This window comes from Podarcis erhardii, assembly GCF_964252035.2.
Source record: "Podarcis erhardii genome assembly, chromosome: 3".
NCBI classification, from domain to species: domain Eukaryota; kingdom Metazoa; phylum Chordata; class Lepidosauria; order Squamata; family Lacertidae; genus Podarcis; species Podarcis erhardii.
This window is the reverse complement of record NC_138507.1, coordinates 1,343,829-1,460,486: the sequence shown is the minus strand read 5'-3', so window position 1 is coordinate 1,460,486 and position 116,658 is coordinate 1,343,829. Positions and strand designations below refer to the sequence as shown.

At 45.2% G+C, this 116,658-nt stretch overlaps 3 protein-coding genes across 13 annotated transcripts; 1 reads left to right on the top strand and 2 right to left on the bottom strand.

The window, feature by feature from the left end:
* Positions 1–8,596: 8,596 nt before the first annotated feature.
* Positions 8,597–32,018, top strand: MEP1A (meprin A subunit alpha). Of its 3 annotated transcripts, none has more exons than XM_081855530.1 (14): positions 8,597–8,808; positions 12,451–12,475; positions 12,575–12,622; positions 13,508–13,548; positions 13,646–13,721; positions 14,649–14,766; positions 16,119–16,294; positions 18,536–18,757; positions 18,922–19,059; positions 20,651–20,866; positions 25,332–25,805; positions 27,267–27,440; positions 28,459–28,651; positions 31,770–32,018. In XM_081855530.1, exons 1-14 carry the CDS (start codon positions 8,713–8,715, stop codon positions 31,906–31,908), a joined length of 2,136 nt encoding a protein of 711 aa, XP_081711656.1. In that variant the 5' UTR covers positions 8,597–8,712; the 3' UTR covers positions 31,909–32,018. The 3 variants fall into 3 exon arrangements, with proteins under 3 accessions (XP_081711656.1, XP_081711655.1, XP_081711657.1); XM_081855529.1 differs by lacking the exon at positions 8,597–8,808 and adding an exon at positions 12,049–12,362; XM_081855531.1 differs by lacking the exons at positions 8,597–8,808; positions 27,267–27,440 and adding an exon at positions 12,049–12,362.
* Positions 32,019–37,309: 5,291 nt separating this feature from the next.
* Positions 37,310–96,764, bottom strand: ADGRF5 (adhesion G protein-coupled receptor F5). Of its 9 annotated transcripts, none has more exons than XM_081855463.1 (24): positions 96,490–96,764; positions 86,961–87,010; positions 86,284–86,441; positions 85,873–86,104; positions 76,814–76,934; positions 76,327–76,387; positions 74,584–74,754; positions 73,994–74,170; positions 73,105–73,223; positions 70,446–70,504; positions 66,409–66,554; positions 64,664–64,867; positions 62,867–63,082; positions 61,471–61,635; positions 61,064–61,285; positions 60,512–60,730; positions 56,684–56,842; positions 55,972–56,165; positions 48,339–48,515; positions 43,374–44,744; positions 42,209–42,250; positions 42,054–42,113; positions 38,729–38,813; positions 37,310–37,533 (listed from the first exon to the last, which is right to left on the bottom strand). In XM_081855463.1, exons 4-24 carry the CDS (start codon positions 85,938–85,940, stop codon positions 37,451–37,453), a joined length of 4,119 nt encoding a protein of 1,372 aa, XP_081711589.1. In that variant the 5' UTR covers positions 85,941–86,104; positions 86,284–86,441; positions 86,961–87,010; positions 96,490–96,764; the 3' UTR covers positions 37,310–37,450. The 9 variants fall into 9 exon arrangements, with proteins under 9 accessions (XP_081711589.1, XP_081711592.1, XP_081711593.1 ...); XM_081855466.1 differs by having other exon boundaries at positions 56,684–56,830; XM_081855467.1 differs by lacking the exon at positions 85,873–86,104.
* Positions 96,765–105,592: 8,828 nt separating this feature from the next.
* LOC309339539 (uncharacterized protein) lies at positions 105,593–107,074 on the bottom strand (the record flags this gene model as incomplete). Its single annotated transcript, XM_081857625.1, has 2 exons — positions 106,529–107,074; positions 105,593–106,153 (listed from the first exon to the last, which is right to left on the bottom strand). Exons 1-2 carry the CDS (start codon positions 106,880–106,882, stop codon positions 105,593–105,595), a joined length of 915 nt encoding a protein of 304 aa, XP_081713751.1. The 5' UTR covers positions 106,883–107,074.
* Between the last annotated feature and the right edge of the window lie 9,584 nt (positions 107,075–116,658).

Sequence of the window (116,658 nt, the reverse complement as noted above, 5' to 3'; positions counted from 1 at the left end):
GCGGGCGCCACTACCGAGAAGGCCCTCTGCCTGGTTCCCTGTAACCTCACTTCTTGCAGTGAGGGAACCGCCAGAAGGCCCTCGGTGCTGGACCTCAGTGTCCGGGCAGAACGATGGAGGTGGAGACGCTCCTTCAGGTATACTGGACCGAGGCCGTTTAGGGCTTTAAAGGTCAGCACCAACACTTTGAATTGTGCTCGGAAATGTACTGGGAGCCAATGTAGGTCTTTCAGGACCAGTGTTATATGGTCCCAGTCACCAGTCTAGCTGCCACATTCTGGATTACTGTAGTTGTAGTTTCCGGGTCACCTTCAAAGGTAGAGCCATGCGGGAGATAACTAGAGCATGCACCACTCTGGTGAGACAGTCTGTGGGCAGGTAGGGTCACATCCTGCATACCAGGTGGAGCTGGTAGACAGCTGCCCTGGACACAGAATTAACCTGTGCCTCCATGGACAGCTGTGAGTCCAAAATGACTCCCAGGTTGCGCACCTGGTCCTTCAGGGGCACAGTTACCCCATTCAGGACCAGGGAGTCCTCCACACCCGCCTGCCTCCTGTCCCCCCAAAACAGGACTTCTGTCTTGTCAGGATTCAACCTCAATCCGTTAGCCACCTTCCATCCACCAGCTGCCTCCAGACACTCACACAGGACCTTCACAGCCCTCACTGGTTCTGATTTGAAGGAGAGGTAGAGCCTGCCCTCTGTCCCTCTTTCCGTCCCTCCCTCCTCTGATGCCCTCTCACGTCTCTGATTCTCAAAGGCTTGCACAGCTGTTTATTGCAGCAGCCCTGGCTATAAGCTCCCCAGGCGAATGGTGCCTCTCTTTGGGGCAGGGGGGCACCCAAAGACCAGGGGCAGCAGCAGCTGCTGCCCAGAGGACTCCCAAGGAGAGGGGGAAGGAGGCTGAGGGAACACTCCACAAGGGAGGGTGTTCGAAAAGGGTTGAGGGGCTGCTAGTTCTGCAGGCAAGGAGTGACATGCCTGCAACTGGGCTCCGTCCTGCGCCCCACAGGGGTGCTGCAGAAAGAATGTAGTTGGTCAAGGGAGCTGTGGACCCAAAACAGGTTGACAACTTCTGTGCTAAGGTGACTGTTCCAGAAGCGCAAGCATTTCTGCTTTCTAGAAGGAATGTTTTCTCCTCTTTCCTCCCCCTCCTCACACCATTTTATATATTTATTCATTCCACCTTTCCTCCCAAAGCTCAGGGTGGCACACATGGGCTTCTTGGGTATTCCTCCTCATTTTATCCTCACAATAACCCTGTGAGGTAGGTTAGTGTGAGAGAAAGGGACTGGCCCAAGGTCACCCAGTGACTTTCATGTCTGAGCAGGGGTTTGGACCGTGGTCTCCTAGGTCTTAGTCCAATACTCTCACCGCTACTCCACATGGCCACACACTTTTTGGGGGTTCTCCCAACAGTTCTGAGCCAATTTGAGGAGGGTGCAGAGGCATGTGAAGAGACGAGGGGGATCATTGCACTGGCTTATGTTACCTGGCTTCTGTTACCTCAACAACTTAGTGGAAAGGTTATGCATAGTTCAACAATCTGTCTCTGCATAGAAAGATTCAGTTGGCTCACTACTTCATCGAAAGACTCCACTATTTTATTTTCAAGATTTTTTAAAGTACACAGCAGGCAAATTAGGCTAAAATACAGGCTCGATCAAACAACAAAACTGCTTTATCATCTTCTCCGTCCACAGGATTTTAATTTAAGGCAGTTCCTCATGTGTCACTTGTCTCACTTCTGGATTACACGAATATGAATGTGTGTTTGGGATGCAGCTCATGCTTCCAATCATTTTTGATGGAAGACAGAATGCATCTCTCATTGCACCTTTTCCAAATAAGAACATGTACCTGATATAATGCACAACTCTACCGAATTCCCTTTTCAGTTTAGGATTTCCCCAAATCAAGAGGCTAGATTGCACGGAGGGGCATGCATTTAGAATGATGGCGCAAAACCGGCTGGCAAGACTGCTGTCTAGAAATATATTGGACAGAAGGACCATCAAAGACACAAAATTAATGGCATTTATGACCAAGAGAGAAATGATTATTTTCACAGCCTGAAAATGGGCAGCCATGCTTGGGCTGCTGAAACTGGCTGAACTGTTCTGCATCTGCTGGGTGTGTCTCCACAGTGAAAAGAGTAAGAGAAAAGTTGATGTGGTTGAGATGAAGAAAGCCACTGTGAATCCCAGACCACACCACAGAAACAAATGAACCAAATCTGTTTCTACTGTAAAGCCTTCAAGCGTGACATTTCCTAATATATCAAAACTACTATTGTTTTGGCATGTAAAGATGTAAATTTCTTTGAAGAAAGGTGACGTAGTTGCCAATGATCCAAGCAAAGAAGCCAGAAGCATCCAGGGTACCAATCTGGAGATTCTCGTCTTCAGGAGGAAGAAAATGTAGTGCTGGAAGTTAGCAATCTTTGCACAGTAAAATGTACACAGGCAGGCAGTGAAGCAGAGGTTGGTACAATTTAGAAACCAAGTTGTAGCTTTGTATGTTTGGTATAAGCTTGTGTCTTCAACTATCCAAGGAAAGAATGCTATCCAGAAAATCTTGATAACTAGCAGGCACATGTAGAAACATCTGGAGACACCAAAAGCAGTCAAGATTTTATCAATGGATTTCAGGTGTCCATTTCTCATCCCATCAATGCAATTCACTACAGCAATGAAAGCATTCAACGACATCCCAACAACAGCCTCAATTGATGTGCAAACTATGTAGAGTATAACTGGGAGTGGAAAACGCTCCGCTCTTTGATAGTTGCACCCTTGGTCTTCCATTCTTCCAGATACACAGTCTGAAAAGGCTGTAGTCTTTAACTTTTGGATAGCACATGCTTTATTATCCATGAAATTGAGAAGTGATGCTGTCATAGGGCACCTATTGCACTCTGATTTGCATTCTTCTTTTCATGGGGTGCAGAACAACCAACTCTTTTGCCAAGAGCTTGTGGCAAAAAAGCAATGATTTACATGACATTTACTCACAATCCCCAGAGCATTTGTTTTCAAGGTTATGTAGAGATGCATTCTATTTTTATCTGAGACTGATGCATTCCTGCAGGACTTGAAAATGATGGACAATTTTCACCTGTTATTTCTTGCTAAAGAATTAGTATGAAACCCTAGGCAAATATCAGAGGAAAGTGTAACGTAATATTTAGTGATACTGGTAGAGCTAGGTTGCTGCCAAACCATTCCTTAGAGCTGTGGCTTTGACTTTAAGGGTGCACTCAAACCTCTTTCCATAGGGGAGAGCTTTGACACCAGCCTATGCCAGGAAATTCTCCAGAGGCACATCCTCTGCACCAGTTTTCCAGCTGAAACTTCTCAGGCTGCTCCCAGATGTCCTCAAGTGCCCTGGCTGACTTTCTGCATAGTACAAGAGTGAAGGAGGATGGCAAGGCTGACAAGAGTGATGCACAGAAGGAGAAAGGGACAGCCTTATATGCCATGAATGGAAGTTTTTAGAGAGTGGAATGGCAGATTCCCCCCCCCCCCCAGCTCTTGAATCTAATAGTTGCTGTTAGCAGACATTTCAGCTTGGGTAAATTAGACTGGAATAATCACTTACAGCTTCTGGAGTTCAAAGGCTTTAGTCATGCAAGAACTATTTTCAGGTTAAAACAAAACAAATTCCTTCCAGTAGCACCTTAAAGACCAACTAAGTCAGTTCTTGGTATGAGCTTTCGTGTGCATGCACACTTCTTCAGATATTTTCAGGTTATCAGGGCTGGATTCCTATGCAAGAAGTAGAGTTTGTCAGAGAAGTTAACCCTTTATTCAAGGAAATGGCATACAGCTCAGCCACGCTTCTCAGTCTTGTCCCAATAGAGCAGTTGCCAGGACTGACTGCTCCCACTTTCACCCCCTCCGCTGGCTGTTTCCCAAGCAGTCTCCCACTGTGGACAGGGCTCTCTGTTCCGCTCTACACATCACTCTGTATTGTTGTGTTCTGAAGGTAAAGGAAGGACTGGACCATGATTAATAAAATACACACGAGGCTTAGCCAGCAAGACTCTGGGAGGAAGTGCCCATAATAATCTGCCACACCCTGGCCCAGGTCCCTTTTATTAACAAAAGAACTTTTGACACAGAGTTTGTAAGAACCCATCAGGTTTCCTCTGAGCATTTCAAAAAATTACCACGTGGGACAAAGTTAGATCAGAGAAATCTTTTAACTTCAAAGAACTAATTTCCTACTTGAGCATGCATACATACATGGTTAAGCTAAAATAAACAGGAACCAATGAGAAATGCATTTAGTTAACCCCGGAGGTCATAAACAGGCAGTAAACAGGAAAGGAAGGACGACAAGGAAAGTCAGAACAAAACAAATTCCTTCCAGTAGCACCTTAAAGACCAACTAAGTCAGTTCTTGGTATGAGCTTTCGTGTGCATGCACACTTCTTCAGATACACTGAAACAGAAGTTTCCAGACCCTTCTATATAGTGAGAAGGTGGGGAGGGGTATTACTCAGAAGGGTGGTGGGAATGGGTGATTGGCAGATAGCTGTGATGAGCCTGTTGACGACTCTTAACGGCTGCAATAGGTCTAACAGGAAAAAGCAAGGGGTGAGAAGGTGAAAAATGGCTTTGTCATGTATAATGAGATAAGAATCCAAGGTCTTTGTTCAGACCAGGTTTCTCCATGGTTTTGAGTTTGGTGATAAGTTGTAATTCAGCAGCTTCTCTTTCCAGTCTATTTCTGAAATTCCTTTGTAGTAAAACAGCTACTTTGAGATCTTGTATAGAATGTCCTGGGAGATTGAAATGTTCTCCTACTGGTTTCTCTGTCTTGTGATTCCTGATGTCCGATTTATGTCCGTTTATTCTTTGGCGTAAGGTCTGGCCTGTTTGTCCAATATAGAGAGCTGAAGGACACTGTTGGCATTTGATGGCATACACAATGTTAGACGATGAGCAATTAAATAGTCCCGAGATGGTATGTGTGATGTTGTTGGGGCCAGTAATGGTGTTGTCCGGGTGTATGTGGCAGCAAAGTTGGCATCTGGGTTTATTGCAGGCTCTGGTGCCAGTGTCCGTGTTAGGTCTGGTTGTAGTATTATTGTGGGTTAGGAGTTGTTTAAGACTGGGTGGCTGTCTGTAGGCAATGAAAGGTCTTCCTCCCAGAGCTTGAGAAAGAGAACTGTCATTGTCCAGGAGAGGTTGTAGATCTCTGATGATGCGTTGTACTGTTTTAACTTGGGAGCTGTATGTGATGACTAGAGGTGTTCTGTTATTTTCTTTTTTGGGTCTGTCTTGCAGCAAGTTCTCTCTGGGTATCAGTCTGGCTCTGTTGATCTGTTGTCTAACTTCATCTGTTGGGTATTTTAGTTCTAAAAAGGTTTGCTGTAGATCTCTTAGGTGAGAGTCTCTGTCTGTAGAATTGGAACAGATGCGGCTGTAACGTAGTGCCTGGCTATATACAATGGACTGTTTGGTATGTTTGGGATGGTAGCTAGAGGCATGTAGATATGTTTGTCGGTCAGTTGGTTCACGGTATGAGGTGGTGTCTATGTGCCCATTCTGTATTTTTATAGTAGTGTCCAAAAAATGTATTTCTTGCATAGATTGATTCATTGTTAGGTTGATTGTGGGGTGAAAATCATTGAATTTCTGGTGGAAGGTGTCCAGGGTCTGTTGACCATGTGTCCAGATGATAAAAATATTGTCAATGTATCGCAGGTACAAGAGAGGTTTGAGTGGGTAGGAGTTTAGGAAACGTTGTTCTAAATCTGCCATGAAGATGTTGGCATACTGTGGGGCCATGCGGGTGCCCATTGCTGTGCCGCTGATCTGAAGGAACAGGTCATCACCGAATTTGAAGTTGTTGTGGGTAAGGACAAATTGGCAGAGTCCGCTGTGGTTTTATCTGAAATGGTGTTCCTTATAGCTTGTAAACCATTGTTGTGTGGGATGTTGGTATACAGAGATTCCACATCCATAGTTTTGACTATGGCAGACCAACACGGCTACCTATCTGTAAAGGAAAGTCAGGCATTTTTATCACCTCCATGTGAAACTCTATTTCCGGGCCCTAAGATTAACAAAACTAACAAAAGCTACATCAAAGTTATCTCCTATCTTATGTACTGAGGATGCCTGGTGAAGCAACTGGTCTGTGTAAAATGCTCTATACGTGACTGTCAGGCAGAGAGAAAGAAAATGGCAGAGGTGCAGAGGCTTGTGGGATTTGATCAGAAATTATTGTCAATGACTCAAGCCCATTGAAGCAATGCTTTCATCGCCGACACAATGGCGTGCTGCATTTTTCATAATTCCTCATAGCAATCTCACCTGACCACCATACTGCATGCCCTTGGAGATAAGGGGGGAGCGGAGCTTGTCATAGTAGGAGAGGCAGGCTCCGTGTATGCTTCGGCCTCTGAGTTGGAACTGCTCTCTGTCACAGGCAGAGCGAAAGAGGACCTAAACAGCTACAGGTTGATGTCAATTTCAGGGAAGTTCCTTGAAGTCATCATTAAATAATCTGTCTGTGAGCACTTAGAAAAGGATGCTGTGATTTCGAGGACCCAACATGGGTTTTTCAAAACAAGTCATGCCAGACTACTTTCATTTCTTTTTTGGATAGAGTTACAAGCTTGGCGGATCAAGGGAATGCTGTGGAGTATCTTGACTTCAAAAAGGCTTTCAACAAAGCTCCCACATGATATTCTTGTGGAGAAGCTGATAAAATGCAGGCTAGATGAGGTTGCTATTAAGTGGATTTGTAGCTGGTTGACTGGCACAACCCCAAAAGTGTTCACCGATGGTTCTTCATTATCCTGGATGAAAGGGACAAGTGCAGGATTCTCTTTATGAAGGAACTGAAGATATAGTTGTACAATTAGTGGGGGTCTCCAAACTGGGAGGGGTAGCTAATGCCGCTGAAGACAGATGCCGCTGAAGACAGATGATGCTGAAGATAGATGCCGCTGAAGACAGATGACCTTAACAGTTTGGAGAACTGGGCCCAAACGAAACAAAATGAATTTTAATAGGGGCAAATGTAGATTCTACACTTAGGCAGGAATAATCAGACAGACAACTATAGGATAGGGGACATCTCGTTTGACAGCAGTATAAATATGAGAAAAGCATTTGGGCATCCCCTTTCACCTTAGAAATTGCAGAAATGTTTATTGTGTTGTGACCAGTGTATAGTGATACATTTCCCCCTATTGTTCCAAATTTCCTAAATCAACATCAGAACAGAACAGAACAGAAGAAATATCCAGTGATAACGCTTTTACCCAGTAGGCTGGGTATGGAAAACAATATTTATAGTATTTGTATGAGTGAATATTTGTTTTCTTAGTCCACATTTAGCATCACTACGCATGTAAATGTGGGAAATATTTCATTACAGTCACAAGTTTAATTTGCTTAGATTTGCTGCCGGGTAGTGGTGTAGCTCGGGCTGCCTTTCAGATGGCATTTTTGTGCACAGATTAGGGCAGCTTCCAACATCCAGCGGAAGCCAGAGGAAGTCTGAATGGGAACATGTTTTATCCAGGGCAGCTTCTGAAACCTGAAAATATTTGAAAACACTTCTAAAAGGGGGGGGCTGTTATTCTTCTTCCATCATACCTTCCTGCAGTGTATTCCATGGTTGGTTCCATGTGTCGTCTTCCATGAGAAATTCCAGATTCAACGTAGTAATTTAAAATATCTATTTTATTAACAAGCACACACTCATACACATACAATGCCCATCAACTGAACTGAACTTTCTCAGACTGAAGAAGCCAACAGCCTTGCCCGTGTTACGGTAAAATCTGGGTGCGAGGCTGCTCTGCCACCCAGCTCGTCCGGACTAAGTCCGCGGGTCCCTGCGTAGGAAAATGAGCTCAGCCAGAGACAGGAGCAAGATGCAGAAGATCCAAGTTTATTGCGCAACAGGTTCAAGGCGAGATTGAACAGTGAGAAAGGGGTGACATGAGTTTTTGAAACTTCCCTCCATGTCCCAGGATACAGTGCAAAATACATCACGGTTACATCATGAATACATTAAGAAGAGGTTGGGTTACCCAGGATTCACATATGGAGGAGGGAGGGGGGAATATGCAGAGCTGGAGATATGCGCAGATAAGCACATCCTGAGTACCGGTGATGAAAGGACAATAGTCAGGTATGCATCGTCTGCCACCTGGCCCTGCCCGGAGGAAGGGCTTGGCAGGGTGATTTGAGAAGATTAGGGTCTTCCTGAGTGTACGTGACACCTCGCTTGAGGGATTATGGAGGACACGGGAGGTGTCATGGAGTCCTAGAGAAATGGAGCAAATTGGCACCGAAAGCAAGAAAATCGGTGTTACAGTTGATTTTCTGTGAATTTTATAGATTTTAGTCCCTTTTGGCATTGACAATTGGACTCGGAAATAAATGGATATATTGCAGCGAAGAAGAAGGTGAAGAAGACATGCCCCCCCCCTTCTGTATCACCAGGAAGAGTTTGTTAATTTTAAAGCTACAGCAACATGTATCCGCCTGGGAGCGCGCACAAAGAACGGAATGAAGAGGCGGGGTGGAAATGGGGCATCTGCACACAAGGGGGACTCGGGAAAAGGAGGAGGAAGGAGGCAAGGGGCTGGAGGAGATGAAGGGCGTCTGTGCGCCCCTGGGGCTCTGAGCCAGAGAGAGGGAAAGGCGCAGAAATGGGGCTGATCGGAGTGCAGGGAGAATGGAGGAAAGCGAGGAGGAGCAGAGACGGGAAAGGGGTGCGAGGGGCGGCCCCAAAGGAAGAGTGGGAGGCACGATGATGGGGAGGCAGCTGAAGGTGGGATCCGGGGAGAGGAAGAGTTGGAAGCATCGCAGGGGAGGGAGCGAGGGACGGAGGGGGCTTCATGCGTGCTTCGTCGCTTCCTTGTGCGGGAGAAAGAAGATGCAGGAGATGCGCAGAGCGGGGCGGGGGGAGCCAAAGCAAGGCTGCAGAAGAGAGGAGGAAGGGGGGAAGGCAAGGTTAGTCGTTGCCGGGGGGGGGGCGGCACGGAAGAAGCTCGAAACAAAGAACCCCAACGTGCGCCGCGTGTTCTGAAATTGCGCAGGAACCCTTTGCAGAGACCCTGGGAGATTCGCAGAGGCCAAGCTCTCTTTTCCAGAGGAGCCCCCGCTCGGGGGGGGGGGGGGCAGCCGCGATGGCGCCCGGCCAGGTTCGCGCTGCTGGTCCGGGGCGCCCCACCCCCCGCACTCCTCTTCCTCCGCCAGTGCCCCCCCCCCCCAAAAAAACACGCTTCCCCCACCGATCCCTTCCAGCATCCAAAGCAGATTTGCAGGCTCAAAGCAAGTTCGTGAGAACAAAAATTGCTGAGCAACCAGAAAGTGTGATGTTCAAAAGTTAAATTTATCCGCTCTACATTCAAATCCTGAGTAACAAATTCTAAGTACTATATAGAGCAAGAGGAAAATATGGCAAGGAAAAAAACTGTTCGTAGCAGGCATCGGAGTAGGCAGGATTTTTTAAGGGAGGGTGAAATATACTCAGTTGCACAGTGATTTCATGCTCTTTATTGCAGCTCCTAAAACAGCGAATGCATGCCCCCCCCCACCTCAGGCTTTATAAACATTATTTACACAATGGGTTCCTTCTGATTGGCTGATTCTGCTTCCCTCCTGGAGCCTGATTGGTCTTCTCCTGCAGGACAGTCAGGTGTTGCATTCTAGGATCCTACCTGCCTCTTGTTCTAGGATCCAAGGTCAGTCCATAACCCCCCTCTCCTCTATGTTCCCCTGGCACCCGGGAGGTTAGCATTCATAGTCGCCAAGGTACGCCGTGTGCCACATATGCGTTGTGGTCAGGGGTGTCCCTCGGCGGGGGTTTCTGGTTCTGGCTCTCGCTCCGGCTGTGACGGGGCCTTTTGGTCGGGCGCCGCCGGTCTGCTCAGTCATGGGTCTGGTTCCTGTGGCCGCTCAGCCTCGGGGGTCACCTCTGGCCTTACTAGTTCTGCCTCCCTTGCCTGCTCCTCCTGCTCATGCAGGAGAAGAACCCAGGAAGGATGATTCAGGTGGATAGCTGTGTTGATCTGACATAGTCATAATAAATAACAAGATGAAAGATGAAAAAATCTTTTTAAATAATCCCAGTGCCACCTTAAAGATCAACTAAATATAAGCTTTCAAGATATGTTGTTGTTTAGTCGTTTAGTCGTGTCCGCCTCTTTATGACCCCCTGGACCAGAGCACGCCAGGCACTCCTGTCTTCCACTGCCTCCTGCAGTTTGGAGTACAACTCTATTCCAGACCACACCTGGAATACTGTGTCCAGTTCTGGGTGCCACAATTTTGGAAGGATGTTGACAAGCTGGAAAGTGTGCGGAGGAGGACCATCAAGATGGTCAAAGGTCTGGAAAGCAAGCCTTTTGAGGAATGGTTGAGGATGCTGGGCATGTGTAGCCTGGGAAAGAGGAGGCTGAGAGGAGATATGAGAGCCATCTTCAGATATCTAAAAGGCTGTCACATGGAGGAAGAACTTTCTCACAGTAAGAGCTGCTTGACTCCCAGGAGAGGTGGTGGACCTCCATGGAGGTTTTAAAGCAGAGGTTTGTGGTATGTCATGTTTCAGCAATGATACATTCAGATCAACCTCAGTGCTCTAAAAATACAGTGCATGCAGATCCCACTATCTGAACACAATGCATTCTCAGGAAATTGTTAGGTAATGATTTCCATTGATTCCTATGGGAAAATTTATAATGCATTCCTGACCACAGAATTTTAACCCCAAGATGACAAAGGAAACATTGGGAAAACCCTCTGCAACCTTCAAAAAGGCAGACAAGGAGGGAAAAAATGTTGTATTATTGATCCAATCTCTCCACCCCCTTCCTCCCCACTCCCTTCTGGTTTCTGGAAGATTGGCTGCTGTGGACCAGCAATACACAAAAAGGTTGTTTAAGGCTCTTATTCTTTTACACACACAGGTCCGACTGTTTGGATATCTGTATGGCAAGGTTTCGTACAACAAGAGTTTGGATAGCAGGACTTGCATGTATTATGCCGGCCTTAATTGTTAGTCATTCAACTAACTTGCTAGATGCTCCCTGTGATGTTAGCGTGCAACCTTGAGCAGATGGGGCACTTTCACACCCACTGTCACTGTGATTTTCTGATTTTCAGAATCTTGAGCCTAGCTAGGATGCATCAATTACAGGGGGAAATAGCAAGATCCCACAGACTCCCAAGTATAGAGATATGGGTGTCTTCAAAGACCCCCCCCCCATGGACAAATCACTCAACAATGTCTTGTTGTAGGGGAAGAGAGAGGGAGAGAAATACAGGCAGCGTGTTCCTGTTACTTTTTAAGGAGAAGGAAGGTGCACAAAGGATGCAGAAGGGCCCACAGTGGAGGCACTGAGCCCCGAGAAAGTATTTCAGAGGCATATCAGGAACCTGAAGATACATAAAGGAAAGCAAAACCCCCAGATGGACTATATATTTAGCACTGTGGTTAATGGAGCCTGATTTTAAGCTCCAGGGTAGTTATTAACAAGCTCCCTGAGGAGATTGTTCTCTCTGTTAGTCCCTCTCCTACTGTCAAGAGGGAACTCGCTGACATAATGTGTGGGACGCTCTGCCCACTCAGCCAGTTGAATCACGTTTCGCAGGACATCTAGTGCACTGGAGGTCGGCAATGGACACTGAGTTCAGATTTAATCTTATAGTCATAGGATTCTGTTTGCTTCTGTGTTGTAATTAAAATATTAATTGAATTTTGATTTTGCAAGAAGTTCAAAATGAAACAAGTAAAACGCACCAGGCAGCCAATAACTATACATGCATCTAAAAGGTCCTCATTAGCTTCTTTGAACTCACTATTTCTTACTAACATGGGTGGACTAGATGATCCTCAGGGTCCCTTCCAACTCTACGATTCTATGATTCTATGAAAGAGGACCGCTGTAATCAGAGTCTTTTTGTAGGAGATTCTCTTCTATAAAACAAGATTTTAATTCCATTGATTTTGTGGAATAGGGACTGACAGGCAGGCAAATGGCAGCAATAGTCAGAACATATTTTGGCTGGCTTTTTCAGGATGGATTCTAACTGAACTCTGCTTGCTTTTAGCATACCTCACCTAGGTTCTGCAAAGCAGCGCAGGGAAGCCTTGACATTTCGGCTGCTTTGCTGAGATGTTTCTGCCTCTGGTTTTGTTAACGTTCAATGAGGGGTGGGAGGATAAGCTCCAAGCCTCATTTAAAAGTGTTTCTGCGACAAGCTGCTTTGTGCATTGACAAGAAGGGATTAGAAGGTCTGTTTCTTTCTGTCATGGCTTCTAGTACAGCTTTCCAGTTTTTCAGTCTCACTGTGCTTTTTGCACATTGCACCTCATTTTCAGTAAGTTTCGATCCAGCGACACTCCTCCCTCTTCGTTGCCTCTTTCGGTGATTGCTAAACACAAGGAATAATTTTCCTTCTTTTTTAGGTCGACCGCTTACTACCGGATGATGGTAAGGTGCTGGAACTCATTAAGACGCTCAAAGTAAAACATTTTTTATTTCGTTTTCTCTTTGTGTCTGAAACTTAATATTATTGCTTGTATTGATTAGATGCTGATGCTGGTGAACTGAGAAAGGACATCCCTGAAATAAATTCAGGTGGGTTGCAGTGAGACAGTTAACACTTGGATAAACATACTCCCAACCCAAAAAACTTTTCTTTTTCAAATAAAGTGGGCTCTATGAACATTTTGGCACTTTGCTCAGCTCCTTTCTTTGGCATCAAGAACATTGCATTTTATGGTGTTGTGGGTTTGTGGTGTGCAGTTTGATGTGTGTCTTGGGGTAACACTCCCAAGATCCAAGAGTTGAAACCGTATTCTCTCCCTGCCCCTTGGATAAATGTTCTTGCTAGCCAAGAGATAATTTAACTGTTCGGATAAAACTTTGAAAAGAATCCAAAGGGAATATTCTCAACAGAATTCAAGAAGTTTACCTAGTGGACATTTTCTGTTAGCCGTGGGTTAACTCCTTTCAGCTCTCCTCTGAATGTGTTTCTTTTCTCCCAAGTTTTAAAAAAACTTCAAATATTTTTGAGCTTTTCAACAAAAGTTGTGTGTGTGTGTGTGTTTCCCACGCCCCCTTCTTAAGCAAAATCAAAACAAAACAAAGCAAAACCACTTACCTTTGAAAGGAAGAGTGGTACTCTGAGTAGGAAATGAAGATTATGAACACGCACAGAAATGGCATTTCCAGTTAAGACTTTCTTTTTGGAAGGAAATGCGAAGCAGTCAGGACCTGGTAGGGAAGGTAGTCTAGGAAGGAGGAGAGGCCCCGTTAGAAGCCATAAGTGAATTTAGAGTGGTGTTGCTAAACGCATATGGCCATGTTGCAGATATTAGTTTGGTGCGCTTTGAATAGAATTGTTAGTCATGTTGTGAGTCTTTATAGTAAGCATATTCAAAGAGTGAACACATTATTTTAAATAGCTGATGAATCATCTTTTGCATTTTGATGATGCCATCTTTTTTTATTTTCTTCTAGCTGCTGGACTCACCCTCTTCCAGGGCGATATTGTACTGCCTGTAAGTGTTGTTGTTGTTTTAGGTCATACATTTTTTCTTCTTATTTGTGTGCCCAAAGGTAAAGCATCTAATCTTAACCTTTCTCCATTTTCAATAGAGAAGCCGTAGTGCGATCAAAGATGAGGCATACCGATGGCAGTTCCCTATTCCATTCATTCTGGGTGACAGCCTTGGTAATACAACCTTTGTATCACTACAATACTGCCGAGGTTAAAATCTGGTCCTGTTGTGATTCCTCTAGCTGTGCCTCCTACGTTGCACGGGGGGTGGACTAGATGACTCTTGGGGTCCTTTCCAACACTATAATCCTTTTATTCTATGACTCAGAAGATCCCTGTACCTGCACAAATAAATAACCCAACCTGTTAAGCAGTTCCTCTGAACAATTCCCTGCCTTTTACGTAAAGGTAATCTGATGTCCCTCTTTAAGCTGCAGTAATCATAGGAACACGGGGAGCTGTCTTACATCCTAGGCCAGGGATCGGCAATGTGCAGCCCATGGGCTGGAAGCAGCCCATGGAGGCCATTTAACCGGCCCACGAGCCACCCCAGAACTGAGCCGCCCGCTGCGCTAAACTGGTGCAGTGGGGAATCACTTCTGCAGCGCCAGAAATCACGGGCACACTCGCTTGTGCATGCGCGCATGCGATCCAGCACGATCCAGTCCACGGAGGGATCTCCATGGGACCGATCCGTCTCAAGCAAGGTAAACCTTGCCGCCCCCTGTCCTAGGCAGGTCTATTGAGCTCAGTATTGCACACTGAGTGGCAGCAATGGCTCCCCCAGCTTTCAGGCCGTGGGCCTCATCCCCACCTGGGGATGCCACTTGGGGTTGGGCCTGGGACCTTCTGCATTCCAAGCACATGTCCTGCTCCTGAGCTAAGGCCATTCCTCTCAGTTTTCAGAAAGATAAAGCTAGTGTAGATTTGTCCTGGTCTGGTGCATGTAATGTCTTTTGTTTTGTACCTGTGTGATTTGTGCTCATATTGTATTGTGATGGCCATTGGCTATAAACAATAAAAATGATTGATTGATTGATTGATTGATTGACTGATTGATAGTGGCAAAACGGATTTCTCATGAACTGCTTTTTTTTAAAGATCTGAATGCCAAAGGGGTAATTCTTAGAACGCTTGAAGGATTCCAGTTAAAATCCTGTGTGGATTTCAAACCATATAATGGGGAGCAGTCGTATATAATATTTCAGAAGTTAAAAGGGTAAGTAAAAACACATTGGTGCTTGGGGTTTTTCTTTTTTAATTTTTAAAATTAAAAACACATTTATTCAAAGGTTGCACTGCCATAAAACCACAGAATGGTCACCTCATTTTCCAGAGACGTTTAGGTAAGGGGCAGTGAATCACATTGTTCTAGTTTCTTCCAAAGCGATGGAAGCTTATGAAATCTTGGCTGTGAATCATTGCTCAAGTACTCTCTTGTTTGGACAATCTTGTAGAGATAGGCAACCTGTGAATTTCATTTTCTCTCAATTCATCTAACTTCAGCAGCGAGGTTGTTTGTTTGTTAAAGTTGCATGAAAATTTGTACACTTTTTGTATGTAACTTTGTCTAATAGAGGCACTTTTGCAAGCAGCTCCCCCCAGCCCCCGCTATAAAGCTGCTTGAATGATATTTTCACCCGTATTTGCTTTTTTGTGTGCTCTTCCCCCTAATATACAAAAGCATTTTCTGTCTGGTGAAGGGCATCACAAAATTTGGAGAAGTGCGAAATCTGAAAGGTAGCTGTGCTTTGGTTGGTCGTGCCAGCTTGATCCCTGAGACGCTGCACCAGAACACAACAAAAAAGCCTCTTCCTGTACTTCCTTCCACCTTCCTGAAACTGGTTTGGTCCTCCCTCCTCTGCCTCTAGCCTTGTGTGGAATGAAGATTTCCAGCTGTATCATCACCATTCTAGTTGTGCAGATAAGGTGAATGTGTTGGGGGTGGGGTGGATCTTGTGCGCTCACAGTCTCATGGAAAAAGAAAAATGGAGAGGAATGATAAAAGGCCAGAGGCAGAGGCAGAAGGAGGGCCAGAGAGTGAGTTTGCAGAGGACATAATGAGGACTCTCCACTTCTTCAGAGACTTTGCTATGAAGGGGACGTGCGGATGGTGGGAGGAAGTGTGGTCCAGAGGAAAAAGGAACATGGGAAGAGTCTGGCTGCTGGATCTGGCCAAACAGGGCTCCGCATGTCAGAGGTTATTGAGCTACTGCAGCTGCATTGCAGGGGGTTGGTCTAGATGACCCTGGAACCCATGTCCTGCCCTACAATTCTATGATTCAACAAAACCAGATGACAGGAGCTGGCCTTGATACAGCCCATCACTATTTCTTTTGTTTTCTTTTATTTTAAAAACTGTATTTCACGTGCAGTTTGGCCCTATGAATGCTGAATACAAAAAGAAGAGGGAACGGAAAGTCAAAGGAATAATTAAAATTAATTTAAAAGGTGTAGTCAAAAATAGTTACAAATTGTTATTGGTTTCCACATATAAAGAGTGTTGTCCAAAATGAAAAGCTGAAAGTTTATCCCTGTCAAGCACCTTTACTTTTCATTTGCGTTTTTCAGATGTTGGTCTAAAATTGGAGATGTAAAAGGAGGCCAGAACCTTTCTGTTGGTGCAGGATGTGACACCAAAGGCATCATATCTCATGAGATCTTACATGCTTTGGGACGTATCCATGAGCAGACACGGGCAGACCGAGATGATTATGTCGAGATCTGGTGGGATCACGTGCTTCCAGGTTGGTGTTCAGGCCCTTGAAATGAGTTGGGATGTGGACATTGCAGCTGCCTGAGTTGCGGATGCCAGGGGAAATGGGGGAAAGGACTTTGGAGAACAGATGGGTGATTGATCTCGCCTCTGGTGCTATGTATTATTCCTCTGCCTTATACGAAACATTCAATCAAGAGAATATACATATGCATGCTCAGCAGTTAGAACAGGCATAGGCAAACTCGGCCCTCCCGATGTTTTTGGGGACTACAACTCCCATCATCCCTGACCACTGGTCCTGTCAGCTAGGGGTCATGGGAGTTGTAGTTCCAAAACATCAGGAGGGCCTATGCCTGAGTTAGAACAATTGAAATGGTTTATTGTCAAGAAATTTGAAGCTACTGAAATGGCTTTACAATTGTCCATCTACCTAAGTGGTATTATTATTATTATTATTATTATTATTATTATTATTACCCAAGATGGGTTACAACAATGTAAAAATACAATATTAAATATTTTGTAAATGCTTTTAATTTCATATATCCCTAAATATACTGTAATATTCACACATTATATGCCCACAAAACCAGGCTTTCTACTAAGTGTAACTCAACAGACAATCCCAATTCTCTGATTATTATATATGTATGATGCACATGTTTTCAAGAACTAATTTGTTACTTTCATGGTCAATTTTTTTAAAAAGTTTAGTCATTAGCCGTAACCAATTACCAAAAATTAAATTAAAAACAAAATTGAATGGCCCTGGGATCTTCAGATGAAGAGTGGTATACAATTATTATTATTATTATTATTATTATTATTATTAGCAAGAAGAACAGTCTGACATTTGCAACACATTTAATCCCATTTAGCTTAATTAAAGTACATTCATGCCTTGGCTAGTGACAATTAAAAATGACAACTTTTCATTATCCGGGAATCATTATTGAAAAGTAAGTGATCCATATTTTTAATTCCTGGCTATTGGCCACCATGGGAGTTGTAGCCCACAGCAGCTGGAGGGCACCATGTTGGCTGTCCCTGTTTCAAAATATTGCTTATTTACACCTCGCCTTTTTCCCTGTCAGGACCCAAGGTGGCTTACAGCTAAAAATAAGCAAATCAAGTAAATAAATAAAAATATTTAACTAACTGATCAACTGTGTCACAGATAGCTTGGTTCTGCCCCCCCCCCCAATCTTGACTTTGCCCATGCCTCTACCTGAAAGAGACAGACATTTAAACCTGGTTTGTATTTGAGCAAGGTGTGCAAGGAAACATACATTATAGATAAAAATGAAGGCTTGTTTTCTCCTGCTCTGGAGGGTAGGACCCAACAATGGCTTCCAGTTACAAGGAAGGAGATTCTGACTAAATATCAGAAAGAACTTTGGTTGGATGGCCATCTGTCCTGGATGCTTTAGCTGAGATTCCTGCATTGCAGGGGGTTGGACTAGATGACCCTCAAGGTCCCTTCCAACTCTACTGTTTTATGATTCTATAAGAACTGGACTCAAATGTTCATGGGGGCAGGGTGAAATGTCTCATCCCTTGACAATGGAATTGATCTTTGGGGAATCAAAATTCCCAGACCTTTTGAGCATGCCCAGTGGTGGGAGGGTCTTTCTAAATTGCCCAAGAGTTTGGTTGTTTGTGGCATTGAACATTCAGTTACGAGTGGCCCTGGACTGTTGAAGGGAGCCAAGCTTCGTAGAAGTAGAAGCTTGGCTCCCTTCAGTAGTCCAAGGCCACTTGTAACTGAATGTTCATTGCCACAAACAACCAAACTCTTGGGCAATTTAGAAAGAAGATTTGGAAAACCCCTAAACCATGTTAAAAATATAGGCTGATGTGTATTAGATTCCTGTTTATATGTTTTCCTTGTAAAAGCCATGTGCACTTTTTTAAACATTCTGGCGTGACATTTTCATGCATATTCCTCTGCAGTTGAAAAACAGTGCTTTCTCGTAAGAGGTAACAGCAGTGAGTTGATGGTTGATGAGAGATTTGAAACTGTGAACTCTAGCAACATAGTTCATGCTCTTAACTAGCACACATTAGTTGAGGTCATAATTTTTCTACACATATTTGTTCAGAGGGTGACCCCCCCCCCAAGTCATCTTACGAGTCGAAGGTGGCAGCCATGGCCCTGATGAAATCATGGCATCCTGTTCCATAATCAAGTCAGTTGGCAGAGCGTGGGTTGCAAGCCCTTTGGGAGCACTTCCAGAAAGTAACTCTGTGGTGTTTATTCTGCATGCAGATCAAGAGTACAACTTTAAGAAAGCGGATGATGACGATATAACAGACTTGAATACTCCTTATGATTACGAGTCCATCATGCACTATGGTCCATCTTCATTTAGTAAAAATGAAAGCTTAAAAACAATTACTACGAAAATACCAGAATTTAATAACATTATTGGCCAACGCTTGGATTTCAGCGCTTCTGACCTGGAAAGACTCAATCAAATGTACAACTGCAGTAAGTCATGATAAGACAGTGAAGTTTGCAGAGTGAAACTGAATCCATTGCCTTTGAATAAAACTGATTAAATGGTTTTGTTAAATGGAAATGGGAAAGGCACTTCTCTTTAGTTTTTAAATATTTATTTCTGTATTTTTACTCTCCCCTCACTCCTGCCCCAGCAAGAACTGTCACCCTTTTGGACCAATGTGATTTTGAGTCAGCTGATATATGTGGCCTGGTTGAGAAAACCAGTGGAGATACCAACTGGATTCGTAAGAAGAGTGGCCAAGACCATACCCTCTCTGGACGCTGCAAAGGTAAACTGGGGACAATCCCCTCCTTCTTTCATGGGACCAGTTCTTTGCTTCTTGATTTGATCACTGTGTTATCTCCTGTTGACTCAGTGGAAAGTCTGTCACAACTCTTGGCTTTGCCATTTTCCTGAGCTTCCGATCATCTTGGCCCAAAGTGAAGTGGAAGACATGCCAAATGAGTCTTTAATCCAGACAGCGGTTCCAGTAGTTTATACTTCTAAGAAGTATTTTATACTTCTAAGAATAGTCTGAGACTAGTCAATTAAAGTGTGCAAAACTAACGTAAGGAGCATTTGCAACAGGAGCAATTGCTTCCAGTTCTGCACTTCTATGATCCTAGATTTGTTGTGTTCATCATTCAAGTGAAAGGGAATTGAACGAGGCCACTTAAGGAGCTGGACTCCGGCAGCTTTAATGCAATGAAGTTTTTGTGGTGTTGGAGAGGGACCACATTTGTGTCAGCAGCAGAGTGTCCTGTTCAACCCCCAAGTGAAAGAATTGGACTCCTTGATGCCAGATTTGCATCAATTTATTGTTTTGCATAGAATCTGTGTGCAAAAGAATAAAAGGACAGAAACCTGACTCCACCAAAGAGACGCAAGGGAGAGAACCGTCCTGCAGGAGGACTCCATTCTGGGTGACCCCAGTGCTGCACTAGATGATACTGGAGAAGGGAAAACGGGGAAGCATCTGCCTCCTCCATTTGATAGAATTCACTGAACTTCAGATCTGTGGGGCTACTTCCGCTTCTGGAGCCTAGCCAGTGGCTTAAGCCCTGCCAGTGGTGAGGTGGGGGGTGGGCCTTTACTCACCTGTCTCCCAGTTCGCCCCCTCACATTGCAGCCAGTAGGTCAGAATTCACCACATCAGCTTGAGGGTTGGCATAGTTGAGGAACCATTTAGCAGGAGTGGCAGGGGGATGGGGTGTGTGTTCCTAAACACACACAAACACCCCCCCCCCGCCCTGACCTGTTTGGTTCCCTCTGCAAGTGGGACCAGGGCCAAGTCACTGCCTCTCTGCCAGCAAAGCAGCCCTTTTGTCACATCAAACAGCCCTTGGCTGGCTTTAGGGCTGCAGCCTTCATTGCATACAATTTAAGAAGAAGGAAAAAACACATAACTTGCCAATATTCATTCCATTCCGTTTGATAACTGAAGTGATTGAGGGTCTTGGAAGCCTTCGCTTGGTAAGAAGAATCTAACAGAGACCCTTAGCCCCTCGAAGAGCCATAGTACCCAGGACTCTTAGGAAAGCCAATGACTGCTCAGCCATTTTAATACCATGAAGCAGATATGCCCCTAAGTGCTCAGTTTTTTCAAATTTTTGGAACGCAGCAAAAATAAAATTCTCAGTATTTGTAAGTTTTAAAAAATTACAGACATTGTGATTCAGGTTGTACGTAGCTGATTGGGTAGAGCATGAGACTCTTAATCTCGGAGTCGCTGGTTCAAGTCCCACGTTGGGCAAATGATTCCTGTTGGACTAGATGATCCTTGTGGTCCCTTCCAGTTCTATTATTCTGTGGTTCTAAGAGGTAGCATATGGATAATAATGCTTGCTACGCCTTCAGTAGTGCTAGCTTCTTCTCCACAGATGCCGGCTATTTTATGTACTTTAACACCAGTTTTGGGAAGAGAGGCGAAACAGCGATTTTAGAATCCCGCATTCTGTACCCAAAGAGGAGAAACCAGTGTCTCCAGTTCTTCTTCAAAATGACAGGAAGCCTCTGGGACAGGCTTTTCATCCAGGTGGTCAAGGATGACGGCACCGGAGAAGTCCGCAGGCTGGTTAAAGCCAAAACATTTCAAGGTAATGTTGAAAACCAGTAAAAGATTTTTGGAGTGTTCAAAGCATACAGTGATGCCTCGGGTTAAGAACTTAATTTGTTCCAGAGGTCTGTTCTTAACCTGAAACGGTTCATAACCTGAGGCGTGCTAATGGGGCCTCCTGCTGCCACTGCGCCACTGGCATGCGATTTCCATTCTTTTTTTATTTCTTTTTTTAAATAATTTTTATTAACCAACCAATCAAATCAAATCAAATCAAATCAAATCAAATCAAATCAAATCACATAAATTCCGAATTACAAAGCCGAATTTCAAAGTGTGTTGAGGGGACCCATATTTCAAGATCCGAAGGGGGATTCTGATCATCTTCTTGCTACTGCGTTAATATCCGAATCATTCCAAACAAAGTTCATAATTCTATCCAGTCTTATCTTGCTGTTTCCGCATCTCATCTTGTTCGTATATTTTCTCTTTTTTCTTTATGATCTCTTCTGATAATCTCGTAAAGCCGATAAACACCAATAATAATCCTGTGTGAATTTTCCCTTCATCCAATCCTCAAATCGAGATGGTTTCCATATATCATCGCATTCATAAATAACATCGCTCTTTCATTAATCACAGAACTGTCGTTCTTAAGTCCCTCTGAGAAGTTTCACCCACAATATAAAAACAGCTCTATTTCTCTATTTCTCCTCCCAGACTTAAGTCCTCTGACAGAACTTCCCAATATGGCGACGGTATTTTTAACTGCATCATTCCAAAGCCCTTATAGAATCATAGAGTTGGAAGAGACCACAAGGGTCATCGAGTCCAACCCCCTGCCAAGCAGGAAACACCATCAGAGCACTCCTGACATATGGTTGTCAAGCCTCTGCTTAAAGACCTCCAAAGAAGGAGACTCCACCACACTCCTTGGCAGCAAATTCCACTGTCGAACAGCTCTTACTGTCAGGAAGTTCTTCCTAATGTTTAGGTGGAATCTTCTTTCTTGTAGTTCGGATCCATTGCTCCATGTCCGCTTCTCTGGAGCAGCAGAAAACAAGCTTTCTCCCTCCTCTATGTGACATCCTTTTATATATTTGAACATGGCTATCATATCACCCCTTAACCTCCTCTTCTCCAGGCTAAACATGCCCAGCTCCCTTAGCCGTTCCTCATAAGGCATCGTTTCCAGGCCTTTGACCATTTTGGTTGCCCTCCTCTGGACACGTTCCAGTTTGTCAGTGTCCTTCTTGAACTGTGGTGCCCAGAACTGGACACAGTACTCCAGGTGAGGTCTGACCAGAGCAGAATACAGTGGCACTATTACTTCCCCTGATCTAGATGCTATACTCCTATTGATGGAGCCCAGAATTGCATTGGCTTTTTTAGCTGCCGCGTCACACTGTTGGCTCATGTCAAGTTTGTGGTCAACCAAGACTCCTAGAACCTTTTCACATGTACTGCTCTCAAGCCAGGTGTCACCCATCTTGTATTTGTGCCTCTCATTTTTTATACATTTTATACATTTATACATTTTTTATACATTTTTATACATTCCACGCTCTTCTTAAAGCATGCTTTGGTTAGAAAGTTTATCTCCACACAGACATAAATCCACAGCTTAAGTCCTTCAAACGACATTTTTGACTTGTGAGGGGGGGGATTCTTGTTTAATCACATAGAGGAAAGAAAGGAAAGTTTTTTTCCCCTCCCCCATCCAGTCCTTTTGCCATACCGAGTCTTGGTGTGTCTTCATCTGGTTAATTCTTGTTCTTCTGACTCGTCTCGTTTATCAAAGATCTCTTCTGTTAGCAGTCTTTACTCCCCCTCCTTCCTTGAAATATGTGCATTCGATTCATCCTAATCATTTCTTTTGAAGTTCTTGCAGCTAGAGGCGCGGATCAGAGGCAGCGTCCAGGAGCGCCGATATCCACAGAAGGGCATTCTGCCTAGTGCCCCCATCCCCTCAAATTCGGGGGTGGTATAGGGCACAGCAGGCAAGGGCAGCCCCCCCCCAATCCTGGGGGGGTAGGGAGGCTATTACTCCCATCACAGCCTCCAAATTACCTCGTGTGGGTCGGAGAGATGTTATTGTCAGCCATCTTCTGATGCGCCCCTAGTGGGCCCCATTTCCATTCTTATCCTGGGGCAAAGTTCTTAACCTGGAGCAACCACTTCCTGGTTAGCGGAGTTTGTAACCCAAAGCGTCTATAACCTGAAGCGTCTGTAACCCGAGGTACCAGTGTACCTTGTTTTAAGACCACAGCAAGATTTTATATCATTTTGGCAGTGACTGCAATGACCAAGGACTTTGGTGGTCATATATTTGGAGCAGATTCTCACTCACGAATAACTCCTGCACAGGAAAAAGATGTAGGAAATATGAGCAACATCCTTTATGAAGACTGTGCAAGTGTCTGTTTCACCAGATTTTCCAGGGTTCTAAAATGCACAGAACCCTGCATCAGATAGCCACCTTCCATTTGGCCACAGAGGCAAGCTGCTTCTTCCTGCTGTCCCCTCATCAGTTTACTGCCTCTGTTAGTGGTTAATACAGCATTACTAAGAGCTGGAGTCAAGCAGCAATGGGTTCCAGGAAATAAGTTATGCTTATTAATTAATGGCAATTTTGCTATCAGCAGATACAGCAGGTTTTAGGGATAAATGATTCAGATAATTTCTGGGTCATTCCACTTCTGCATATTTTGGGGGGCTGGAGTCTCTTTTGTCCAGTTTCAGCAATAATGTGCAGGTGTTTAGTTTTTGTTTTTTTAAGAAGAATTCCACATAAAACTCTGATATGAGCGCCAACATGGTCAACATGAAATTTGGAGCAAATGATTCAGCAGAGGAAACACAGCCCAGAATAACTAAGGAGATAGTACAAGAATACTTGGCTAGTTTAGATGTATTCAAGTCTCCAGGGCCAGATGAACTGCATCCAAGAGTATTAAAAGAACTGGCAGATGTGATCTCAGAACCACTGGCAGTCATCTTTGAGAATTCCTGGAGAACAGGCGAAGTCCCGGCAGACTGGAGGAGGGCAAATGTTGTCCCTATTTTCAAAAAGGGGGAAAGAGAGGACCCAAATAATTACCGCCCAGTCAGTCTGACATCAATACCAGGGAAGATTCTGGAGCAGATCATTAAGCAAACAGTCTGTGAGCACCTAGAAAGGAATACTGGGATCACCAATAGTCAGCATGGATTTCTGAAAAATAAGTCATGTCAAACTAACCTGATCTTGTTTTTTGACAGAATTACAAGCCTGGTAGATGAAGGGAACGTAGTGGATGTAGCCTACCTTGATTTCAGCAAGGCATTTGACAAGGTGCCCCATGATATTCTTGTAAAGAAGCTGGTAAAATGCGGACTTGACTATGCTACCACTCAGTGGATTTGTAACTGGCTGACTGACCAAACCCAAAGGGTTCAATGGTTCCTCTTCACCCTGGAGAAGAGTGACTAGTGGGGTGCCACAGGGTTCTGTCTTGGGCCCCGTCTTATTCAACATCTTTATCAATGACTTGGATGATGGACTCAAGGGCATCCTGATCCAATTTGCAGATGACACCAAACTGGGAGGGGTGGCTAACACCCCAGAGGACAGGATCACACTTCAAAACAACCTTGACAGATTAGAGAACTGGGCCAATACAAACAAGATGAATTTTAATAGGGAGAAATGTAAAGTATTGCACTTGGGCAAAAAAAATGAGAGGCACAAATACAAGATGGGTGACACCTGGCTTGAGAGCAGTACATGTGAAAAGGATCTAGGAGTCTTGGTTGACCACAAACTTGACATGAGCCAACAGTGTGACGCGGCAGCTAAAAAAGCCAATGCAATTCTGGGCTGCATCAATAGGAGTATAGCATCTAGATCAAGGGAAGTAATAGTGCCACTGTATTCTGCTCTGGTCAGACCTCACCTGGAGTACTGTGTCCAGTTCTGGGCACCATAGTTCAAGAAGGACACTGACAAACTGGAACGTGTCCAGAGGAGGGCAACCAACATGGTCAAAGGCCTGGAAATGATGCCTTATGAAGAACGGCTAAGGGAGCTGGGCATGTTTAGCCTGGAGAAGAGGAGGTTAAGGGGTGATATGATAGCCATGTTCAAATATATAAAAGGATGTCACATAGAGGAGGGAGAAAGCTTGTTTTCTGCTGCTCCAGAGAAGCGGACACGGAGCAATGGTTCCAAACTACAAGAAAGAAGATTCCACCTAAACATTAGGAAGAACTTCCTCACAGTAAGAGCTGTTCGACAGTGGAATTTGCTGCCAAGGAGTGTGGTGGAGTCTCCTTCTTTGGAGGTCTTTAAGCAGAGGCTTGACAACCATATGTCAGGAGTGCTCTGATGGTGTTTCCTGCTTGGCAGGGGGTTGGACTCGATGGCCCTTGTGGTCTCTTCCAACTCGATGATTCTATGATTCTATGATTCTATCTTTCTCATATGCCAACACAGAAGTCACAGTGTCTGTCTTTACTTCCCATAGGAGACAGCGACCATAACTGGAAAATTGCCCATGTGACTCTGAAAAATAAAAAAAAATTCAGGTATCTCTTCCATGGCCTAAAAGGCAATCCTGATGACTCATCTGGAGGAATTTTCATTGATGACATCACCCTGAGTGAAACGCAGTGCCCCAGTGCTGTCTGGCTTATTCGCAACTTCTCTCATCTTCTTAGAACTGCCCCCGAAGACTATGCCATGCTCAGTCCCCGGTTTTATAGCTCTGAAGGCTATGGTTTTGGCATAACGTTGTATCCCAGAGGCCAGAGTGATTCTGCTTCGGCAAACTACACAAGGATTTCTTTTCACCTGGCTAGTGGAGAAAACGATGGTGTCCTCGAGTGGCCAGCTCTGAACAGGCAGGTGACAATCAAGGTGCTAGACCAGCATACCAATATCAAGGAAAGGAGGTCCATCGAGAGGAGTTTCACAACAGATGAATCACAGGTTCTTCCAGGTAGGTAGCTTCTGCCTGATAAGGCAAGAGGGGAGTGAGTGGTTCAATGTTTTTGCCTCCCTGAGATGCTGGAATACAAAATGCCGGAGCTTTTGCTCAAGATTACAAGCAAATGTCACAGAAGATGCTGAGAGTAAAATTCTTTATTTGTGTGCTGTTAATTCAGCAAAGGACGAATTTGCTCTTTAACAATCCAGGGAGACAGGGAATAAAGCATAAACTGTGATTTAAAAAAACCCCGTCACAGGAACAAGTTTGTAACGGGAACAAATCTTTGGTGTAAAATGCTTCCTTTAAGGCACATTGATACCTTCAGGTAATAATAATACTATGACATTTGAAGGACATAAAGCAACTGAAAGCAATATAGCAAATCAAAGGAGGGAGCTGCTCCTCCTCCTCCCTCTTGTCCCTCTTGACATGCTCTGAGGGGGCAGCTGGAAAAGTAGCAAAAGCAGCAAGGAGGAAGCCATGAGGGGCTAGCGGGGGCTGAGATTCTGCTCTTGGTGCCAGAGCTTCCCTCTGCAATGCCTCACTCGTTCTTTCATCTGATTCATCTCCTGCAGCTTTCCCACCAAATTTGTTCTCAAGGCAGCATGCTAAAGTTAAAACCAACACAACGGCTTAACAAAGGAAGGGTATTTTTTTCTCCCAGCTAGAAAACTCTATCTGGAATTCAACATAGTGCTAAGTGACGTATGATAAGGTTGCCAGACGTCCCTGTTTCCCAGGCACAGTCTCCGGATTTACAAATCAGTCCCCTGACAAAATCCATCTATTTAGCAAGAAGTTGAAAAGTGTCCCCAGATTTATTGAAAAAAATCTGGTACCCTTAGGGTATGAGCCTGCGAAGATGGGAATGCAGGACAGCTCTGCTTTGAAAAACTGTTAGTGGTTGTCATGTGTTTCCTTTTGAAAGTGAGCTGGCTTCTGGTGTCACAGGGAAGGCACTCAAACAGAAGGCCCGTCAAATTTCTGGTGTCCTGGGCACTCATGGCAAGGCCTCAAGTATCCAGGACCCAGATTACTTTTGGGCTTTAAGTGTCAAAGCCAGCACTTCCAAGTCAGCCTAGAATCAAAGTTGCAACCCTTGCAGCTCCTCACAGAGTGGATCACATGGTCTCTCAGACTGTCAGCTGTCGGGCTGATGCCTCCTGGACCTACTGAAGTTTCTGAATGCTCTTCAAGGCCTGCGCAGGCAGCATTGCAGTAGTCCAAAGTAGGGTATGTGCACATTGGCAGCTTAAAAGACAGAGGTTGCTCCCCCCCCCCCCCCCGCTTTCCAAATCACATTTGATAGGAAGCCTCCGAGGGAGGGAGCAAGACGGGAAGCCTGGGGAGGGAAAAGTCCCCGGCTCTGGTCCTCCTGGGTACAATAATCAGGACTATAGTGACGACTTAATTTAGAATTTGTGTGCAGAGAGCAAACAGTGTTACTGTGTAATTTGTACTATTTTGTAGAAAAAAATGATTCTTCCCGATGGGGAAAGCCTTCTCTTCTGGGGAAATTTGATACTTCATGCAAATGCAGCCGGAGCATAGATCGAGGATGGAGCAAATTTGTGTCCCATGCACACCTAAGAGGAAGGAATTATCTGAAAAATGATGATCTTATTATCTTTGCAGAGTTTGACGGTATGGAAAAAGATTCTATTAGAAGATGGAAAGCAGAGTCTTTTCAGTTTTGACTTATTAAAAACAAAGAACAGAAAGTTATTTTTTCTTAAGTAAGGAAAAGGAAATAACAGTAAAGTATTATTGGGGCTCCATTTGAGCTAAGATTCTACAAAACCTAGCATTCAGTTACTGGGATTTACTCTGAAGAGTAATAGTAAAAAAGTGTTAGTGAACAAGTACATAATGTTTTTCATTCATCACTGAGTAGCCACACATCTGGAATTAGCAGAAAGAACCTCCAGGGAATAATAATAATAATAATTTATTTTTTATACCCTGTCCATCTGGTTGAGTTTCCCCAACCATTCTGAGCGGCTCCCGATCGAGTGTTAAAAACAATACAGCATTAAATATTAAAAACTTCCCTAAACAGGGCTGCCTTCAGATGTCTTCTAAAAGTCAGATAGTTGCTTATTTTCTTGGCATCTGCTGGGAGGGCGTTCTGCAGGTCAGGCGCCACCACCGAGAAGGCCCTCTGCCTGGTTCCCTGTAACCTCACTTCTCGCAATGAGGGGTAACGCCATACAAGTCTCATTTTTAGAAATTAAGCAATGTGCACCACTGTTCTCATTTATATAGATAGATTTTTATCCAATAGAGTGTGTATTATATATAACAAATGGCTCCAGCTTCTCAATATGTTTGGGTTTCTCTCCACCCACCCTCCGCAACCGAGGACTAGGATTCTTACAAACAGCCACCTAGTATTTTATGAGACAATTACAATTGTATATAAAGGTTATTTACTTCTTTTTAGTGCAACATTTGACAAAGACATTTAGTTTTAGTCTGCATTGCTCAGCCTAGTTACAATTTTCATTTCATTTTAACCTACAGTAACCTATGCATTCTGGTTTTTGGCTGCTGCTTTAAATAAAATGAAATAAATTAGTAGGTGTAAGTTTTCATTTCAATTTTGGTTGAAAAATATGTGTCACATTTGTTTGGACCAGTCCTTTCTCTCTTTCTGAGTAAGATTTAACACATCTCAAGAAGACGGAACACATTTTCCCAGAAAAACGGCCTGTGGAACAGAATGACTCCCTGGAACGGAAAAAAAGATTAGCCTCTCTGGAAGACTGGCAGTCCTACCTGAGAGAACAGTGTGACCCAAATCCGTGCCAAAATGATGGCATTTGTGTAAAACTAAAAGGAAAAACAAGCTGCAGGTATCCTATGCTTTCATGGCATTTTTTTTCTTTCTCATTTATGTGCCACATGATTAGATCACAACAACAACAACAACAACTTCAAAGGTAGACTCCACCATGGGAGCAGGGCCAGGGTGGGAGAGTGCTAGAGTCCTGTCTACTCAAGTTGCATTCCAATCTGTTACCTCCAAAGATGTGGACAGGCTGCTTGGATGAGTGAAACCGAACACCTGTCTCCTTGTTCCTTGCCCTTGGCTTATAAAAGCTAGCCGGGAAGGGCTGGGCGATGGGCTTCGTGGGGTGGTGAATGCTTCTCTCTGTGAGGGAGCCTTCCCAGACCTGCTGAAAGAGGCGGTCATTAAACCGCTTCTTAAAAAAAATCTTCAGAACCGGCCAATTTGGCCAACTATCGCCCAGTCTCAAATCTACCATTCTTGGGCAAGGTGATTGAGCGGGTGGTTGCCGCAGTGGCGTAGCGTGGGGGGTGCAGGGGGGGGCGGCAGCACCGGGTGCAACATCTGGGGGTTAGGGTTAGAGGGCGCAAATCCGCGGGTTAGGGGGCGCAAATTACTTGCCTTGCTGACAACCCACGCTACGCCACTGGGTTGACGAACAACTCCAAGCATGCCTGGAGGATGCAGACCATTTGGATCCCTTCCAGTCGGGATTCAGGCCTCATCATGGGACTGAAACTGCCTTGGCTGCACTGGTTGATGAACTTCAGCAGGCTAGGGACAAGGGTGAGAGCTATTTCCTAGTTCTGGATCTCTCAGCGGCCTTTGATACCATCAACCATAACATCCTTCTGGACCATCTAGAGGGGCTGGGAGCTGGGGGCACTGTTATACAGTGGTTCCGCTCCTTCCTCCTGGGTCGTGTCCAGAAAGTGGTGTTGGGGGATGAGTTTTCAGACTCCTAGGCCCTCACTTGTGGGGTGCCTCAGGGTTCCGTCCTCTCCCCCATGCTTTTAACATCTATATGAAGCCGCTGGGAGAGATCATCAGGGGATTTGGACTGGGTGTCCATATATGCAGATGATACCCAGCTCTACCTCTCTTTCAAATCAGAACGAGTGAAGGCGGTGAAGGTCCTGTGTGAGTGCCTGGAGGCGGTTGGGGGATGGATGGCGGCTAATGGATTGAAGTTGAATCCTGACAAGACAGAAGTACTGTTTTGGGGGGACAGGGGGCGGGCAGGTGTGGAGGACTCCCTGGTCCTGAATAGGGTAACTGTGCCCCTGAAGGACCAGGTGCGCAGCCTGGGAGTCATTTTGGACTCACAGCTGTCCATGGAGGTGCAGGTCAATTCTGTATCCAGGGCAGCTGTCTACCAACTCCACCTGGTACGCAGGCTGAGACCCTCCCTGCCCGCAGACTGTCTCGCCAGAGAGGTGCATGCTCTAGTTATCTCCCGCTTGGACTACTGCAATGCACTCTACGTGGGGCTACCTTTGAAGGTGACTCGGAAACTACAACTAATCCAGAATGCGGCAGCTAGACTGGTGACTGGGAGCGGCCGCCGAGACCACATAACACTGGTCTAGAAAGACCTACATTGGCTCCCAGCACGTTTCCGAGCACAATTCAAAGTGTTGGTTCTGATCTTTAAAGCCCTAAACGGCTTCAGCCTAGTATACCCAAAGGAGCGTCTCCACCCCCATTGTTCACTGAGGTCCAGCTCTGAGGGCCTTCTGGCGGTTCCCTCACTGTGAGAAGTGAGGTTACAGGGAACCACGCAGAGGGCCTTCTCAGTAGTGGCACCCTCCCTGTGGAACGCCCCCCATCAGGTGTCAAGGAAATAAACAACTACCTGACTTTCAGAAGACATCTGAAGGCAGCCCTGTTTAGGGAAGTTTTTAATGTTTGATGTTTTATTGTGTTTTTAATATTCTGTTGGGAGCTGCCCAGAGTAACTGTGAAAACCCAGCCAGATGGACAGGGTATAAATAATATTATATCATCATCATCATCATCATCATCATCATCATCTGTTTTGCCTTTGCTTTTCTTGCAAAAATTCCAGCCCATTGATGTTGCACTTGGATAGGGAAAGGACTTTGTGCCAGGGTGCCTCACCTTTCTTTGAGGGCTGCACTGAGCCATGGTCCTCTCTCCAAGAGCTGCAAGTGGGCATAGCCAAAGTATAAAAGGGAGCATGGCCAAAAGAAATGTATTACTACTACTACTACTACTACTATTATACAAATTTGGGCAGAAAATTTGGGCACAAAAGCCATTTGTACTGTAGCAGGGGACGCATGGTCAGTAAAAAGCAACAATTATTATTTTTTTATTATTTTTTTTTTATTAAGGAACGAAGGAAGAGTCCCAAAACTCCTTTTAGTATCACAAAGGGGATCTATTGGAGCAGTCTGTTAAAAAAAAAGAATTGCAGGGATCATGGGGGTGGCACATAAAAATTTGTGGCATCACAGGAGCAGTCAATCATTTAAGGGGGTTTCTTAATTACAAATTTATAGGGGTCTTTGCAAACACACCAAAAGACTTGGCGGGGGCTCAGTTACAGCCCCTGGGGTGCCAGTTGCCCCCCCCCCCCATGCAGAGGAAGGCTACTCTGTGTGTGCTTTGGAAGCATAGGTACAGCTTTTCTCCATGAATCAATGTCAACAGAAGCTACACCTGTTGAATTTTCTCCTACCTGAGATCTACGGATGAAGGGTGGTATATAAATTTAATAAACAATAACAGTAATAAATAGCATGCAGCTATTAAAGGCCCCAGAACACCACCCTTCAAGCTCTTAATTTAGCATTTACCTCTGTCCCCAAAATCTTGGCAGTCTTTGAAGTGGGCCAACATGGGCAATGGCAGTCTGGTTGCTCTGAACATGGAGACATGCATTAGGTCACAGCTCATATTGGGATTATGGTGGTGACACATTTTCTGGGCTGGGCTTTAAAACTAATAAGGGGCAGGGAGGCTAACCTTTCCTTGAGACAACAAAGCAGCTCCAAACTACCTTCCACTGGGAATTCCTGAACTCACATCAATGTCCCTGAACAGTCTTCAAAGAAGCCTCCTGTTTACACTCTTCATTTGCATTTCGGCTGCTCTAAATTGTCATGGGGAGAAAATCCAAGCTCCAAAATAGACATTTTCCCATCTTCTGTTTACAGGTGTGCTACAAGCTACCTCTTCTTCTACACAGGAGTGAGATGCCAGGTGACACATGTCCATTGGAACACCCTTGGTCTGTTAGCTGCTGGAGCTGTAGCACTAACCATAGTTACGATTTCCTTATTAGTTAGGCAATAGTCTTCCTTTTTCCAGAGTGTAGTTTTACAGTGATTTCATACTTTCCGTGAATTTTGTTGTAATTCCAACTCACCTGAACTCGATCATCTGAATTATGTGAAAGTGATAACATGATCGAAAGGACCAGTTGGTTAAAGGAATACAGGTCGGAGCTAAACATTACAAATTAAGAGCATTTGCAGATGATTTAGTGTTAACTTTGCAACAGCCAGACACCAGCACTAAAAGAGTATTAGAATTAATTGAGATATTTGGTCAAGTAGCAGGATTTAAATTGAACAAACAGAAAACGAAAGTGTTGCAAAAAAAATTAACAATGGAAGAAAAAGAGAGATTTCAGAGTGAAACTGGTTTGGAAATAACGAAAAAAGTGAAATACCTAGGGGTGAACTTAACATCTAAGAATGTGAACTTATTTAAAGATAACTATGAAAAATGTTGGACAGAAGTAAAGAAAGATCTAGAAATATGGTCTAGACTGAGACTTCCCTTGTTAGGCCGAATTGCTGTTATTAAGATGAATGTACTGCCTAGAATGTTATTTTTATTTCAGACCTTACAGATTTTAGACAAAATGGACTGTTTCAAGAAGTGGCAGAAAGATATTTCTAAATTTGTCTGGCAGGGCAAAAAGCCCAGAATAAAATTTAAGATTTTAACCGATGCAAAAGACAGAGGGGGCTTTGCCCTGCCAGACTTAAGACTCTATTATGAATCAGCGGCCTTCTGCTGGTTGAAACACTGGCTACTTCTTGAAGATGCAGATATTTTGGACCTAGAAGGGTATGAGAACAATTTTGGATGGCATGCATATTTATGGTATGACAAGGTAAAGGTGCATAAAGGGTTTAAAAAACATATTGTCAGGAAAGCATTGTATAATGTTTGGAACCGATACAAAGATCTATTGGAAAGTAAAACCCCTAGGTGGTTGTCACCAATGGAAGCTAAAGCGGTGAAAAAACTTAATATGGACTCTAATTGGCCAAAATATTGTGAAATCCTAGAACAAGATGGTGAAAAGCTTAAACTTCAGAGTTATGAGAAACTAAAGTTCAAAGTTCGAGATTGGTTACATTACCATCAGATAAATGAGGCATTTAAGCAAGACAGGAAATTAGGATTTCAGAAGGAGAGGTCAAAGTTAGAAACAGAACTGTTAGAACCCAATACTAAGAACTTGTCTAGAATGTATAACTTGCTGTTGAAATGGAATACGCAGGAGGAAACGGTTAAATCAGCTATGATTAAATGGGCTCAGGACTTAGGTCATGACATTATGTTTGCTGACTGGGAACAGTTATGGACCACTGGTATTAAGTTTACGGCGTGTAGTGCCTTAAAAGAGAACATAATGAAAATGATCTACAGGTGGTACATGACCCCAGTCAAGCTCGCAAAAATTTACCATTTGCCCAATAATAAATGCTGGAAATGTAATGAGTCTGAAGGAACCTTCTACCACCTTTGGTGGACCTGCCCAAAGATTAAAGCCTTTTGGGAAATGATCTATAATGAAATTAAGAAAGTCCTTAAGTGGACTTTTTCAAAGAAACCAGAGGCTTTTCTCTTGGGCATGGTTGGCCAATTGGTGCCAAGGAAGGATAGGACATTCTTTATGTATGCAACTACAGCAGCAAGAATTCTTTTGGCAAAGTATTGGAAGATGCAAGAACTACCTACTCTGGAAGAATGGCAGACAAAGGTGACAGAATTCATGGGATTGGCAGAGATGACCAGCAGAATCCGCGACCAGGGGAGAGAGACAGTGGAAGAGGACTGGAAGAAATTTAAAATATATCTCAAAGACTCTTGTAAAATTGAGGATCGTTAAGATGTCAAGGGGTATGAATTAGAGAATTACAGCTGTAAACAATAATTTTAAGTAAATCTAAAGAGAATTAATAAGGAAATTGATCAAAGGGTTGCTAAAGAATTGTGAAATAAGGATGCAGGGAAAGGGAGGTAAGGGGAAGTCATGTTTTATATGTCTTTGTTCTGTGTTTTGTTTGTTTTGTTTTTGTTGTGATGTGTCAGAAAACTTAATAAAAATTATTTTTTTAAAAAAAGAAAGTGATAACATGATCACCTCCTGTCACCTCAGTCATGTGCTCCAAAACTGGAGGCCAAACAGGGAGGTGATAGAAGGTCCCGACTCCTTGTCTTGGTTTAACTTGACATAACAGATAACTGCCCTTAGAATCTCAATGGAGCATTAAACATGACTATGGCCTCTGTTGGCGTTCTGTTGATTTCATTGGGCAAGCAGAGTCTGTGGAGATGCGAGCAGATATTATGTCCCTGGTTTAGAAAGCGGCGGAGACCTCTTCAAAGTTGGCTTTGCATTCTTAGAGTGTTTGCACTGCACAGTTCTATTCCAGGCATAAGAATGTTGCAGTATCCTTTCTCCTTTCCTCCTAAAATGCTTTGCTGTTAGTTTTTATGGGTGTGTAGTCCTCAGCACCAAAGACAATGGGGAAAGGTTACTTGTGAATTACTGTTAACTCCAGATTAAAGTTGTGACGCAATGTGTGGTACAATAGTTATCTATAGAATGCCAAAGGAATGAAACTGAGTTTCAAACTGAGTACTAGGGATGAAAAAGGTGCCTAGCTCAGTGGTAGAACATCTGCTCTGCATGTAGAAGGCTTCATCGTCACAGCATCTCTAAGCAGAGCAAGGTGAGACCCTTGCCTGAAACCCTAGAGAGCCGCTGCCGGTCCATGTGGACAGCACTGGGCAGTACGGACCAGTGGTCTGACTCATTAGAAGGCAGCTTCCTATCATTACAGAAATGGATTAATAAGTTAAAAGCACCTTTTTTAAGGTTTTTCATCCTTTAAAAAGCTTGTTTTGTTTCTGGTTTGGTTTGCTTAAAAACACACTCTCTGCTTCTCAAAAGAAGGCCTCTTCTCAAACCTTAACCTTTGATACGTTGGTGTGACCCACTTAGAAATAAGCTGCCTGAGATGCTGTCGTGGAGGCCCTGGACGTTCTGGCATGAGAAAAGTTCACAAGGAGGTAGAAGTCACACAGTGTTTCCAGTACGCCTCCAGTTTGGACCAGGAATACAGAGTAGAATAATAATGTTTTCTGGACTCCTACTCCGTCTCGTCTAGTGCCAGTTAAGAGCCGTCTCTGAATTTATCTGTGGAACTGACTGTTCTGGCATGTAGAACGGAACCACCTGAAGCAGCTTCTCCTGTGAACTGCATACCTCAAGGGGAAACTGCTGGCATGAAACAAAAGCTGGCAAGTAGCAATTCAGCAACTATCTATAGTTGCTGTTTTAAAAGAAATGGTTAACGGAGGGCAAGGTGTTTGTTTAAACATGGTGCAAGCACCTTTTATTAAGTATGACCATAAATAAATATATATTTACATGTTTACAGAAAAATTAGAAATTTCCCCTTCATTTTAGTAAAGCAAGGTGTATAACTGGAAATTGTTCTCTACTATAAAAGTAAAGTGCTTTATAGAGGGCAGTTTACACAACTGACTTGATAGTCCTAGTACTCAGTGGCGTAGCGTGGGGGGTGCAGGGGGGGCCGGCCGCACCGGGCGCAACATCTGGGGGTTAGGGGGCGCAAATCCACGGGTTAGGAGGCACAAATCCATGGATTAGGGGGCGCAAATTACTTGCCTTGCCCCGGGTGCTGACAACCCACGCTACGCCACTGCTAGTACTCTTTCTTAAGCAGAAGTCCTACTTCATTCAACTTCACTCTTTCCTGTGCAGGTCAGTATAGCCTTGTCTCCTGGTGTCCCATCGGCCCTTGTGGGTGCCACAGGAATCCCCTCCCTCGCCCCCTCAAGGCCTCAAAGCCAGTGTGGTGTAGTGGTCAACAGCGGTAGTCTCGTAATCTGGGGAACTGGGTTTGCGTCTCTGCTCCTCCACTTGCAGCTGCTGGGTGACCTTGGGCCAGTCACACTTCTCTGAAGTCTCTCAGCCCCACTCACCCCACAGAGTGTTTGTTGTGGGGGAGAAAGGGAAAGGAGAATGTTAGCCGCTTTGAGACTCCTTCGGGTAGTGATAAAGCGGGATATCAAATCCAAACTCTTCTTCTCCTGTCCACCTGCCACGCTTTGCTCGGCCTTGGGCTGCTCCTGGAAGCGCAGCCCCCCAGTGGCCTTCAGGAGACAAAGCCTGTGCTGCCCAGCACCTGTGGCCTTTGGGCAGTGCCAGGCGCCCCTTTGGAAGCCGGAGGGAGTGAGGAGAGAGGGGATGAGCTGGGGAGGGGAAGAGGGGAAGCCACAGAGCCTAGGGGGGATTTCTTTTCCATAAAATGCCACTGCAGGGGGCTCTACACTGCGTGGTGGTGGTGGTGGTGGGCTTAATGGTAGTGCAAATTACAATCCAGACTGAGACTCCAACAGGGAGCAAAAGGTGAAAACACATTATGCCCCACATATGAGGGTTCTGATGCACACCAGCCCCTTGGGCCTGCCATTTAGTGCTGAAAGCAGCCCAATTCATAGAATCATAGAATCATCGAGTTGGAAGAGACCACAAGGGCCACCGAGTCCAACCCCCTGCCAAGCAGGAAACACCATCAGAGCACTCCTGACATATGGTTGTCAAGCCTCTGCTTAAAGACCTCCAAAGAAGGAGACTCCACCACACTCCTTGGCAGCAAATTCCACTGTCAAACAGCTCTTACTGTCAGGAAGTTCTTCCTAATGTTTAGGTGGAATCTTCTTTCTTGTAGTTTGGAACCATTGCTCCGTGTCCGCTTCTCTGGAGCAGCAGAAAACAACCTTTCATTTCAGACAGAACATGTTTTGCATTTTTCAATTGGCTGTTGCAATGCAAATTGCTAGGCTTTGTCTGTGGTGTGTCCGTGTTTGCACATGCGTATCTGAACATCAGTTTTCTTCCAGTGAAGTTGGTATTTTATTGTGCTTTGTGAGAACAAATGCATTGTTTGGCTCAAACTTAACTGTGTTAGCTTCTTGAGCAATTTACTTGTGCTTTGTACTAGCAAGGCCCTCACAACCACCATATTGTAGGAGGGCCCACAACTGTTTTTCTGATTTTCCAGATGTGCCTATATGTATGAAAAGTTTGGGCGGTCCTGCTTCAAACATTGCAAAAAGCACAAAAAACAAACCCACCCAGAAATGCTGCAATCCAGCAAGGAACTCGTTTGCGGTGCCTGGATACCTGCTTTGCTGTGCTGTATCTCTCACTCTGCCCTGAAAGCCAGAGTGCCCAGTTGCTCTGGCACATCTACTGGTCCCATGACTGCAACAGGGCTGGGGAAAACACGACCATGTGTTGCAGGATTAGCGGGGCTCTGGCACAAGATGGCATTCAGATTCTTATGGCGTTGGGACCCTCATCACTGAATTTCTTCTAGCATCAAACAGATATTATAATTAACTTTCCAGACAGTGCATGGTATATCGAAGAAATATTTTGTTAAACTAATACGCCACAGTTCTTTACAGCCTATACGAAGTCCATGCTTCCATTATTCACCAATTATCTCCATGCTTATTGCCACATCAGGGGAAAGAGCCCAGAGGTCGTCCAAGCTTCTCAGTTTAGCAAAGAATATGCCTTTGAAGTGCTTTCAGAAGCTGAAGAAGATGCTGGTTCTGTAGAAGAGACTTGATATTTTCCTGCAGGACACAAAGGCAAAGTAATGTTCAAAAAATGTTGTTTCATTATTGGACATGTAAAGCACACACACAAACCCTTGCTCTGCCACTGTCAATGTGGCTGGCTGTTGCCAGAAAGTGCTCTTCTTGCTTGTTTAAGAGAACACAGCATAAAGTTAAACATTACTGCTTGAACAGTGTGCAGGAATAAACCACATTCAATTGTACTGCAATCACCGTGTACAGTATGCTTTGCCCTTTCTATCCTCCAGAGTCATATTCACAGAGGAGGGGGCTATCAGTGGCCCCCTAGCCAGGATGGCTGGGCTCTGCCTGCACAGATGGAGACAGCAATGCTCCTGCACACCACTTGCTGGGAACCATGGGAGGGGAGGGAGCTGCTCTGGGGCTCATGTTCTGCTCCCTGGTTTCCCACAGGCATCTAGTGGGCCACGTGGCAAGAGGATGCTGGACTAGCTGGGCAGGGCCTCCTCCAGCAGACTCCCACCTTATGCCTGGCTGAAGGGTGGCTTCGATTAAGGCAGAGCTGTCCCTCTGCTCAGCTCTGGAATGGGGCCAGGGTCCCCGCAGCCACAGGAAGACCCTGAAATGGGGGGCGGGTCTTGGGGTAGAGAGAGGATGGCGCTGATCCAGCCTGGGATATGCAGGATTGCAAGTCTGTCTCGCTGCTGTTGAGTGGCAGCATTTGACCTGATCTGTGCCCAGACTCCTCAAGCTCATGCGGCCATCGGGGTCTGTTTAGAGCCCAGGCCCCCTCCCCTTCCTCACTGTCTGCTGCCACTGCAGATACATTGCTGCCCTCTAAGGGTGGGAGTTTGGATTGCACCCTTATTCTGGCAAGAGGGGTTGGGCTGAGCTGTTGAAGGCCATCCAAGACAATGTTGTACATGGGTCTCCATTGTTGAAGTGCAGCCTTTTAGGCACTGTTATCGCAGAGGCCCCCAACTGCTTTTGGAGGCTGATGGTAACCATGCTTGGAAAGTGCCTTCCCCTCATAATGAACTGAACCATCAGGGCATCACTTCCAGCAAGCAATGCTTTGCGCATCTGGCTTCTACGGCATATCTGGCTTGTTGATGTTTTAGCACAGCAGTTGGCCTTGCAGTGCCTTGAAATGGCATGAATCTGAAGGCCCAACTTACAGAAGGACATTTGAAATTGTACAAGGAAGTTGGCTGCTGATTACATACTGTACCTGTTTTGCCAAACCAGTTGTTTAAAGTTTTTGAGAATGGAGAACTGATGGAAAGCATAGGCGCTGACATGCCTTGGGATGTTGACTGTAAGACACAAGCACATATTAGTGAAGAGCAAGCAGCATTTTCTATAGGACAGGCTTTGATTTTGTCTTAGCTTTAATCTGGCATTTGTGGAAAACCTCAAACTTAAAACTAAGTTAACTAACTTAAAACTAAGGATTGTCAAATTGAGCCCTGAACCAAATCAGGGGGCCCTTGCACAGTCCTCGTGCAAACCATAAACACAGATAGAAAAGTGTTGGAGATAGCAAACATATCCCTTGCACCAGAGTATGTATGGCGGAACCATATGGACCACGGAGGGCAGCTGCACTTTTAGCCCCACCCCAAACTTTGTGTTCCTCCCTTTAACTATTCCCCATGGTGCATATGTATCCTGACAAAGTCCAAGGGTCCTGGTCACATGCAGCCCCCACACACAAACAGGAATTTGCACACAGAGCTTTCTATACAACCAAAGAAAAAGGATCCAACATTGTCTGAAAGCAGCCCCCCCCCCCCCCGCACACTGGGGGCTGCCAACAGGGCATTTAAAGGTGTCATGGTGCTCAGGCCTCTGAGGAGGGCCACTCTGAGCTTGCTAGCTTTCTTTTAAGTATTTAGCAATCTTAGGAATGTATCAAACAAAACTTGCAGGTCCTCTTCAAGGCAATTTCTGTGAAATGAGACAGACTGGCTGCTCCAATTGATAAGTTGCTCAAGAGTCCTCAAGAGCCGCTAATTTCTCCCCATCTGTAGTGAACGCTTCCTGCTTTTGTCTTACTTTCAAGTTCTTGGACCCTACATTGTTTGCCCTTCCTTTCCCCTAGATGCTAGGATGCATCTTCCATGAGGTGGGTTTGTCTGAGATCAGGTAGTCCCTAGGAGTTATTTTCTGCAAGAACTGCTACACAATAAGTGTGAATGAATGCTGAATAATCACCCTTCCCCCACCCCCCAACAAATGTAAATACTTTACAAAAAATGCTAAGGCACATCTCCTGCTTTCTTGTTGTTTAGTCGTTTAGTCGTGTCCGACTCTTCGTGACCCCATGGACCAGAGCACACCAGTCACTCCTGTCTCCCACTGCCTCCCGCAGTTTGGTCAAACTCATGCTGGTAGCTTCGAAAACACTATCCAACCATCTGTCGTCCCCTTCTCCTTGTGCCCTCCATCTTTCCCAACATCAGGGTCTTTTCCAGGGAGTCTTCTCTTCTCATGAGGTGGCCAAAGTCTTGGAGCCTCAGCTTCACGATCTGTCCTTCCAGTGAGCACTCAGGGCTGATTTCCTTAAGAATGGATAGGTTTGATCTTCTTGCAGTCCATGGGACTCTCAAGAGTCTCCTCCAGCACCATAATTCAAAAGCATCAATTCTTCGGCGATCAGCCTTCTTTGTGGTCCAGCTCTCACTTTCATACATCACTACTGGGAAAACCATAGCTTTAACTATACGGACCTTTGTTGGCAAGGTGATGTCTCTACTTTTTAAGATGCTGTCTAGGTTTGTCATTGCTTTCCTCCCAAGAAGTAGGTGTCTCTTAATTTCGTGGCTGCTGTCACCATCTGCAGTGATCATGGAGCCCAAGAAAGTAAAATCTCTCACTGCCTCCATTTCTTCCCCTTCTATTTGCCAGGAGGTGATGGGACCAGTGGCCATGATCTTAGTTTTTTTCATGTTGAGCTTCAGACCATATTTTGCGCTCCTCCCTTTTACCCTCATTAAGAGGTTCTTTAATTGCTTCTCACTTTCTGCCATGAAGGTTGTGTCATCTGCATATCTGAGGTTGTTGATATTTCCTCCAGCAATCTTAATTCCGGCTTGGGATTCATCCAGTCCAGCCTTTCGCATGATGAATTCTGCATATAAGTTAAATAAGCAAGGAGACAATATACAGCCTTGTCATACTCCTTTCCCAATTTTGAACCAATCAGTTGTTCCATATACAGTTCTAATTGTTTCTTCTTGTCCCACATAGAGATTTCTCAGGAGACAGATGAGGTGATCAGGCACTCCCATTTCTTTAAGAACTTGCCATAGTTAGCTGTGGTCAACACAGTCAAAGGCTTTTGCATAGTCAATGAAGCAGAAGTAGATGTCTTTCTGGAACTCTCTAGCTTTCTCCATAATCCAGCGCATGTTTGCAATTTGGTCTCTGGTTCCTCTGCCCCTTCGAAATCCAGCTTGCATTTCTGGGAGTTCTCGGTCCACATATTGCTTGAGCCTACCTTGTAGAATTTTAAGCATAACTTTGCTAGCATGGGAAATGAGTGCAATTGTGCGGTAGTTGGAGCATTCTTTGGCACTGCCCTTCTTTGGGATTGGGATGTAGACTGATCTTCTCCAATCCTCTGGCCACTGCTGAGTATTTCAAACCTGCTGGCATATTGAGTGTAGCACCTTAACAGCATCATCTTTTAAAATTTTAAATAGTTCAGCTGGAATATCATCACTTCCACTGGCCTTGTTATTTGCAGTGCTTTCTAAGGCCCTTTTGACTTCACTCTCCAGTATGTCTGGCTCAAGGTCAGCAACCACACTACCTGGGGTGTACAAGCCATCCATTTCTTTCTGGTATAGTTCCTCTGTGTATTCTTGCCACCTCTTCTTGATGTCTTCTGCGTCTGTTAGGTTCTGCTATGCAGGAGCTAAATTAAGAATTCACTATATAGGTAACTCACAGTGCAATGGCATGCATGTTTACTCAGGGATGCTGAATAGTAGCCTAGCCTTTGGTTTAGGGTTAGCATGGGGCGGGGGAATTGGGTTCTTATGCTTTTAGCAGCTGTATGAGAGGCAGAAATTCAACAGATCAAGGCTTTTTTAGTATGGAAATACAATTATGAGAAAAGTTTCTCCATGACAGTACTCTCTCTAATCGTGTGTTATGCCATGCCTGCACAGCAGCCATCCAAATGTTGCCACTGATTCAAAAAGGTTGGCAGCCCCTGCTGTAAACCATTATGCCTTAAACATAAGAAAGACAGTCCATTACAAAATCCTGTTTGATGAGGATGGTGGTGATGGTGATATGTTTTTTCCATTCCCTCATTCCCTCCCTTTTCCTTATTGTGAACAGTTTCAAACACATAGTCTTTATAAAGGTTGATAAAATAAAGGTTTTCTCATTCATTGTTGAGGGATTAAAATCAGAGGGAGTCTATTAAAAATTAGGCAGAGTGCAAGCTTTAAAACAGTGCTTCCATTAGCAGTGGATATCTTCTGCATTTAGAAGAGCACCTTTGGCTCCAACCCACTATTTATTCCTGGAAATAATACTACCTTTGTGTGTTGTGAACTCCAGCTGGAGAGGGAACACTTTTTCCACAGAGCTTCCCATACCTGCACATGTGAAACAGAGGAAAGCCAATATCAAATAATCTCTGTAATTCAATATAATAAAATAAAGCTCTAATATTTTAAAATTCATTTCCTACCGTTCTATCTGAGAGGATTCCAAGCAGCAGAATGAATAATCCCTGCAAAATATTTTCATATTAATATTATACACATTTGTAAAACGGTACCCTAGATGCCTGAATCTAAAGGCCAAAGGATCTCTCTAATGTAATTCCAAAGAAAGAACAGCATTTCTGAACACTGATTGCCAAAGTGTATGGGGGAAAACATGGAGCCTAGGAGAAAAATAAGCGAGAAGTTTTGGATAACATTCTGGGGATTACAAACTAATCCTGCTAACAAGCTTCAAAAGGTCAACAAGCAACATACTGGGGAAAGAGACCTCACATTGCAATCCTATGCGTTTCCTACTGAGTTCAATGAGACTTAGTCCCTGTTAAGTGGGATCAGAATTGTAGTGTAACAGACCCTCCAAGTACCCCTATTTTTCCAGGGTCAGTTCCAGTTTCTGATTTGATCCTGGAATGAGACCTCCCCAGGCACAGGGCAGTATATTAAACAAACAAAAACAAACAAACAAACACATATATAATGGAACAAGGAATCTTTCACAAACATTTGCCCCACATGCAATTCTGGATTCAATCTAGAGGTGACTTTGAACTCACAGTCACAGGTGTTAATTTAGGATCAGGGCTGGCACTACAGTGCTTTGATCTCAGCATTTCTCAGGTCAGGAAATATATACTTATAGTAAGTTTAATAGGAATATGTCCAGGAGAAACAGGCCTGGGTCATAGGTCATGTGATGGCACAGGCTCTAGGAAAGGAGACTGCAGCCCCTTCACTCCTCCTGGGTTGTGTCAACAGGAGTGTGTGAATCTGCACTTACATTGCTAGCAAAGTATATTCAAACACCTGAATGGGGGGGGCAAGGTAAGGGGGGTAGCAGTCTAAGACATAGAGCAACAAAGATAGGGCCAGGTTCAGTTAACGGCTCACTATCACAGTATTCCACCAAATTTTAGCCATTTCCTCTCTAGGATGGGCAAGAGGAGAACGGGGCCAGGCTTAGCACAGAAGTCCAAATTCAGTGACATCGCTAGACTCTTACCGCATGAAAAGTAACTATATGAATCACCTCCTCGTGTGTACAGTGGTACTGAGGAGTCCCAAGAAATGTTGACAATATTTTTTTATCAGTTAAGCATAGCAAACAGCTAGTATCTTTTATCTACTTACCTGAAAAGCATTGAAAAGAGTAAATAAGTAGTGGAATGCTCTAGGGCTTCCAGGGATAACTGTAGCAAGACCAAATAACCAGGTGAGGCCTAAGAGTGATGTCAGAACACCGATACACTTGGTGATGCGATACAATGAGCTTTTTTCTTTATTTATTGATTTTTCGCCGATGGAACGTCTTTGCATTTTTGCTATGACCACAATGGTAACAATCACATTGACAGCGACAATGATCATGGCAGGAATGACTAAGGCCAAGAGAGCTCTACTCTCATCCCAGTTGAGCAAACAGACCTTTTTTCTTGTGTAATGTGGGTGGGTGCTGCTTACGGTGATAGCAGATATAGCTAGTGGGCAAAAGTATCCCAAGCAGAAGCTAAGAGCTTTCATGATGGTCTTGCTTGCATTATGTACGATAAAGACTATGTGGTAGAACACCATGAGGCCCAAGGTTAGCATCCAAAAGAAGACACAGAGGTAGAAAAACTGAACAAAGAATGCTGCTGCTATGCAGAGCCAGGCCTGGTCCATTTTCGTGTTTGTGTCATGCATTGCTGCTACCACAATGAACCAGACGTCTGCAATCAGGAGAGAAATCACTATGTTCAGTATGCAAACATGGCGCATGTAGGATATTCTTGCTTTGGTCACTGATTTCCACACAACAAATTCTATGCCAATGCAGGCCACCAGGCTCAATATAGAAATGCTCACACCAATGTAAGACATGTAATCCAACATGTCCCATGGATCATGACCGGGAGACATCAAAATGGAGAATGAAGTCAAGTGATTACAGGAGCAAGTGACATTGTTCCCATTCTCTGTGGTTTCACAGCCAGTAACGTCCCAACCTCCACCATCTTCTGAGAAGCTGAAATTCCAAAATACACATCGAGGATTTTTCAGGGTCTTGTTATCCTTCGTAAATGTCATAATGATCCTGAAATCTTCACTTAGTCTGCTGTTGGCATTGATTAGTGTTGTCATCACCAAACCATTTACTATGAATTCATCCATCTTCTTATACTGTGGAATAATAGGCCCCAAAGATGAGTAAGCCACACTGATGATGGTGGAGATGGAGTCTCCTGTTTTAATTTTTGCTTCGTTAATTAGCACACTACCACTGAGGTTTGAGGGCTTAGAGAATGTAAAGCTCTCATCGTAGTCTGAAACCTTGCTTTTGTCAATCACCACACCTTTGAGCTGGAGGTTGTCATAGCTGATGGAAGGAATAGAATTGTTAATAGGTTGAAGGGAGTCAGAAAATTGCTCCACTGAAGCCAGTAATTGAGAAGTTCCATTCACAAAATCCTTCCAAGTTTTTGTTGGACTGCTGATAACCGTGTCTACTGTGGATAAAAAATTCTGCAATAATAAGAGAATAAAGAGATATTACTAAAGTCCAGTAACAAAATTATCAGTGTGCATTAGAAATACCAATCCCTTTTCATTTAACACTAATCCACCTACCAACTTTTCAAATTATTATTATTATTATTATTATTATTATTATTATTATTATTATTTATTGAATTTATATATCACCCTTCATTCAAAGTTCACAGGGTAGTTTACAATATATAAATCCCAAAATACGAGGGACCACTAGGGGCGCATCAGAAGATGGCTGACAATAACATCTCTCCGACCCACACGAGGTAAATTGGAGGCTGTGATGGGAGGAAATAGCCTCCCTACCCCCCCCCCAGGATTGTGGTGGGGGACTGCCCTTGCCTGCTGTGCCCTATACCACCCCCGAATTTGTGGGGATGGGGGCACTAGGCACAATGCCCTCCTGTGGGATTTCGGCGCTCCTGGACGCCGTCTCTGATCCGCGCCACTAGCTGCAAGAACTTCAAAAGAAACAATTTGGATGAAGCGAATGCGCATGTTTCAAGGAAGAAGGGGGAGTAAAGACTGCTAACAGAAGAGATCTCTGATAAAACAAGACGAGTCGGACGAACAAGTATAAATCATGAGAAGATACGCCAAGACTCGGTATGGCAAAGGGACTGATGGGGGAGGGGGGAAACTTTCCTTTCTTTCCCTTATGTGAATAAACAAGAATCCCCCCCCCCACAAGTCAGAAATGTCGTTTTAAGGACTTAAGCTGTGGATTTAAGGCTGTGTGGAGATAAACTTTCGAACCAAAGCATGTTTTAAGAAGAGCGTGGAAAGTATAAGGGCTTTGGAATGACGCAGTTAAAAATTCCATCACCATATTGGGAAGTTCTGTCGGAGGACTTAAGTCTGAGAGGAGAAATAGAGAAATAGAACTGTTTTTATATTGTGGGTGAAACTCCTCAGTGGGACTTAAGAACGACAGTTCTGTAATTAATGATGGAAAGAGCGCTGTTATCTATGAAGGCGATGATATATGGAAACCATCTCGATTTGAGGATTGGAAGAACGGAAAAATTCACACAGGATTATTATTGGTGTTTATCGGCTTAAGGAGACTATTAGAAGAGATCATAAAGAAAAAAGAGAAAATATATGAACAAGATGTGATGTGGAAACAGCAAGATAAGACTGGATAGAATTATGAACTGATTGGACTGATTTGGACATTAACGCAGTGGCAAGAAGATGATCAGAATCCCCCTTCGGATCTTGAAATATGGGTCCCCCCAACAAAATTTAAAATTCGGCTTTGTAATTCAGAATCTATGTGATGTGATGTGATTTGATTTGATTTGATTTGATTGGCCGGTTAATAAAAATTATTTTAAAAAAATAAATCCCAAAATACATAGCATAAGAACAAGCAAAACAATAACCCAGCCACCCACCCTCTCGTTTTAAAGGTCATAGATAGTTTCACTAGCCATTTGAAAGGTCAAATGGTTGAAAGCTCAAGCTCCTCTCATATTTCAAATACATTATTAGATACAGATACTGATTTTATCATATTGTGATGCTGTCATATCCAACAGTCAATCAACCTATAACATCCACAGCAAGCCATGAGGCTGTGCTGTAGAACAGTCTGAGGTCCTGCACACGTATTTGTTTCATGGTAGAAACTGAAACTTTGCATCAGTTTGCTCATTATTATTTAGGAAAAGTATAGTTCTTGATTTAACTTCTGTAAGAATTATTGGAACAAACTCTTGATATTTCCACATTGATCCTGATGCTTTCTCATTTTCTTCTTTCCTGATCTACTCTGTCATGCTCTTGTGAATAGGTGTGTGAATCTGAACTTATTCCTATGGTTTATCTAATAGCATTGAAATAAAAGCTTGACATAACTGAAATATGACATGAGATTCTCCACCACGAACCTTCCTTGACCTCGGTACAAACCTGATACCAGCCTCATCTCAAAACATGTCCTAAAGGCACTCTGAGAAACACCCTCAAACCTTGCATAAATCAAGCTGTCTATTCAACTCCTGAATGGGAGTCAGCAGACAAAAGATGGCCAGTTCACTCCAGCTGCTTGATAAGAAGTGTGGGAACTAGAGATTGACCTTGGACATTCGAGATGTCGACAGAAGAAGCCTTAGTAACTGCATTTTGCAAGATAAACTATTTGTTGGAACAGCTTCATAAAAAAATGGATGTTATGACTACTAAAACTGACATTTTGGGACCAAAAGTGAGCACCAATACAGAAATTATTCAGGATTTGGCACAGGAATCTATTTTAACAGGACAAATTGTTGAAAAGGAGAAGGAGAAAGTTGCTGTTGTCGAACCTAAAGCAATACAAGGGGGAGCCTTAGTCTTACAGAGGCAAATTGAAGACTATAAGTTGAGGCCCTTTATGATTGAAACTAGAAAAAGTCAGACTTTGAAGATCAGAGCCTGGCCTGGACTGGAAAAGGAAAGTTGGAAAGATCCCTCTATGCAGGGATTAACTGACTTTTGGAATATGGACTTGGGTCAGGAGGAGATTGGAGCTCGGGGGGCCTTTGGAGTTGGAGGAATTCTGAAATATGCCCTGAAATACTTTCTGGATCCTAGCTTTAATTGTGGAAATTTGGCTGACCTGTCGAGAGGGAGTGGAGGTGTCGTTGGATTGGAGTTTCCTCGAGATCTGCTCTTTAGCATCAAAGAATATGAAGAAGAACTGCAGAAGGGATGCGGAAAAGAGTTAAGAGCCTCGGACATAAGATCTCCAGGTTGATGGACTGTATGGAGTGGGCGGAAGTGTCTGGCAGAGCCCGAGACCGGGGAGAGGAGATGGTGGAAGAAGATTGGAAGATTTAAAGTCTAGATATAGAAATATTGTAAAATTAATGAGTGACAGGAAAATGTTGGAATGAATTTTTATGGCCTTAGTAGAAATGCTATAAGGAGTTAAGCTTAAATAAGTATACTAATTTTAATGGAAATAAGATTAAAAATAGGTTAAGATATTTATATGATAGAAAATGGAGAAAGATGGAAAGGAATTGCTGAAACAATTAATGGAAGTGGAATACAAAGAGGGAGGTGAGAGGAGGTCGATGATACAAGGGAATGAAAGTTAGAATATGGAAAAGGTATGATGTATGTTTTTAAATTGTTTTTGTTTCGTTTTGTTTAGTTCATTGTGTTAGACAATGTGTTAAGGTTGTGTTTTGTATTGTATTGCTTTTTTTTCTTGATCTTCTTGTTTTTTCCCCTCTCTTGTCTCTTTTTCCTTTTTAAAAAATAATAAATATTATTATTTCTTTTTTTAAAAAAAAAAGATAGCCAGTTCAGCCACAGCCCACTAAGATGACTTTCATGCAAACATTTAATTTGCAAGATGGGCGAGGTGAGAAGCAGGCAGAAATTCTGGGATGAATTCAAATGTATAACAAAACTAGCTGAAGGAGAAAACAAGCTTGCGTCATCTTCCATGTGACAGCCCTTTAGGTATTTGAAGATGGCTCTCAGTCTCCTCTTTTCCAGGCTAAGCATATCCAACTAGTGCAGATGAAAAGAAAGGAGTTCTCAACTTCTGCAAAGTCTTCTGTAACTTACTTCCATTGTTTCCTGCTCAGCAGCTACCGGCACGACTGAAACCATATTCAAAATTTCCACAACAGCTTTCAGGTTTGCAACAGCTTTCATACTTTGCTGCTGTTTCTTGATGGTACGGTTCAGTTGGCTGAGGAATTCAGGCAAATTCTTCTTTTGCTCAGGACTAGACACCAAAGACTAGAATTAAAGTTAAATGTGTTAAACACAGAGTAAATTGCACTTAAGGCTTGTTATTAAATAGAAAGCCCACAGATTCTCTTCAGCCAGCTGGAAGAGGCACAGAATGTTGTGAAATTAATTCTAGAAGGGAATCTTGCTTCACAAAAGTGCAATTTCCTGATTTCCCAGGTGACCGTCACTTGTGGCACAACCAACTTTTCCTGGTTTGGCTCCCACGGCTTCAGCAGCTAAATGATAGAGACACACTGAACAGGCCGGGATTCTCTTTGGTGTTTCTTTGTTCAATGAAATAGGACGGAGCTGGGGGAGGAAAGTGGATTTCTGTTCTAAAAGCTTTGGATGCCCTGGGAGCCTTGCTACAGAGAGGTGGAAACACTATTCAGCAGTATGCAACTTGGGGCACATCTACACTTGTGTTTGTAATGTTAGGAAAGGTTAAGGAAGAGTTGTAATAACGCAAAGGGACAAATGACTTGTTGCTTTTAACATTCTTAATTTGTTATTAAAATGTGACACCAGAGGGCGCTGCAGAGCAAGTGTTTTGACGAAAATAAACCATTTTTAAGTATAAGTATGCCCTGGGACATTTTAGAATGATAGATCTAATATCATTCTAATAACGGTAAAACCGGTCAGAGTAGATACAGCCCCAGTGCCAAATTCATTTCCATAACATCCATAGCTGGAGATCACATCAGGTGTGCAGTTTAGTGCTAATGCAGCTGCCTAATGTGTTGGCTCCATTGCCATTCTGGGGGCTTCCCGAAGGGGGTTTAATATTGCAAGTGGGTTGCTCAGATACCACAAACTGGTCATTGACACTGGGGTCTTTTTCACTTGCTAGATTTTCTGCTGAAAGGGAAAACCCAGGTCAATGCAAAAAAAAAAGCAGGTTGGGACTTTGATGCAGACAAGGTTGTGTGGCTGCTGTGACAGCAAAACAAAGCCCACATTCCAATGCATGAGCAGCAGCCCCACAAGAAACTCTCCTCCCTGAGCCCCGGACAGAGCTGGAGGCTGCCCTTCACCCTGTTCTTACAGAAGCTCAGGGACTGTGATGGCAGCGAAGGAATAAAGATCCCCTCCCCCATGATTCTGGCTCCCCCCCAACCCCACTGAACAGTCATGGGAGATGTGGGAAAGGATAGGTGCTTATTATTATATTAATAATATAAATAAATTAATAAACCTGTTCCTGGGCTTATCTCACTTATTTCTTTGCAAGCTGTTCAAAGACCATCTGTTTTAAGGGACAGCGCAAAGCTTCTAAAGAACCTACACCATAGCTGTCAACCTTTCCCTTTTTTAAAGGGAAATTCCCTTATTCCGAATAGGATTCCTCACAAGAAAAGGGAAATGTTGACAGCTATGACTTACACAAAACCCCAAAATGATATACTTGCAATCAAACTCACTCAGGTGTCTTCAGTTTGTCATAAAGTGGAGATAACCCAGTATATACAGCCCTTGAAGTCTTTGAAGAGCTTACAAAAAAATAAGCGAGATCAGCCCCTGAGGAAAGCTTACCAGAGACAAAACGTGTTGGACTACTAATAAAATAATAAGCACTCGTCCTGCCAGAGGTACAGGGCAGCCCAGCCGAGGCATCTCGGGCAGCAGAAGCCCCCAAGGCACTTCCCCCACAAGTGGCAGAGGCAGTGTGGCAGTGGGGAGCATGGCAGCAGGGCCAGTTGGCAGAGGCAGCAAGAGTGGCAGACTGTCTGGCCAGAGTGGTGCATGCTCTGGTTATCTCCCGCTTGGAGTACTGCAATGCGCTCTATGTGGGGCTACCTTTGAAGGTGACCCAGAAACTACAATTAATCCAGAATGCGGCAGCTAGATTGGTGACTGGGAGCGGCCACCATATAATACCGGCCTTGAAAGACCTACATTGGCTCCCATACATTTCCAAGCACAATTCTGTTGGTGCTGACCTTTAAAGCCCTAAACGGCCTCAATCCTGTATACCTGAAGGAGCGTCTCCACCCCCATTTTTCAGCCCAGACACTGAGGTCCAGCTCCGAGGACCTTCTGGCGGTTCCCTCACTGTGAGAAGCGAAGGTACAGGGAACCAGGCAGAGGGCCTTCTCGGTAGTTGCTCCCACCCTGTGGAACACCATCCCATCATATGTCAAAGAAATAAACAACCATTGGACTTTTAGAAGACATCTGAAGGCAGCCCTGCTTAGGGAAGTTTTTAATCTTTGATGTTTTATCACTTTAATCATCATCATCATCATCATCATCATCATCATCATCATCTGTTGGGAGCTGCCTAGAGTGGCTGGGGAAACCCAGCCAGATGGGCAGGGAATAAATAATAAAATTATTATTATTATTATTGTTATGTAGTGAAGTTTCACCCTGGGCCAGCAGGGGGATACTGTAGATAGTTTTCACTCAGGTCTGTAGATAGTTTTCACTCAGGTCCACGTCAGTTATTTTAGGCGAGAAACTCTGGGTTGTTGTTGCTACAATGTTGACAGCCGGCTGCCTATAAAAGCAGGCCGGCTGAGCTGTTTGCAAGTCAGTTCTATTCTAGCTTACAAAATAAAGAGCTGCTTTGGAGAAATCGCTGTGTCGTCTGCTATGTCAACCCACAACTTAACACTGGCGACGAGGATGGGATGGATGGACATCAGAGCACAGCCAGATGCGGCCAGCCTCTGAACTGAGCTGAATCACTGAGCTGAATCACAGAGCGAAATCACTGAGCGAAATCACTGGACAGAACCAATTCAGAGCTGACTGTTCTGGCTAGAGCACTGTGTTCCATCCATCGCCCTTCACGCCGGCATCGGAATCATGGCTTCACTTGTGCCTCTACCGCTGTTTGCGCCAGCCTCTGAATCATAGGACTCCTACCTCGCTCGGTTCGACTGCTACCTCCAAGCCAACGAGCTGACAGAAGTATCAAAGGAGCGGAAGCGGGGCCTATTCCTCAGCCTCTGTGGGCCTGAGGTGTTTGAGACGGCCCGAGCATTGGTTGTGCCTGAAGCAGTCCAGGCAACACCGTGGGACACGATCCAAGAGAAGCTCCGCAACCACTACGCACCAAAGCCGTCCAAGATTGCTGCCCGCCATGCGTTCTACCACCGGAACCAGGCAGCAGGGGAGTCAATCAACAACTACACCACCGCCCTGCGACAGGCTGCAATGCACTGCGAGTTCCGAGACTTAGACGATGCCCTGATGGATCGAATCGTCTGCGGGGTCCGGGACATCCATCTGCAACGGCGTCTCCTCGCCAAGCCAGACCTCACGCTACAGAAAGCCATTGAGGAGGCTGTGGCCTCAGAAGCTGCTGAACGCTCCGCCCAGGAGATCCGCAAGTCCAGCAGCCCGCGTCTTGATAGGAAGCCAGTTCCGGTGCATCATGAAGAGGCCAGCAGTGATGAGGCATCCTCCAGTGAAGACGATGACGTGCACCAGACAAAGTTCCAACAGAAGTCCAAGGGCCAACCAGAATGTGCCGGCTGCGGAGGGAACCATTCCCGTGCTAAGTGTCGATTCAGAGACGCCATCTGTAGGAAGTGTTCCAGAAGGGGCCACATTGCTAAGGTCTGCCGATCGGCTCCGTCTGACACCCCCCCTTCACCGACTCGCAAGTCCAAGTCTTCACTCCAGTCTGCCAGGGAAAGTTGTTTCGCTCTCACCAACTGCCGCTGCCCATCTGGAACCACGATTGGCCAAACCGACTCGCCTACGCAACGCAAGCTGAACGTCACGGTGCTCATTGAAGGAGCTCCATGTGACATGGAGATCAACACCGGGTCTGCCCTGTCCATCGTGTCTTGGAGCACTATCAAAAGACTGGTACCCAGAGTGTCCAAAAGGCAACTCGACTCTCACCGTGTACACCTGAGAGACTACCAGGGAAACGACATTCCCGTGGTAGGCGTTGGCCGGTTCTGGATCGCCTTCAAGGATTTTTCGGGCCTGCTCTGGTTGGTGGTGGTCGAAGGTCAGCGGCCAAGCCTCCTAGGGCTAGACTGGTATGATGCCCTCGGCCTGGAAGTCACCGGCATCAACTGCATCTCTAACGCGGAGACTGAGGGTCTGGTCAAAGACTTTGCCAAGGTTTTTGACGGCACCTTGGGGCAATATACAGGTACGCCCATCTCCTTTAGACTTGATCCACAAGTCGCCCCCATCAAGCTAAAGCCACGCCGGGTTCCCTTTGCTCTCAAGGCTAAGGTGGACAAACAACTGGACAAACTGATCGCCCAAGGAGTTTTGGAGCCGGTTGACCACGCCAAGGGGAAACCCCCATCATCACGCCTGCCAAGCCAGACGGGTCGGTGAGAATCTGCGCTGACTACAAGTGCACGATCAACAAGGCACTTCAGCAGCACGCTTATCCGATTCCTGTTGTCCAACACCTGCTGCATTCCCTGGGTGAGGGTAAGGTCTTCGCCAAGCTGGACCTTGCCCAAGCCTATCAACAACTGCCCGTCGATGATGTCACTGCTGAAGCCCAGACGATCGTCACCCACCGAGGGGCATTCCGTTGCCGCCGGTTGCAGTTCAGGGTGAGTGTGGCTACTGGCATCTTCCAAAGCCTTATGGAGCGTCTCCTGCAAGGGCTTCCGGGCGTGGTACCATATTTTGATGACGTCTTGGTGTCCGCAGACTCACACCAGCAGCTGTTCGAGCGCCTCCATGCCGTGCTGACCAGGTTCCAAGAGGCCGGGCTCAAGGTAAAGAGGGAGAAGCGCCAGATCGCCGTTCCACAGGTAGAGTTCCTGGGCTATCTTATCGACGCCTCCGGCCTCCACCCGACCACATCCAAGATCCGCGCTATCCAGCAGGCCCCCATCCCAAAGAACAAGACGGAGTTGCAGGCGTTCCTGGGGCTGCTGAACTTTTATAACATGTTCCTGCCCCACAAAGCCACAGTGGCTGAGCCTCTTCACCGACTCCTTGGCACAAAGACGCCTTGGGCCTGGGGTCATCGGGAGACGGCGGCCTTCAATGCGGTCAAGGCTCTCCTTTCACCGGACCGTGTGCTGGTACAGTACAGTGAAGCCAGGCCGCTGGTCCTTGCCTGCGACGCCTCACCTTTTGGCATCGGCGCTGTCCTTAGTCACCATTTTCCAGACGGAAGAGAAGCACCGTTCGCCTACTTTTCCAGGACGCTATCTCCGACGGAACGGAATTACAGCCAGCTCGACAAGGAGGCACTGGCACTTGTGGCTGGAGTGAAGAGGTTCCATGAATACCTCTATGGCAGGACTTTTGACCTCATCACTGACCACAAGCCACTCCTGGGCCTCCTCGCCGGTGATCGTCCAACTCCACCGGTCCTCTCGCCACGCATGCTGCGATGGACTGTTTTCCTGGCTGCCTACCACTACCGGCTCGTCCATTGCCCGGGGAAATCGATGGGCCATGCCGACGCCCTCAGCCGTTGCCCTCTTCCAGCATTTGTGGAAGACCCGGCTCCAGCTTCATCGCTCCTCCTGATTGAGGATCTTCCGGCAGCGCCTGTATCAGCTGCCACTGTGGCCTCCGCGTCTGCCCAGGATCGCACCATCAGCCGGGTGCTCAACTGGGTGTGGAGGGGGTGGCCACAAGGGCCTTTTGCATCGGAGTTCCAGCCCTTCGCAACCAGACAACATGAACTCTCGGCTCATCGCGGCTGTCTGCTGTGGGGAAACCGCGTCGTGATTCCCCAGGGACTCCGTCAGCGCGTCCTGGAGGCTCTGCATGTTGGCCACCCGGGAATTGTCAAAATGAAGGTGTTGGCTCGGTGTTACGTCTGGTGGCCTAATATGGACGATGCCATCACTGCCTGGGTGTCCGCCTGTCAAGCGTGCCAAGAGTCGAGGCCTGCACCACCGGCAAGTAAGGGACACACCTGGGAGACGCCAAAGACACCCTGGTCAAGGGTGCACATCAATCTGGCTGGACCCTTTCACGGCCGGACCTTTATGGTAGTGGTGGACGCCTATTCCAAATGGCTGGAGGTGGCCCTGATGCCCTCCACCACTACCGAGGCTGTCATCCGGGTGCTGCGAGGCCTGTTTGCAACGCATGGGTATCCTGATGTCATTGTCTCCGACAACGGACCGCAGTTCACCTCAGGCACGTTTGAGCGGTATCTTTTGGGACTGGGCATCCGCCATGCCTTAACGGCACCCTTTCATCCATCCAGCAACGGGCAAGCGGAGAGAATGGTGCGCTCGGCAAAAGAGGCACTGGCGCACCTGGACCGGGGAGACTGGCACGAGCGGGTCGCTGAATACTTGTTCGTGCAACACATCACCCCTCATGCGGCCACAGGGCGGAGTCCTGCTGAACTGCTTATGGGCCGCCGCCTCAGGTCACCGCTTGACCGGCTGCACCCGGACTTTGCCGTGGCTGAACCCCCAGGCTGTGCCAACGCGCCACGGTCATTTGTCCCAGGAAACCAGGTCTTTGCCCGGAACTATGTGGGGGACATTCCTTGGGTGCCAGCCACAGTAGTGGGAGTCACTGGACCTCGCTCGTACCAGGTGGCACTCGAAGACGGACGCTTGTGGCGCCGGCACATAGACTAGCTTAGGCGCAGGGTTGGGGACTTGGACACTACCGTGGTGCCCCCAACTGCGCCTGTGGCTCCAGAAGAGACACTTACAGATGGCGAGGCTCCACCTACACCTCCCTCACAAACTGCCAGTGTGGAGCCGAGAACTGTGTGGCCCTCCGGACTTGGCTACCAGTCCCCGGCGGTCTGGCAGTTTCCAAGCGCCCAACTTATTTGAAGGACTGTGTTGTTGGACATGTATCACTGTTGGTCTAAGTATGGGAAATGTAACCGATATGCTTTTGTGCCTAATTGAACCGTTACGCGTAGTGCTGTATATAAGGAAACCATTACGATTGTAACTAACGCCTTATCTCGGTGGGGAGGGGTGTTATGTAGTGAAGTTTCACCCTGGGCCAGCAGGGGGATACTGTAGATAGTTTTCACTCAGGTCTGTAGATAGTTTTCACTCAGGTCCACGTCAGTTATTTTAGGCGGGAAACTCTGGGTTGCTGTTGCTACAATGTTGACAGCCGGCTGCCTATAAAAGCAGGCCGGCTGAGCTGTTTGCTGGTCAGTTCTATTCCAGCTTACAAAATAAAGAGCTGCTTTGGAGAAATCGCTGTGTCGTCTGCTATGTCAACCCACAACTTAACAATTATTATTATTATTATTATTATTATTATTATTATTATTATTATTATTCTACTCCTATGTGTTCCCTCCAAATGAATGCTTCATACATTGTGACCTCTCTGTCACCATTTTAAAAGCTCTTAAACCTGCTGATATATCCCAGCAATGTTCTGTTTACATAAGTGCTCAACTCGTTTTGCACAAGGCTGCTAATTTGAGTTGTTGCAGTGTATAATGTTTAGTTTTAAAAATCTATTTCTCTGAATAGTCTGGAGGCAACCTGTGCTCCAGACAAAGGGATGCTTTTACCTCTGCAGAGCTGAGAAGGTTGTCCACTGGGACAGCTAGGCAGCTATTTCCCACGATTTCCCACAAATTATGTTTGCACTTATAGGTGATACTTCCTCTGACAGGGTGGTTTGCCTCATTCCTGCAAGGCCTTGTGAGCTCAGCTCCATCCTCTCCGGTGCCAATCTCTGAAGAATTGCATGCTACCTTCTTTGCTGTGAAAGAAAGGAGAAGAGACGTTGTTTTATCTCTTGAAACATCAGGACGCCATGCAGTGTAGGCAAGTGTAATGTATGGACAAGTATAAGGACATTTGGATCACATTGATACAAAATATAGTAAGCTGCAAATAAACACACACACGGATAATAATAAGATTTGCATATATACGTAGCAATAGAGTATACCTTCCTCTGCACTTTTTATTTATTGTTTCTTTTTTTGTTCAGTTGAAATACAAAATTAATACCAAGAAAGGACACCAGCCGTCTACAAATGCAAAGTGTCTCTCTTCCTTTTCCCATTTTTATTGATGTGAGACACTTCGAGAGACAATACTTGTCTGAAGAGTGGGATAGAAATACAGTAAATAAATAAAATTAACTGACAGAAAACGCCCAAATTAATATACTTTATTTGTATCATTAGTAAACATTTTGCACAATTTGCAAATATAACTGGGCTATGGCAACTCTAAAGATATCATATGCCATTGCCCACATTTTCTCCTTACCTGGTAAAAGTTTTAGGACCATTGGTGAACTTTGAACATGCCCATCAATTTGGTTCCTGAACTCACAATGCACAATGTGCTCTCTAGAATTGCAGTGAGCTTCTATGAAATTTACTGTGTGTTGATAGCAGCCTTTTCCTCTTCTTTCTGTAGGAAAAGCTTTTGTATAGAATGAGGTAAATTCAGACAGCAAGTAGAGTTAGTGAGAGCTGACTTTTGTGTCAGAAATGTAACTGTTTTTTCTCTGTGAACTGCTTTGGGAGCTTGGAATGAGGAGCTGCCACTAAATATTGTAAACATAAATAGAGCCATTGGCTTGATTTACGTTTTCGAATGGTGCAGGGCAAAACTAAGGTGACAGTGTGAGCACAAGTGACGCTGAGGTGATCCATTTAAAATAATACAAAATTACCTTCTCCCCCATGCACACATAGCATGTGCTCTAACTAGTCCTTTCTGTGCCCAAGGCAGGGCACTAACTCAAAACGGATCAGCACTGAGCTGAGTGAAGGATGGTTTAAGGGAGCTCCTGCTGAAAATCCAAGTTTCCGTTTCTCAGGTAAACTCCTGCTCAGAAGCTGCTATGCAAAAAACTGGAGGCAGCTGCTGCCTGCTATTGTCGCCTCCTGTTTTCCCATTGCCTTCCAGTGGTATTCAGTAGGTCAACAAGTTTTTCTGCCCTACGAAAAGCCGCTCTATGTTAACCCAAAACCCACATTAAACCTCTGAGCAAGTTGGTCTCTAAGCTCTTCACTGACTGTCTTGAAAAGTTAAGTCTGGACTGAAGAGAAAACGTTAAAATAATTCTAGCTCTAGAACCTCTGGTTGTCCACTGGCCCCTCTGTCCAGAGCGCACCTTTGTCACGCCACTGCCATTCAGGTTGCCACCCAGCCAGTGGTTGCTCTCCCACCCAGCCAGTGGTTGCCCTCCCACCCAGCCAGTGGTTGCTCTCCCACCCAGCCAGTGGTTACCCTCCCACCCAGCCAGTGGTTGCCCTCCCACCCAGCCAGTGGTTGCCCTCCCACCCAGCCAGTGGTTGCCCTCCCACCCAGCCAGTGGTTGCCCTCCCACCCAGCCAGTGGTTGCCCTCCCACCCAGCCAGTGGTTGCCCTCCCACCCAGCCAGTGGTTGCCCTCCCACCCAGCCAGTGGTTGCCCTCCCACCCAGCCAGTGGTTGCTCTCCCACCCAGCCAGTGGTTGCCCTCCCACCCAGCCAGTGGTTGCCCTCCCACCCAGCCAGTGGTTGCCCTCCCACCCAGCCAGTGGTTGCTCTCCCACCCAGCCAGTGGTTGCTCTCCCACCCAGCCAGTGGTTGCCCTCCCACCCAGCCAGTGGTTGCCCTCCCACCCAGCCAGTGGTTGCCCTCCCACCCAGCCAGTGGTTGCCCTCCCACCCAGCCAGTGGTTGCCCTCCCACCCAGCCAGTGGTTGCCCTCCCACCCAGCCAGTGGTTGCCCTCCCACCCAGCCAGTGGTTGCCCTCCCACCCAGCCAGTGGTTGCCCTCCCACCCAGCCAGTGGTTGCCCTCCCACCCAGCCAGTGGTTGCCCTCCCACCCAGCCAGTGGTTGCTCTCCCACCCAGCCAGTGGTTGCCCTCCCACCCAGCCAGTGGTTGCCCTCCCACCCAGCCAGTGGTTGCCCTCCCACCCAGCCAGTGGTTGCCCTCCCACCCAGCCAGTGGTTGCCCTCCCACCCAGCCAGTGGTTGCCCTCCCACCCAGTCAGTGGTTGCCCTCCCACCCAGCCAGTGGTTGCTCTCCCACCCAGCCAGTGGTTGCCCTCCCACCCAGCCAGTGGTTGCCCTCCCACCCAGCCAGTGGTTGCCCTCCCACCCAGCCAGTGGTTGCTCTCCCACCCAGCCAGTGGTTGCCCTCCCACCCAGCCAGTGGTTGCTCTCCCACCCAGCCAGTGGTTGCTCTCCCACCCAGCCAGTGGTTGCCCTCCCACCCAGCCAGTGGTTGCCCTCCCACCCAGCCAGTGGTTGCCCTCCCACCCAGCCAGTGGTTGCCCTCCCACCCAGCCAGTGGTTGCTCTCCCACCCAGCCAGTGGTTGCTCTCCCACCCAGCCAGTGGTTGCCCTCCCACCCAGCCAGTGGTTGCCCTCCCACCCAGTCAGTGGTTGCCCTCCCACCCAGCCAGTGGTTGCCCTCCCACCCAGCCAGTGGTTGCCCTCCCACCCAGCCAGTGGTTGCCCTCCCACCCAGCCAGTGGTTGCCCTCCCACCCAGCCAGTGGTTGCCCTCCCACCCAGCCAGTGGTTGCTCTCCCACCCAGCCAGTGGTTGCTCTCCCACCCAGCCAGTGGTTGCCCTCCCACCCAGTCAGTGGTTGCCCTCCCACCCAGCCAGTGGTTGCTCTCCCACCCAGCCAGTGGTTGCCCTCCCACCCAGCCAGTGGTTGCCCTCCCACCCAGCCAGTGGTTGCCCTCCCACCCAGCCAGTGGTTGCCCTCCCACCCAGCCAGTGGTTGCTCTCCCACCCAGCCAGTGGTTGCCCTCCCACCCAGCCAGTGGTTGCCCTCCCACCCAGCCAGTGGTTGCCCTCCCACCCAGCCAGTGGTTGCCCTCCCACCCAGCCAGTGGTTGCCCTCCCACCCAGCCAGTGGTTGCCCTCCCACCCAGCCAGTGGTTGCCCTCCCACCCAGCCAGTGGTTGCCCTCCCACCCAGCCAGTGGTTGCCCTCCCACCCAGCCAGTGGTTGCCCTCCCACCCAGCCAGTGGTTGCCCTCCCACCCAGCCAGTGGTTGCTCTCCCACCCAGCCAGTGGTTGCCCTCCCACCCAGCCAGTGGTTGCCCTCCCACCCAGCCAGTGGTTGCCCTCCCACCCAGCCAGTGGTTGCCCTCCCACCCAGCCAGTGGTTGCCCTCCCACCCAGCCAGTGGTTGCCCTCCCACCCAGCCAGTGGTTGCCCTCCCACCCAGCCAGTGGTTGCCCTCCCACCCAGCCAGTGGTTGCTCTCCCACCCAGCCAGTGGTTGCCCTCCCACCCAGTCAGTGGTTGCCCTCCCACCCAGTCAGTGGTTGCTCTCCCACCCAGCCAGTGGTTGCCCTCCCACCCAGCCAGTGGTTGCTCTCCCACCCAGCCAGTGGTTGCCCTCCCACCCAGCCAGTGGTTGCCCTCCCACCCAGCCAGTGGTTGCCCTCCCACCCAGCCAGTGGTTGCCCTCCCACCCAGCCAGTGGTTGCTCTCCCACCCAGCCAGTGGTTGCCCTCCCACCCAGCCAGTGGTTGCCCTCCCACCCAGCCAGTGGTTGCCCTCCCACCCAGCCAGTGGTTGCCCTCCCACCCAGCCAGTGGTTGCCCTCCCACCCAGCCAGTGGTTGCCCTCCCACCCAGCCAGTGGTTGCCCTCCCACCCAGCCAGTGGTTGCCCTCCCACCCAGCCAGTGGTTGCCCTCCCACCCAGCCAGTGGTTGCTCTCCCACCCAGCCAGTGGTTGCTCTCCCACCCAGCCAGTGGTTGCTCTCCCACCCAGCCAGTGGTTGCTCTCCCACCCAGCCAGTGGTTGCCCTCCCACCCAGTCAGTGGTTGCCCTCCCACCCAGCCAGTGGTTGCTCTCCCACCCAGCCAGTGGTTGCCCTCCCACCCAGCCAGTGGTTGCTCTCCCACCCAGCCAGTGGTTGCCCTCCCACCCAGCCAGTGGTTGCCCTCCCACCCAGCCAGTGGTTGCTCTCCCACCCAGCCAGTGGTTGCCCTCCCACCCAGCCAGTGGTTGCTCTCCCACCCAGCCAGTGGTTGCTCTCCCACCCAGCCAGTGGTTGCCCTCCCACCCAGCCAGTGGTTGCCCTCCCACCCAGCCAGTGGTTGCCCTCCCACCCAGCCAGTGGTTGCTTACCTGCCTGAACAAAGGGAAGCCTTTGTTGAACAGAGAACTTCACGGTGTAATTTCCTCTCTTGCTTGTACAACACCTTAGAACCTGAGTCCCTGGACAAGGGATGGATGCATTTATGGGATCTCTTATAATGTCTTTTTTCAGTGGCAAAGGAAACACGTCGATTTGCATGTGTGCAGAGCTGTTCAGAAATCTTTGGGAAAAGGTGCAGGTATAGTTGCCTAAAAACAATCAAACCAGATGCTCTTTAGCCAACAGCACAAGCAAGCAAGTAACTAAGATCTGTCTAAATTAGAACCAGCAGCACATTTAGGGAAGTTTAATGTTTGAAGTTTTATTCTGTTTTTAGTCCTCTGTTGGGAGCCACCCAGAGTGGTTGGGGAAACCCAGCCAGATGGGCAGGGTATTTTTTTTTATTATTATTATTATTATTATTATTATTATTATTATTATTATTAAACACAATACAGGTACACACATGGTGGAAATTGTATTGTGAAGGTGGTTTTCATTGCTTTATTTGTTTTTGGTTCTGACCAATGCAATTCACTCACCAGCCCAGTCCAGATTAGCACTGCCGACAGTCAGCGCAGACACTGCCCCCTTTCTGCTCTGCCTGGTGGTGTGCCACACGCTGTCAACCTGCTTAGTAGAGCTTCCACTTTGGATTTGCCAGGTGACGCTGTCAAAGTTGCTCACATCACTGTTGCAGCTTAGAGAGAAACGTTGTCCCTCAGAAACCTTGCCACTTGTTCTAGAAGATATGCTCACCTTTGCTGGTGAAACATAAACATTGGGGATTTGATTGTGAGTTCATTATTTTGTTTATTTAGGGAGATTGTCTCCCACTTTGCACATTGTCTCAACATGGCTTACGGTAAAATAGCAGAAACATAAACATCAGAATAGCACACAAACAAAGAAATCAAAGGAGAAAAGTCCTTCCCAAAGAGATGCTTACCCACTCGAAAATATGTAACACTGATAACTTTGTGTTTGCGGGCACCATTGGTAGTGTTCAGCTCACATGTGTAATCCGTTTTGGTTGCAGACTTGTCTGCTGGGCATTGAGATTCATTAGCCTGAAGGAGGTACTTGGTACAGTTGTGAGTGGCAGTGGTGGTCCCTGCAAGGAAGGGAAATGAGTTAGAAGCAGGTCAAAGCACTACCTGCAACTGAAGCTGAAAACTGGTCAACACCTTGACTCAAAGCAAAGCTGAGGAGTTGCTTCAGTGTCAGTGTCGCTGGGTGGTCAGAGTACGATGTCAACCCCATTTAGAAGTTGGCCAGTATGTTATCAGCTCTAACTCCCAGTAGAGACTTTGGGTCTAACATGTCCTACAAACTTATCCAAAGTGGCCTATTTAATTCCAGAAGGATCTTTTCAGGGACATGCCAGACAATTGCTCCCGGCCATATCCAAAGCTGCTCTAGGCCAAAGATACCACACTTAGAATCACAGAACTGTAGAGCTGGAAGGGACCAACCCCCTGCTTTGCAGGAATCTTTTGCCCAACGTGGGCCTCAAACCCACAACCCAGAGATTAAGAGTCTCCTGCTCTACTGACTGAGCCACTGGAAGACAAGGAGAGGCAGCAGGAATTTGTGACTAGGAATGAATGAACACCCCCAGTTCCCATCAAAAGCTGTTCGCTTTGTGGTCATTTCTTGCATACACTAGCAAACAAACAAAAACCCTCAAAGTGTTTTGCAAGGACTCACAAGGAATGCTTACAAAACCAAAGTGTTATTATCATTAAAGGTAAAAAGGTAAAGGTACCCCTGCTTGTACGGGCCAGTCGTGTCTGACTCTGGGGTTGCGCGCCCATCTCGCTTAAGAGGCCGGGGGCCATCGCTGTCCGCAGACACTTCCGGGTCACGTGGCCAGCATGACAAGCTGCATCTGGCGAGCCAGGACAGCACACGGAAACGCCGTTTACCTTCCCGCTAGTAAGCGATCCCTATTTATCTACTTGCACCCGGGGGTGCTTTTGAACTGCTAGGTTGGCAGGCGCTGGGACCGAGCAGCGGGAGCGCACCCCGCCGCGGGGATTCGAACCGCCGACCTGACGATCGGCAAGTCCTAGGCGCTGAGGTTTTACCCAAAGCGCCACCCGCGTCCCGTTATTATCATTATTATTTATTACATTTGTAACTGCCCTTCATCTGTAGATCTCAGGGCGGAGCACAACATAAAAATACAATATAGAAAACACAAAATACATAGTAAAAATAAGAACAAAAACAAATCAATAATCCCCCTCCCCCTTGCAGTTTCTCTCCCCCCACCCTCCTCACATGGAAAAAAAGGGCCTCTCCTTGTGAAGGAGGCAAAGAGAGATTCTTGCACTTCATACCTGAAATATTTATTGCTCCATTTGTTTTCCAGTAATAAGTGAAGAACTGCATATCTCTGTCTGTGCAGCAACTCAGTTCTTTAGTGTCACCATTGCATACAATCACAACATCCTCTGAGGGCACAATTTTGATTGGAGAGACTGTTATATTAGTCCCAGCAACATGTACGACTGACACATTATTAATCCATTCCATAAAGCTGCAACGGTAATAACCTGCAAAAAAGACAAAAATCTGGTATTTAGCTCCATAAAGCAATGTGCTCAAACATTTCCAGATCCAACTGTGAACCTTCCAGCTTGTCTCATCTCCATGATAAAATTAACTCAATTGAATCAAAGCATTAAATGAGTGGCAAAACCTTTACATTTACACCGCTGATCTGAATGTGCAAAGGAAATGCATAACAGTCAACCGTTTTGTGTGTGGAGCAGCTCCCCCGAAAGGGCAATTTTAGGCTGGATTAATGGTTTCCAAGCTTTGGTTCCTCTCTCTTCTGCTCTGGTCTGGTCTGCTCTGGAGAACTGCCTTCCGTTCTGGGCGTTTTCCTTTAAGGAGGAGATAGACCAGCGGCTCTCAGTGAAAATGGCTGGTGGTCTTGGTAGACCATTTAAGGGTTTTTCTGCTTGTTGCACAATTGTAATGTATTGTGCTAGATGCTACATTTTAAATCCTATTTTTATTACTTCTTCTATTTCTTATACAGTAAGACCGCAACATACTCACATTTACCTTGTGCCCATCCAGCTTCATGCGCTTGGCAAAATAAAATAAAATAAAATAATTAAAAGGGGACAGGCCTCGGGCGGGGGGAGACTTTGGCCACATACCCCCATGGCACCCCCATGTGTTTTGACTATGTGCAGTTTTGGCACAGGTGCAATGGGCACTAGCTGCCTCTGCCTGGAGGGTGGCACGCTCTCCCTTGCTGGAGATTTTCAAGCCAAAGCTGGGTAGCCATCTGTGGAAGATGTTCAAGCTCTGGATTTCGTGTATCTGCATGAGTTAACCAGCAAAAAGCCCACAGTTCCTTCCACAGAATGGAGATTATAGGTAACATAAATATTGCCAACTCACTAAAGAAACATTAACTAATCATGAGAGATAATCGGGTCGCATGACCCCTCCTGGTACACCTGAGACCCCGGGGGACACACCTATTTTATGGTCAGACAGCTAGAAGTCAGTGGCGTAGCGTGGGTTGTCAGCACCCGGGGCAAGGCAAGTAATTTGCGCCCCCTAACCCATGGATTTGCGCCCCCAACCCGTGGATTTGCGCCCCCTAACCCGTGGATTTGCCCTAACCCCAGATGTTGCACCCGGTGCGGCCGGCCCCCCCCTGCACCCCCCACGCTACGCCACTGCTAGAAGTGCATGACTCTTGGGAAGGGCAAGAACACCTGCAGAACTGATTTAACAAGACACAGAGAAAGCTGTGGCGCCCTAGTCACGGCTGCATCCCTTCTCTGAATCTAGGTTTCCATTGCATGTCACTCTGTATGTTACAATCTTAGAATATGATGGTCATTGTTGTTGAATATGATGGTCACTGCAGGCCACACAATTCACTCCCAGCCTTCTTTGATGCAGAATATTGCAGTGTTTGCTTGATGCGGTTTTATTCTTTGGAGTATTGTCTTACAGAGGGTAATAATCTGTATTTGTTCCCCATGTTCCCTAGTGACAGACTACTTCCCCTGTCCTCACTTTGGTAGGAGGTGACTGTAAAGCCTAGGTCTGACTCAGTATAGCAATTCTTACACTCTTGACTTAAATACTTTTCTATTTAGAATTACCGGCATCTTCCAATTTAATGTTTGTAATTTTCAGCGTTGATGTTGACTTTCCATCTATAGTGTCATTTTTAAGAAGCTCCCTGCCACGGCTAAAAGTTTCTGGGAAGTGCCAGGTGGCCCCTGAAGAAGAATTTGACTCGCATGTCATTGTTACAGTATCACCCTCAAAAATGTCGTCAGGAGAAATGGAGATGTTTGTTCCACCTGCAAGGCAAAAAGAGAAGTTCTCAAAACCAACGAAAAGAAAGCTTTATTTCTTGCTACATATACAGAGTGCCACTCACCTAATGCATCAACTATTCATTTCACAGTTTCACTTGCTGTTGTTCTGAACGCACCCAGGAAAGCTTTGGAAAATTAGTTTGCAGAGTCTAGACAAGGCCTTGACCAAGGGTGGTTGCGGCAAAAGTGAACATGTCTTGCTTTCCTGTCATGGAGTTTTATAAGTGGGATTTTCCAAAGTGACCAATGGCCTTTAGCTGAGTGGGTTTAAACTCTCCATGTTTAGAATGAAGGCAGCACCAATGGGCAGGTGTGCTTCCCACCTTCCAGGGCAAATGAGGAATCTCTATTCCCAATTTTCACTGGCAGAGCATCAGCTGCGATTGCAACCCAAATACATATTCCTGATGTGATATATTGACAACCATGTATGATGCTGGCAACATTGCTCTTTGACAGGAAGTTGAGTTTATCCCTTCTTCCACCAGCACCTAGAGCCCTGCTTTTCCCACATCAGCAGTTACCATTAGGTCCAGTCGTGACTGACTCTGGGGTTGTGGCGCTCATTTCGCTTTATTGGCCGAGGGAGCCGGCGTACAGCTTCCGGGTCATGTGGCCAGCATGACTAAGCCGCTTCTGGCGAACCAGAGCAGCGCACGGAAACGCCACTTACCTTCCCGCCAGAGCAGTACCTATTTATCTACTTGCACTTTGAGGTGCTTTCGAACTGCTAGGTTGGCAGGAGCAGGGACTGAGCAACGGGAGCTCACCCCGTCACGGGGATTCGAAGCGCCAACCTTCTGATCGGCAAGCCCTAGACTCAGTGGTTTAACCCACAGCGCCACCCGCGTCCCATGGACTAATGACTATTAAAAACCCGTCCACCAAAGACAGGTAGATTTGACTTGATTCTTACTGTTGTGTGGATGCAGGGAAGACCCCTTCCACAGCAAGAAGCCATGGTGCAGAGTACACAGAGCTTTAGATGGCACGATCCTTCTGGCCTAGCAAGGTTAAACTCTTCCCCTTGGAATGCAGAGGTATTCATACACGTATATTGGGAAGGTGCATCAGTCTGCACACACAACAGAACGACAAGTTCCTTGCATAAAACTATTTGGAGAGCTCTCTGAAACCAGAACATGAAGCTTCCACCAAAAAGTTCTGAAGACACCCTGCAGCACGCCCAGAGGCTACTGAGCACCCGGGACACAGGCTGTGCACATGCTGTAACTTTAAAACACACTTTCCCCTCAGATGATTCTGGGCTCTGCAGCTTCCTCCTCAGGGTGCTACAGGGTGCAACTCTTTAGCAGACTGCAGGGATCAAAAGTCTTTGAGGGAGAGAATGTGCTTTGAATGTGCTTTAAAGGCAGAGTGCGAGGGGGCTCAGCTTCTCTCTCCATAATCAAAATGGGGTGGTCTGGAGGGTGTTTTATATGTGTATTCATTGTTGGAGAAAAATGGCATTTCTACCATTAAAATGATAATATACATCTCAATAAGCAGGCTTTTGACATTACCATGCACTTCCATTGAAGACACCTCAAATGATGTGGGCACAATCTTGTAGGAACGATCTAAGGCTTCAGCTGCATCTGTATTTGCACTTTCAGGCGGCATATTCACTGCTGATGTTAATTCATATTGAACCATGATGCTTCCAGGTCTATGCAAAAAGGATATCATACCTGATTATTTCAGATTCATTATTAGTATATGGGTATAAATTGTAAGATAAGAGAAGGAAAACAACAGTGACCTTACTGTGGGGGTCTGCTATAGAACGCCAAGCCAGACTGAAGACTTAGATTATGCCTTCCTAGAGCAGATTACCAACTTTCGAAAAAGAAGAGACATAGTAGTCATGGGAGACTAAAACTACCCAAATATCTGTTGGAACTCAAACTCTGCCAAGAATGAAAGGACAAAAAATTCCTCCATTGCCTTGCTGACAATTTCATTTCTCAGAAGGTGGAAGAAGCAACAATGGGATCATTTATCTTGGATCTGATCCTCACCGATAGGGAGGAACTAATTGACCAAGTGGAAGAACTCGGAAACTTGGGAGGAAGTGATCCTGTCCTCTTGGGTTTCATGTTACATAGGCAAGAGAACAGTGAGTGTAGTTGGACATGAACTCTGAACTTGAAGAGGGCCAATTTCAAAAAGCTTAAGCATCACTGTATGAGAGATCCCATGATATGCAGGCTGAGACCCTCCCTGCCCGCAGACTGTCTCGCCAGAGTGGTGCATGCTCTAGTTATCTCCCGCTTGGACTACTGCAATGCACTCTACGTGGGGCTACCTTTGAAGGTGACTCGGAAACTGCAATTAATCCAAAATGCAGCAGCTAGACTGGTGATGGGGAGTGGTCGCCGAGACCACATAACACCGGTCCTGTAAGAGCTACATTGGCTCCCAGTACATTTCTGGGCACAATTCAAAGTGTTGGTGCTGAGAAAATGTGATGAAAATGATGTATCGATGGTATGTAACATCAGTGAAATTAGCAAGGATGTATAAGATAAGTGGGACGCGGGTGGCGCTGTGGGTAAAACCTCAGCGCCTAGGACTTGCCGATCGCATGGTCGGCGGTTCGAATCCCCGCGGCGGGGTGAGCTCCCGTTGCTCTGTCCCTGCTCCTGCCAACCTAGCAGTTCGAAAGCACCCTTAAGTGCAAGTAGATAAATAGGTACCGCTTTATAGCGGGAAGGTAAACGGTGTTTCCGTGTGCTGCTCTGGTGCCGGTTCGCCAGAGCAGTTTCGTCACGCTGGCCACGTGACCTGGAAGTGTCTGCGGACAGCGCTGGCTCCCGGCCTCTAGAGTGAGATGAGCGCACAACCCTAGAGTCTGTCAAGACTGGCCCGTACGGGCAGGGGTACCTTTACCTTTATAAGATAAGTAACAAATGTTGGAAATGTAAAGAAAAGGAAGGTACATTCCATCATATGTGGTGGGAATGTAAGAAAGTTAAAAGCTTTTGGGAAATGATATATAATAAATTGAAGAAAATGTTGAAATATACATTTGTTAAAAAACCAGAAGCGTTTTCACTAGGCATTACAGGTAATGAGATAAATAAGAAAGAAAAGAAGTTATTTTCATATGCTGTGACAGCAGCAAGAATACTGATGGCCCAGAAATGGAAACAAGAGGAGCTACCTACGATAGAAGAATGGAGAATGAAAATGATGGACTATGCAGAACTTGATAGACTGACTGGAAGGATCCAAAATCGATGAGATCAGAGATTTACAGAAGATTGGAAGAAATTTATAGAGTATATGCAAAAATTAAGTGATAATCAGATAACGTTTGTAAGTTTTAATGAAGCTCTGTGAGGAAAATGTTAGAATACTACTAAAAATAGGGTTTAATATATAACAATAATATAAGCATAAGTTAGAAATGTGGAAGAAGTAAAATTATGAAGGAGTTTCAGATAAGTTGAGGGAAGTCAAAAAAGAGAAATGGGATGTAATTAAGATGTATGGATTATATAATTTTGTATTGGAAAATGAATAAAAAATATTATTAAAAAAAACAAAGTGTTGGTGCTGACCTTTAAAGCCCTAAACGGCCTCAATCCTGTATATCAGAAGGAGCATCTCCACCCCCATCATTGAGCCCGGACACTGAGGTCCAGCTCCCAGGGTCTTCTGGCGGTTCCCTCATTGCAAGAAGTGAGGTTACAGGGAACCAGGCAGAGGGCCTTCTCGGTAGTGGCGCCTGCCCTGTGGAACGCCCTCCCAGCAGAGGTCAAGGCAATAAGCAACTATTTTACTTTTAAAAGACAACTAAAGGCAGCCCTGTTTAGGGAAGTTTTTAATATTTGATGCTGTATTTTTTTAATATTTGGTTGGAAGCTGCCCAGAGTGGCTGGGGAAACCCAGCCAGATGGGCGGGGTATAAATAATAATAAATTATTATTATTATTATTATTATTATTATTATTATTATTATTATATGGTCAGAAATACTCAAAAAGAAGGGAGTCCAAGATCGATGGGAGTTTCTTAAAGGAGAAATATTGAAGGCCCAAATGCAGACAATACCAACAAGAAAGAAAAGTGGGAGGCATCTAAGGAGCTTGCAGATGCGCTGAGATGTAAGAAGGGCATGTATAAGAAATAGAAGAAAGGGGAAATCACAAAGGAGTAGCAAACAGTTGCAAGGAGCAGGTTAGCTGGGTCCAGCTAAGGATGAACTCAGGCTTGCAAGATAGGTTAAAAACAATTTTTAAAAGGTTTCTTTGGCTATGCTTGAAGCAAGAGGAAGAACAAGCAAGTGGCAGGTCCTCTGAATGGAGAAGACAGAGAAATACTATTGAGTGACAGAGAGAAGGCAGAACTGATGCAATACAGGGGGTTGGACTAGATGACCCTCAGGTCCCTTCCAACTCTATAATTCTATGATTCTATGTAATAAATAATGAAAAATTTCATGATGTTTTTAACATTTTAAAAAGATTTTTATAGATATTGGGAAGGAAAAGGAGAAACTAGTTTCAGCTACAGCTTCTTTGTCACCTTATCTACCTGGCCAATGGAGAGGAAAGCAAAATATTAAAAACATAAAAGGCTTTAAAACTGAAATAAAATTGTCCCTATCCTATTTTAAATGCTAGTGAATATTCAGATTTTTGTATTGATACTGATGATGAGCAAGTTGCAGCCCCTGCCAAAAGCTATTTTAATTAGGCTCTGGCATCCCAAACTCATGCTAAGCAGGATGTGGAATAAAATTTGTAGGTGCTGAGGTTATTTTACACTCAAATAAATATTATGTTTTGCTTTGGCTTTGCACCTACATGCAAAGGTGTTCACACTGTGGCTAGAGACCAAGCAGGACTCCATTCAGCGTGAAACTGGTATGATGAACAGCACATCCAAGAGCAGAATTTCATAACAAAGTGCAGGATTCATTTGCATTTTGGATAACATTGTATTAACATGGATTTAAAAGTAAGCACTGGAAATGCAGTGAGCATAACAATAAACAGAAGTGTAACCCCCCCCCTTAATGTCAACTGCTTGAGAGGGGTGGAGGCAAAACGAAGGTGCCTCCTTCCCAAAAGGGGAAGGGGATCAAGAAACATGTGGTGGGAGCAGGCATGTGTTTGTGTGTGCTGCGCCTACCTTTTAAAATTAACAAGGTGTCCAGATGGAATCCTTTAAGAAAGCCCTGTGGTCACTTGCAGGGTGTCGGGCTCTTTGCAGATGGGCAGCACTTAGAATGGCCACACAGCCACAGAATCATAGAATTGTCGAGTTCAAAGGGACCTTGAGGGCATCTAGTCCAAGTCCCCCCAGCTGAGAAATCTCAGCTCAGGCTTCTGTGACAGATGGCCATCCAGCTTCTGCTTTGAAACCTCCAGTGAGTCCACCACCTTCTGAGGAAGCCCATTCCAAATTGCACTTCTTTCTCGGAAGTGCTTTTCTAAAATGTTTAAATTCAATAATGTGACTAATGTACAAAGATCAAAGCATTTTTTTTTTATTTTTCTCCTGTAATCCAAGTGAGTGCAAAGGGAAAGAAGGTGAATGTTTTCGATACCTGAATCCTGCAACTTTTACACTTCTGAAGCCTGGCAATGATTTGTATCCCTTGGTAAACTGGAAAAAAAACCAACAATATAAATTATGACATCTTTATGAGACAATTAAAACCTCATAGGAAATTGGACTGTTTTATTTCACCTAGTAGACTGTGAACATGCCTACTTCATGCGTGAAATGAAATGAATCTATTACATTACTTTATTACTCTGTTACTGATTTTATTAATCTGTTTATGGATGGCCCACCTGCACCCAATTTGGAAATGATCCATTAAAGATTAAAAATACTTCCACTGAGCTTCTGCAATTAGAATCTCTTTCTTAAGTAAATCATTTCCAAATAGGCAAGGCCGCCAGGCCATATCAGGATCCCAAAGTCACCATCAGGAGTATATTGGGGGCTCAATAGTTTTTGGACCCTTTCCGAACCATTTTGGAATGGATAACCTTCACCCACCTCAACTCACTAAATGTGCCCCGTTTAAGGAATCAGTGCAGTTGGCACAGTGCTGCTGTAAAATGATAATAGCGCCCAGTCAATAACATGGCAGCTGCATTTTGCACTAATCAGTTTTTGAGCAGTTTTCCAAAGCAGCCCATGTAAGGATCCCTTATGATATTTTTTGAAGATATTAAATCTATATTCTGCAGTTGATAGCTGTCAGAGGCTTAATGCTGTCCAGCTGGTATAGATAAGACAGCTTCTGGGTCATGTGGCCAGCATGACTAAACTGCTTCTGGCGAACCAGAGCAGCGCACTGAAACACCATTTACCTTCCTGCTGGAGAGGTACCTATTTATCTACTTGCGCTTTGATGTGCTTTTGAACTGCTATGTTGGCAGGAGCTGAGACTGAGCAATGGGAGCTCACCCCGTTGTGAGGATTCGAACCACCGACCTTCCGATCGGCAAGCCCAAGAGGCTCCGTGATTTAGACCACAGTGCCAGCCAGTTCCAAACTATTTGATTTATTTGACAAAGTTCAAACGTACATCTCCAGCATTTCAATTAGCGTCTGTCCCGTTGTTGCGCAGTTGCCGCCTCTAATCTTTCTTCTTCCTTTTCCGTACCCAGCATGCAAGTCTGCGGAAACTCCTCCCCTGACTTCCTCTGTGTACAGAATGACTTGTTCCAGGCTCATCCTCCTCCCCCTCTATGTCAGACCCACTGTCAGACGACAGGCTGCTGATAATCTCTTTAGGCTCTCTATAACTGCTGGTTTCTGTCCTTTCATCTTTTCCCGTTTGCCTCTCCCTGACAATAGCTATTAGAATCATCTCAGCAGGTATGTTGCACTATAACATGTACCATGAAGTTTTGACCTATGAAAACCTCTGCCATACCTCAAGGATCACCTTGTAGGAGGTATTTTAATAGCTGGGAGAGGATATATGAATTGCAATTTACCTCTCCAGGTCTCACATGCATGGGCTGAAGAGAGTTTTAGAAATCCCATCCTCGGCAGCAATATGGAGGCCTGTCAGAATTGGCAGTAAGTGGTGCCTTCCTTTAATTAAGTCCAGCTACAAATCAAGCTGGCTTCCCCCTTTATTTAATTGGACAACTGGAAAGTAAGCTCAAAATCTGATTTTTTTACTCAGTAGTCTTGCATTGGTTTTCAGCTACAGCATCAGTAAAAACTATGCAGGGGAAATACTTATATTTACAGTAAAAACAGTCTCAGGCTTGTGCCTGGAACTGGAGCAAGTGCAGGACACGTCTGTCCTCATGGCTGGCTGAGGAGAGAGGAGGGAGGGGGAGGGAAGAGAGGAAATGACATCACACAGAGCCCTCTCTGCCAACTACATTTTCTGTAGTATGAGTAGCTGCCTATCAGCAATATAGCTCTGTAGTATTAGCCCCTTCTTATGCTAACTATCAAGGGACTCGGCTGGCACTGTGGTCTAAATCACGGAGCCTCTTGGGCTTGCCGATCGGAAGGTCGGTGGTTCGAATCCTCACAACGGGGTGAGCTCCCATTGCTCAGTCTCAGCTCCTGCCAACATAGCAGTTCAAAAGCACATCAAAGCGCAAGTAGATAAATAGGTACCTCTCCAGCAGGAAGGTAAATGGTGTTTCAGTGCACTGCTCTGGTTCGCCAGAAGCAGTTTAGTCATGCTGGCCACATGACCCAGAAGCTGTCTGCGGACAAACGCCGGCTCCCTCGGTCAGTAAAGCAAGAAGAGTGCCACAACCCCAGAGTTGTTCACGACTGAACTTAACTGTTAGGGGTACTTTACCTTTACCATATGCTAACTAGCAAGAATATGTGTTTGTTAGGTTTGGCTGCTAATCTCGCACATGCATCTCCTCATATGAACCAACCCAGACCCTGCAGTCATTGGCTGTGGCTCCTCTGTGAGATGCCCAGAGGGTGGCAAGACAAGAACAGGCCTTTTCGGTGGTGGCTCCCTGCTTGTGGAATACTCTCCCCAGGGAGGCTCGCCAGGCACCATCATTACATATTTCTAGGCTCTCCCGGGCCTTTGACTAATTAAACAATCTATGGCCATTTTAACGGTGGTGGGGGAGGGGCATCATTTTGTTTGCAACAATGTATTTTTGGGGTTTTATATTGTAAACTGCCCTGTGATCTTGTAATAATAACAGAAATGCAATATATCTCTGCCACATGCAGAACCAGCTCAAACATACCGCTTTCTCCAAATCACTTTTGTATTGCTTAAACATGCTAGAGGACAGATTTCTCAGATCATCTTCAAAGTCTTTGTCAAGCCGGACAGACATTTTTATAATGTATATAAACGGAACACCTAGTGCAGAAAAGAACAGGAAAAGTAGTATTACTAGTAGTAGCAACTACTGCTGATTACTACACAGCAATAAATTTTCTTTTTAAAAAATCACCGTAAAATTCTTTCAATCTGTCCTCAAATCTTAAATATCTGTTCCTGTCTTGTTGTTTTGCACACAGCAAAGAAGAGAGACCTTAGACTAAACTGCAGCACTGGAAGCACATGGAATTGCATGTAGAGGAAGAGCAGCTTGGCTGCAGGAATAAGATTGTAAATAAAATCGGGGAGAAGACCTCAGAGAGTGTAGCAATAAGAATAAAGGAGGGCAGGGAAAAGGAGAGGCACGTCCTGCGGAAGACCTCTCTCAGGAAGAAGTTCCCTAATCCATGGTGCAGGCAAGAGAGACCAGAGTCGTTGCTGGGCCATCTTTAAGAAGCAAGTTCCACTGAATTCAGGGCTTACTCCTGGTCAGCGAGTATAGGATTGCAGTCAGTCTTAGAGATAATTCACATGGTAAATGTGTGACAAGTGAGGGGCTCAAATGTTACAAAAAGCACTGGGAAGCAAAGTTCGAATTCTAAAGCTGCAATGAAATTTCATGAAATGGCCCTTTCCTGAATTCCTTGGGGAAAGGGATAAAAGTGTTTTCAATGAAATGTCAAAATCCATCAAATTTCAAATTCTGCTGACGTCAAAATCAGATGTCATATTGTGAAATACTCCTTTTCCGCCCTAGCTGCTACAGTATGGTTGCCCTCATTTGCTGCCCATTACCCCCCCCCTCCTACCTGCAGATTGCGGCTGACAGTAGGTCCCCCGAGGAGGGCGCTGGGCAAGGCAGCTGCAGCTGTCTCCTGCCGGCGCAGCACTGGGACAGGCTGGAGTAGCTCTGCATGCGCTGGCCGGCCATTCATAGCCCGACTCACAAGAACAGTGGGTGCCCTGGGGGCCACCTGAGCTGCACACTAAGGTAAAAAAGCATGAAACAGGAAGGCTGCCGGTGAGACAGGGCATTTTGCTGAGCAACGTCTGCTTCCTAATTATAATTCCCTCTGTGCATGACATTCACACTGCACAAACAGTTCTTTGAAAGTTGTCAGCAGTATTTGACCAGACAGTTGGACAGTTTCTCTAATATTGGCTAAAACTGTAGTAGCAGAGCTCACCATCTCTTTTTACAATGTAGAAAACCCTACAGTACAGCTGTAAATTACTCTGGAAATATCACAAATTGCCAGCTACATTTAGTCTAATTCAGATATTTTTTAAATCTAGCCTCTTCTCATTGGACTTTCTCCCCTTTTCTTAAAAACAAAACAAAAACCTAAAACCAGAGAAAGCCAATTAAAAAAGTGGAAACTAGTGACATATAACCCACCTGTGGTGACATCAATGTTTGAAATGTTCACAGCTGAATCAGAAGCATTTACTGAGACTGGGAAGCTAAGGCTGTTTAAATAACTTCTGAGGGCCTCCAGGAGGGAGGAATCTGGAAGACTTATCTCAACAGCAACCGTGTATTCTACAGGTGAGATGCCTAATGTCACATCTGGAAAACAATTTGATAAGTTAGACATGTTATAATTACCAATCAGAAACTCCCTGTTTCAGTCTCACAAATCGTTTATATCTCTCTATACGTAAGACAGCCTCAGGCTCAGGAACAAGGAGGCCTCGCCTGAGAATACATTTGTGGACCAGGGGGCTGCTGGCTTTCTCCTTGTCCCAACAAATTTCCAAGGTTTTGAGCCTGAATGTGTTCATTTCCATTCTCATTCTCCTCTCTCTCTCATGTGGGTGAGCCAAGATCCTTCAGCCCTTGGATGAAGATTTTTAAAATGATGATTCAAATGAGGGAGGCATAAAAATCCCATAAAAGCCCCATAAAAATAATGATTGCAGAGGCACAGGATAGCAATTTAGAGAGGCCAAAATACCTCTGGCCAAAACACAAGTGCCAAAGACACTGGGTGCTAATGCTAGAAGATGTTGAGCCCAGATGGGTGAACTGGAGTGCTTGGTCTTAGAAGATGACATCGACATAGTGGACACAATGGAAAATGGAGACAACCAGTAGGACACCGTTATCTCTGGATATAAGAGCTATAGGAAGGACAGAGAAGGACATATCTCTTTCTGTATGTCAAAGACAGTGAGTCCAGCAAACCAGGAATCCCCCAAAGGCAGACTCTGTCACAGAATCAGTTTGGATGATAATAATTTAGTAACGAGGATATGCTATCATCCTCTTGATGAAAATGCTAAAGGAGATATTGAGATGATAAATGAAATCAAAGAAATGTCCAAAGGAGGAAATGTTGTGGTATTGGGTGGTGTTAACTGGTATCCTCACAGAGACTGGCTACAGAGGTGTTCCTGTTGGAGAATTTGTAAAGGCTTCACCCCCTCAGCTACTTGCTGGTTGAGGTTGTCTCACATTGACTTGCAAAGCCCATATAAATGTCCTTTTGACTGACAGTTGGAGTCTGGATCCTATTAGCTGTCCAGCCTGAACTACAGTACAGTGGTACCTCGGGTTAAGAACTTAATACGTTCTGGAGGTCTGTTCTTAACCTGAAACTGTTCTTAACCTGAAGCACCACTTTAGCTAATGGTGCCTCCCACTGCCGCCACGCGATTTCTGTTCTCATCCTGAAGCAAAGTTCTTAACCCAAGGTAATATTTCTGGGTTTGCAGAGTCTGTAACCCGAGGTACCACTGTTGTGGGTTGGGTATTAAACCCCACTTTCCCCCCAACAATCCAGTCATGACAAAGCGATGACAGTTCTAGATCTGGAAAGTGGCTAATGGAACACCTTCTTTTTTTTTTTTAGGGGATCCAGAAGGGATCCTGGAAATTACAAGTCAGTCAGCTCAGTGTCTGTTTGGGGGCAACTGGTGGAAAGTATTGTTAAAGTTAAAATAACCACGCATAAACCTGTTCATCTTTGATGCTTCCATTCTTCCGCTGAATTGTACTATGCTCTTAGCAAACAGTTCATCTGAATACTTTCATGATGAAAAGGATTTCTTGTGTTCAGGCCAGAGTACCCTGACTGCATATCTAAGAACAAAGATTCTGCCTTCAGGCAAAACACACTGTTGAGAAGTATTAACGTACCCTGCCGTTTCTGCCTGTGCAACTCTCTCTGTTCCTTTCCTCCGTTACTTTTGCTGTAAATCTGAAAGAGATGCACCCACAACATCACAACATTAGGAAAATTGGTTAAGGGCAATACAATGGGGGGAAGGGGTTCCAAGAAGAGCTAAACCCACTCATCCCTAGTGAACCGATAGTCTTGAAAGTCAGAGTGTGCTCAGAAAGAAGCAAGATCTGAAGAAATGTGGGCCTCTGCCTTTTCAGAGCTCTCTGAAGTAGGAGTCAGAAAGCCACAGGGGTGAATTGGGTTGGCCACCTCAAGTCCTGATATGGTTTCTGCAGGGGCTCTTCCGCTCCTTCCCCCTGTGGTATGGCTGGCTTCAGCAGTGTAGCCACAGGAGGACAGCTCTGGCCGACCCTGCCATGCTTCCCAGAGTGTCTCTGCATTGAAAGAACAGCCATGTGCTCATACATAACTGTGAAGCTACACACAGTAAACATTACTCACAGGTGAATGGATGAACGAGCCAAAATTAAAATTTTGGGAAGCTGTGCTGACAACTATGAGGGTACAGAACATTGTTATCTTCCAAGGCAGCATTTTTTTCCGTGTTTTGTTGCTGTAGAACCTACAAGGAAATCAAAATATGATATTCTATTACTATTTTTGAATAAAATTAGCATAGTTTCCCTTCTAAAGAGTCAGTCCTATAAAGAATAGGCTGTAGAGAAAGTTAGCATGTTTGTTTTTTAAGAATCCTATATACACACTGTTCCTTCATTATGCCGCTGCTGCTGTTCTGTGGCAAATTCCTTTTCTTATTTTACAATCTCCCTGTTTGTAATCCTTCTTCCCTTTAAAGCCTTCCAACATGGGGGACAGGATCCCATAGCATTAACTCAAGGCACCCCAGAGCCCCCTACTGGATCCCATCAGCCCAGGGAGAAACAGCACCCCTGCAACTCACTGCCACCAGCCTCCGAGAGCCAGTCGGGCAGAAGACCATGGTCAATGGTATCGCAAGCCACCAAGAGGTCCAGAAGAACTCACAGGGACACTGCCTCTTCTCTGGTGTAAGGCATCCATCGGAGCAACTAGTGCTATTTTGATGCCAAAACCAGGCCAGAAACCAGACTGAAGTGGCTCTAGAAAACTAGTGTGATGCAAGCGGAGGGGGGAAAGAAAGCCAGTCAATGGAGGAGACCAGTAGTGCCCTGCGATGATGAAGGAGCCCCATATCTCTCTCTGCAAAGCAGCCTGACAGTGGTGGACCTTGGGCTCTCACATTTTAGCAGCGCCCTGGACAAGACCAAAATGCAGCGCCCCCCCCCCCCACCTCCCATTCTACAACATAGTTTGGCATCCGTGAGGCTCTGCACCCCGTGAGACCAAACTGTTCATGCTCCTCTACATCCACCTCTGAGCCTAACTGACACGTCGCCTGGAGCTGCAGCACGTGCTTAACTGTAATTGTTGCAATACGGAAACTAATTGGTGCTTGTGGGACACTTGTGGCTCCTCCTCAGGGCTCTTCCAGACGTCCTTTTGTGCCATGTTTCTAGGCACAGGTCCACGCTGTAAAGCTCTGCATCTCTGCTTTCCCTGCGAAATCCCACTTTTTACCACTGAAAACAATTCCACAGAAACCCTGAATTGCTGTTTGTCCCAATTCAGCATTAAAGAGTGGGTTTTCCTGGGGAAAACAGGGTGGGGCAGGAAGCAGGGGCATACCTAGCTGCTCTGGCAACCGGTGGGGCGGAGACGGGGCAATCTTTTTTTATATATATAAATATTTATTTTGGTTTTAGGTAATAAAACAAATATTACAATCAAACAAAACAACAGGAAAATACAGCAAAAGACAACATAACAAACACAATATAAAAACATATAACAGAAAAAATAAAAAAGAACAAAAATTAAAGAAAAATTAGGTGTTTTTTTTATTCTTATCTTTATAACCCTCTTTTCTGACTTCCTCACATCTCCCTTTCCTGTGTTCCCCTTTACACAATCAAATTTAGCAGCTCCTTACCCTTTTTCAAATCTTAATCAATATTATACATTCCAACCTATTATGTCTTCTATTTCCCCTTTCTTTTTAAATACATTCTTGCATATTCTTTGTAACTTAATCCCTTATATCCTTTGTTTAGTTTCGACATAATTTTACTCTGGTCTTACCCTTTTTTCTTAAAACATTTTTACATATTTCTTTTTACTATGTCACTGATGCCATATTATCTTTATATCCAACATCATTTTAACATTCAAACATTTTGCAATGTTTTTGGAGATATTCTTTGAACTTCTTCCAGTCCTCTTCCACCGACTCTTCTCCCAGGTCTCGAATTCTGCCAGTCATTTCTGCCAATTCCATATAGTCTATCACTTGCATCTGCCATTCTTCCAGAGTGGGCAAATCTTGTGTCTTCCAATACTTTGAGATAAGTATTCTTGCTGCGGTTGTTACATACATAAAAAGTGTTCTATCTTTCTTTAACACCATTTGGCCGACAATGCCCAGAAGGAAGGCCTCTGGTTTCTTAGGAAAGGTATATTTAAATACCTTTTTTAGTTCATTATAAATCATTTCCCAGAAAGCCTTAACCTTTGGGCATGTCCACCAAAGGTGAAAGAGTGTTCCCTCAGTTTTCTTACATTTCCAACACTTGTTATCAGGCAGGTGATAAATTTTTGCAAGCTTGACTGGGGTCATGTACCACCTATAGATCATTTTCATAATATTTTCTCTTAAGGCATTACATGCCGTAAACTTCATGTCGGTGGTCCACAACTTTTCCCAGTCAGCAAACATAATGTTATGACCAATGTCCTGTGCCCATTTAATCATAGCTGATTTAACTGTTTCATCCTGAGTATTCCATTTCAACAGCAAGTTATACATTCTCGAAAGTATCTTAGTTTTAGGTTCTAACAATTCTGTTTCTAATTTCGATTTTTCCACCTGGAAGCCTATTTTTTTATCCAAGTTAAAGGCCTCTCTAATTTGATAATAGTGAAACCAGTCTCGCACTTTATCTTTTAGTTTCTCAAAACTCTGCAATTTCAATGTGTCTCGATCTTGTTCTAATATCTCCCAATATTTCAGCCATTTGGCCTCCATATTGAGTTTTTTCAAAGCCTTAGCCTCCATAGGTGATAACCACCTTTGGGTCTTGTTTTCCAATAAGTCTTTATATCTTATCCAGACATTAAACACAGCTTTCCTGACAATATGGTTTTTGAATGCTCGATTAGCTTTTACCTTGTCGTACCACAAATATGCATGCCACCCAAAAGCATTATTAAACCCTTCCAAATCCAAGATATCAGTGTTCTCAAGAAGTAGCCAGTCTTTCAACCAGCAGAATGCTGCTGATTCATAGTACAACTTCATGTCTGGCAGGGCAAACCCCCCTCTTTCTTTAGCATCAGTCAGTATTTGGAATTTTATTCTGGGCTTTTTGCCCTGCCAGACAAATTTAGAAATATCTCTTTGCCACTTCCTGAAACAATCCATCTTGTCCACAATCTGTAAAGTTTGGAACAAAAACAACATTCTTGGCAATACATTCATCTTTATAGCAGCGATCCGGCCTAACAAGGAAAGCTTCAATTTTGACCAAATTTCTAGATCTTTCTTGACTTCTATCCAACATTTCTCATAGTTATCTTTAAACAAATTCAAATTTTTAGCCGTCATGTTAATCCCTAGGTATTTCACTTTCTTAACCACAGTTAAGTCTGTCTCCTTCTGAAACCTTTCTTTTTCCATTATTGTCAAATTTTTCTCTAAAACCTTAGTTTTTTGTTTATTCAGTTTAAAACCTGCCACATGACCAAATTCTTGAACCAATTCTAACATCCTTTTCGTACTAGATTCTGGCTCCTGTAATGTCAACACCAAGTCATCTGCGAATGCCTTAAGTTTATATTGTTTGGCTCCGACCTTAATTCCTTGGATCATCTGGTCCCTTCTAATCATGTTCAAAAGCACCTCCAGGACTGAAATAAATAACAATGGAGAGATAGGGCATCCCTGTTGTGTTCCTTTTTCTATTCTGAACTCTTCTGACACCACATTATTAACTATCAATTTTGCTTTTTGTTCTGAATAGATTGCTTCTATACCATTTTCAAACCCCCGTCCCACTCCCATTCCCTTAAGGTTTTTCTTCATAAAATTCCAAGAGATATTGTCAAAGGCCTTCTCCGCATCAATAAAAATTAAAACTGCTTTTGTATTAATATTCGTTTGCAATAACTCCAAGATGTCAATAATGTTCCTTGTGTTATCAGAAAGATGTCTGCCTGGGAGAAAGCCTGCCTGATCTTTGTGTATCACTTCATTTAAAACTCTTTTTAGTCTGTTAGCTAAAATATCTGTAAAAATTTTATAATCCACATTTAAGAGGGATATGGGACGGTAGTTTTTGAGTTGTGTCTTTTCAGATTCAGATTTTGGTATTAATGTGATGAAAGCTTCTTTCCACGACTCCGGCGCCTTCTTTCCCTCCAGAATCTCGTTGCACACCTCCTTTAATGGTTGAATTAAATAGTCTTTCAAAGTCTTATAATACTTGGAGGTTAGTCCATCCAGTCCTGGAGATTTACCTAGTTGCATATTTTGAATGGCACCTTCAATCTCCTGTTCTGTTATTTTATGGTTTAATATTGTCTTATTTTCCTGAGATATTTTTTGTAATCCATTGGTTCTTATAAATTGGTCTATCTCAGTCTCTTTCTGTGGCCCCTGAGTGTAAAGTTGTTTGAAGTATCTCTGGAAGCACTTTCTGATCTCCAAGGGATTCTGGATGTTTTTTCCTTCCACCTCAAGATTTGTAACCGTGTTCAACTTCTGTCTTTTTTTCAACTGCCACGCTAGCAGTTTCCCACATTTATTTGCTGATTCAAAAGTCTTTTGTCTCATTTGTTTAATTTTCCACTCAATTTCCTGATTTATCAATTTCAAATATTGTACTTGGTATAATTTAATTTCTCTCAGAATCTCCTGTGACTTTGGTTTCGATCTTAATTTTTTCTCTCCTTCTTTTATTTTCTCCAAAATTTTCTCTTTTTTCTCATTTTGAGTTCTCCTTTTTATAGCATTCTGTTGTATCAGAAACCCCCTCATGACCGCTTTACTTGCGTCCCAGATTACTCTTTTTTCCACTGTAGTTCTCAAATTTACTTCAAAATAATCTCTCAAGGTCTTTTGGGCCTTCTTAGCAATCTCTTGATCTCTTAGTAGGGTGTCATTCATCTTCCATCTGAAGGAACCAGTTAATGTTAACTTCATTTCCATCTTCACGGCGTTATGGTCGGAGCAGGTTTTGGGGCAGATTTCCACCTTTCTGGTCTTTGGTGCCAGTCCTCTAGTTATCCATATTTGGTCAATTCTAGTCCAGGTCATTTTGGCTTCAGAGAAGAAGGTCCCTTCTCTCCCTAGGGGATTTTTTGTTCTCCAAATGTCAATCAAGTCCATATTGTCAGTTAAGTCAAAGAAGGTTTTAGGTAGTCTGCCGTCTTTTGTGATGTTTTGTCCTTGTGCTTTGTCCATATTCGTAGACACCACCCCATTCATATCGCCCATCATAATAATATTGTTGTAGTCCATATGATCCAACATTGACTCATGCAACTTCTTGTAAAATTCCGACTTCCCCTCATTTGGTGCATAAATTCCTAAAATCAAAAAATTTTCTCCCTGTATTTGAATTTCAATTGCCACAATTCTTCCTTGCTCATGTTTAAAAAGGAACTTTGGTGATAGGCTCTCTTTTGCGTATATAACAACCCCTCTCTTCTTCACTTTGTCAGATGAAATAAATTCTTGGCCTAGCCTCTTGTTGATTAAAACCTTCCGATGGAGCCTAATCACGTGCGTTTCCTGTAAACAAATTAAGTCCAATTGTTCCTTTTTTAAAATATGAAAGATCTTCTTCCTTTTCTGAGGGGAGTTACAACCATGAATATTCCAGCTTAATAGTTGCAGAGTCATGTTGCAGTATATCTATTTTCCTCCTACTGCTCCCAAAAGTTCTTCTCCTTTTGGTGGTGGTGTCACTTTCTCCTGCACGTCAAGACCCAAAGGTGTGAGTAATGGTCTCAGAGGATCAAATCCTGAGGCCCCTGGTTCTTTTTCAGTCCCTTTCTGAAGGTCCTTTCCATAGTCACTCAAAAAATTTTCCTTGTGTTCAACTGTTTTGATTTTAACGTTTTCCCCTCTGTAGTTAAAAGATATTCCCTGGGGGAACTCCCATCTAAAGATGATTCCGATGTCTCTCAATAGTTTTACCAGGTCTCCGTAGTTGGATCTAAGCTCCAGAAGATGTTTTGGAATATCCTTATAGACTTCCACTCTAAAATCCTGAATCTCAAGAGTCTTTTGGAAATGTGCACCCAAAATCTTGTCTCTTTCTTCTTTCGTTCTAAGGGAGATCAGGCAGTCTCTTGACCTGACCTTCCTCCCTCCCTTTCCAAGTCTGAATGCACTTATAATTTTAAAGTCTTTATCCTCTTCCAAAGGCCAAAATTTAGAAAACTCTTTTGTCAAAAAGTCAATTAAATCCTCCTTTTCAAGCTCTGGAACTGACCTCAGTCTTAAGTTATTTTCCCTAGATTTTAATTCAATCATAGACAGATATGCCTGGTGCTCGCCAATCTGTTTGCGCATAGGTTTGATTTCCTCTTGCACAGCCTCTACTTTCTGTTTGGCCTCCTCAGCTGTTTGACGATTTACTGTGGTGGCTTCCAATAACTTCCCAATAGATTCTGCATTTGACTTAACTTGCTGAGTCAAATTATTAACACTAGCTGTATTTTGGTCAAGTTTGGATGATTGATCCGCCACTTGCTTACTTAGGCCATCTAGTTTGTCAAAGATTTTATCTAGTACTGTAGTAAAATCTCCTCCTGTGGCCATACCTTCAAGCCTTGTTTGTTCTAAGTCTTCCTCTTGTGCCACAGGAATAGCAGGAACAGATGACCTGCGCAGCTGTGAGATTATGCTAGTCTGTTGTGTTTTGGCTTTGCTTGATCTTGTCCTCCCTCTCATTCCACTGCTGTCTATGCGTCAAGGTCAGTCACACGGTTTACGATTCCCATGGAAATCCCCAAGTCTGAAGATGGAAAAATACCCCCAGTCTTTACACCACTTCGATCTTCCACTAGAGGGACACAATGTTTATCTCAAAAGTCACGGTTTATACAGTCTCAAGTTTACAAAATGTCCCTTCAAGTTTATACAGTTACAAATATCCAGCAGACCTTACAGATCCTCTATTTTGCAGAGTTGATACTGAAAAGTTACAATGTCTCTAAAAAGCGCGAGTTGCAGTTTGACAGTTCCTGCAGCCTGACAGCTCTAATAGCCTGGCAGTCCGATCTCCAGGGGTTCAGTAAATAAAATATTTATAAATCCACACGAGAAGAGGGAAAGCCAAATTCTTCCTCTTCCACCTTAAAATAAGGTGAGGTTCTATGTCTGATGTTCAGATAACAGTCTTTTAAAGCATAATTCTAGGCAAAAGTAAGTTAAACGTCGTTGCTTTAAACGTTAAGCAGAATCGGGAGACGGACTTCCTGGTTACATCTCCCGTTTTCAGTGTCCAAATTAAGCTTCTTTTTGTTAAGATTCAAGTTTCTTAAACTTCACCTACTCACGGTGGTCGTTTCTTAGCCGAATTGTCCCAGAAAAAAGGTCAGCGCTCACCGGCAGCAGCTTTGCGGCTTCACTCCAGGGAAAGAGCGATCGACTCTCAGCACCGCGCCAACCCCGTCACTTTTCCGGAGCCCCTTACGGGGTTCCTTCCCAGTTTCGGGGGGCGCAAACGGTGCCCGCTGAGTCCCACGGCCACAGGCTTCTACTGCCTGCGGTTTTCCAAGCTGGGTCTCTGCTTCGCCGTAGCGGACGACCCGTTTCCGCGGAGCTCCCTCTTCGCGGTTAGAAGAGGGCAGCCATTGCCGTTCGCGCCGCCTCTGGAAGTCCGGGGACGGGGCAATCTGTGCATGAGGGCAGCGCAGGGCCCCAAGCCACTGCGGCACTCCCTGGAGAGACGTATGGCTCAGGAGCACTGCAGGCCAAGCCCCTTAGTAAGTGCCCCCCCCCCCAAGGATGACACCCGGGGCGGACCGCACCCCCCTTCCTACGCCCCTGGCGAGAAGCGCTCAGACACAGGCTGGGAAAGTGTGGAGCTGTGCCTCGGAAGCAGGGGGCAAAAGGTCGTTGGGGATAAGTAAGAGTCTGGGCTCAAGTGATGCTCAAAGCACAGGAGGCAGATCTGATTTCGGGGGAAAGACTATGACCGGAAACCCCTCTCCTCCACTAGTTTCATTTGCTGAATTAAGTTCAGCATAATCCTCACAAAGAAGTCCAGAAGCCCTTTTGCTCTCTCTTGCTGCAATATTGAAGGGCACCTAAGCTCTCTGGAGGAATGGCAGAGCTTGCTGCTGCTGCTACCTCCTGCCACAGTTTATATTATCACACTCTTTTTTAAAAAAAATCTTTTTATTAATTTTCACAAACAAAAGAGAATAAAGAAAAACATAAGATACAAATTATAAAAATAAAAAAACAAAAAGAGAAATAAAGCAATCTTTTAAAATCAATATTTTGTACCGTCTTCTTTACAAAGTGCATACTCACGCCTTGACTTCCCTCCTCCTCCGCATCAGCTTTCTTAATACATATCTTCTCCTACAGATTCTTATTCTTATTCCCTTTTTGTGCACATCACGTGATTTATGTCAGACCCGCTACAGTTTTTAAACTTCTGCAATTTATCTTTATATAAGCAACAAATTTCCCCCATTCTTCCTCAAACTTTGACCCTTTTTGATCTCGGATTTTATAGGTCATTTTGGCCAATTCTATATACTGTACTCAAAAAGTTTAACTTGCCAGTCCGATACTGTTGGAATTTCCTGTGATTTTCATTTTTGAGCAACAAGAATCCTGGCTTCTTGATTTCTGGCATGTGGTGAACACACTCGATAGAACATTTATGCTACTCAAGTTGCTCATTGTGTTGTTATGTTGGTCACAAGAAATGGTGCATGTAAAAAAGTTTCAGGTAACATCTTATCATATTTGCTTAAGGTTATGACTCTCAAATAAAAGTAAATCATGTAGATTTTTCTTTTCATTTGTTGGCAGAGGAGGTGCATGTTTTTGTGACCAATGTAACAGGCATGCCCAACATAAATTTTGTTATCTGAAGGTCTTCTTATTCTGCTCCTAGGATAAAATTTATTGTCAGTTCACCAAATGAGAAATATTATCAAAACGATAAAGTGTCATTAACCTATAATCTGTTTTCCTGGAGATGTCTTTAACTGAACTTTAGAAAACAATTAGAGAAGTTCTGAGTTATCTTGTGTGTCATACTTCTGATTGTTTTACTCATGTGTAAATTGGCATTTTGAAAATCTGTTGCCATATATATATTTTCTTTAAAATGATACACAACACTTTAACTATATATGAAAATGAAAAATGGGTCTGTAGATTGATGTTTTCATGGAATTAATGTTGGCCTTTCCTCTTTCCCCCCAAAACATACCATTCAAAGCAGTGTCTCTTCTCCAAAAAATCTACTAGCTGTGTCTTTAAAGTTGGTTTTGGATTCATTCACAGAGAAAAACAAGACTATTGCTCCTCCTTAATCCAGCTCCTCTTATAAAGCAAACCATCTCAGAGCAAGTCTAGGCTTGGCTGCCCAGACAAGTCCCAATAAGTTCAGTGAGACTTATTTCTAGGTAAGTTCGTTTGTCGTAGATTTCAGACTCCGTGACCTGGGGTTGACAAATGGTTCCCAATGAGCAAATACTCTATTCAGACACTACTCAGACTTTTCATCTTTCCTCCTGGAGAGAGCCTAGTAAAGTGATGCTACAGCTATCTCTTGGGTTCCCCTCAATCTGATGTCTTTCCTCCTTCTCAAGGCACATAAGATACATTCCTGCTTTTTTACCTGATCAGCTTTCTCTGGACTCAGCCCTCCTATGCAGATCTGGGATCTGTGGACATCTCCTTCCCTGCGCAGTCCAGGGCTCTTGCTTACTGAAAGGAAGTCATGCCCAAGGCAGCAAGTTAAAGAAAGTGAGCTGCGCGTTGCTGCGCAGGCAGGATCTGGGCAAGGGAGGAAGTTGAATTTCACTGTCTGTTCAGTGGGATTGTTGAAGTTATTTCCTGATGCCATTCACCTGATCTAAGCTTTTCAGTTTATTTTATCTGAGCAAGCAGGCGAACATGTTCCACAGGCATTTTACTTCTGAGAGACGCATTTGTCATGTTTGTTTGTTTGGGGTTTTTGTTACCAATGAAATGGATGAGAAAACGCCAACAGAAAAGCTTCAGCCTTGCCTTGCCTCCAAGCATAGCTAAGGAGGACTTCTACTGCCAGATTTGCTTCTAAGCATGATGCCAAATATTTAAATTAAGAACTAATATATTGTTGGCATAGTTTAATTCTCTCACAGCAACGGGGAAGGCACAATAATATATAGCAGCATTTCTTTTTTAAAGTTGCTGTTAAAGCCCTGTCATTTAGTGCAAGCAGGAAGCAGGACTGAACACAAGGGTCCCACTAGCACTTGCTGTATGAAAAGTCCCTTATCCAAACACAAGGAAGTAGCGCCCAAACCTCACCTTGCACACCACAGATTCAGATATCCAGAAAGTCAGGTGTGTGTGTAGTACTGTAAAAAACACAAAAACAAAAAACAAGCAGCCTTAAACAAGCCTTACTCTTTATGTTTTACTCATCCGTGACAGCTGTTTTGCCAGAAACTGGCAGTGGGGGAAGAGATTAGACAAATATTTTTTTTTACTTCCTTGTTTGCCTTCTGCAGAGTTTCAGGGGGTTTTCCTGGAGTTTTCTGGGCAGGGTTTCTGTCCTTTGGTGTCAAAATTTGGGGTCAGGAATGCATTAGAAATTTCCCCATAGGAATGAATGGAAATCATTGACTTGTTATGTGAATGCTCGCCTAACAAACCATTTCCTGAGAACGCATTGTGTTCATCTAGCAGAACCTGTGTGTATTGTAACCCTTTCCAGAAAGCTGCCCCTAGAAGCCTTCCTTACCTGGGTCACTGGGCGGTCGCTGCAGCTTTCCCACCTCCAGACCCTTTTCCAAGGCCAAGAATTAAAATAATGGGGAACCCAACCCAGACAACCCCCTCCATGCACTTAGCAGTTGCTGCAGCTGTTTAGTCAGGGATAAAGTGCCAAGCCTCCTCTTCTCCCCGACACACCAGTGTTCAGCGTCCAGGGCATTTTTTGTAGCTAGAAGCGTTTGATGTGGTGAGCCCTGCAAGATGGGTCACTGGTCTCCTGCCACTACCATTTCCTGCAAGCCAAGGAATCCTGTATCTCAGGTATCTCCCACCGAGTCTTCAAAGCCCCAAGGTGCCTTAGGATGCTTAGCTGGGAAATATGACCTACCAGGCAATAAAAACAAAATAAAAATGACTGTGTCTTTCATTGGTTAGAAAGAACCGGTGGCCACTCCCTCTGGGGAGAGGGAAGGGCTCTGCCCTCTCCCCATGGGGGGTGGGGCTGACTTCTGCGTCATCCTGTGCACCACTCCGTGAAGCTGACGGCCCTCTCTGCCAGCTCGTATGGAGATGGTTGTGTCATCAGTAAGGAGATGGAATCATGGAGCTCCCTTTGCTTTCAGGATTCTCTCCGCCTTTCTTTCATTCTTAAAAAAAGTTTCACAACTGGACTAGTGGAAATTGTGTGATCATTGTTCTCTCTTTCATTAAAATGGTTCTTGGGGCAGATTTAAACAAAATTAAAACATGAGAACAAAAAAACCCAGACATACTTTGTTGTCAATGATACATACTTTGTTTCCCCAACAGGAATGAATATGGAAACTAGATTCAATGGAATTACATATTCTTGGGAATTTTACAGGAAAGATCTGATTAGATCTGGGATACATTTGTTGGCTCCAGTTCAGATTTTCCTGCAAACATTTTTTTTCCATATTCATTCCTTTGTGAGTAAATGCTATGCTGAAACTGAGATGAAAGGATGATAAATATTATTGATTGTATTGTAGGTCAGGATTGTATTTCCTATGAACAAACTGTGAGGCTGCAATCCTGCACACACTTAGCTGGGGAAAGTTTCACTGAAATCGTTTGAGATTACTTCTGCTTACGCAGGCCTAGGGTTGCTCTGTCAATGGCACTATTAATTGATTGAGTAATAATAGCCCATAGTTTCACTCCAGTATCAAAATATCAACAGATTAGTTTCCTATGATTAAAATAATTCCCATGTACTATTAAAGCACAATATATTTCTCACAAAAGTAAGGCATTTTAATTGAGCAATAAGGACAGTCACAGATACATAAAAATGGTTCAAATTAATTCTAGTTCAGAATAAGGATGGAGCAATATTTAAAAATTATACAACAACCAGAGGAAGAAATGAAAACAAATCCAAATATGATGCCCAAAATTTCAGTTAAGTTATTTTTTAAAAAATCATTATTTTAGGTGTTACCAGAGGTCAGGAACCTCCAGTCCATGGGGAACCTCCCCATCTGGCCCCAGAGGTCATTCTGGGCAGGCCACACACACCCAGCCCACAGTTGATGTCATGCACAACGTCAGGTGTGGGCAGGAAAGGGCAGGGCTTGGCGTAAAGGGACTTTGTAGGCCCTGCGGATTGGGAGGCCTGCAAAGGTCTCTTGCACAGCTTTCAACGTGCCTGATAACTTTCTGTCGCGTTGTGCAAAGCAGGAACTCTGTGCATCAGCTGCTGCGCAGTGGGGTGAGAGAGAGAGCGCTCTCTGCACAGAACTCTCTTGCAGACACAATCCCATTTTTGCCTGGTGCCTAAGCATATATAAGGAAGGCACCAGGCGAACCTCCCTGGGGAGAACACTCCACAAGCAGGGAGCAACTGCAGAGAAGGCCCCGTTCTCGTGTTGCCACCCTCCGGACCTCACGTGGAGGAGGGAAACAAAGAAGGGGAGAGGCAGTTCTTGAGGCACTTGCAAGGCAAGGGAAGGGGCTGTTTCCTGGCTCCTCACTTTTCTGTGGCGCTTGGTCATCAGGCAGCTGCGAGTCCAATGCAGGACCCCCCCCCCAAGCAGGGGGCTCTGAGGGGCAGACAGAGGGCAGGCCCCCCTTAGGCAGGAAGAAAGGGGGCAGAGAGGAGTGGAAGGAGTCTTGATCTAAAAATAAATGCTTTGTGCATCCACATCTAATCTTGCCCCTTTCTAAAAGTTGCTTATTGGTGTGTGTTTTTCTTTTTGTCAATCTACCAAAGAATAAAATCAAATAAAATTGGGATTATGGGTTTTTCTCAGGATGGTGGAGGGCCTGTGTCCCATGTCCCGTTGACGTTGGGATGGGGGCACTCACCCTTCTTCTGATAGGAAATGCTCTGTGGGAAGGGGCACAAAAACAGGGGGTTGAAGAGGATCAGTTGGGAGGGGGAGTGAGAAATGTCCCTATTTTCATCTGAGGAATGTTGGAGGGTATGATACAGCTTATTGTGACTTGTAAGGAAAAAAACCCTACACAAAGCAAGAATCAAGGGGAGAAGCTGTGAGAATGAGAGCAAATCTGCGCTGACCTTTACAGATAAAGCAGCTTAATGTAAACAGCAACAGCAAAAATTATTAAGGATTGAAGTGTCAACTTTTGCAGTGATAAGGATTTAGAGGTTAAAAAGCAGACATTGACGTATTTCCTGATTCAGTGTGCTGGGACAGGAGAGCAGTCGTCAGTGGGAGACTCCAGTTCCAGACACGGCAGAAACAGCAGCTCAGTTGTTCTGCCCTTTGCATGGGGCACAGCAGTGACTTCTCTGCACATGGACTGAGTTCGCTTGGGGCTTTGACACACACACAGGGTTAGGAATGCAATTTCAGATTTAGAGGGAATGCCCAGTGCCTGATGCACACCCACACCCACACCCCTGCAAACTTTTCTGACTCCCCAAAACTCCATGGTTTGGGGCAGCAGCCGGAGCAAAAAGAAAAAAGAAAGACCCAGTGCTTGGAGGGGGGAGGTTTAGATGCAGATGCAAAGAAGTCCCTCCCTGCTCATCAGATCTGGTGGAGAGGAGGCCGGCTGGATCTAGACACAGCAAAGAAGCATTTAAGCTAATCGCATTGCAAACTTTGTACAGGATGAGAAATTGGGTTGGCAAAAACGGAACTCCACAGTGCCATCTGGTGCCATCTCCACAGTGCCATCATAGTGTTAGAATGCATGAACAATGCCTATAAAGCGCTTTTTCTTTGCCAGTGTAGCTGATTCTGCTATAAACTCTTCCCTTCATACTTGCACAAATCATTTATGGGGAGGGGGACGTTTGCTTGTACAAGGCTCTCACAATCAAAGGCACACCCACCCATGTCATACCAGAAGGTTAGTTACCCCTGCTGTGTACACTAACCAGGGAGTAAGTCTTGCTGAGTTAAATGGAGCTTGCTTCTGAGTAGGTATGGACAGGATGGTACTGTTAAGTTTCATAAACAGTGCATTTTGAGGTGCCATTGCCCTTTGTTATTTATAATGTATGTACCCCCCCTTCTTAATGGCCAGCATAGCCAATGGTCAGGGATACTGGGGGTTGGGGACTGTTGGTGTCTGAGAGGCCTCAGGTTCCCCACTCATGCACAAGAGTGGACTACAGGGGAAAGTTTTAACACAAGTTCAGGTTAAAAATAAAAAAGGGAAACTTTCATGCATTTGCTAAACAAATACCAGGAGCATTTTTTAAAGGGGGGGGGGCTTGAAAGAATATGCACATTTTTGTGTACAAATATATGTATATTGTGGGAACTGCACATAAAGATGCATATATTTTTGGAAACAAAACACAAAAATGCAGATTAATAGGGAAAATCTTTCAAATATTATATATAATACAAAATTGTGTATTAGGAAGAAATGTGCATGAAAATGCACAAAGTGATGCAGAAATGAGGTAAACTGAGTTTAAGATTAGAATAATTAGAAACAGAAAAACCAACATTCTCTTTCCCTAATATTTATTTTACAAGCACATGCCCTCAAATTTCTTTGATGTTTGAAGCAATCCTAACAGCGGTTGGGGGTGGGGGAATAGCACTGGAATACTCCCTTCCCCCTGGCAAACTCCCCAAATCATGTCACTTGGCCTTAGGACCGAGCTATAGCTGGGGAGAAAGCAAAGCGGCTTAGGAGGCAGGGGCGGTAAGGGAACAGCTGGCCCTTCCCCATTGTAGCCACTACCTCAAGTTACTATGCAGCATTATTATTATTATTATTATTATTATTATTATTATTATTATAGGATATGCTTTTAAAGTGCATTGTTTTGGAGACAATATGATATTGAACAAGTGGGTCAGCAAGCACCCCTTGAGCATCCTGCAGATCTTAGATCTACTCACTCAGTCACTCAGTCCTTCTCCCTTACCCTCCCCCCAGCGGCTCCCATGCTGAGGGAGGCAGGAGGGGGGAGGGAAGACACCCCCGTCTCCCTTTTCCAGAACTGAGACAAAGACCCAGTTCCTTCCACTCTGCCCCTTGGAGACTCCCTGGGACTCTGCCTGCCCTGAAATTGCACTCGTAAGCTGCACATCATCAGGCACAGACAAAGAGTGTCTACCAGGTTCTTAGGGCAAGTGAAAGCTGGATACTTGGCTAAGCACTGGAGTCCTAGAAAGTCCAATGGCAGGATGCTTCCTACTCATTGCAGCTCATTAACCTTTCGAAAACCCTTTTCCTGTTATTGTCGGCAAAGTTGCTGAAAAGACATCAAGGCAGCCAGGCCTTGGAGGAAGCAGGTCGTGCAGGTGTAGATTGTTCCACATTTACATAACTCAAACAGCAGAGACTGAAGCAGTTTCCTCGACAAAACCTTAATCCTGCCACACCTAGAAACCACATTATCCGAGAACAAATAAGCGTGCAGTTCCTGACAAGTATCAGGCATGAGTTAATGGGGCTTAGTCCTAGGCAAACATATATAGGATTACAGCAGTGTATTGCAACATGGGCAGGAGAAACCTCCAAATAAAACTGTCCAGATTAAGCAGCCTTTTAGAAAGCTTGTATAAACATAAGCATCATATACAGTTGGCCCTGGTTTGAAGGCCATTTATACGACAACCCTGGGGACCATAGTAACTGGACTTAAACAGTGGGCGCTCATCCACCCTTCCTCTCATCCCTATTTCCCCTTGAGGAAAGCCGCTCCTTAGTGCTCAATCAGAGCAAAGAGCAATTCGTGTTTCCTCTGGATTGACATTTGTTCTGATTTAGCACTAAAGTGTGGGTTTTCCCTGGGAAAGCACTGGGGCAAGGGGGAAACTGGTCAGACCCACACTTTCTAGGCACAGGACAAGCGGTAGTGTGGACAGGCCTGTCAATCCAGAGAAAACCCAAGAGCTGATTCCCCAGGGGGAAAGCAGAAGAACAAGAGGAAGTGTGGCTAAGCACCGAGAAGAGGCCCATTGAAAAGAATGGGGCAAGTCTCCTCAGTGAGTCACCTCTCAGCATGACTCTGAATTCAACCCACTGAAATGGCAATTCAGTTATTCTGCTGTGGACTTGCGTGTTGGTCCTGCTCCCAAGGAATACCCATCTTTCACCCTAGCATGGGGAAGATTTGGGCAGTTATTCTATGTTTGTTTTTATTGTTTCATTTGAGTTGTGGTGGTGTAATGTCCTGTCCGTAGGATAAGAGTGATGCACCCTCTAGTACAGAAGGGACTGAAGAAGAATTTTAGCCCACCTCCGACACCAAGCGTGCAGTAAGTGCAGCAGAATGAGAGATCCAGAGGTCCGTGCCTGGCCTCTGCTTCTCCTGTGTGTGGCTGCAGCAGCGTCTGGCAGAGTGGGCCATTGCCAAAGGTAAGGTCCGAGTGGAGAGAGAAGAGGCGCTCAGAAGGCAGAGTAGAATTCTCTAAAGGGCTGGAGACAGGCTGACTCTGGGGGTCTGTCCAAACCCCTGTTATTTGGTCAGGGATCTATTCACTGGCCCCTTCCTTCAGGTGATTCTTAAGAAGATGCCGCTATATTTCCATGATCTGAATCCTACGGCGATACGGGAACAGCCTCCGGACAGGAAAATTAGACACTGGATATCCTGTCGAGAGATTGGTGCTAGACAAGCTGAGCTCCTTCCATCTGTCAGATTCCGTATCACAGTGGGAGGAAGGATTTGGGCAGGCAGGGGTAAGCCAGAAGGAGATTGGTCAGAGGCCTGGGAATCGCCATCCTTCGCAAACACAGTCACATCACACGTTCTGCATTCATTCAAGCAGTGGGAAAAACAAGGAAATTTAAAAGTGGCCTCATGCTGCTTTGAAATTATCAAATAAAGTGAAGCTGAGCACATTCATTTTGAAAAGTAAACACAGGGAACCCTGTGTTAAATATGGACGTCTATATACCATGTTTCTTAAATATTGTTTTTTAAAACATATTTTTTAAATGAAGTTTTTGTCTCAATTTTTCCCCCTGATATATTCATAAAATATAAAAAGTAGATCCAGAGAAAAAAATCAGCAACAAGCCACTATTGAAAAAACAATAAATAAAAATATTAATCATGAACTATGCATTTATCTCCAAAATTGGATTATATTCTACACTATTCAACAGCTCATGCTTTTTTACCTGTTACAATATGCATTACATACAGAACAATATGCATTATATATGCACTTTCTCTGAACCTTTTAGCCCCCTAACTTTGCTCATGAAATCTTCTCACTGACTCCTTATATGCCGCTCCTTGCTATTACTTCACTGCCTGGACCTTGATTTGTAATTTCTCTAACAAAAATGTTTTTCTACACCCCAAAGCAGCCGTGATGCTGGGGCCTGTTTTTCCAATCTAGATGAATGGGTTAAAGAGGTGCAGGAACTTGACTGCAGTTCCTGCCTTTTCCTTTGTGCTTTAACAATCAAAGGAAGCTCAGCCTTATTTGAGGAATTTCCCACGCCTCTACTTCAGACATTAGAAAATGGTTTTCTTAAACTCATATCAGATATGTTTACAGAAAGAGCCAAACAAGTTTGGGGGGGGGATCCTGGATAGGATAACTATCTGTATACGTTACAGCTATTTGAACGTTTTTAAAAGAAAAATTAAAAATAAAAATAAAAGGATAAGCCATGGAACAGTTTGGGTGCTACAGATGCCCAGCCATCTTCACTGCGAAATAAGGAGGCAAACCTCCACTTCTGTCATTGTTTCATAGCAGGCATGTCCAACTCCCAAGAGACTGCGATCTACTCCTGGTATAAAAAAACTGGCAGTGATCTACCCCTTGTCACTGGAGGGAGGAGGAGCGTGGGGGGGTGGACTGCCCAGAGTTGTTGAGCTTCTTTGGGGGATGATTGCACAGAGTTTTTTAGCTTTATTCCCATAACTTTTTCCACACAGTAAGGATCCCGCAATCTACTAGGATCAGCCAGGGATCTACCAGTAGATCATGGATGCTTGAGCTGAGATTCCTGCCTTGTAGGGGGTTGGACTAGATGACCCTGGGGGTCCCTTCCAACTCTATGATTCTATGATCTGGGTGGCCACTGTGAGAACAGGATGCTGGACTAGGTGGGCAATTGGTCTGAAGCAGCAAGTTCTTCTTCTTGTTGCCAGCCACCCCAATCTCTGAGCCGTGTGAGCGGCAAGGGCTTCCAAGCACCTCCTTGGGAATGAGGCACAGCAGAGACTGTGATGTCCTTATGGTTTATTGACACATCTATACAACCTGAGCCTACGAGGGGGAAGTGCACGGCATCCGCACCCCAAAACGGTCTTGCTTCTCCCATAACTGCAGCCTTGGAGTCACACGGAAATCAAGCCTTTGCTCTCTGATCCTCTGCTTGCTGGTTTGCTTTTTTAGGTCACATCACTGCAAACCTTGCTCTAAAACTCAGGCTTTGTTTTTCAAACTGTCTGAGAGTTAAAGGAGGGACCCCACTCATTTGGCATCTGGCACGCAGGTAGGGCTGCCATATCTGGAAGAGCAGAGCGCCTACTTGGGCCCCCGGTTATGGGTGCCCGTGCCAGTGATGTCATGATGTCAAGCCTGTGCCACCCAGCCTTGGCACCTGACTTCCGGTGGCATTGCAAGTCGGGTTCCGAGACCTCTGAAAGCATCTCCAGAGTTGCGCCAGGGGCCCTGCAGTGTGGGTGATGAGCACCCACAACAACATTTTTGTGGATGCTCGGGCACCCAGAGCCCCCTATAGTTGGAACCCCTGTTGAAGAGCAAAAAAGGGGCAGCCTAAGTCACTGCCAGCCCAAGCGCCCAGGCCCTTCTTTCCCTGGCTCAGGCTGGCAGTGGCTGCAGAGCAGCCCAAGCCCAAGCCCACCAACTCCAAAACCTAGACATTTCCTTTAAAATGTAAAAATCTGCCCAGGTGGGCATGTTGACCCCCCAAAAGAGGACATGTCCGGGTTTTCCTGGATACATGGCAACCCCACACAGAGGCCCCTTTCCTTTGTTCTCTTCAGAGCCCATCACCCAAGCAATCACTTCAGCAGGAAACCAGCCTTGGTGGATCCAGGGGTTCAGGATCAGCCTGGCTGGATTAGCTTTTAGCACTTGCTGGATCCAGAGAAGAGAGGAGTCCGGCACCCACAAACTCATCACAAACGTCCATGACTCCACCCCCGGGGGGAGGGGATTAGTCAGCCTAAGGGCCTTCCCCTTTGGGTCACACCCCAAAGAGCTCGCCAGATGAAATGATCACCCCTCTTTTTCACATAAGTGTATGTGCAGAGGGCTTTATTTTACCCCAAAGAAACCACATCCTGTTTTTAAACAACCAGATTCTTTTGGGGGGGGGAGTGAGGACCACATCAGCAGATCTTGCTTTGTGCCTTCCACATGAGATTCTCACTCAGTACTTCCCAGACAGACACTAACCTGGCCTGTATGGAACAACAAAAAGAACAATGTGTCCCAGCACATGTACAGAGAGTCTTGATGGCGTTATCTGTTCTCAGCTATAAAAACAGAAGACGGAAGGAAAGGAGAAGCAGGACTGCTGGCCTCTCTTCCTTTAAAATTGGATTCATCAAGGATTAACCTAGAACAATTAGCTGATAATGGGACGTTTCCAGGTCTTTGGGAGAGTTGCCTCCTTTTATTGTGATTTGAATGATATTTACAGTTGTTGCTCCATTAATCCTTACCTGAAAGAAATGCCAAGGCCGCTTTCACGGAGGTCCCAGCTAATGGATCTCTATTCTTTCTTTTGCAGGCTGTGGGACGTTCATCTCTCGGCTCTGTGCGCTGTCTGGTTTTCCCCACCTTCCCTGCAAAACCCCCTGAAATCAACAAGGCACATCGGATTCTCTTCTACATTCAATACAGGTCCAGGGAAAATGGTCAAATATTTTGAAAGCTGTGATCAGAGAGCATAGCTTCAAGTTTTCAAGTGTGCGAAACATAAAACATTCAACAGAACAAAAGACCACTTCCTAACCCCACCGCCCTTTCCTGTGGTCAGCAGGAATCTCACGAGTGAAATGGAGTAAACAAAGCCAATGAAACGGGGAGGCTGGTCATCAGCTGAAGTGGCCGCAGGAACAGCTCAGGAGTTCACCCCCCCCACCTTAATTCAGGTTCCAGCTTGCAATAGTAAGGGGCAGATATAGGATGCCCATTATGGTTCCCTGTTACTGCCATGACAGGAAAATTAGGCAAAAAGTTGGCCTTTAAAGAAAGAAAAAATATACAATTCTGGAGAACTCATAAAAGCTATTTTGTGACATTTCTGCTGGTCTTAACAAAGTTATTCTGCTAACTGGGGGAAATTAGTCAGCTATAAATGACAAAAAAGAAATTATTTTATTTGTTGGTTCCTCCAGCCAACAATAGGGAAAGAATTTTTGTGTTATTGGCTTTTTATAGCATGCCATCCCATAAGGAGAGAAATGTTCTTTAGGGAACACATGCATTTTTACTATGAAATGGCAGCAATATCAAATAATGATGGGAGAAACGGCCACCACTGATGAGTCCCCACAGAGCTTTCCTATCTTCCCAAACCCAGTTCCTGTTTGGGAGAGCTTGCTTCAGGGCACCCAGGGGCTGGGGCAGGCCTGGGCTGCTCTTTGACAAGCCAAAGGACAAAAGCCCCATGGCTGCCCCAAACTAACTGCAAGACTTTTCAGGTAACTGAATTCATATATAAATCTGTCATATTGTTCTGTCAGTGCAAGCTTTTTGGCATTCCAGAAGGAATGGGCTCCCCCCCCCCCCACAACCCCACCAGAGCCAATTTCAGGGGGTACAGGAGCCCCCTTATGCTAGCAAGACCTTGTGTGGGCTCCCACTAGTGGGACTTATCAGTTGAATCCCACCCAGAATGACAAAAGCCCTCCAGCAATATAGCATATGATGCTGGCCCATTAAGAATTGCATTGCTCTTGTGTGAAGTATATGTGTCACAGTCTTATGTCAAGCGCAAAGAGAGAGTGATCTAAAAAGGCACCCAAAGGGCCTTCGGGATGCTGGGCCTGGATCCCAAAATCTGTTCTTCCTTACCTTTTAATTATGTCTGCTGGCTTTCTTAAAATAGTGTCATATTTCTGGCTGAAAGAGTCTCATTCAGCAGCATTAACCTTAAAACAATTGCCAGAAGAGATAATCCCAAAGAGAAGGAAACAAGAAAAGGAATTTACATGCATTAGCATGAGGTGTCAATAAGCCAGTTCTGCTCTGCTCTTGTTTTATCTTCTTCGCTTATTCAGATGAGGAAAGTGGGGCAAAATCCTGGGCGTGGGAAGTTACTGCATGACACTGAGTGGAAAAGTTGTAGTCCAATGAAATATGGGAATATCGCTAACATTGCCATGGCATAGCCCCTGAAGGTGTAAAATAAAAACTGACAGTCACTTTGTGTCAATTCATTATTGGAGTCCAAATGCAAATCAGTTTTATCCAAAAAAGATAATGAATAATCTAAAAATGGCAGTAACTTTTACTTTTCCTTTCACATTAAGTCCTTGTGTTCCTGTCAGGGAAAAAGGTGGGTTGATTATGATGATAATGATGATGATGATGATGTAGAAATGGTGTTTTTAGAGGCTGTGGGACTGGTTTTGTTGTTTTCAGAATCTGTCTTTTCGTATTTTATCTCATTTCTGTCTTGTTGTGCACTATTTCAATGTTTAATAATAATAATAATAATAATAATAATAATAATAATAATAATAATAATAATTTATTTATACCTCGCCCATCTGGCTGGGTCCCCCCAGCCACTCTGGGCGACTTCCAACAAAACACAAATAATAACCTATTAAACATTAAAAGCTTCCCCAAACAGGGCTGCCTTCAGATGTCTTCTAAAAGTTTGGTAGTTATTTTTCTCTTTGACATCTGGTGGGTGGGCGTTCCACAGGACCGGCGCCACTACCAAGAAGGCCCTCTGGCTGGTTCCCTGTAACTGGGCTTCTCGCAGCGAGGGAACCGCCAGTAGGCCCTCGGCGCTGGACCTTGTTTGTTTCACAGCCTTAAACATCGCAGGGTGGTGAATGCTTCTCTCTGTGAGGGAGCCTTCCCAGACCCACTGAAAGAGACAGTTATTAAACCGCTTCTTAAAAAACCATCTTTAAATGCCAACTTTTAAATGCCAACTTTTATGGCCAACTATCGCCCAGTCTCAAATCTACCATTCTTGGGCAAGGTGATTGAGCAAGTGGTTGCTGAACAACTCCAGGCACGCCCGGAGGATGCGGACCATTTGGATCCCTTCCAGTCGGGATTCAGGCCTCACCATGGGACTGAAACTGCCTTGGTCACACTGGTTGATGATGTCCGGCGGGCTAGGGACAAAGGTGAAAGCTGTTTCCTAGTTCTGCTGGATCTCTCAGCGGCCTTTGATACCATCAACCATAACATCCTTTTGGACCATCTTGAGGGGCTGGCAGCTGGGGGCACTGTTATACGGTGGTTCCGCTCCTTCCTCCTGGGCCGTGTCCAGAAAGTGGTGATGGGGGATGAGTGTTCAGACCCCTGGGCTCTCACTTGTGGGGTGCCTCAGGGTACCGTCCTCTCCCCCATGTTTTTCAACATCTACATGTAGCTGCTGGGAGAGATCATCAGGGGGTTTGGGCTGGGTGTTCATCAGTATGTGGATGATACCCAGCTCTACCTCTCTTTCAAATTGGAACCAGTGAAGGCGGTGAAGATCCTGTGTGAGTGTCTGGAGGCAGTTGGAGGATGGATGGTGGCTAACAGATTGAGGTTGAATCCTGACAAGACAGAAGTACTGTTTTGGGGGGACAGGAGGCAGGCAGGTGTGGAAGACTCCCTGGTCCTGAATGGGGTAACTGTGCCCCTGAAGGACCAGGTGCGCAGCCTGGGAGTAATTTTGGACTCACAGCTGTCCATGGAGGTGCAGGTCACTTCTGTGTCCAGGGCAGCTGTCTATCAGCTCCACCTGGTACGCAGGATGAGACCCTCCCTGCCCGCAGACTGTCTCGCCAGAGTGGTGCATGCTCTGGTTATCTCTCGCTTGGACTACTGCAATGTGCTGTATGTGGGGCTACCTTTGAAGGTGACCCGGAAACTACAACTAATCCAGGATGCGGCAGCTAGACTGGTGACTGGGAGCGGCCGCCGAGACCATATAATACCGGTCTTGAAAGACCTACATTGGCTCCCAGTACATTTCCGAGCACAATTCAAAGTGTTGGTGCTGACCTTTAAAGCCCTAAACGGCCTCCGTCCAGTATACCTGAAGGAGCATCTCCACCTCCATTGTTCTGCTCTAAGTTTCACCCCCTAAAATGACACACCCTCTGGGTGCAAATGCTGACTTTCAGTTTTGGTCACAGGAACAGTATTACAAGGACTCTTGAGAGGCCAGGACCGTCATGCCAGAATCTGAAGGGCAGGAATGCGCCACCTTGATGTTTATACAATGTCAAGAATTTGCCATTCCGCATTCCAGACACGCACTCCTTTGTGAGCACCACAACTTGCTCTTTATTATTTCTGAGAGCTCTTCCTGTCATAGGAAAACCTGCATCCTTCTTCCATGGAATTAACTGTTGTCTGTTTCAGACCAGACTGGATTTTTTCCATTCCTTTCCAGGCCGGTTATTACATTAAAGAAGGTAAATGATTTTTGTAGCTTGGATGAGTGCAACGGGGCCCATTCAGAATATATTGGTTGAGGAAACCAGAGGAGTTCTCTCCAGGCACTTGTCCTCCCTGGGCTTCCTGCTGGCCTTGGGGATCCTCAGGATTCGGCCTTAAGGATCCGGGCCCAGGGAAATAAAATTATCTTGCCTTCCCACTTACCAAAGCAGTGCTCAAGGTGGCCAATAGCAATCAAAAGGCAATAAAATGAGCAGCAATTAAATGTTAAAGTGAAACAGCAGCAAAAGAGATAATTAAAACAGTGTCAGCTTAAAATAACAAAATTAAAAGAAAATGTGCTCAACTGCAGCAAAGGTGTTAAGGTCTTCTGGGTATCCTTCAGGGCCATTTTTGTTGTCCTGTGGTTAACCCTCATACTACATGGATATAATTTTTAAGTATGTGAAGATCTACAAATATCAAGGCTGTCGCTGATACAACATTGTCTGGGTTTCTCTACCACAAGTCATGTCAGCCCAGTCTTCTCTCTTTTTCAGCGACCAGATCTGGTAGATCAAGGAAGGCTTTTTAAATAGCATACCAGCAAGGGTTTTGACAAGGTTCCATGGGAGACTCTTGTTTACAAAACTGACTTCACTTCTCCACTTGGGTGAGGGACAGGGACTTCCTGTGAAAAGAAGACAGAGGCTTTGCTTGTTTCAGGCACAATATCCTTTGCAGTTAGATTTGGACCTGAAAGGCTCAGGAGAAGTGCAAGGCCAACAGAAGTTATACTGCACTGCAGAATCACATCAGCCAACAGGAACATTTTTTTTCATGCCCATAGATTGCAGGTTTTAGCCTTTTTATGAAAACTATAACATCTAGAGTGATTTGGAGCAAATGATTCAGCAGAGGAAACACAGCCCAGAATAACTAAGGAGATAGTACAAGAATACTTGGCTAGTTTAGATGTATTCAAGTCTCCAGGGCCAGATGAACTGCATCCAAGAGTATTAAAAGAACTGGCAGGTGTGATCTCAGAACCACTGGCAGTCATCTTTGAGAATTCCTGGAGAACAGGCGAAGTCCCGGCAGACTGGAGGAGGGCAAATGTTGTCCCTATTTTCAAAAAGGGGAAAAGAGAGGATCCAAATAATTACCGCCCAGTCAGTCTGACATCAATACCAGGGAAGATTCTGGAGCAGATCATTAAGCAAACAGTTTGTGAGCACCTAGAAAGGAATACTGTGATCACCAATAGTCAGCATGGATTTCTGAAAAATAAGTCATGTCAGACTAACCTGATCTCGTTTTTTGACAGAATTACAAGCCTGGTAGATGAAGGGAACGCAATGGATGTAGTCTACCTTGATTTCAGCAAGGCATTTGACAAGGTGCCCCATGATATTCTTGTAAAGAAGCTGGTAAAATGCGGACTTGACTATGCTACCACTCAGTGGATTTGTAACTGGCTGACTGACCGAACCCAAAGGGTGCTCATCAATGGTTCCTCTTCATCCTGGAGAAGAGTGACTAGTGGGGTGCCACAGGGTTCTGTCTTGGGCCCGGTCTTATTCAACATCTTTATCAACGACTTGGATGATGGACTCAAGGGCATCCTGATCCAATTTGCAGATGACACCAAACTGGGAGGGGTGGCTAACACCCCAGAGGACAGGATCACACTTCAAAACGACCTTGACAGATTAGAGAACTGGGCCAAAACAAACAAGATGAATTTTAATAGGGAGAAATGTAAAGTATTGCACTTGGGCAAAAAAAATGAGAGGCACAAATACAAGATGGGTGACACCTGGCTTGAGAGCAGTACATGTGAAAAGGATCTAGGAGTCTTGGTTGACCACAAACTTGACATGAGCCAACAGTGTGACGCGGCAGCTAAAAAAGCCAATGCAATTCTGGGCTGCATCAATAGGAGTATAGCATCTAGATCAAGGGAAGTAATAGTGCCACTGTATTCTGCTCTGGTCAGACCTCACCTGGAGTACTGTGTCCAGTTCTGGGCACCACAGTTCAAGAAGGACACTGACAAACTGGAACGGGTCCAGAGGAGGGCAACCAAAATGGTCAAAGGCCTGGAAATGATGCCTTATGAGGAACGGCTAAGGGAGCTGGGCATGTTTAGCCTGGAGAAGAGGAGGTTAAGGGGGGATATGATAGCCATGTTCAAATATATAAAAGGATGTCACACAGAGGAGGGAGAAAGGTTGTTTTCTGCTGCTCCAGAGAAGCGGACACGGAGCAATGGTTCCAAACTACAAGAAAAAAGATTCCACCTAAACATTAGGAAGAACTTCCTGACAGTAAGAGCTGTTTGACAGTGGAATTTGCTGCCAAGGAGTGTGGTGGAGTCTCCTTCTTTGGAGGTCTTAAAGCAGAGGCTTGACGACCATATGTCAGGAGTGCTCTGATGGTGTTTCCTGCTTGGCAGGGGGTTGGACTCGATGGCCCTTGTGGTCTCTTCCAACTCTATGATTCTATGATTATTTATTTCCCCCTTCTTAGCAACTGACTGAGCAACTATTGAGAACACACTGGATTCTGAGATTGAGCAAAAAATAAATAAATCCAATATACTGTACTGGAGATGAAACTCATTCTGTTACTTTTAATTCAGTTTTATATACACTTGGTATCCAACATTTAGCAAACAAGTGACAGTTTCATTTCCTTTGTACTACTGGCCCAAAAATGGAAACAGGAACAACTACCGACATTAGAAGAATGGAGAATGAAACTGATGGACTATGCAGAATTAGATAAACTAACGTGGAAGATCAGATATCTACGTGACCAAAAGTTCATCGAAGATTGGGGAAAATTTTCAGATTATTTGAAATGTATATGTGATGAGCAAACAACGCTAGTGGGATTTCAAGAAGCTCTGTGAATATTTGAGGAACATTGTGTTGAAGAAAAATAAGAGGGTGAAGGTATATAAAATGCAATATAAAAATTAGAAAATGTGTAATTTAAAAATTGAATAATAGATGATTGTTAGAGAGGCTGAAGGAAGTTCAAAAAGAGAAAATATGTGATAAATTTAGATTGGATATTATAAATGTATGTTGGAAAATTAATAAAAATTATTTACACTCGACAGTTTCATTTCCTTTGACAGGGCTTTGTCTCACAGAGCATTCTTCTTCCTTGCATGTCATTCATCATTGTTATGCAACCCAATCTGTTTCCTTCAGCTTCTGTCTACAGGGAATCTGTCAAATAATAATAATAATAATAATAATAATAATAATAATAATAATAATAATAATAATAATTTACTATTTATATGTCACCCATCTGACTGGTTTGCCCCAACCACTCTGAGCAGCTTCCAACAAATTAAAACATCATACATTAAAAATTTCACTATACAGGGCTGCCTTCAGATGTCTTCTGAAAGTCACCCAGAGAAGACTACAAACTTTTTTAGTAATGAAAAGTCTGTGTCAACCAACTCTTCCCAAGTCTGGGAGAAAAGGAAATAACTTTAAAGTGGGCACCTAATCTTAAGTCAGAATCTCCTAAGCATACCTTAAGCACTCTTAGAGGGGAAGTAACAGCTGCTCTATTTTGATTGTTCTGCTTGCAAAAGAATTACAACCCCCCTTTCCTTGTGTGCTGTTCCTGGGGTTCTCCTGCCGCCCAGAGCCAATTGCAGAGGGCAGAGCAGGAGAAGATAAGGGCTTCCGTTGATGGGATGTGACCGGTGAATCCTGTCCTTAAGTTCCATTGACCTCAGTGGGAAAATGCAGCATCAGACTGACTCCCTTTTGCCAGGGAGACTTTAAAGATGCTTCATATTGGCTGCATGGTGCTCATATTTTCCTTCCTTCGGCTCCAGGGGTTTAAAGAACTCATCTACTCCAGGGTCAGCAAGTGGGCAGCTGCTGAGGGCACACTGCTGCCCTGTGCTCCCTTGGAATCGTTGGTAGAATCTACACACATAAGTTTTATAAAAAAAATTTGAAAAATACGTTGAATTTTGCCTAGCTCACTGTCACCATCTAGTGTCACATTTGTATTGCACTTTCTTCTTTGGCGATCACTCATAGCCAAGTGAGATTGTCTTTCATGAACACGGTTTTAACAGTGAATCTGTCACTGTAGAGGCCAATTCTAGATCCACACGTCCTTCCACAGTGGGGACATAGGTTTCCGGGTGGGAGATGATCACGGCATGGTTTTGCCAAGTGTGCCTTCCCCTTAGCGCGTTTCTCCCTTTTCGTCCTGAGTTCGAGTGTCTTCAAAACCCAAGACACCTTTGGTAAAGGCTGCTCTCCAATTGGAGCACTTGCAGGCCAGTGTTTCCCAGTTGTCGGTGTTTATACTACATTTTTAAAGATTTGCCTTGAGAGAGTCTTTGAACCTCTTTTGTTGACCATCAACATTATGCTTTCCACTTTTAAGTTCGGAGTAGAGTAGTTGCTTTGGAAGACGATAATCAGGCATCCGCACAACATGACCAATCTAACGAAGTTGATGTTGAAGAATCATTGCTTCAACACTGGTGATCTTTGCTTCTTTCAGTACCCTGGCATTAGTTCACCTGTCTTCACAGATGATGTGTAAAAATTTTCAGAGACACCGTTGATGGAATCTTTCGAGGAGTTGGAGATGGTGTTTATAAGTGGTCCACATTTCAGAAGCATACAGTAAGGTTGGTAATACAATAGCTTTGTAAACAAGCATTTTGGTTTCCCTGCGAATGTCCTGGTCCTCAAACACTCTGCACTTCAATCAGGAGAAAGCTGTACTCGCAGAGCTCAGGCAATGCTGGATTTTGACATCAACGTCGGCCCTTGTGGAAAGGTAACTGACCAGGTAGAAGTATTTTCCAATGTTACTCCATTGAGTTGCATTTGTGGCACTGCAGAGAGATTGTTTTCTGCTTGTTGGTGCAGCACTTTGGTTTTTTATCTGGGCAGCCAATTTTCAGAAGGACAGTCCACAGGGCATTACGATCTACAGTGTCGAAAGCCTTAATCAGGTCAATAAACGCCATATACAGGGGTTGGTTTTGCTCTCTGCATTTTTCTTGAAGCTGTTGAGTGGTGAAAATCATGTCCACTTTCCCCCTAGAAGGCCGAAAACGATTCTGGGATTCAGGAAGGGTCACCTCGAATATTGTCAAGAGACGGTTTGCTAAGATCCTAGCAAGAATTTTGCCAGCTACAGCTAATAGAAAGATGCCTCAATAGTTTCCGCAATCCGTTCTGTCACCTTTTTAAAAGAGATTGATAATTTTGGCATCCCTAAAGTCTGCTGGGATCTCCTCTCCCAGATTTTTTCGATGAGCTTGTGAAGTTGTTGTGCAAGTTCAGTTCCACCCACTTTGAAGAATTCGACAGGTATCCCATCAGGTCCACTGGCTTTGTTGTTTTTTATTTGGTTAATAGCTGTACACAACTCTCCCAGGTTTGGAGATACTGCAAGCTCATCTCTAATTTGTTTCTGCGGACTTTGTGAGAGGACCTCAGCAGCTACGGGGGAGTTGCAGTTAAGGAGATGCTGGTAATGTTCTTTCCAGTGCAGCGCAATAGCTTCTTTATCTTTTAGAAGTGTGGTACCGTCTGCTGAGCGTAGGGGGCATATGCCATGATTTATTGGCCCATAGATGGTCTTTGTGGCTTTAAAGAAACTCTGTGCATCATGAGTGTTGGTTAAGTGCTGGATCTCTTGAACTTTTTTTATCCACCAGATGTTCTTTAGTTCTCTGGTTCTTCTTTGAACCTCAGCCTTAGTGTTGGTGAAATATACTCAGAGTCACAAAGTGATTTCATGCTCTTTATTCAGCTCATAGTGGTGAGGAGGAATGAATCAAAGTCCCCTCAAAGTATCTGCTTTATATACATTATTTACACAATGGGCTGCACATGATTGGCTAATTCCAGAATTCTACTGTAAGCCAATCAGGTTGTGGATTCACTTCTATCTGGAGAATGATTGGGTGGTTCCTGCCAACCAATCATACTGCTGCATTGTTCTAGGACCAATCAGACTGCTGCATTCTGAATCCTATTGTTCTAGGACCAATCAGACTGCTGCATTCTGAATCCTATTGTTCTAGGACCAGTCAGACTGCTGCAGTTTGGATCCTATTCAACTCAGTACATAACAGTTGGCATAGGTTTTTTCCTTAGTGGCACAGTTTCTGTCTCTTTGCCAGTTCTGAAAGGCCTTCCTTTTCTTGTCAATCATGCACTCAATCTCACTGTCATTCTCATCAAACCAGTCCTGGTGTTTCTTGGTTTGGTATCCAATAGTTTCTTCACAGGCTGCAATAATGGATGTTTTTAGCTTGGTCCAGTGTTCCTCAATGTTATCAGAGAATTCCAAAAGCAGATGGTTCTTAAGAGTCATTGGGAAGCAGTCCCGCTTAATAGGAGCTTGAAGGGCTTGAGTGTTCATTTTGCGCCTTGGTTTCCTTCCTTGAAGCCTGCATTGAAGTATAATCTCGATAGCCATCGTGGAGCGTATTAGTCAGTGATCTATCCAGCAGTCGTCGGTGCTCATCATAGCTCTGGTAAGGAGCACATCATGGCGATCTTTAGCACGGACAATAACATAGTCTAAGAAGTGCCAGTGGTTTGACCGAGGATGCCTCCATGAAGTTTTTTTTAAAAAAAATCTGTTGAAAGAGTGTGTTGGTAATAACAAGGTTGTGCGCTGCACATATCATCAAAAGTAAGATTCCGTTCTGGCTGCTATTGCCAATTCCTTCTTTCACAAAAGTCCCAGGCTACAGATCGGAATCTCATCTAACTCTTGCATTAAAATCATCCGGGAGGTAATTTTATCTTCCTTAGGCGTCTCTGATAGGATGGTATCCAGCTGAGAGTAATTTTTTTCTGTAATGTCTTCATCAGCACCCAGTATTGGTGCATAAGCGCTTAGAATAGTAGCCTGTTGGCTTTTGGTGAGCTTTATTTGAAGGGTTGAGAGTCGCTCATTAATGCCAATAGGGACTTCTGACAAGAGCTTCACAAGATCATTTTTGATAGCAAGCCTACTCCATGTATTTGATGTTCTTGTTAACATTTAAAACATTTTATTTGCAGCTGTATAGTGGCCACCTCTGTAATTTCCCACAGGGCTCAGTAGCAATGCCATTTTGCTGAGGGGCACTGCAACCATTTATGATGGAGCCCTGCCACGGCTGTCCTGCTCCTCTCTGGCAGGGAATCCACACAAGCCCCCTGGGCCTGGACAGAAGGAAGGGAGGAAAGGGGCTTTGTGCTGGCATGGGGATCAGGGAGGCCCAGAGCTGGTCAGAGGCTACTGCAGCTGAAAAGAGCTGCCCCTGCCCACTTTTTAAGCAGCCATTGGCTAAAACTAGACTTTTCCCAGGATGAGACACCAGAGAGGTGCTAATGCTCTAGATGTGCTACGTGGCCACCACCTACTGGTGCAAAGTGTCCATTGTAAATAATTTGAACCGCAGAAGGTTTATACAGAATGTTATGATCCCTTCCATATTTTTAGGCTCTGCAGGCTACCCTGCTGCTCATGCCGTTGAATCCAGTGTGATACACAAATGGCCACTATTAGAAAGGCACAACTAGTCCTTTCCAAGTCTTTCCACATGAATTATTTTTTTGCGAAAAAGGGACATTTCTTCCAGATGAAGTACCAATATTTTCTTTAAGTCTGGTGTCAGTGCAATATTTCATTCCTAAGAAACTACATACTTCTCCCAAATCCATTCCTGTTGTGCTTTTTGTGAACTTCCCTTTAATTGTTTACAAACTTGTTTACAAAAATTGGAAAAAGGTAAAAGGCGGATCTAGACGGATCCTCGTGAATTCATATGATTTTTTCATTCAAATTAAATAAAACCACCATGATACTGTAGACTATGTCTTACTCTGTAGACAGCATCAAAAAAATCATGCATCCACTATTCCGTGGGGCCGCAGGGGCGCAAAAACATGTTTAAAAAACATGGATCCTCATGGATCCTCATGATTTTTGCACAAGACCAGCCCAAAGTCACCATCAGTTCAAACATCATGGCCAGGGGCACAGCATCCACCACAAAAATCACAGAGCCACGGCTTCCTGGCCATACCGTGGCCCAAAAACGTGGTTTTGAAGCACGGATCCTCATGGATCCTCACGCTTTTCGCATTAGGCCAACCCAAACTCACCGTCAAATCACATACCATAGCCAGGGGCACAGCCTACACCACAAAAAACTCAGATCCACGCCTGCCTGGCCATGCCGTGGCCCAAAAACGTGGTTTTGAATCACGGATCCTCATGGATCCTCACGCTTTTCGCATTGGGCCAACCCAAACTCACCGTCAGATCACACGTCATAGCCAGGGGCACAGCCTGCACCACAAAAAACTCGGATCCACGGCTTCCTGGCCATACCGTGGCCCAAAAACGTGGTTTTGAAACACGGATCCTCATGGATCCTCACACTTTTTGCACCAGATCAGCCCAAACTCACCGTCAAATCACACATCATGTCCAGGGGCACATCCTGCACCACAAAAAACTCGGATCCACGGCTTCCTGGCCATACCGTGGCCCAAAAACGTGGTTTTGAAACACGGATCCTCATGGATCCTCACACTTTTTGCATTGGGCCAACCCAAACTCACTGTCAAATCACATATCATGGCCAGGGGCACAGCATCCACCACAAAAATCACGGATCCGTGGCTTCCTGGCCATACCGTGGCCCAAAAACGTGGTTTTGAAGCATGGATCCTCATGGATCCTCATGCTTTTTGCATTGGGCCAACCCAAGCTCACCGTCAAATCACACATCATGGCCAGGGGCGCAGCCTGCACCACAAAAATCACGGATCCACGGCTTCCTGGCCATACCGTGGCCCAAAAACGTGGTTCCGAAGCATGGATCCTCATGGATCCTCACGGTTTTTGCACAAGACCAGCCCAAAGTCACCATCAGATCAAACATCATGGCCAGGGGCACAGCATCCACCACAAAAAACTCGGATCCACGCCTGCCTGGCCATGCCGTGGCCCAAAAACGTGGTTTTGAATCACGGATCCTCATGGATCCTCACGCTTTTCGCATTGGGCAACCCAAACTCACCGTCAGATCACACGTCATAGCCAGGGGCACAGCCTGCACCACAAAAAACTCGGATCCACGTCTTCCTGGCAACACCATGGCCCAAAAACGTGGTTTCGAAGTACGGATCCTCATGGATCCTCACGCTTTTCGCATTAGGCCAACCCAAATTCACCGTCAGATCACACGTCATAGCCAGGGGCACAGCCTGCACCACAAAAAACTCGGATCCACGTCTTCCTGGCAACACCATGGCCCAAAAACGTGGTTTCGAAGTACGGATCCTCATAGATCCTTATGCTTTTCGCATTGGGCCAGCCCAAATTCACCGTCAGATCACACGTCATAGCCAGGGGCACAACCTGCACCACAAAAATCATGGATCCACGGCTTCCTGGCCATACCGTGGCCCAAAAACGTGGTTCCGAAGCATGGATCCTCATGGATCCTCACGGTTTTTGCACAAGACCAGCCCAAAGTCACCATCAGATCAAACATCATGGCCAGGGGCACAGCATCCACCACAAAAAACTCGGATCCACGCCTGCCTGGCCATGCCGTGGCCCAAAAACGTGGTTTTGAATCACGGATCCTCATGGATCCTCACGCTTTTCGCATTGGGCCAACCCAAACTCACTGTCAAATCACATATCATGGCCAGGGGCACAGCATCCACCACAAAAATCACGGATCCATGGCTTCCTGGCCATACCATGGCCCAAAAACGTGGTTTTGAAGCATGGATCCTCATGGATCCTCATGCTTTTTGCATTGGGCCAACCCAAACTCACCGTCAAATCGCACATCATGTGCAGGGGCGCAGCCTGCACCACAAAAATCACGGATCCACGGCTTCCTGGCAACACCATGGCCCAAAAACGTGGTTTCGAAGTACGGATCCTCATGGATCCTTATGCTTTTCGCATTGGGCCAGCCCAAATTCACCGTCAGATCACATGTCATAGCCAGGGGCACAACCTGCACCACAAAAATCACGGATCCACGGCTTCCTGGCCATACTGTGGCCCAAAAACGTGGTTCCGAAGCATGGATCCTCATGGATCCTCATGCTTTTTGCACTAGATCAGCCCAAACTCCCTGTCAAATCACACATAATGTCCAGGGGCACAGCTTGCACCACAAAAATCACGGATCCACGGCTTCCTGGCAACACCATGGCCCAAAAACATGGTTTCGAAGCACGGATCCTCATGGATCCTTATGCTTTTCACATTGGGCCAGCCCAAATTCACCGTCAGATCACACGTCATAGCCAGGGGCACAACCTGCACCACAAAAATCACGGATCCACGGCTTCCTGGCCATACCGTGGCCCAAAAACGTGGTTCCGAAGCATGGATCCTCATGGATCCTCACACTTTTCACATTGGGCCAACCCAAACGCCCCGTTAAATCGCACATCATGTGCAGGGGCACAGCCTGCACCATGAAAATCACGGATCCACGGCTTCCTGGCTACTCTGTGGTCCAAAAACGTGGTTTCGAATCACGGATCCTCATGTATCCTCACACTTTTCGCATTGGGCCAACCCAAATTCACCGTCAGATCACATGTCATAGCCAGGGGCATAGCCTGCACCACAAAAATCACGGTTCCACGGGTTCCTGGCAATACCGTGGCCCAAAAACGTGGTTTTGAAGTACGGATCCTCATGGATCCTCACACTTTTGCACTGGGCCACCCCTAAATCACTGTCAAATCACACTTCATGCCATGGGGCACAGCTTGCACCGCAAAAAAACTCGGATCCATGGGTTCCTGGCCATACCGTGGCCCAAAAACGTGGTTTCGAAGCATGGATCCTCATGGATCCTCACGCATTTTCCATTGGGCCAACCCAAACTCACCGTCAAATCACACATCATGTCCAGGGGCACAGCCTGGTAAAAGAAAATTAAATATGCTCAGAGTCCTGTAGTGATTTCATGCTCTTTATTGCAGCTTGTAAAACAGTGACCGAATTTCCCCCCAAACCTGAGGCTTTTATATACATTATTTACACAATGAGTCCCGTCTGACTGGCTGATTCTGCTTCCCTCCTGGAGCCTGATTGGTCTTTTCCTGCAAGCCATTCAGTTCTTGCATTCTAGGATCCTACTTGCCTATTGTTCTAGGATCCAAGCTTAGTACATAACAGGGAAGGAGCTAGACAAAGAATGATCCCAGAAGTCCTCAACGGCAGAACAGGCAGGTGATAACAAGCAGTGTGTTACAACGGCTCTGAAGGCGGATGAAGGCTGCAGCAGATAGGATCCACCAGTTCGTCGTGACTACTCATGCCATCAGAACAGAGCACTACTGCGAAGGCTGTGCGTTGGTCAGCATGCACTGATCTACACACATAAAACAAATTCACGCACAGGCATCTTCCAAAAACCCAACCCAACCCCCCCCAAACCGTCCCCCCATGGCGATCACTAAATGGCCACGGGGGCAGGAATGTGAAGCCCCTAGTCATGAACTGACACATGGGCGGTGGATACAGATTCAGTCATTCTGACTCAAGGAATGAGGCAGTTGAGCAGCTCAGCAGCTGTATCCATGACTGAGCAGTCCCTTTTAGGATCCACTATGCTCACCCCGAAAAGGGGAAGGGGCTGGAACGGTGCCCTAAACATAATATGCCTCCCTTTTCCCTTGACTGGATTACCGCGCCCAGGTGGAATCTCTTTTCCCATAGTTTGAATCCATTATTCTGCATCCTAGTCTCTAGAACAGCAGAAAACAAGCTTGCTCCCTCTTCAACATGACATCCCTTCAAATATTTAAACATGGCTATCATGTCACTCCTTAATCTTCTCTTCTCTAGATTAAACAAATCCAGCTCCCCAAGTCTCTCCTCATAGGGCTTGGATTCCAGACCTTTTACATTTTGGTCACCCTCCTCTGGACATGCTCCAACTTGACAATATCCTTCTTCAACTGGACACAGTATTTCAGGTGTGGTCTGACCAACCAGAATAGTGTGGTGGCATTCCTTCACTTGATCTAGACACTATACTCCTATTGATGCAGCCCAAAATTGCATTGGTGTTCTTAGCTGCCACATCACACTGTTGACTCATATTCAGCTTGTGGTCGACCAAGACTCCCAGATCCCTTTCACTGGTACTGTTGTCAAGCCAAGTGTCCCCCACCTGTGCATTTCATTTTTTCTATCCAGGTGTAGTACCTTACATTTCTCCCTATGGAACTCCATATAGTTGGTTTTGGCCCAGCTCTCTAGGCTATTCAGGTCATTTTGAATTCTGACCCTGTCCGCTGGTGTATTAGCAACCCCTCCCAGTTTGCAGTCATTTGCAAATTTGATTAGCACGCCCTCTATTCCATCATCCAAATCATTTATAAAAATATTGAATAGCACCAGGCCCAGGACAGAACCTTGTGGAACCCCAATAGTCATTTTTTTCCAGGATGAAGGTGAGCCACTGATGAGCACTCTTTGGGTTCAGCCCGTCAACCAATTACAAATCCACCTAACAGTAGCTTTGTCTAGCCCACATATCACTAGTGTTTTTGCAATAATATCATGGGGGACCTTTTCAAAGGCCTTACTGAAGTCAAGGTAAGCTGGTACAAGGGAAAGCAGGATTGTAATTACCGTAAAAATTACTGATCATAGAATAGAATCATAGAATCATAGAGTTGGAAGAGACCACAAGGGCCATCGAGTCCAACCCCCTGCCAAGCAGGAACACCATCAGAGCACTCCTGACATATGGTTGTCAAGCCTCTGCTTAAAGACCTCCAAAGAAGGAGACTCCACCACACTCCTTGGCAGCAAATTCCACTGTTGAACAGCTCTTACTGTCAGGAAGTTCTTCCTAATGTTTAGGTGGAATCTTTTTTCTTGTAGTTTGGAACCATTGCTCCGTGTCCGCTTCTCTGGAGCAGCAGAAAACAACCTTTCTCCCTCCTCTATGTGACATCCTTTTATATATTTGAACATGGCTATCCTATCACCCCTTAACCTCCTCTTCTCCAGGCTAAACATGCCCAGCTCCCTTAGCCGTTCCTCATAAGGCATCGTTTCCAGGCCTTTGACCATTTTGGTTGCCCTCCTCTGGACACGTTCCAGTTTGTCAGTGTCCTTCTTAAACTGTGGTGCCCAGAACTGGACACAGTACTCCAGGTGAGGTCTGACCAGAGCAGAATACAGTGGCACTATTACTTCCCTTGATCTAGATGCTATACTCCTATTGATGCAGCCCAGAATTGCATTGGCTTTTTTAGCTGCCGCGTCACACTGTTGGCTCATGTCAAGTTTGTGGTCAACCAAGACTCCTAGATCCTTTTCACATGTACTGCTCTCAAGCCAGGTGTCATCCATCTTGTATTTGTGCCTCTCATTATTTTTGCCCAAGTGCAATCCTTTACATTTCTCCCTGTTAAAATTCATCTTGTTTGTTTTGGCCCAGTTCTCTAATCTGTCAAGGTCGTTTTGAAGTGTGATCCTGTCCTCTGGGGTGTTAGCCACCCCTCCCAGTTTGGTGTCATCTGCAAATTTGATCAGGATGCCCTTGAGTCCATCATCCAAGTCATTGATAAAGATGTTGAATAAGACCGGGCCCAAGACAGAACCCTGTGGCACCCCACTAGTCACTCTTCTCCAGGATGAAGAGGAACCATTGATGAGCACCCTTTGGGTTCGGTCAGTCAGCCAGTTACAAATCCACTGAGTGGTAGCATAGTCAAGTCCACTTTTCTGTTTTTCCATCAAGCCCCCAGACAAGAATGCTACAGCATCAGCCCCAAACACTCAGTCTCATAACAAAAAATACTCAACAGGGTTAGGGCTGAGGGTAGGGGAAGTACAATCATGATCTTTCCAGTCCTCTAGAAGCTGACCCTTTTGGTCATTTTGGTCATAGAGCCAAATATCTGTTCCCAAGTTTAAAGAATCTAAACAAGTAAAGAACAAGCTTGCCCTTTACATGCAAAAGCCCTGAAATTCAGCCCATTGGGCAACTGATCATGGGGCTGGGAGGAGGGAGGTAAGGACTAGCACCTTCTCTGCCCTCCACCTCCAACAGCTACACCTGAAAGTTTCATGATGGGGTTCGATTTGAGAAGCTGAATGTTTATAAAGGCACTTAGCCAATATCTGCCACAGAAATTCTGAACAGAAACACTCTGCAGGTTCAGCCCCCAAAAGAAACTGCTCTATGGTCTCTGTGTTGGGAAATGGGAACAGATCTTGCTCATCACCAACCTTCCCTCCACAAATCAGTATCACTATGAGGCTGAACTGAACAGCTTGCTCCAGAGTTTTAAGAGATACGTTTGTGTGGTGGAGTGGTTAAGAGCGGTGGACTCTAATCTGGTGAGCTGGGTTCGCTTCCCCGCTCCTCCACATGCAGGCTGCTGGGTGACCTTGGGCCAGTCACACTTCTCTCTGAAGTCTCTCAGCCCCACTCAACTCACAAGGTGTCTGTTGTGGGGGTGGAAGGGAAAGGAGATTTTTAGCCACTTTGAGACTCCTTCAAGTAGAGAAAAGCAGGATATAAAAACTAACTCCATAAATAAGAATTCTATGGAAAAGGACCATCCCTGCCATGATGATGAAAACTATATGTTTGGATTTTGCTGTATTATACCAACCTGTGGAATATGACAGTTCGCAGTTTCAAAATCTATTTGGCCACAGTGGATTGACAGTCTGGACACACGAAAACCTCTGGAAGATCTTTTGAATCAATGTCTATGCGAAAGCAGTGGTACCAGTCCTTGCAGTTTCCTTCACAGTAAACCATAGTAAGGTCACCACTGGCCTCCTGCACCCTTCCTTCAAGAAACATAGTGACCAGCAGCCTTCAAACAAGGAAGGTAAAATATCTGAGCAATAGGTTAGTGTATCCTTCCATCCCTCTGGGCATGATCGAGACACAGTAATGTAACTCTCATTCAAGATTTGTCTCTTCTTGGGAGGAACATCGTCAATTTCCACTTGATAATATTTGTCTTGTCCTTCAAAATAGGTTTTCCCACAGTACTGTATTATTTCTTTTGCAATCCAGGGTCTAATGGCAGCCATATCCTTTTGTATGAACTGTAACTGGGCAGCAGAAGCAATCAGATGGGCAATGGTGCATGTGAAAGGACCGTAGTCACTGGAATTACCTTGCCTGGGTATATCAGTTGGTGCAAAAAATGACCAGCTGCAAAACTATAGGGATATTTTGAATCCATCTCATACAGACATGCTAAGAAGCATGTTATTGCATCAATCACAGAGTGGTTCAATCCATGTTTGGAATCTAGGTAGAGCATGGTTTTCTTTTTAAAAATGATTACTATCAGTATCCAGTGGACTTTGTCATTTACTGGAATAATCAAAACATCTTTCCTTAGCACTCCAAATCTCAAACAGTTCTTCAGAACTTGCACTGGCAATCTTTGACATATCTGCATGAAGTGGCAAGTACGGTAAGTGGGAAAATGGTTCCATCGTGACCTAGCTCTTTGGCCATGATCACCCTGGAGGCAAGAAAGGCATCTATTATGCAATCATTTATCCAGTTTGATCCTTTCAGTGTGTTTATGTCATAGTCATACACACAGATGTTGCCAACTGAACCCACAAGTCCCATGGTTTGTAGACTGAGTGTGGGGAAGGTACAGTTGTGCCATGGGGGAACTGATGTACAAATCAGTGATTTGTCCAAACACTTCTCACTTTGTGTTGAGAATATGGGGCTGCTATCAAAAGAATCAATATTGGTCACTGTTAAATCCTCTTTCCCACTTTTTGGAGTGGAGGTCATCTGAGGCTGAGTGCTTTCCAGGTGTCTCATAGTCAGTTGGTGATCTTAAGGAGTCAAACCGCTCAGCAGCCTGCACTGAATCAGATGCTGGAGCTACTGTTATCTTTTCCTGCAGTCTAGGGAACTTTCTTCCCGATCTACTCTTCTGTCTTTTATTTCACTTCAACTGTGTGAGCTGCAACTGGCAAGGCTTCCCTGGTTCTGGTGGCATGCCGATAGATTTTGTGGCAGCTATAATATGGTAATATGGATGATGGGTGAGCACACAATGTCCTGTACGGACTGTGCATGCATGGCAGCCCGTATGGACGCCGCGTGTGCGGCAGCCCGTATGGTTGCCAGGAAAGCGGCTGCCCATACAGCCTGTACGGCCGCTGTGAGAGGGGCTGCCTATACGGACGCTACG

Coding starts and splice junctions, on each gene's coding strand:
- MEP1A (XM_081855529.1), top strand. CDS start 12,189: ATGAGGGGTGGGAGGATAAGCTCCAAGCCTCATTTAAAAGTGTTTCTG. Junction 13,549..13,645: donor AGGGCGATATTGTACTGCCT/GTAAGTGTTGTT, acceptor CATTTTCAATAG/AGAAGCCGTAGTGCGATCAA. Junction 13,722..14,648: donor CATTCTGGGTGACAGCCTTG/GTAATACAACCT, acceptor TTTTTTTTAAAG/ATCTGAATGCCAAAGGGGTA.
- ADGRF5 (XM_081855463.1), bottom strand. CDS start 85,940: ATGAATCCAAAACCAACTTTAAAGACACAGCTAGTAGATTTTTTGGAG. Junction 70,505..73,104: donor AAAGTGATTTGGAGAAAGCG/GTATGTTTGAGC, acceptor TTTTTTTTCCAG/TTTACCAAGGGATACAAATC. Junction 42,114..42,208: donor GAATCCTCTCAGATAGAACG/GTAGGAAATGAA, acceptor TCACATGTGCAG/GTATGGGAAGCTCTGTGGAA.